This window comes from Dipteris shenzhenensis, chromosome 10, assembly GCF_047967505.1.
Source record: "Dipteris shenzhenensis isolate YYH24624 ecotype China chromosome 10, Dip_SZ_1.0, whole genome shotgun sequence".
In the NCBI taxonomy this organism is placed as follows: domain Eukaryota; kingdom Viridiplantae; phylum Streptophyta; class Polypodiopsida; order Gleicheniales; family Dipteridaceae; genus Dipteris; species Dipteris shenzhenensis.
Window position 1 is genome coordinate 7,229,177 of NC_141605.1, and position 143,960 is coordinate 7,373,136.

The 143,960-nt window shown below is 40.3% G+C and overlaps 3 protein-coding genes and 1 pseudogene across 4 annotated transcripts; 1 reads left to right on the forward strand and 3 right to left on the reverse strand.

Moving 5' to 3' along the window:
- Window positions 1-4,234: 4,234 nt before the first annotated feature.
- On the reverse strand, window positions 4,235-5,493 carry LOC147897340 (NDR1/HIN1-like protein 10). The gene has a single exon (XM_087380758.1). The coding sequence runs from the start codon at window positions 5,139-5,141 to the stop codon at window positions 4,335-4,337; it is 807 nt and encodes a 268-aa protein (XP_087236884.1). The 5' UTR covers window positions 5,142-5,493; the 3' UTR covers window positions 4,235-4,334.
- A 44,289-nt stretch (window positions 5,494-49,782) lies between these two features.
- LOC147897341 (SNF1-related protein kinase regulatory subunit beta-2-like) lies at window positions 49,783-74,361 on the reverse strand. Of its 2 annotated transcripts, XM_087380829.1 has the most exons (5): window positions 73,972-74,361; window positions 73,564-73,874; window positions 51,912-52,093; window positions 51,544-51,706; window positions 49,783-50,316 (listed from the first exon to the last, which is right to left on the reverse strand). In XM_087380829.1, the coding sequence occupies exons 2-5, from the start codon at window positions 73,837-73,839 to the stop codon at window positions 49,990-49,992; spliced, it is 948 nt and encodes a 315-aa protein (XP_087236955.1). In that variant the 5' UTR covers window positions 73,840-73,874; window positions 73,972-74,361; the 3' UTR covers window positions 49,783-49,989. The 2 variants fall into 2 exon arrangements, with proteins under 2 accessions (XP_087236955.1, XP_087236954.1); XM_087380828.1 differs by having other exon boundaries at window positions 73,564-74,360.
- Window positions 74,362-89,095: 14,734 nt separating this feature from the next.
- On the forward strand, window positions 89,096-91,540 carry LOC147897342 (uncharacterized; annotated as a pseudogene).
- Window positions 91,541-109,288: 17,748 nt separating this feature from the next.
- On the reverse strand, window positions 109,289-121,587 carry LOC147897343 (anthranilate synthase alpha subunit 1, chloroplastic-like). The gene is made up of 12 exons (XM_087380242.1): window positions 121,420-121,587; window positions 121,162-121,274; window positions 120,896-121,074; window positions 114,659-114,848; window positions 114,099-114,250; window positions 113,745-113,860; window positions 113,399-113,645; window positions 113,213-113,269; window positions 110,628-110,780; window positions 110,340-110,420; window positions 110,143-110,229; window positions 109,289-109,870 (listed from the first exon to the last, which is right to left on the reverse strand). Exons 1-12 carry the CDS (start codon window positions 121,554-121,556, stop codon window positions 109,550-109,552), a joined length of 1,833 nt encoding a protein of 610 aa, XP_087236368.1. The 5' UTR covers window positions 121,557-121,587; the 3' UTR covers window positions 109,289-109,549.
- Window positions 121,588-143,960: the final 22,373 nt, after the last annotated feature.

Sequence of the window (143,960 nt, forward strand, 5' to 3'; positions counted from 1 at the left end):
AAATTCTACCTGGCACACTAGAGTGTTTCCCTGTATTGGTAGTGTTACTTTTAGCAATAACATGTTTTTTTTCAACTGGCAAAATCTCTTCATCATGTTCTCTTTTTTGAGTGCTTAGCAATTGCATTTTCATTTCCATGTCTCAAAGCATACTTAGTTGCCAAACCAATAAAAAAGTTATTGAGATTAGTATACACTTTTTTAATATGGAATGTAAATTGTAATATATTAGAATATGTTATTATGTTTGTACATACATGAATACATGTACACACACACATAGACATGCATACACACATGTGTATATACATATATGTTCATGTAGGCGTGTACATATTTGTGAATTCCATATGGTAATAGAAGCATATTTTAGTCATATTAAAACAATGAAGTTGTAATATGATTCAATTGAATGTTTAAAAGTGTTTGTCGTAGAGACGAATTAAAATCCTTTGATATTGTGCTTGTACCTTGACAGATAGCTTTTTCAATGCTCCAAGACTTGTTCATGATATTGTATTTGTACTTTTTCAAGTACCTTTTCTAATAGTTTATGACTTGTTCACGCTTTAATAACAAGAGAAAAAACTATAACTGTGTAAAAATATTTTATAAAAACAATAAGAAATATTTGTTTGCAAATAAAAAATTTTAAACTATGGAAAACTAGCACAAGAGAAAGAACAAGAGAACAGCTTCATTGTACATGAATATTGTAAGTAAATTTTTCAATTTGCATAAGACAAATCAGTAGCTCTTAAATTCTGTCTATTTATTATCATATCAAAGTCCTGAGTTTGTAGAGGCTACTATTCCAAGACGACAAGCATTGGTCATTGTTTCAGACAGGTCATCAATAGTAGGATGATGGGCAGCACCAATAGAGAGTGCTCTTGTATATACATTGTGAAGCTTGTCAACATGTATCTTGCCTTCGGTGCACTAGTACATTCTATCCCTTTCACTAATTTGCTTATGTTAAAGCAAAGTGAGTAGATGTCCTGCGCTTTGCAATATCAAGGTTTATGTTGCTGGACTATTTCCACAATATCATGTGGGAAAGTCGAAAATGTTTTCGATGCATCCGTTTTAGTGCTCAAGCTCCATCCCACTAAACCAACGAAAACATCATTCATTTCTTGCAAAAAACGAACCATTACATTTCTAGAGTACAAGTTGTTGTGCAGAATGCCTTTACTATGTATATATTTGATAGTTTCGATTAAGCCGTTGGTGATGTGAAATATAGGGCATTTAAAACGTTCCAGAGTGCCCACTTCTTCAAATATATCTAGAAAATCTTTAGGTACAGATCTAGATGTATTTTCCCTCATCAAGTATATCCATCTATCCAAGTGGCTACCGTTCTAGTATTTGTATATGACCATTGGCTCATTTTTCTCTCTGACTAATCCTATTGCATTGCTAAGTGTTCCAACAAAGCAGGAACAACCTTACTATTCACACTGAATGTATGTCTAAGTTCCCCTTCATGCATATTAGCCAGTGTTACAACCACACACTGTGAAGAGTATCGACGTTCCAAGTTTGTTAAGTCTACACTTTTTCCTTTTTCTCCAAGATGTGCCATAAGCTATAGCATTTTACATAGTAAGTACCTATAGAAAATGGTAGAACAAATACTGAAAAATATATAAACAATATTTAAACACAAAAAGATAACTTTATCACTATTTAAAGTACTTACAATGTTCTAATGTACAATAAAATACGTACATTATTAAAAATACAATGAAATTGAAACTGCACTTGTTTACTCCAAAAAAGGCGTACTGAAACAATATGTAGTAGATATAAATGAAACCATTCACAGAGTATTTATACTATTCTATTATGAAATAAAATGTGTAGACTATGTACACTTAGATATATTAATACACATAATAAAAGCATAATGTAGTTGAACATGTTTTTATTATTCACTGGAAGTAAGACATGATACATACATTAGTCCATAACAATATATATCCATACTATTTCATTACAAAACAAAATTTGTGCATACGCTAGAGTGTTCACACTATTCCATCATGAAATAGAATGTAAACACTAAGATATATTCATATTGTTAAGCAGAACTACAATATAAGGTTAAAGTGTGTAAATCATGTTTGAAAAAGATATATTACACACATAGTATTCACACAAATGAAACAAGTCTTAGAATATTCACATTGTCCCAGTACATAACAAAATGTACACACTAAGTACAACAACTCTTAGAATGTTCACACTATTCCATTATAGGATAGAATGTACAAACTAAGTTCACATAAATGAAACAATTCTTACAATATTTACTATTTTAGTACATAATTAAAAACGAGAAGAAATGCACACGCTAAGTTTCCATATAAATGATATGAGTCTTAGAATACTTACACTGTTCCAATATAGAACAGAATGTGCACACTAAGTGCAGTAACTCTTAGAATGTTCACACTATTCCATGAAGGGATAGAGTGCGCACACAAAGTTATGTCAACATGTTGATTGGAGCCAAAATAAACCTTAAAGTATACACATCCACTTTAAAAGATACAATATATGCATAGTACCTACATAAATGAAAACAATCTTAGAATGTTAACACTGTTTCATTACAAAACAAAATGTGCACACTAAGTATTACGAGTCTTTGAATGTTCACACTATTCCATTTCAGATTAGAGTGTACACACTAAGACATATTAATATACAAAGAATAATAACATTAAGAGTTCAAAATACAAATTAAGAGTAAGCTCTAATTATAAATATTGTCATTTTTAAAGATATTACTTGTTTACACTATTGCTTAAGGGAAATTTTATTTCAAAAAATCATGTTATGTTATTGATTCCCATTCTTTTTATCTTGAAACAGAAGCAACCAAATGCTTGCCTCTTTACTCGGTTAATTATAGTATTGTGCAATAATCTTTGCCCGACCATAGTAACACAGACAGAGCACTCTTAGCGAGAAAATGGACAGACGTGACTGCCACCATACTAAAACTAAAGCTTGTACTTTGAGAGCAATTACAAAATGTTGGAACTCAATGCCAAATCATGACTTCAAGCACTGATACAAGCACGCTTCGACTCCTGAAAGAGATCTTGTATTGAACCTCAGTGCCACAAATCTGATAAGCAGATCAATACGTCTCTACTTACCCTACACCCCCTTCGATATACACGAACAGGATTGCCTCACACAGAATATCAAGCCTCAAGACTGATCTAAAAGAACGGAACACAAAGTAATGGAAGCTTGTAATGGTTAGAAATCTCTCCAAATTCTGCAAATATAGCTTCGAAGTTATCCTGCTCTATTTGATTCCAACACCACCACCATAGCAGGATCGCCTTTTGTCGAATCCCAAAAAATCGATGATGGTGAAGCTGTGTCGTCTCCACAACCATCTTCAAGACTCTCCAAACTTTCCCGTTCCAATGACTTAAATCGGACTCCCAATAAAGGACCCTATCCAAAATACCCATCACATGTGATGAACGGATCTCGGCACGAGATCATAGCCCATTCATCGACTCAACATCTCGCTTTAATCGATGCAACTGTTCAAAGAAATTGTATAACGAGCACATGCGACTGTACATCTCACAACAATCCTGGACAATTCCCTTGCTGCTTGCACACAGTCATATACCCACGTTGATGTTGTTTTCCACCAAATTACTGGCCACAGTCTACAGCACAAACGAGATCCCACCAATAGTTTACACAACAGCAAAGAAAAGACAACCGAAAGGCAAAGCAGGCGGTAGGAGATTATGATGTAACTCTTTAACAAAAGCCAGCAAGACCCATCGTGATACTTCCAGCCAGAACAAACTTCGAACCAAAAATCACCAAGAGAACGAAACTCCGCAGAGACCACGGATAACGTTCCAAATCCGCGATAGCAACGACAAAAATAGAAACACAAGGTACGCATGGATCAGGAATGAAAGCACGCCACCTGGCGGAAAATGGTCTGGCAACGTGGCGAAAAATGGTCTGGACACTTTTTTAACAAAAGTATAACGATAGCGCTGCCTCCAGGCAGTGCTAACAAAATGTTGGCCTTGGTTTCGTGCTTATGGGAGAAAGTTAAGGTTACGTGAAGCCATTTAAGCAGATAACATGACCCCAAGCCTTTAATCCTAATTACAGAACACGAGGACAAAGCCATGGAGGCGATGGGGAAAAAAAGTGCAACGAATAAGCCGTAGATCTGCAACTTCCTCGAGCTCTGTTGCAAATGTTTTATTCAAAATCAGCACATAAAAAACTGGTATATGTATGTACACAGAATATGGGATCGATGAACTCTAGAGCGATATTTTCACAACCTTGAGTTTGCAACTCTTCGAGAGAAGCCGGGTACCCTTCCCAGCTGCTGGATTGCTGATCTCCACATCGCAATTCACTTTGAATTTTGAATCTCCCGACTTCCAGCTCCAAATCTTGATCCTAGCATGCGTTACAGTCTTCACTTGTAGCCAAATGCTGCTACCACTGCTCACTGCCTCTTGCAGGCGTGTCGCAATGGCCTCTGTCAAGGGCGTATCCTGCCCCTTCATCTCCAACTGTAGTTCCGTCGCCTCCTCGTGACCCAGATAGAAAGACGGCAGGGAGCCCGTCCCAATTTGTGTCCCTTGATAATACAGAGAGACGTCAATCTCGTCGTAGTAGATGGCAATCTTCTTATTGGGATTCTCTGCCTCCACAGTGAAATTCACGTCGGTCTGAAGATAGTGCAGAGCGTTTGCAGACGCATCTGACTGCACGAGAGGTGCAGTCGTCAAGTTGAACTCGGAGATGTGAGCACCCGTAACCGAAAATTTGGGCGCCTTCGGATGTAAAAGCAGGTAAAAAACCAGTGCTGCTACTCCTAAGAGGATCAAAAAAGTGATCAAAATGCCGCATAACCACCCTAGACAGCAGCAGCAGGGATTGCAGCGTCGGCGGCGCGGGCGGTACTTCGCCTGCTGCAGGGGAAACGGCGTGGGCTGCTTGTAGGAAGACTCATGGAGGGCTTTCTGAAATCTCTTCTGCTGCTCGTCCTTGTCGGCTGCCGACGCAGGAGCATCACCGTTGAAATTTGCTTCGTTAACAGGGTAAACTCTGTCCGCCATGGAAGCTTATCAGGTAGTAGAGCTCTGTGGATTGTGGACTAACTAAAAGTCCTGGAGGATTGACCTACTGCAAAGGAAAAGCTATGGGGTTGTGGATTACCAAAGACGCCCAAGTCCGGATGGGAAAGAGACGAGGAAGATCGATCAACAGGAAGATGGATAGCGAAGGAAAAGCAAAGAAGTAGAGCAAAAAGCTGAGGAGAGACGAAAGGTATGTATGTAGATAAGCGATGAGCTCGAAGGCTCGGAGGAGAATGAATCAAGGAGCAAAGCAGAACATTATTATATAGAAGAAAAACGAATAAACAGCAGCTCGCAGGAAGCAACCACGTAGTTGCAGAGGAAGGGAGCTTGAGAGGGAGAGAAAGGGAAGGTGGCGACCGGTTCGCAAGGCGCGTTTTGTCAAACTATACACGCTATCCCCACGTCTTGACAACGTCAACCCTTCACCTTCCGTTTGGAAATTGGAGTACGCTTTTGTGAATTTCCTTTTTAAACGAGATGAATGCTCATAAAGCATTCATAAGGCCCCCCTCATATGCGCAGCTTGGAAGAGAGAGAGAGGACTTGGATGTGCAGCAAGGGGAAGCAAGAAGAGAGAGAGAGCACGGGGAGGGGGCCTTGCCTTGAAATAGAAAGAAACGTGAAAATTAGAGAAGGGCACAAAATGTGGATTAGAAATTATTTCGCTTTGCCAAGCTCGCCCACCGTCAATAAGGCTACCACTTGAGTGGCACGCCAAAAATTTGTCTGTTGTATAGTTTATGAGATCAATTGCTTTTTCATAGCTTAAAAAAATCATTTGCTTTCCCTTTTGCATCCAAAAGCGCTTGCTTTACCGCTGCACTAGAAGGTAGTACTCTTATTAAAGCTCCTATGTTGGGTGAATACCGGCCCTTGGTGGGGACATGTTAAAAAAAAGGGCCAGACGTCCAATAACATTCGAGAATGAAAAGAGACGGGCCCACATAGAAGTGGACTCACCGACGGCTTTCTCGTGTGAGGTGATTGACCTCCCAAGGCCACCCAAGAAGTTACGTCAATCAACATTCAACGATGATGCAAGCATCGAGCCCACGAGAGATTCAAACTCCTGACCTTCTGCTCAAGCGTATGTTACATACTACCACACTAGCTTCAATTGATCAAATCACCTAACCGCATTTATGATCGGATAGAAAAGCCTCTATACCTTGGATGGACACCTACAGTATTCGCCAGCTTCACCTATTCGCAGATGGTCTCACGTAGATGCGGTTGTAGCCTAGAAATTCTCCAACATTGAGTTGAGCATCTTGGGAACGTGATGTTAGTAATGGAATCCCCTTCTATAAAAACACTCCCTTCAACAATTCCCCCACACCTCTTGTAGCACCAAATTGACACCACTCTTCAGATGACGATGGTCACCAAGCCAAGCTCTTTTAGAGTCTACATTCCCATGCCCCCACAAATCGCCCCCAATGTCGAGCAATTTATGGACCAGCTAGTAGCCTACCAACATAGGGAGCCTATGTCTAATTACCTAGGGCTGACAAACCAGGGGGACTTTGGAGGAATTGAACAACTCTCATTTGAGCTATTACTACCGTCATTATCGAACAAGAGAGCATGATTGCTCGTAGGCATTCCCTCTTTGTTTTACATGGAGAGTGAGAGAGAAGGGGGGGCAAGGGGGAGGAATCGCTTTGCAACTCATTTTTAAAGCATGCTAAAAATTCCATAAATCACCATCCAAGACGTCCCTATAGGACCTCTCTATTAACGGAGTGCTAAGTAAAAAATTTGCCTTTACTATTTTCTTTATATAATATCCTACTTGACATAAGACTACTACTCATTTAGTTTTTTCTTATATAATATGCTATTTCACAAAAGACTAGTATTGATTTAGTTTTTTCTTTACCGAAAGGAATAAATCTAATGAATTGTAGTTTAATGTAAAGCACCGAAGATGGTGGTTGCGATGGTTACGTTTATATTCTCTAGCTACAAAAAGTATTTGTATCTAGCCGTTCTTAGCACTATGTGTGTTTTCTATTTGCATCTTGTCACACTATCACCAATCATTTTTAAAAGCCAACCACAAGTTCATATTTCCACATCACCTTTCCCACACATCCTTTATTTCATTTTCTAAAGACAAACAACCACAAGTTCACACCCCCACAAGTTCAAATTTCCACACCACCTTCTATCCTACTTGCTACATGAAGTCATTTCCTAAAGACACCCACAAGTTCGCACCCCCAAGTCACCTTTTTCACACAAGCCAAGTCTCCCTCAACAACTATACCAATTAAGACAACTTGCTTTTCTAATTCAAATTCTTCCTTCCTCAATAGTGCCTACTACCTCCCTCCCACCAACACACAAACAACCTCCCTGTCAATCATTCTATATCATGTACATGCTATCATGACTCTCTCTCTCTCTCTCTCTCTCTCTCTCTCTCTCTCTCGCATGCACGTTCCCTCCCTCCCTCCCTCCCTCTCTCTCTCTCTCTCTCTCTCTCTCTCTCTCTCTCACACACACACACACACACACACACAAAAATCTAGCTAAATCAATATTTTATTATGTCAATCCTATATGATTCTTACATGCTTCACCACAATTAAAATCTTCAATTTCTATTCCATTCACTTATTGAACAATCTAAAAGTGCATATGTAAGAACCCACATGTGTCATGCATGCATGTTTGTCTCATGTTTGTGTACATGTGCACACACGGACGCATGAGCATGTGTGTGTGTGTGTGTGTGTGTGTGTGTGTGTGTGTGTGTGTGTGTGTGTGTGTGTGTGTGTGTGTGAGAGAGAGAGAGAGAGAGGAGAATAAAGTGAACGGATTTAAAGAGGCTAAGTTGATCTCCCATGATAAGGCACAGACAGGCGGGAAGCAAAGTAATGTGCAAGATAGTGGCAGTTACAAGAGGAACCATGTATATAAATAAAATAGAATATCCATAACTTTAAAAATGGGTTTAGAAGATATATATATATGTACATAATAATTTGGTTTAGGTAGAATAGGGGGCCAAAAAAAAACATAATAGGCCAATGAATTATAGGAAGGTGGGTTCACTTTGGAAGGTTGTAGCACAATTAGGGGGCTTATGGGTTTGTTTAAAAGAGTTTAGGAGGGTTTTTGGTGACACAAATAAAAAGTATGTATAAGGTTGTTAAGTGAAATTAAATTAATTTAAAAGAACAAGTGCCATTTATTTATAGATTAAAAAATAACTTAAATGTGGCAACCATTAAAAGAAAGAAACCAACCAATTAAGAGAAATTTTTAACATTAAAAAGCACAACTAACCATTAAGAAAGTTACAAAAGTAAAAAATATATATCATTAAACTTTATCCAAAAATTAGAAACTCAATCGTAGTCCCATTTCTAGGGGGAAAGTTGGGTTGTGCCAATTATGAAAAAAAGGCCAAGAGGAGGAGGGGGAATGATGAAGAAGGAAAAAGAACTTGTAAACAATTGAAAGGACTTGTAAATTACAATCTTAACATAAATTAAAGTTGCAAAAGAGACGTCATCTTGTTAGAAAATTCAGCGTGTTTCTATCACTATGTTCATACTAGTCTTCTACACAGTGGAAGCATGTTTGTGTGTGTGTGTGTGTGTGCCAATAAATAAATAGAAAGCTGATATTTGTACAAAGGTTGGGGGTTTGTGGGGTTGTGTGTAAGTGTGTGTGTGCATGTGTGTGTGTAAGTATAGAAAATGTGTGTGTTTGTGTGTGTGTGCATGCGTGCATTCATGCATGCATGTGTGTGTGTGTGTGCATGCGTGCTTGCATGCATGTGTGTGTGTGCGTGCGTGCGTGCATGTGTGCGTGCATGCATGTGTGTGTGCATCCATGCTTGCATGCATGTGTGTGTGTGTGTGCATGCGTGCGTGCGTGCGTGGATTCGTGCATGCATGCATGTGTGTACGTGTGCATCCATGCTTGCAAAAATCTGACATTAGCTCAGTATCCATCACCAACATTCACTTGCATAAATCTGACATTAGCTCAGTATCCTTGGCATTCAACACTTCATTACATCAAAGATTTGTGGCAATTAGCAAAATTATCTTCCCATACATCTTGTAAACACATGCGACCCAACATTTGTTAATTATTTTTTTGCATTAGTTCCATAGTGACATACATCATCCTTATACATCACACATCCATGCGGCTATACCTTAGACATTGTTGTCATCATTTGACTACAATCTTGATCTTTGGAACACATGTTCTTCCAATGTGAATTCGTTTGCAGAGTTCCTTTACTAGTTGTCTCAAATCCACACAATTGGATCATGCTTAAAAAAAACAAAATTGTGAAAGAGAGTATCAGAATAAACTGACAGGTTCAACATAATCCCCACAGTGGCAGCTCAGAGCATAATCCCCATAATGGCACAATTGACATATAGTGTTCTTGTGGGTAGAGACTCTTGACAGTACATTGATAAGCCTGTAGCACAAAACATAGACAATCTCCAACATGGAACACATACAATCTCCAACATGGAGCACAAACAATCTCCAACATGGAGCTATTCATAGCAATTACACCACAATGATGATATTTTTATCGCGACTTTAGATGAGATCCATGAGTGGATAGAGAACCAACTTTGACCTTTTATTGCCGGTATGTATCAATTTACAATGATGATGAAGTTGGACCTCATTGGCCTTTAGAAATTAGATGTTTATTTATCATATGCTTGTATGGACCTGTCTCCACCTTTTGATCATACAATTTGCAAGTAATCCCTCAATATGAGACACTTCCATCTACATCATCTCATGGATTGACTCTAGTGATATACAACCATCACAAGTATGCATCAATCCAACGACAATCCAACTCCACCATCTACTCCCACATCAGATAATGTATATACACATAGTAGGTGTTGAGAAGCATAGTAACCATATAGACTTGTAGTAGGTAAGTCCTCAATATGATGCTCTCACATCTCCAGCAACATGTAGAGATACAAGCCATATTGCATCAAAATCCTTAGGTGATTTCATTTCAACATCCATCACTGATGCTTTCACATTTGACAAAGATCATATCACATCTTTGGACACATTTTCCACTAGTTCATATTAGTCTTTGTCCCATTGAGGTCCCATTATGACCATTGTTTCTAACCAGCAACAAATCATTCCTTACTATGAGGACATTTAGGCAGCAATATGATCCTATCTTGGTGCAGTTAGCATAATGAATTTTGGCCATAGAGAAACCTAGAGAACTTAGTGTTCCAACATGTACTATGAATATAGTATATAGGCCATACTTGATGTAGCTTAGTGGCTGGATACAAGGTTACATATTTATCCCTCCTATACAATTTGGTAGTTCATATGGATCAATCTAAGATTCATCCCTACTATAGCATTTGGTAGCTTATATGCCTCACGGACATCTTATACATTTTCACTTGCATCTCAAGCTTCTAGGACTTAATACTATTAGGTCTTCCTAGGTGAGCCTATGAAAATTTCTACATTCAATGCCAATGTATATTTATCCATGCACATTTAGATGATATTTAGCTCATAAGAGTTAAGCATATTGGTTTGGTGTGCTTCCATGCCTTCTCAATCATACTACAAACAATGCTATCTTTTTTTTTGGTTGGTGACACACTTGTTTGTCACAATCTCTTGGATTATTTCTTCATGGTTGCACTAAATAGCTTAGTATCTAGATTATCCTTCATCAAAGCATCTTCATGGCCCCTAGTGACATATGACATGTTCATCTCTAATATGTTTAGTGCATAGCTATCAACATAGTCATCTTTCGATGAGAATGATCTTTGATCCAAGTGGACTTCTTACTTATTCTTCTTTTTCCCTCATCCCTTTGGCATACTTTCTAGAGTTTGTCCCAAAGGAAAAGGATGACCCACAAATTAATTGTATGAAATGCACATTATGTATAGGATCTATAAGTTTTCCTCAATTTTATAGGTTTTTATTGCATCACCAATATGCTTACACTAAAATCCAAGGACCAAAAATGATCTTGTACATGCACCCTCTAGTTACCCAATTCAATTTAAGAGTGGTGGTTAAGTTGTTATAAATTATACCATAGATATAGGGCATCTAATCAAGCCCCAACCCCAAGGGTTTCATGTATACATCATGTTAATCATCAATACAATCTATTATATAATGCATATTGTGTAATTATCTATCTTATGCACTTCACTTTCACCCCCTGATCCTCAAATACTCAAGAAATACAATGCAAGTATAGTACTTGTATCTGGTAATAGGGCTTAAACACTACATTTAAAAATTTTGGACTTGCCTAAAGTCCAATTTAAAATTTGGACTAAAGAAAAGTCCAAAAATCCCAAATGCACTCCTAATGTAGTTTTTAAATCTTATTTTAAAAACCAAAGTTTAATGAAAATACCCACTACTTGATGAGATTTGGCAAAATACTTACTATTATGAATATTGTGCTAGTGAATGAATAGTTTGCCAATGCAATTTTTAAGCTTGATTAACTATATATTTCTATGGTTTTTTAAGATTACTCAAATTATGCTACAGGGTCAAAAACTTTCCATGAGCAGCATACTTTCTATAATTTTTTAAGAACATTAATAGATTGACCAATTCTCTTGCAAAGGTGGTGTACATATACACCATCTTGGTGTAGAAATACACCCTTAAGTATAAAGTCAAATTAATAAACAATGGATGCGACATTATAAAGCCATAAGAGCCACATAAGATGAGAATTTTCCACTCAAAAACTAAGAACTTGCTACTCAAAAACAAACTATATTAGAAATTCTAATATGATCTGCTCAGCCCCACCAGGCTTGTTGCAAAGAATACAAAATAAGATTATCAACTTTACTATTACAGACCATAAAGATTGAAATATAATGCCACACATTTAATACTTGGAAGTGAAAGGTTACTTGCTCATCACACATTTAATATTTCCTAACAATCGCATCATCACACATTCATATCATAAAATAATACACAATGTGCAATAACGAAATGAAAAGCATGAGTAAATGACACTCATATAAGTAACACTGAGCATAATCAAACAAAACAACATCATGATTCAATACTTCATCCTAGAAACAAAAATGGCCATCACAATTAATAAGGCCATGTACAATGGAGTGGTCTCTTGTGATGCTTCCTCTAGCGTTTAACATATAACTACATCATAAGACTCACAATGGAGTGGTCTCTTGACGAGCATGTTCTTGAGTACCAAGCTCTTCAATGTGAGGAGCTTGACTACCAAGGTCTTGACTAATAGCTTACTCTAGAGTCTCCTCTTCCTTAGCACGACGATCCTCTTGTACCTCCTTACTAGTATTTGTTGGAGTTGCAGGATCTTCCACTTCCTTACTAGTATCCGTTGGGACTACAAGCTCTTCCACCTCCGTCCTAGGATCCACTGGAGCTTCCTGCTCTTCCTTATCAGGATCCTCATGTACCTCCTTATTACTAGGATCCTCTTCCACCTCCTTACTATTATCCGATGGGACTGCAGGCTCTTCCACCTCCTTCCTAGGATCTGTTGGAGCTGTTGGCTCTTCCTTATGAGGATCCTCATGCACCTCCTTACTAGGATCCACTGGAGCTTCCGACTGTTGAGATTCTGGATCATCATTATCTTCTATAGGTAAGACTTGTTTGCTTGACCCACCTTCTCTCATGAGACTTTGGATGGCTTAATGGGTTCCAATTTGTCTCTAGTTCCCACTTCTATAGCCTTCCCTTTTCCTTGCACTTCATGGATTACAACTTTCCTTTGGCCTTCCCATATGGTAAGGGGAACCTCCTTGACTCTTCTTTTTTGTTTCCAAACCTCCCACAACTTCGAGCGTCTTTCATGCAATGTAGAGTTGGAAACCTCCTCTGAATCATCATCTAATTTTGAATCATCAATCTTTGAGTAACTATCTTCTCTATTTTCTTCGACATTTTCCTGTGCAAAGAAGGTAGTGCAACTGTAATATGTATCAAAGAATTTCACTTGATGGGGTGTATCAATGACATTTACATTATAATACATGTCCATAGCAATGTTTCTACAACGTAAGCCATTCGATGAAGTGCTACCATCCATCCATCATTCGATACGTTTCTTTGCATCTCCTCTATCAGTTTGGGATGCTTCGGCTTTCGATAGTCCTACATTGCTGCATTTAGTTTAACCATTTCTTCCTCAATGAAAAATAGCTCCATAAGCTTTATGGGAATTTCAAATAGAGGACCACCACCCCTTGATAAGAAACAAATCAAGAAAGGATGCAAGACTTGAATGGTGGTGCCGTCTGTGATGACAGTATAGTCATAGCACTGAACTACGCTATGATATACTTTTGAAAGGGGGTATCGAATGACAGTTGTCAGTCTTGCATACAAGAGATCCCTTTGTGCTTCTGTCACAAACATGACCAAAGTTGATCTTTTCTTATCACCCAAAGGACATTATATGACAAACCATATGAGATCAACTATCCCCGACACTGCAAGGTCCTATAACTCATCCATGAAAAATACACATGGCTTCTCCCAAGCATCTTCCGTCATTGCCATGAAGCACGCTGTATCAATGCCATTGATGTGTATAGAATTTGTATCCTCCTCTGATAACAAGATATCATAAGAGAAGCTAAAAGCCAAAAGAGTTGTTGTACTTTGCAAGGTGTGCTCCAAGACCTTCTTCTTGATGTCTCCATACTCTATCTCTATGACCTTTGGCATGTTTTCTCTAAGATCCTTTGTTGGTGTGCCATCACTATACATTGTACTCAACCATTTTCTAGCTCACGACTTATCAAGCATTTGACCAAGGCCAAGTGTTTTTTCATGATCCACATTTACTGTTTTGCCGTGGCTAACTTCTCATCTGAAGTTATCAAAAATAGTAATGCTAAGATAGCAGCTTCACTTTTAACCATTTAGGTGACCATTTCATCCAAGTAGTTATGCTTGCTCTTTTTTCCAAAGAAGCACTCACCACTAAGCATTTGCAGGCATATATGCTTTGTTATTTTTTCTAGAACATATCTTAATGGTCTCCACCAAATGACAGACATTGGTTTTTTTGCTACTTTCTTTTGAGTCACCATATGCTCTAGTGCCTCATAGGATAACTTCCCTATTTCATATGATTTACAAACATCCATGATGCACAGGAAGGTTGACTCCTCATGAAACACAATGCAAGTATAATCTCTATACCTATTAACGACCGTCCTCATATCATTAGCACTTGGTTGTGTATCATTTACTACATCCTTCAAGCATCGATAAAAGCGACCAATCTTTGCCATGTACTCAGATGTACATCTCTTGCCCTTTAGTGTTTGTGGCTTACCACATCCGATCCATAACTCCTTGCCTTTACTAGGATCTCAGAAAGAGTTGACCATTTCTTCTTTGTAAAAGGTAGAAATTCCAATCTTTCTTATTCAAGAATGTACTTAGAAATATCTTTAAATAGGCATATGTAAGTGATGACCTATGCAAACTTTTCCATGTACTCAAGTTGTGCAAGTTTCCATTTTGTCCCTCTACTAGGGCAATCTTGCAAGCCTCACAAAAGTGTTGCCCATCAATGGCTCAAACCTGCATCTCTCCAAGAATCTATTTTTTGCTAGCATTAATTTCTTTAATAGATCACTCCTGTATCTACTCTCGTACAAACCAACTACTCTCGTTCAAAGGCATTGTGAAAGTATTTGAGCTTTTGAAATTTGACATCAGGCAATTGAAGATCATCTTCTTGATATCTCTTAAAAGACATGGGATGTAGAGTGATATTGCTAGAAAATGGCAATTTAGTGGCCCTCGTATCTTCATACAATTTTCATGCAACTTCCTCATCAAGCTTTTGCGATTGGTGAACAAGGAAGCATGATCAATCATTGTTGTGAACACAACGTATTGAGTTGATCCCCAAATATATTCCTTGGAATTCCTAGAGGCTCTTCAAGTCGGAGATAGATGCATTCAAGACCCGGTTGAAATTCTTGAGGTGATCTCAAAACACTTTAACCAACTGCTAGGAGAGGAGGAGATCATTACAATAAAAAAGGCTATAGCTCAAGGGAAATGCTATAAAGTTAGAGAAAGAAAAGTCTCCTCATTTGATAGCATTTATCTAGACAGAGACCTCACCTTAGAGGAACTGAAAGGTGAAGTAGATCAAATGGGGAAGGGTAAGACACTAGGGAATGATGGCCTCCCTATAGAGTTTTATCAAGTCTTTTGGGAAATGGTAGGCCCCTATCTCATGTTGCTCTGGCAATATTCCAAAGAGAAAGGGTTTTTAGACCTAAGAATAAACACATGCATGATAAAACTTATCCCTAAGGGTGGACCAAAAGAGGAATTGAAGAACTGGAGACCATTGACCATGCTGAACTATAGCTACAAGATCTTTGCAAAGGCAATTGCTATTAGACTTAAAACCAAGATGCAATGTTGGATAAGGGAGGATCAAAAGGGGTTCATTCAAGGAAGACATATCCTTGAAGCAATTCTCACCCTGTGGGAAGGACTTGAACTGGTTGAGGAGACTCAGCAGGACATATGCTTCCTCAAAATAGACTTTAACAAAGCCTATGATAGAATGGGAATGGGGTTTTATCTTGTCCTCCCTCAAAGACATGGGAGCTGGTCCTAGCTTTAGATCTTATGTAGAAATTCTACTGTGTCAAGCTATAAATACATTAATTTTTTTTCCTTTATTGAAAAAAAACTTTGGTTAGTTTAAGTTTAGTTAAGTCAATGTTTTAATTAACAAAATTTCCTTCCTCCAATTTATTTAAAAAACAATCAATACATTTAAAAAAATGTCTCTCTTTATTAAAAAAATTAAAAATAACTTTAGTTAATTTAAGTTTAGTTAAGTTAATTTTTTTAATTTAAAAATTTTAATCAAAATAAAATTGAAAGAGTAAATTTAGAATAAAGTTATTCAAATTTCATGTTAAAGAAAATATTAAAATAAAGAAAAGGAAGAATATTAAAATAAAGAAAAAGGAAGAAATGCTATGGATGACTGATGCTATCAATGTAGAGTCATTGTTAGGATAGTTGTTATGCTTTGGTTAGTAGTACTAAGGAGAGGGATTACTGACTCCAAAAGACTTAGGCAGTTAGACACAAGTTTTTTAGATAGTTAGATACTCACTTTTTTACGTCTCGATGCGCTTTTTTACTTCTCCGTGAAATAAGTTCTAATGTAAACATATATAAATTTGCAAGAAATCTTGGCAAAGTATGTGGCTCCCAAGGTCATTAACAAGGAAATCAGGACACAGTCCGTGGCTCCCAAGGTAAGGGTCATTAACATATTTATCGATCATGGCTGGTATTTCACGGTAGAGAGAAGTGCAAATTAGTGTTTTTTGTTGGTCTCACATAGCAACATGTTTCAAGCCCAAAATATAGTATAGAGGCAATAAGGACTACTGGCATGGTCACAAAGATAAATATTCAAGAAAAAAATGGTTTGATGAAAGTTATGTGCACAGCAGGCAAGAATAATGAATTGCTACTCTATACTCTAAGAGTTAGCGATAACAAGTACTTCGTGAAGGCTATACCATACTCACACTTACTTTAAGGATCTCAAGAAAGACTTCCAGTCTTTGAATATTTGAAAAAAATATGGGATGCATTACCGAACATTGTTGTACTTGCAGCAATTATGCCACCAATAGTATCTCGTGCTGAAGGAGCACTACTCGCAACATCTCAGGTTGCAGCAAGTGTGCCACCAACAGCATCTCGACCTAAGGTTGTATTATCTTTAACTGCAACAACAAGAACTCGAAGGAGTCATCCTCATATTGATTCAATTGCCACCGCTATTCAAAGAAAAAAAGATTAGCGTGTTTTTTCCTCATGCTTTTGAACATATCCTCATCAGCCTTATCTGCTCTTCTCGGCCACCAATCCCGAGTGTAAATCCTAGCCTAGTTGGCTATTATTTCCGCTTCTACTCTAAGCTTAGCTGTGACTATCCTCATTTGCCTCTAACCCTGATCAATGTTGTCATGCTCAAGGAGAGCCAGTTGATCTTTAAGCTTTTGAGTTCTAAGAGACCTAGCTTTGTCATCTCTACACTTGACTACTTGTAAGAAAATTTTAGTCCTATCCGTGGCTCTGATCCATTTATCTGTTGCATTAGCTAACCCCCCAAAGGCATTGTGCTAGATTTTATCAATATTATTCCTAACGTACGAGAGTTGAAAAAAGAAAGGATTGGCCTTGAACCAAGAGTGTGAACCAAGAGTGGACAACGATCCCTTCTTCCTTTTCTAGGACTATGGAAATGGGTTTGTGATATGAGAACTTGGAGGGTACCCAGTGCTCTGCTCTTAACACAAAGCATCTCCTCAACTATTCTCTTGGAGCAATATGCTCTATCAAAATGCCCTTTTCTGTGGAGGTGTCCTAAATGGTTATTTATCCGTCCAGGTCTAGTTCTTCCATTTCTTTGAGGTGCATCCACGTATTCTCAGTTCATGGCCTCTTATCACACTACCTATCCCTTCCCACCTGTCCATTCTACTCTCAACCATGTTAAAGTCTCCAAGTAGAAGTGCGTTGATTGCCAGGAGAACGGTTTCCCACAGAAGATCTCTACTGTCTCTAGCCTAATTTGGAGCATACACCAAGAAGACCTGGCACGAGAGATTAGGATGAACAAATTTCATCCCAACCCCGAATTTGCCAAATATCAATATAACTCTTCCTACCCCTTGAACCAGGTGATTTGCAACACCTATGATTGCACCTCCTCTCCCTTCATCATGATCTATTGTGAACTAGCTTCTCTTGGCATGAATCTGCTTTAGATGCTAGAGAAGCTTTGCTCCTCCAACTTTGACTTCTTGGAGAGCTAAGAAGTCAGGGAAAAGCTTATTTGTCCTCAACCATCTCTTGAAAACTAGGGGCTTTAAGTCATTAGTTAACCCTTGAACATTTACTAAGAGACACGTAAAAAAATTTTGACTCATAATTGGGTGGAGCTTTTATTCCTCAACTTTTTGAAGTTGATCGGGCTCATTTGTGGGGATAACGCAAAGCCTCTAGACAACCTCTACCCTTGTCTTTTCCAGTGCCTCCGGCTTCGTATTCTTCTCAGCTTGCTTCTCTTTACCATGATTACTGTAGGCAGGGCAGTCTTTTATAAAGTGTCCACCCAAACCACAAAGAAAACTTGAGTTTGGGATATTCTTGTAGAACACCTTTTGTATTAGTTCATACCCATCGCCACATCAAGCAATCGGATGGCTTTGGGAGGATCTATAGACAGGTCCATAAGAACATAGGCTAGTGGATTTCCTTTAGGACTTACGAATCTCTCTGTTTCTAATCCTAAAATTTTGGCCCTTGAGGTGAGCTGTTCCCACGCGGTTTGCTTTGGGGCTTGCAGCGCTTTGAAGAGGCTCCTTCCTCCACCTTGAACAGCTCCAATATAGGAGCCTCTCAGCACATCCTGCATGGATGCCCCTGCTTGGGGGCATGCTGCATTGGATCTTGTCATGGAGCTCCATTGGGTTGGCGTGTTTGTTTTGATGCTGAAAAGGTGACTCCTTTAGACTTTTCTATCATTTTTTTTCCCAAGAACGACGGGAAGCTGTCAAGGGCAGATTTGAAAGCGCTTAGTAGTTCTCTTACGGCTGCAGTTCTGCTGGCGTTTTGCATGTCACTATCCTCCACTTGGAATGTGAAGCCCATTATCGTACCGTCTTTTGCATTTTCTTTGGTTCATTCAAGATCTTGCATGATGAAGTCTATCTTACTATTGTCTTTATGATTCAAGGCTAGCATCTCTAGTTCACTAGAGAAGAGGGGTTTACTTTAGTAGGGTGAGCTCCCACCTTATCTCTGCCACCATCGTTGGGGGGAGGCCTTGTTGACGCCATCGCTAGGGGCGTGCCCTATCCCTATCGCCATCGTTAGAGGATGCCATGCCCTCTTCTAACCTATTGGCACGACAACAAACTAAAAATCAAATAAAATTAAATAAAATAATACATAAACAAATTACATTATTAAAATTATATTATTACAGTTGATTTACTATTATATAATATAATTAATATTAATACTAAGAAATAACAATATTCTAATATTATAAAGAATATTATATATGATTTTTTAAATCTAAAATAATATTATTTTTTTTTAATGCATAACATCATTTATAATATTAAAAGTATTAATATTATAATATCGTATAATAATATTTTAATATAATAAATAATATTATATTTTTTTAAGATAATAATTTATTCATATGCATGGACTTTTATTTTTTTAATATAAATAATTTTTATTTCAAAATAATAATAATCAAAATTCCTTTTGGGTGCATCCAACCTATAATCTGCTAAAATCATATTCTTTAGTGATTTGGGTCGGGTGCACCCCCAACTTGTTGCTTGAGCAATAGGTTGGGGTGCATCCAACCTGTTGCTCAAATCACTCTATAAAATATTGATTTGAGCAACAGGTTAGGTGCACCCCAACCTATTGCCCAAGCAACAGGATGTGGGCACCTCAACCTCTTAGTTTCAATTTTCTCAACAACACAATATGTTACGTAAATGAAGATATTTTACAAATTATTGCTTACATTTTAGGGTTTGTCCATAACCTGTTGCTTAAATCAAGATATTTTATAGATTATTGCTTGCATTTTAGGGTTTGTTGGCTAGGGTCTAAGATTTAGGGTGTAAGATTTAGGATTTAAGGTCTAGGATTTAAGGTCTAGGGTTTAGGGTCTAGGGGCAATGGTTAAGGGTCTAAGGTTCAGGGTCTAGGGTTTAGGGTCTAAGGTCTAGGGTCTAGGGTTTAGGGTTTAGGGTTTAAGGTTTAGAGTCTAGGGTTTAGGATTTATGATCTAGGGTTTAGGGTCTAGGGTCTATTTAGGGTCTAGGATCTGCGATCTAGGGTTTAGGGCCTAGGGCCTAGGGTTTAGGGTTAAGGGTCTACGGTCTAGGGTTTAGGGTTTTAAAGGGTTTAAGATCTAGGTTTTAGGATTTACTATCTCGGGTCCAAGGTTAAAGATCTAGGGTTTAGAGTCTAGAGTTTAGGAGGGTTAAGGAATGGTTTTGTTATTTATTGCACCATGATAGTTCAATTAGAATATACATTTCCAATGATCAAAAAAGACCTTGCAAATTGTTTTGGTAAGATAGTAAAGGTAATTATTTTGGTAAGCTAGTAAAGGTAAAGCTAAATGGTTAAGCTATTTTAAGATGCCAGTGGCTCCTAGTCCTACTGCTACCTAGGTTTGCATAATTCATTAACCAAAAAGACCTTACTTAGGACAATATAGCATTTAGCATAATTTTTTCCAATGCTTAGGTCAATGTAATGACATTGTCATTTACTTGTGAGATATAAACTTGGAAAATAATATGAGCTTGGGATGTATGAGCATGTCAATGATGATTAAGATGTCTATGTCAACTTGAGTGATGGATAATGTGTACATTATTTGTAAAATAAAGTACATATGACCATTCGTCATGTCTACCATTTGACTTTTTATCTTGAACATGCTCCACTAGTTCATAGGGCCATTTGTCATGTCTGTCGTTTCACTTTTTATCTTCAACATGCTATAGTGGAGTGTATAGGTCAGTTTTGTTAACAATTTTACACAGACACTCTTAAGTTTCAAAGAAAAAAGAGAGATGGATGCATGTGTTTATGAAAATATTTTTCTCATTGAGTAAAGGCACTACTTAAGCTTCATTAAAATTTAAAATATAGTAAATTCAGTAAAAAGCATATCAATGTTCATATTTATTTATTTATTTATTATTTATTATTTATTTATTTATTTATTTATTTATTTATTGAGAGAGAGAGAGAGCAAGAAATGTTACAAATTTACACGTTTTTTCCATCTTGAAGAAATGCTAAGTCTTAATTGAGATCCGATTTGAAAGAAATTAAAGGCCACCTTGAGACTTGAGGCAAGTCTCTAACCCATCATACATCGTAGACTAATCATTCTACTCGTTATAATTAAGTATAATAATATTTTAATATAATAAATATTATTATATTTTTTTTTAAACAGTAAATTTTCTTTTTATTCATATTCATAGACTATTTTATTTTAAAAATATAAATATTATTTTTATTAAACAATGATAATAATCAAACCGCCAATTTGGGTGCACCCAACCTATTTCTCAAATCGATATTTTTAGTAATTTGAGGAGCAAGTTGGGTCACCCCCAACAACACCAGGTTGTGTGCACTCCAACCTATTGCTCAAATTAGTATTTTTTATTGATTCAAAAAATAGGTGAGATGCACCCCCAACTTCTTGCTCAAGCAACAGGTTGTGTGCCCTCTAACCTATTGCTCAAATCAGTATTTTTTACTAATTTGAGAAACAAGTGAGATGCACCCCCAACCTATTGCTCAAGCAATAGGTTGGGGTGCACCCAACCTGTTACTTAAGCAATAGGTTGTGTGCACTCTAACCTGTTGGTCAAATTAGATGTTACTTAAGCAACAGGTTGTGTGCACTCCAACCTATTGCTCAAATCAGTATTTTTTACTGATTTGAGAAATAGGTGGGATGCACCCCCAACAATGCCAGGTTGTGTGCACTCTAACCTGTTGCTCAAATCAGTATTTTTTACTAATTTGAGCAACAGATGGGATGCACCCCCAACCTGTTACTCACACAATAGGTTGGGTGTATACTCAACCTATTGCTTAAGTAATAGGTTGTGTGCCCTCTAACTTATTGCTCAAATCAATATTTTTGCCGAGCAACAGGTTGGGTGCACCCCACTCCAACATGTTGCTTAAATCAAAATATTTTGTATATTATTGCTTACATTTTAGGGTTTTTGGCTAGGGTCTAGGTTTAAGGTCTAGTTTTTAGGGTCTAGAAGCAAGGGTTAAGGGTCTAGGGTTAAGGATTTAGGGTTTAGGCTCTAGGGTCTAGGGTTTAGGGGTTTAAAGGTTTTAAGATCTAGGATTTACAATTTACGATCTAGGGTCTAAGATTTATGATCTAGGGTTTAGAGTCAAAGTTTAGAAGTGTTAAGGAATGGTGTTGTTCTTGATTTGATATAAAATTTGAGCATTTCTAGGCCTAAATATTATAAATTAGAGATCTATTGGGTTTTTGGGTAGTTGCTAATCTTAATATTTTCTTGCATTTACAGATATTCATCCTAACAGAGGGTTTAGATGTGGTGCTATGTGAGAAGAATGAAGTAGTAGCCTTTGGACAAATACATAGTCTTGATCATATGAACGTGTGGCATTTTCAACGTTGTGGTGAGAGCAGATGTGTAGTAATAATGACCAATGTGATCAATCCTAAAGTAGAGTTAAAATATACACATAGAGACTTTGAAACATTGGGTGATATCTTACAATGTGACATTTTTTATATGCAAGCACAAAGAACTCTTTGGAATCGAGATGAAATTGTGCCAAAGACATACTTTCAAGATATCAAGAAAACTTATTTTTTCTTCTCTCGAGAAGTGTTGGCGGTTGGCAAATTCAAGGGCTGTTCTCAAAATTTTCACTCTATGGTGGAGGTACTTATGTTGACTAGTGAAGGCATCATTCAAAATGCAATGGATAATAAATGACATATATAGGTTCATAATACTATCAAATGGGGGTTAGCTTTCTTGAAATCAATTTCTCCTAAGACAATTTCCTTCAATGTGATGGAAAACACATGAAAGTATTATGAGAAGAAAAAAACTACATGAATGGGCTCCAAATCAAGAAATAGTAGTAGCTTTGAAAACTGCGACAGTGGGATGCTCATTATAAGTGATGTTGAGATAGAGAAGAGGTTTCTTGTCTTGCAAGTGACTCGAACATGCTCACTGGTATAGAAGACGTGTCTTGTGTTGCAAGTGACTCAAACATGCTCACTGGTATAGAAGACTTGTCTTGTGTTGCAAGTGACTCGAACATGCTCATTGGTATAGAAGACTTGTCTAGTGTTGCAAGTGATCCAAACATGCTCATTGTTGGTATAGAAGACCTGTCTAGTGTTGCAAGTGATCCAAACATGCTCACTAGTGTAGAATACTGATATTGTATTGCAAGCGACTCAAGCATGCTCACACTGGTATAGAAGACGTGTCTTGTGTTGCAAGCCACTCAAACATGCTTACTAGAATTGTTGATATTAATCTTCATGGTCATGATGTTGTCATTGGAATGGAGGGCAGAGATGGCAAAACATCTAACTGTGAAGGAGAAACAGTTCAACCACAAAATTCAAGAGGCATTGGCAACAAGTTGAGTTTAATGAATAAGTTGTCTACTAGATTGCCAATTCCAAGATATTATAAAGTGACATCAAATAATTCCCAAGGCCCCTCTGCATTTGATTTTAGACATGAAGATTCAAGAGAAATAGATGCAATTGTAGATAATGGACCCACAACTCGAAAATGCAAGACAGTATTCACAAAAAGAAAGTATTTGAGTGTCAAGAGGCGACGAATTATGGCATCAATTCCAGAACCCAATAGACATGTAATGTTATCTGAGGAGAATATAGAAAGGACTCTTATGAGTGTTTGTTGTAGAAAACTTTGCTTAAGAAAAGTTGCAAAAGATTATTGTGAAGCCATGCACATCAGCATTTGGAGTAAGATGGGGACTAATAGACATAACTATCTTCTTTAAGAGTTTTCTTGTTTTCATCAAGGTGATAAGGACTCAAGCACAAGACACTATAAACCCAAATTGAAACCCATGGTTAATAGGACATTCATATGTAATTTCAAGAGGATATCAATGGTTAACTGGACTATCACATGGTACATATTGGACCATCTGGGCAGAGGTAAAAGAAAAAGGGGTTCATAAAATTCACGGAAATGCCTACAAGCTTAAAGGGAAAAGAAGCACTAGAAATGCAACCACAACATTAAAGCAAATCCTTGACGATCACGCATTACCACAGCCTTATCTTCCCCAAACAATGCCGAATCAAAGTGTGGAATGCCAACATCATCTTCCTTTGGGAATGACAAAGAAGGTTGTGCTAGAAACAGTCAATAAAACTTTACAAGATAGGGAAGAGAGCATGAATTCAAGGGCAACCTTGTATAAAATTTGGTTTGAATAGTTTTCCATATCAAGACACCATCAAATCAAAGGATGTCAAAATGCAAGACATGTGATGAATTGAAAAATATCATTGAGCATAGTAAATGTGAGCACAAGTGAGGAAAATATATAAGATGGCAATCAATCCATTTAAGTCATGTGCAAGATGCTAGATTGTTGTATGCCTCTTGGATAGAGGAAGCTATTGTGCATGTCAAAAAGTCCATGTGCATTACCATTGATGGCATGGATCAGTATACAACAATGTTGCCAAGGTATAGACGTATCCCACTGCCATTGGAGGGTGAATGTGGACTAAAAACACATTTGTGTGGAGTATTAGTGCATGGATTTTGACTCTTTTGTGATGTATGGATTGATTGTTTGCATGAACACGATAGTAACCAAGTGGCAACATCCATCATGAAATCAATACGGAAGGTCAGAGATGCACGTGGATGTTTACCTTGCACCTTGCGTATACAGGCTGATAACTGTTGGAGAGAAAACAAGAATAGATATATATTTGGTTTATGATCTATGCTGGTTGGTTTGAAAATATTTGAAGAAGTGGAAGTTGGTTTTCTTCTTGTCGATCATACACATGAAGACATACATCAAATACTTAGTGTTATCTCTAGCAAGTTAAAGTCAAGGGATGTTCTGACATTGGAGGATATGATGTTTTGAATTGGGGAAAAAATTGGAGGCTCTCAAAAGGAAGAATCAGAAGTGACTATCTTGGAGAGAATGGTATATTGGAGAGAATTCATAGAGCTACATTTATAAGGGGGGGATGATGCATCAATAGGGCACACAAATCCACACTATTTCCAATTTGGCATGCATAACGATATTCCAGTGAGATCATTTATGGAGTGAGCCATATGATTTATTACAGAGAATAACTCCATTGGAGGAAACTAGATTTGTTCTTGCAAAGAACAAAGCACTCGGCATAGATGAAATGAAAGGCTTGGATGCCATTATTAAACATCTTCAAAGTATGATGCAAAAATATTCTAAGCAAGCAATAAAGAATGGAAACATAATCAAGTCAATTGAGGCACTTGTCAAATCTTTACAAAAACAAGAAAATTTAATGAGCATTAAATACTCTAAATCTTTTTTGGCCAGAAGAAGCTATGTCACCAAGATCCACATTGGATACAAATACGGCGATAGATGAGGAAGAAGCTGAGCAATGCCTTTTACCTCGAAAATATTGTGGTAGAAGGGGGATAAACCCTTACCAGAGTTTGTACCATCTGATGACATTGAAGAGGGTATGTTTTGTTGCAGGATGCAGATTTAGAGTTGGATGAACAAGGTGGGTCAATTTGGGCGGAAAAGGTTTCTCATATATCAAGGGATGAGAGGGGAATGCCATTAACATTCAAAGCTTTATGGCATGAACCAAAGCCTTTGAAAAGTCTCCCCAAAAAAAATACAATGAAACAACTATATAATGGTTGCTGGCAAAAGAAACATGAATGGATTCCAAATAAAGAGGGCTTAACAGAGGTGGAAGTAAGTAGCATTATTCATTGCTCGAAATCAAGGACTCGAAGTTACAAAAAGAAGCATGGCTATGATGTTGAAAATGTATCACAGTTCCTAATCCTAGCCTTTCACATATAAAACATCATTTGGCTAGGCTTAACCCATCAAGTGAAAATGAAATATCAAAATTTGATGACTCTGAACAAGATTGAGAAGCATAGGATAATATATTGTATGCCTTGTTCCTGAACAATGGTGTGTCTTTACACCACCTTTAAATATATTATTCAATCAAATGGTGTATCTATACACGCCCTATATATTGAATTCGACAAACTATTTTCCATACAATCAAATGGTGTATCTATACACCCCCTATATATTTAATTAAACAAACTCTTTTCCATACAATCAAATGGTGTATCTATAAACCCCGTATATATTTAATTAAACCAACTCTTTTCCTATATCGCATATTGAGTGGAGATGCACAACATTTTAAGCTTTATTAGACCATATTTGTGTGGGGTGATCCATTTTTTTGTAAATTTACCCATGGTGTATCCGAGTAGAGGTCACCACTTACAACCTTGGGGAATTTTCAAGTTTATTGTATGAAACTTACATGTCTAGTGTTCCCAAAATACCCAATTTATGAGTCTACTAAGTCATATTGAGCGAAGGTAACCAATTCAAAAACAAAGTCCAAATGAAGCGAGAAAGTCCAAAATTTTTGAATAGTGTGTTCTTAGTAGGACATCATTTACCACACGTTCAAGCATGATAACAATCCTCCTAGTTTGATAGGAATTACCTTGTAGGACTCTTGTCCGTTTTGCTTGTGGCTTCCTAGACATGACCCAAAACTCCCTTACCTTGGTAAGAACTTCGGAAAGATTTTCTTTTCCTTCATTATGGATGGTGGATTATTCAACTTTTCAAATTCTAGAATATAATTTTGGTCACATTACAAAAGAATCAAAATGAAGAAGGGGCCCAGTAAGAGAGCCCTTCTTATGAAGATATGGTAGCATACAATGAATAGATTTGAATATAAAGTTGCCTTGTGGAGGCTGGGATGTGACATGATTTTTCATTTTTTAATTAAAAAGGCCTAAAGTCTAATGCAACTAGACCACTTATGCCCTCAACCTTCTTATTACATTTTTGAGTTCTAGCCAAGCTTGTAAACTAGATTTCTCAACCAAACGTAAACCATTTATCTCTTGAAATAAAACCCTCCCTACCAATTACTACCCTCCCCCTTCCCTCAATTTTAGGTACCCTTTCACCTCTTGCTCTCCAAAACCCTAATTTTGAATCTCTTTTTTCTTTTGATCAAGAACCTTCTTTCTTTCTGCCTCCTTATCTTTTGAGTGGACTTTTCTATCATGATCTCCCGAAACTTGATCATTGATGTGATTTCGCTCCCTCTTAGTGACATGCGACCCACTTGCTTTCTAGGAGTATCTTTGCACAATCTGCCAATTCCTCCATAATCTATGTTCTATGTTTCCCTATCCATCAAGTGAAGATTCATAATATTTTTGAGTGTCTACCTTTGATTTTACTACACAATCCATGTGACTACAGGGAATAATGATTCAGCATGCCTCTAGCTTTCTCTCTTTCCCTTCCACTCATTATGTTATTCTCATGCCCCCTAATATTCACTCATCCCTGATAGCACTCTAGAAGCCACTCAATCTCCACCCTCCCCCTAAAAAAACTCCTCCCCTAAGCTTAGACCACCTCCTCTTTAAAAACCCCTCCCATCACACTCTCCCTTTCATATCATTGCCCAACTCGCGCTTCACTCTCCCTATTCACTATTGCCCCCATCTACCCCCGACTTCACCCTCTCTCTCCTCCATGATTTTTATACCCCCCCAAGCCACTCCCCTTGCCTCCCCTTAAAATCTCCCCCCCTAGTACTCACCAACTCCCCCTCTATTTCTTACCCCTTGATTTCTCCTCCTCATCACCACCCTCATACCCCCTTTAGCCCTAGTACCCTTTCCCCCCTAGGTCCCTTCATCACTTTCAGTCTTGATTGTCCCCTTCAAAACCCCTAGCTATGGCCCCCAATGCCACTACCCCAAGCCTTGGCCCTCACTTCTCCTTTGAGTTTAATTGTTAAATAGGACTCATGCACCAGCAATATTTTAATTGCGGTTGAGCTTGGAGTGGACATGCTTTTGCTCGCTTGAGTTGCAAGAGTAGCATAATTGGTGGGTATGAAGGGGGTTGCTTCTACAATCATTGCCATAATAAGGTTGCACCATCACTAGACCTAGCATCAATTCCATAGCTCAATTGGTGGATTTTGGATCTAAGTTACCACTCTTTCTTCTTTGCCATGGAAATCCAATTGCAAGATTTTGACATCCTCAAAATAATCCTTCAATGTTTAGTCATCGCAAGCCCTTGATGTCTAGAAGGAACAAAAATGAGGATGTCAATAACACATATAGTACATTGGAATAGTAGAAACCATATAGATAGCAACACAAATAGCACACGCACATACACAAACACAACCCAGCCACACCACTCAAAATAATGTGCATGGGTGTACACAAGAACTGCCCTTAATTATGGAGGTAGAATAGTCCTTTGTTGCAAGCACTCTCTATAATTGGATGACAAAGGTTGGCTTTAGGGAAGAGATTAAGACAAATCAATGAACAAAAGTAGTCGGAGCCTCGCCAACCATGGTATTGAGTGAATGGAATCAGGTGTCAATTTTGTTTCACCAATTATTTTGTCAAGGAAAAAAGAGCTGCCTATGGAAACCAACCATAGGTGAGAACATGGAAGGAGTGGGAAGAAGCATCTCTTTGGTAGAGCAACAAGGATTCAAGGATCATTGGACACCCAACTCCCCATGGAGATCTACAACCGCTAATCCATTTGTTTGGAAGATGAATCAACCTCACAACATCCATTGGTTTGGAAGATTTATCAACCCCACGACTTATTCACAACATCCCTACTTATTGAGAACCCAGATGCACAAGCCAAGAGGTAGATATGTGGAATTTATGCAAGATTTTTCCTCTCTAACCACTTTCAATTTCTTGATGCAAAGCTAATCTAAAAGGAATCCTCAAGAAATTGACGCTTAGCTTGGATTCTGAGAATGAATATGAGGTTATTGGTTAGCTTTAGAGTAAAAGGATATTTGACAAAGTGAGTAAAGGCATATATTCTAGTCACCATCAAGGTGAGCCGGGTCATTCCTCCACATGGTGTGGCAAGATTAAGAAGTGATTTGAGGAGGGCTATCGTAAGAAGGAACGAGAAACAACCATCACCAGCTACATTGCTGCAAAATCCAATAACTTTTTGCCATAAGATTTTTGTAAGAGATATGGCTTTGCCTACTTTCCAAGGGAACTTTTCATGGCATGATAGCTTGCCTCTAGTGAGGTATTGCCAACAAAACACACACACATAGTCACACTTCTTCCATGACAAATCACAAATCTTACATAGCAACTATTAACACCAAATGTGTGGATGCATGCACTAGTTCAATCTCTCAAGGGGTCACTCATAAATATATAAGCATAGAAAGTGGTTTAAGAAAATGTATTTTTTTAATCCCCTTTTTACACATTTTCACATACAGAAGCATATCATATGTTAAATAGAAAAAGGGTGTGTTTTTTTCATTATAAATTTACAAAAATGGGTTTTACAAATAGGCCTTGAACCCACGTGATTTATAGGGGTTATACATAGTGACCCCCTCGAGTTCAGTTTGTTGTCCCATTCATGTGTCTAGGTGGCTAGGTGATTTCTATTTCTAGATGAATGGGGAGTGGTGCCCTTCATCAAATGACTATAAGTGGATGATTTCAAAGCATGGTGCATGAAAAAATGATGAACTAGATAAGAGAAAGTGATTTGAAAACACAATGAATGCATAACAAGATCATTAGGAAAAAAAGGAAAGTTATTTTGGGGCATATAAGAACTCATATTTTCTCTTTTTTATTTCTTCCAAAATACACAAAAATGGATTTTATATTAAAGGATCCTATAAGGTTCCCTCTTTAAAGTAGTTTCCATTCCTGACTCATGTACAACAGATACTTAGCTCTTGTATCAGACCTCGTAATTAAACTCCATGTTCCTTGTTTTTATAACTTTTGAAGTTTTACCACCATCACCACAACACTTTTGAAGTTTTACCACCATAACCAGTATGTGAAGCAATAGGATAACATTGCTCAAAAAATGGCAACATGTGACCATGCCAAATAAGAACAACCAAACAAGAAGAGACTCTACCCCCTCCATATTAGTGTAAGCATATGTAGTGTGCAAAAACGATGGAAGCATCCACAAGTAGGTGCCAATGTACAAAGAGAGAACATGGAGGTAGAAGGCTTACATCATATTGATTTATGGTGTAATGGAGGCATTTATCCAAAATGCACAATCATAAACTCTGTTTCTCCATTTTGTAGTCTAACAACACTATTCAAGTTTGTGGGTGATGGTAATAAGGGATTGCATGGATACGTCACAACTCAATCTATTGTTGCAAAAATGTACAAGTTCTTGTACTAATAGGAGATCGAGATAAAATTGCAACAGATAGCAAAAAGCTTTAGATTGAAAGAAAAACTATAGAAGGGGATTGAAGAAGAACACACCAAAAGAAAGGAGAAGTTGAGAAAATTTTACAACATTGCAAAATTGAAAGCTAGCGGTGGAGGATGCAAGCGTAGAGTTGAGGAAGCAAATATTTTGCATTAATGCAAAACAAAATCAATTATAACTTGATGATCAATTGATGATAATAGCAATGGAGCATAGAAATATACTTGTATCTGTGCTTTTGTAGGAAAATCCTAGAGCCACAAAAGGAGAATGTTGATCCTAATTCCATTCCATTAAAACAAATGAAAGGTTTACTGCTGTCAACTATTTTTGTAATAATATGCTAGAGGAGACACAATTAAAACTGTCAAACACAAAGTTATGCAATAGTCTTTAGATAGTACTAAATTTGATGTGAACATAATCCAAGAGGCGAAAGATTACACCTATATTTTCAAATCAATGTCATCAACGTTGAGATATTAAAGGAGAAAACATGTGCTCTTACCAAAGCCTGCAAATATGTGAAGGTTAAGAGGCCTATTCAATTAGCAAGCTGATGAATAATCCTTGGAACCATATTTTTGTCGATTACTTAGAAAGTGCAAAGATTGAAATTGTTGAGATATCGAGCTCCACTCGCGATATGCCAGGGTGACTGTTGTGCATTTATGTCACCGACTTGTAGCTGGAGATGCGGTTGGTAAACCGCCCACGAATAATAGCTGGATGACAGCTATCCTTATCTACACTAGTTCGTGGCTCAGTTAGTATGCCACCTTAGTTAGTTGAGTTTGGTTTGAGACCCACATATAGGGTTCTTCTATTTCTTTGTACTAGAGTTCTTTTGGCTTACACAACTAAGAAGAGGAAAACTGTTTTCAGCCTCCACCTTTGTGTGTATTCCCCCATTGTGATTGTGAGAAAGCCTCAAGTGAGACTCCTTCCCTCTCTCCCACAATCTTCACATGGTATCAGAGCCTTGTTCGTGGTAAGGAGCTCAAGAAAGCAAGCCAAGTTCGTGGTGTCCTGGTAAGAGGACCAGTGTTGCTTTCCTATTTCGAGTTTGGGAGCAAATCTCTGCAGGTAGCACAGCCAGAAGTGCAGGAGTGCACTGTTTCAGATTGAGACGCCCTTCGCGGTTTAATTTTTCTGATTTGAGGCCGTTTCGGGGCCCGTTTTGAAGGCGGAAGTTCTTCGCAGGCACTCAGAAAAGGCCCTGTTTTTTGCTGTGCGACCACTGCGCGGCTGGTCGGTGGAAAGGTGCCACAGAAATTGCATCGTATGCCTGTGTGCAGAGATATTGGGAGTTGCAGATTCATGCCTATTGCCTGTTGATGCAAAATCGTCACTAGGAAGTGACTGTGTGGTGAAATACCACTTTCGTCAGTTTTGCAGATCTGCCCGTGTGAGGCAAAAAGCTGTGTTTTTTGCAGTGACAGAATATTTTGCAGTGTTCTGTAATGGCATCTGATTCTCTTTCACAGATTGTCACTGAAAAGCTTGACAAGAACAACTTCCAGGCATGGAAGTTTAGAATGACGAATTTCTTGATGGGAAAAGGCTATTGGGAATTCATTACAGGAAATGAAGAAGAACCTGTTCTTCCTAATGTTCCTAGTCAACAGGAAATGCAGGCATTCAAAGGATGGCATGAGAGAGCCAGGAAAGTTATGTACTGGCTGTCTATCAGTATTTCAGACTCCATGATTGTGCATATTCAGGATGCAAGTACGCCAAAGGAGGCATGGGATACTTTGGCAAAAATGTACAGCACAAATACGCAAGCCAGGAAAATGCAACTCAAACAGGAGTTGCACAATGTGCAGAGAGAAAATTTGAGCATAAATGACTACCACATGAAAGTGAAGAAAATTGTAGATGCACTTGCTTCCATTGGGTCGCCAGTGGATGATGATGATTTGGTTTCTGTGACCTTGAATGGTCTAGGAAAGGATTATGCACAGTTCCGGACATCCATTGCCGTCCGTGAAAAATTTCATGATTTTGAGGAGCTGATTGCTCTTCTAATTTCTGAAGAGCAGAGAAATGGTGGTGCATCTTCTTCAGCAGGAACTTCAAAAGAAACTGTCTTCTACTCAAATGCTGGCAGCAGAGGTAGAGGCAGAGGTAGAGGAGGCAGATCTGCAGGCCGTGGTAGAAATCAGAATATGCAGCAAACGCAAGAAAACCAGTCCTATGCAGGAGGACGTGGTAACTCTAGAGGCAGGGGGAGCCAAAGAGGCCGTGGTGGATGGCAGAGAAGCCAAAATGCAAACAGCAATGTTGAATGCTACTATTGTGGCAAAATGGGTCATATGGCTAAGGACTGCTACAAAAAGCAGAATGACATTATGAATGGAAAATTGCAGCAAGGCAATTATGCATCTTCTAGCAGGTAGGGTGATGACAGAAATGAGCATCTATTTATGGTGCAGCATATGACCAATTCTGTGACAAGTGCAGAAGAACAAAATGATGTGTGGTATGTTGACTCAGGTGCGTCAAACCACATGACAGGTCATGCAGAATGGATGCAAGATGCAAGGAAAATGGAAAAGCCAGGATTTGTGGAGACTGGTGATGATACTGCACATCCTATTGTGCAGATTGGCAAAATTCCTTTGTCTATGCAGGATGGGAAAAAGAAATACTTGTCTGATGTATTTCATGTCCCGAACATCACCAAGAACCTGGTTTCTGTTGGTCAGATGGTTGAGCAGGGCTTGCAAGTCAGATTTAATCCTCATGGATGCTTTGTTGAGGATATGAAAAATAATGGTCGCTTGATAGCAAAAGGAAAGAAGAAGGGCAGGATGTTTACGTTGGATGCAGACATGCCTGAATTGAGTGCAGCAATGTTTGCACATGGGACCGGTGTAGTTGCAGATATTGATATCTAGCACAAACGCATTGGTCATGTTAATATACAGCGACTTAAATCAATGCAAGCCCAAAATATTGTTGCAGGATTGCCTAAATTCAAGGTTGCAGAAATGCACAAGGTTTGTGAAGCCTGTCAATTTGGGAAACAGGCAAGGAAACCTTTTCCTAGGCATGTTCAAGAGAGTAAAAAGCCATTGGAATTAATCCACTCTGATGTGTGGACTACAAAAGCTGCATCTATTGGAGGCTGTCACTATTTTGTCACATTTATTGATGACTTCAGCAGAAAACTATGGGTGTATTTTATGAAAAAGAAAAGTGAAGTGTTTGGGCACTTCAAAGCTTTCAAAGCTATGGTTGAAAAAGAAACAGGCCTGCAAATAAAATGCCTAAGGTCAGGGGGAGAGTACCTCTCAAATGAGTTTGCAAGGTTCTTGCAGGAGCATGGTATAAAGCAGCAATATTCATGCAGTCATACCTCACAGCAAAATGGAATTGCAGAAAGAAAAAACAGGCATATTGGAGAGGTATCTCAGGCTATGCTAAATGAAAAAGATCTACCAGATTATTATTGGGCTGAAGCAGTTGCTACAGCAGTCTATATAATGAATAGGACTCCCACTACAGCAATACATGGCATGACGCCAGAGGAGATGTATACTGGTAGGAAACCAGATATTTCTCATTTGAAGATTTTTGGTTGCATTGCCTATGTCCATGTGCCAGATGAGTTGAGGTCCAAGTTGGATCCAAAAGCTGAGAAGTGCGTCTTTATTGGTTATTCTCTGCAGCAAAAAGGGTATAGATGCTATAACCCTTCTACACGAAAGTTCACAGTGAGCAGAGATGTTGTTTTTAATGAGATGAGCAGCTGGTATAAACCAGTAAATGTGATGATTGATGTAGATGCACAAAATGGTAATGCTGCACAGAATTCACAGCAGCAATCACAAAATATCAATGGACCTGGAGTGTCCTCTAGCAGTGGTTCACATACTTCGCCATGGACAGGCAGATTGAGATCAGGAGAATCTCCTCAAAGCAATGCAGAGAGTGGTACGCAGGTATCACGAAAAGGAAAAGAGAAGGTAGATCAGCCCATGTTTAATGTGAATGCAGGTCACTCTTATGTGGATGGTGAATCCAGTGGCTCAGAACAGAGCATAGATGATGAGTTGGGTATTCCTTCTGTTGTTACACCTGGAGTAAGGAAGACCAGGGATGTTTTGAGAGCACCTGGAAGTGAGCCTATTTTGCGCAGGTCTACCAGGGTTAGGTATCCTGTGGATAGGCTGAAATATGATGGATTTACAGCCATTCACTATACCTATATGGTCAAAGTGATACAGGAATCAGAACCCACTTCTTTTGAGCAAGCCATGGGAAATGAAAAATGGGAGAAAGCCATGGATGAAGAAATGGATGCCTTGGATGCTAATGCTACATGGGAATTGGTGCCTTTGCCTAAAGGCAAGAATGCAATTGGCTATAAATGGGTTTATAAGATCAAGCACAATGCAGATGGTTTTGTGAATAAATACAAGGCAAGATTAGTTGTCAAGGGGTATGCACAGACATATGGCATTGATTATGAAGAAACTTTCAGCCCGGTTGCAAGGATGGCAACCGTAAGAGCAGCCATTGCTATGGCTGCATCAAAGGGATGGTCTTTACATCAGATGGATGTAAAGAATGCCTTCTTGCATGGTGATTTGCAAGAAGAGGTCTTTATGGAGCAGCCAGCAGGTTATGTTCATGCTATTCATCCTGAGTTTGTTTGCAGGTTGAAGAAAGCCTTGTATGGCTTGAAGCAAGCACCTAGAGCATGGTCTGACAAGATAGGACAGTATCTTGTCACTATTGGCTTTCAGATTTCCAAGGCAGATTTCTCACTCTATGTGAGAAAAACAGAGAAAGGGATTATGCTGCTGGTCATTTATGTTGATGATTTGATCATCACAGGTGATAGTGATGAAGATATCCGTCATGTGAAAATGCTACTGAGGCAGAAGTTTGAGATGAAGGATTTGGGAGAGCTGCGTTATTTCTTGGGCATTGAGGTGATTAGATCACCAAGTGGGATACAGCTCTTGCAGAGGCAGTATGGACTGGACATGCTGTCCAAATATGGGATGACAGGCTGTAAGCCTATTTCAGTTCCTTTGGAGCAGAATGTGAAGCTGAGCGCAGATGCAGGTGAGCTTCTGGAGGACCCTACTATGTACAGACGCATAGTAGGAAGTTTGATTTACATGACTATTACCAGGCCAGATTTGAACTATGCTGTTGGGTTGGTAAGTCAGTTTATGCAGGCTCCAAGGAAACCGTATTTGGATGCGGCTAGACGCATACTCAGGTATGTGAAGTCCACATTGCAGTATGGACTATTTTATGAGGCTGGGGTTCAGATACAGTTGCATGGATACACTGATGCTGATTGGGCTGGTAGCATTTCAGATAGACGATCTACCAGTGGATATGTGTTCTCTTTTGGGAGTGCTGCAGTCACTTGGAGCAGCAAGAAACAGCCTACAGTTGCCTTGTCGAGCACAGAGGCTGAGTACAGGGGTGCAGCAATGGCTGCATGTGAGGTAGCTTGGTTGCATAAGCTACTCTATGATATGCATCAGTCTACAGATGGGCCAGTTGTCATTTATTGTGACAACATGAGTAGTATACATTTGGCAAAGAACCCAGTCTTTCATGCCAGAACAAATCACATTGAGGTGCATTATCACTATGTGCGGGAGAAGGTTTTACTAGGTCTTATTGATCTAGTTTATGTCAGCACAGAGGATCAGGTAGCTGACATATTCACGAAAGCATTGGGCGCAGAGAAGCTGCGCAAGTTCAGAGACCTGCTTGGTGTGCAGGATTTGGGATTGAGCTTGAGGGGGAGTGTTGAGATATCGAGCTCCACTCGCGATATGCCAGGGTGACTGTTGTGCATTTATGTCACCGACTTGTTAGCTGGAGATGCGGTTGGTACACCGCCCACGAATAATAGCTGGATGACAGCTATCCTTATCTACACTAGTTCGTGGCTCAGTTAGTATGCCACCTTAGTTAGTTGAGTTTGGTTTGAGACCCACATATAGGGTTCTTCTATTTCTTTGTACTAGAGTTCTTTTGGCTTACACAACTAAGAAGAGGAAAACTATTTTCAGCCTCCACCTTTGTGTGTATTCCCCCATTGTGATTGTGAGAAAGCCTCAAGTGAGACTCCTTCCCTCTCTCCCACAATCTTCATAGAAATATCAAATTTTCAATGAGAAAAATATTGAACAAGTGACCATCACACTAGTGAATATAGATATGGATCCATCATGTATAGAGGCAAACTCAAAACATTTTAGTGTGAAAGGACACACTTGTATTTCAAATGGTTTTGCATAAGCGTAATGTATTAATGTTTGATTTGTCCACTACACAACTCAAACATCCTTGCATTCCTCGATGGCAGGTTAAGCTCAGGTTAAGAAAGAGGACCACCAAACTCTTGACTGGGTATTCCACCACACAAAAATACTAGCAATTATCAAAAAATAAGTTCAAGGAAAGCATCTTCATGTCAAGGGCAAAGGTGATTTCCAAGTGGAGTGGCATAAGGTAGGTGAGAGAGAGACATTGTGAATTTTGAGGGAGATATGTTTATAGGGGAGAAGAGAGAGGATGAGAATTATTGTTAATCATATGGCATTGGAATCATATGTTTATGGGTGAGGAGAGAGGATGAGAGTTAATATTCATCATATGGTATTTTTTATAATAATAATAATAATAAAATAATATGGTATTGGAATAGGGACTATGGAGATGGAAAATACAAGATATCAAGGTACTTTACAGTCTATTATACTAAAAATGTTAAGGATGAGCTTGAGGAATGGATTCCTCAGCTCTACTCCAAACATTGAAAAGGTAGAATCATGTATTTCAAGGTGTCTCCTAACACTCACATATATATTCAACATGTCTTTACCCATGTGAAGATATATCCAGATGTAGGCCTCCCATATCGCAGGCCCAATTGTAAGTGCTTCACAGCATATTAGGGTCATGCTTTAAAGTATTTGCATTTAGCTAGGGGCATTGACATCACTTTCGTATCCTTACATTTGTTTGACAAATTTGTGTCCATCCAATTACAAGTAATGGGATCCTATAACATGAATAATTGGGCTGTTGCATGTCCTTCATGTTGAGATTGGTAATCTTCATCAAGTATGAAGGTTACACAACATTAGAATTGAAGGCCTTCATCACTTGGGGTATTGCTCACACCCCAATTTATATATAATAAGCCTCCTCTCCACAGGCGGGAAAAAAGGCATGATGGAACTTATTGGTAGAAAAACTTGAGTATTGTAACCAATTTGACACCCACACAAGCAAAATAGCAAAAGACTATGCTTCAACAGCATCTCTTTGAGAGGGAACAGACAAGTTATGAATTTATCATTCTTGTGAGAAGAAGAAGGGTCCCATTCTTCATAATTCTTAGGAACATCTTGTCTAGCACTAGCAAAACCCTGAGCAGCAGAGGCATCCCTATAGAAATACTTGGGTGGCTTGTCATGGGTGACATCCAAGTTGCACCTGCTAATATGTTCAGCTAGGTCCTAACTGAGCTTGGTGTGTTCATTGTTGTAGGCACTTATCTGGAAATCAAGTCTTCTTTTTTCATGTCTCACCAAGGCATGAGAATAGCATCAGTATTCATAACAACGTCATTTAATTGAAAATTATTTATGGAAATCCAAATGAACCACAGTGCATGTGCTCTGATTTGCATCCAAGTCTCTTGTTTAGTCCTGAAGGCATCCCCAATAGAATAGCTTTCCAATTTATCGGTTCCCCTATCGCCATTTGAATACATTTCATAGACTTTTCTAGCATGAGGGAAAGCAATGAAGAGGTGGAAAATGTCCATTGTTGAACCAATACATCTCCTACATCTTCCATCTCCTCTCCCTTTATCAAATCCTCTTGCGTTAGTCCACACTGCTTTGTGAATAAAGAGCTACATTAAACAATACATTTTCTCAAGTATCTTAATGTTCCAAAAAGTTTCCTAAATCTTTCCCTCCATTTATCCCTGTCGTTTTATAAATGCCACCATACATTAAGGGTTTTGAACATATCCTCAATGTCAGAAGGAGTGGGGATTGGGAAAAATATTGAACTGCTTACCCATTGAATTCCCTGCAATAAATCAAGAAAGTTCCTCCCTTCCACTAAGTGTCCCCTTGCCAAATCCCCAAACTAGCTAACACTAAATCCTACCTTTATTGTTTAAAGCAAACTCCATTCTAATCTTTGGTCAAGTTTTCCATCTGACATGTTTCCTATCCCATAATTGTCCCTAATTTTGAAGCCCTTTCTTTAAAAAGGGTGCTAGCTACTGTAAAATCCTCATTTTGGGTTCATTATGGCCTTAATTACCCAAGTTTTTGATAGTTTTTTGGCCAACTAGGGATATATCAATCACTCCTAACCCCCCTTTGGCCAAAAAATGGAGAGAAATTTGTTATTTGACATAGTGAAAGATGAGTGTGCTTGAGTCTTCAAAGAGCTCATGCTACTTAAGATCCCTTGAAAACATAAATCTATCAACAAGTATAGCTTCGCTTCTAAATTCACTAACTTGACCATTACACTAAGGAAAGTCACCTTCTAAATTAGGGTTTTCTAGTTGAAGATAGTCTTCAAAATCTTCCCAGGACTCTAGTTCAGAACCTCTTATCATTGTCCCCTTTTCAAGTCATCTGTCCCTTTTCCTTTCTACCACATTAAAGTCTCCAAGGCAAAACAAATTCCTTCTGCAACATCAAGAGAATATTACGTTAACTTTCTATTTGCAGCACAGTTTGGGACATATATAGAGATGACTAAAAATTCACGACCCTTCATTGAACATTTGAGCATAATCCATCTGTTTAGGGCATTAGACTAACTGAAGTACTCCTGCATTGTAGTGTGAGAGGACACCTATTGCAGTGCCTCCCTTCCCTTAATTATGAAAAGTGAAATACCAGCTTCTTCTATCTATAGCTTTAATTCTACTCTACAAGCTAAAGAGCCAAGCTAAAGAGCCCCTAAAGACAGGGCAAAAGCCAACAGGAAGAAGCATAGTCTATAGTAATATGTGCCCTAAGGAGCTAATCAATGTAATCTCTCTTTGGATCAATAAAGACTTTATTTTTTAATTGATTTCTTTCTTTTTTGCTCAACATTGTTTCCATTATTTACATTACATGTAAGCAAAATAGAGATTGCAAAGATTACACTGCAAATGATGTGGGAAAAAGTAGCTTTATTATATTGAAAGAAGCAACATACAAGATTGAGATCGCAAAAGGCGTAGTACAAACACCAAACTTAACTATTTCCCAAGACATTGTACAAAAAAAAAACTAGGTATCTATGCCTCGCCTAAGGCATATAATGAACTACATGCCCTTTGAAGTCATAGTGACACTTCCCCTATGGATGGCAACCGTTTGGGCATCATCCATGAGGTCTACCAACAAGTAGGCCTTAGTTGTGTACTGTAGAGCAAGCAGGGCATCTGATATGCCAAGGGGTAAGCTCTATGACCTGATTCTACCAATACGACCTAGACCTTTGGACGAAATTAATGTTTTGCATAAACTCACACACCACTTTCACAAAAATCACCTTCACTGTAAGAATACCAATAGAATTCTGATACTTGTGGATCTCCCAAAGTACCACTGTCCTCGGTTTGAATGTGTGCTTCCTCATTGGTAGAGGACCACGAGTGGGATGTCCTTGGCCTAGCCATAGTGGTGGTTGTTGTGCTCATGGTGGGTGTGGATGATATGCTTATTGTTGTCTCCCCCATTGCATGGAGGATGGGCTTGTAGATCTTGCCTCCCTTTCTGTGCTATTGCCTTATGATGGAGTTGCTCTCATTAAGTTGATTCTGCTTCATCCCCTTCTCCACTCGTGCTGCGCTACACTTTCTTCTTCAATTTCCATGTCCTCTTCATATTCTAGTCTTTGGATGGGATTCTTCTTACAGTGCTAGGGGGACTATCCTCTCATTGCCTCTTTTTGGGTTTGGGAAGGATCACTGAAGGTTTCCTCATCCCTCTCACTCAACTGAAGGCCAAGTGTTTTGACCTTTTGCATATGCTTGGCCATGGGGGATGGAAAGGGAGAGGGAGACAATGTAAGAGCAATGGTGGTGGACTTCAAAATCAAGGGTAGTGTGGGATTGTGGGATTGAAGAGCTCTTAAAATCATGAAATGAAAATGAGACCCAATTCCTTTATATAGGACCATAACCCTAATTTTTAAAAACACTTCTTTTCAACCGTGAACATCAAAAACATAAAATTAGCTCAACCTTAAACTAAAAACTTGTAATTAGCATGCATGAACTTAAATTTTTCATTTTGTATTACAACTCATGGACTCTATACATCAACTTTACCATAGATCACATAAGTAAGATCATTGGAAAATTATGAATTTGATGCATGCCCATCCACATTGAAAAATTTATGAATTTGATGCATGCCCATCCACATTGGAAGAGTCCACACCATCAATTTCATCCGACTTCACCCATATGTGCCCTTCCCTGCTATGGGTTGTATGCCACTTGGCATGATTTTGCCTTGCATTTGAGGAATTGTATATTCTTCTTCTACATTTAACATTAACATCTTGCACTACATGCGACACTAATGACTCTCTGAATGCTAGTGTTGCAGTTGCTCTTATTTCAATATGCCTATACCATGATTGGACTAATTTAACCATTGGTATCGACTTAGTTATACCACCCCCATGTTGTGTTGCTCTATTATATACACAACAAGCATGCTAATGCAATCTTTTCATGTCCATTGTTGGCCACACTCCAATGCTCCTATAATGCCATGCCATGTATGGTGCATGAGCATATGAAACATGCTACCAAACAAGGAAACAAATTAGTAAGTACTATGTGAAATTACATATCAATATAGAGGTCTCAAGGAGCAAAATTACATGACCATCTGTTCACTTTGAACCCCACATCATTCAAGTTGTGCAGCAAGACCGATGTACACAATATGAAGGATAAGGACCAACCTGGGAAGACCCCTTGTTAACCCAATTCTAGGGTTAACTCATTGTCCATCCATGTTAGATTGTAGCTAGGGATTATATGCACATTTACAACACATTGTATTACATTTATTGGTGCACATAGCATATGGTTGGACCGTACAATAGGAGAATTATATCCCCCTCCACACCCTATTGGTTGAAATCCATTCAGCCTCTCATTGTATGCCACATGGCATAAGGGTTAGCCTCTTTTATCTATATATTGAGAGTATGGTGGGATGAGTCCATACCAAATTAAAGATAACCTTGTACTGTGCAAAATAATTTTTTCCGTAAGCGATCTCCATATTCTAGTTAAAGTCATTCACATCATTGATGAAATGATATGCATCATCATCTTCCAACCTTTTCTTTTATAGTAGAGGTACCAAGTTATCAAGAGCTAATCAAACTCAAGCCTTATCTATTCTTTTATTCCCCCTTCCCCTTCATTCACAACAGGTATTGTGAAACTTTCGCCATAAATCAAACTCATCTCAGCACGTTTGGGCATGTCTTCCTTTTTCTTTGCAAAAATAATTTTAAAGCCTTGACACCACCAAATCTTGACTTGCATGGAACATTGCCTGCTTTTCTAGATCTTTTCTCATCTTTTGTAATCTTTACTTGCCTAGAGTATAGTCCCATATCATAAAGAATCTTTTCAATTCTTGCTATCATCCTCTCACTCTCTTGTTGGGGCTTTAAGATATATTCACCAATGATGTAGAGGTGCACCAACTTCTCAATTATTTTGGCAACAACATGAAGTGCACAAATGAGTACTCACTCAAAAGGAATTTCAAGAATTGGGCTCCAAGGTGGATCCTTCCTTGGAACATCATGATTCTGTGCCTTAGTTTGATTGATCTCTACAAGTTTAGAAACCCAAATCTTTTGGTTCTTTTGACCTGGCTACCATGGTACTCTATTTTGCATGCATATAACGGACAAGGATGGCTTGTATTAACTCCATGTGCCACACTAAATATACATTTAATGGTCTTCAGTTCAGTAATTAGATCCCATTCTACCTGGTAGGATCCATAGCCCTCAACTTCAAGCATCTCACCATTGTTATGACCTTTGATCACACATGGGATATTAGTTTGGTCAAAGAATCACATCAAAATGCATATTCTTTTTTCAGATTTTCTAAGAATTTTTCATTTCCAATTCAAATTTCAAATTTCCTTGTTACCTCAAATGCATCTAGCTAGCAAATCTCTTGTTCTGATTGCACATTGAACTGCCTTGCATCATCAAGCTTAACTTGAAGGTCTAGTATTCTTTTGACCACCTCACTGTCATCAAGCCTTAGTATGATCTTTAGTTCACCAGTGCATTCTTCTCAGTAGGCATATCATAAAACTTTACCATGACCTATAGAACTCTTTAAACATTCATCGCAAAAGTTGTTGTTGACTGTGAGTTCCAGTTCTTTAGACTCCCCAACGTTCCCTTTGAGAGTTAGTGTACTACATACATGTTAAGTCTTGCCAACTAAATCAAGTACACCCAAATTGAGAGCATGCCTTGCCTTATCCACATCACTTGGTTTTGGAATTGGGGCTTTAACTTTTTTTCCCATAGAACAACATGCTTTTTTTAAGCTCTTAAATATGATATGATATGCCCTTGTACTTATCTCTATAGCATCACAAACTCACTGTGCAATAGTTGCATTGAAGTGTTCCACAACTTTGTTCATCGACTCAAATGTTATCTTTGAATTTTGACTTTTGAATTTGGGATATTGTATAGTAAAATCTAGCATTTTGTTCGTAAACACTTCACCCATAGCACCAAAGTGTTCATCATGGATAGACATGTGTTTTGAAACAGTCCTACAAGCCCTGATGCTTCCATTGACCACTTTTCTTGGATATTTCATCCTTTGGATGCAATTCTCTCTTACAAATCCTTGGACTCATAGGAGTTTCTTTCATGAATGCTAGTTCTTTTCTCAATTTCCCAATCTCATCTTTTAGAGATGTGTTTTGCATATGTAAGTAAATTGCATTTACAGTGCTCTCTCCCAACTGAGCATCTAAGTCTTGAACTTTCACTTGTAATTCCTGATTATTCTTCTCTATGGTGGCATACCATGTTTCTTTTGTAGCCATATTAACACTTATATCTTGCATAGATGATACAAAATGTTGATTCCATGCCTTTAGCATTGCAATCCTCCCAACTCTTTCAGTAAGAAAAGATTTATATTGGGTGCAAAGGCTACTTGCTCCATGAGCAATCAATCTTTGAGAATATCCTTTAAAAACTATTCTCACCCTTACACAAAAACTTTATTAAGCTAGTCAACCCATGGAATTGAGGAGCCTGACAAGTTTGTGGATCTACTAGATATATCTTTCCATCTAACCACAAATCCATCTGTGTTTTTCCTTGATTTTGAAGAGTTGCTAAATCACTTTCATTTGCTAAGGAAGATTCATTCCTCTTTAGAAATGGTGCATTCCCTGCATCAATTTTGAAAGTGGATGTCCATCTTTTTCTTATTTAAGGACCTCCATGGTTTCATAAACATTCCACCTAATATAACATAACATTGACATCAACAAACAACATACAAACATGCTAAAACAAATTATGAATGCCAATAACAACACATATAATAGAATATCGCATGCAAACATATCACACATAAGTTAACTTGCATTTAGTAAATTTAGAGGCACACTTGACTTAGTAAATTATAATAAAACTACATAAATCACATTCAAATATCAACTATTAAAAAGACAAGAAACCTGTGAATGAGTAATACCAGATTCTTAGAGCAGCGATCTCTGAAAGAACAACTTGTCCTCCCCAATGGCCCCTCTTCTATTCCGTGTTAAAGCTGATGGGTCTTTCAAATTGTATGCTCCCAAACATCTCAAAAAAAAATTCAATTAAGCTTCCTTACAAGATAAACAAACCTTCCAATATTTTCAAACCATGTAGTGAGAGAGAACAACACAACTACACAAAACAAACTATGAGCACACTTTTGGTTCAAAGCTTTTTTTTTATTATTTCTTTTTGTTCAAAGTTGCATCATTAAATTTCAAATCTTGTCATTGTCACTATCTTGCAATGTTTCAAAGGCTAACTAAAAGCTACTTAGATAGGCTCCAAACCTTATTTTGATATCATGCATCCCAAGAGATTATAGCATGGAAAGTGACCAAAGTTGAGAGATGGGCAAAATAAAGATTGATTTTCATGTGTAATCAAGTGTAATGCTTGAATTTCAATCTTCTTTTGTCCTTTCTCAAAGCCCATCCAATAGCACCTTGCAGGGTTGAAACACCTTTCCTCATTCATGGTTCATTCAGATCATTGATTTCCTTAAGTTTTTGAGACTGAAAATGATTTGAGATCACAAAAGAATCTTAGATGAGAGAAGAAGGGGTAAGATTTGAAAGAAAGCATCCAAAATAGAGCAAGAAGAAATTAGGTTGAATCTCGTTTAGAAATTCTTGAGAGTTTTGAACAAGTAAATGTGAAATGGAAGAGAAACAAGGTAGAGAAGTAAAATGATGAGATTTCAATGATGTGAGAGTCCATACCATGGTAGGTTGAACAGAGAGAGAAGCTCCTTACTCAAAACAAAGGAAGAAGTTTGAAAATAGGGTGGAAGCAAGAGAAGCTCTAAATGTTATTAATGAGGAAGAAGGAAGAGAAATGAGAGAGAATGAGAGGAGTGTAATAGTTGGATGCGAGGATTTGGTTTCAAGACAAATGATGCAAGTTTGGTTGAGAAACTAGTTTGGTTACTGTTGACACACAGGACTGGGAGTTTAGTTTTGGTCACATCTTTGCATAGAGAGAAGGTAGATTCGGCATTAAATGTAGCCAAAGAGACACTCAATCTCTATTTCCCTAGAATAGAACAAAAATATAAAGGTTATACTCTAGCATGGGAAATAGAAATGGTTGAGGGGAGGCGTTGATTTGGGCTAACTGATCAACTCCAAAAATGAGGGCAAGCCTTTGCTGGAAGAAAATCTTGCCAATTAACACCATGTGGGTTGACGTGAAAGGAGTGAATAAGATTTAGTTGAATTGGACAATTGGGTGAAGCATTTTTGAATCTACACAAACCCCAAGGAGAGCGCTGAATTATAGAGAATGACACACCTTATGGAGCACTACTAGCGACTAGTAAAACTATTTCAAACAACAAACCCAGTCGCTTAGATAGCAATAACTTTCATTTTATTTCTCAAAATAGGGATCTAAATATATCAATAGATAGATCTTGAAAAGACAGAGATTGAATATAGGTTTCATTCAAAACGGACATTGGAATAATGAGTTGTGACGGTTATACAAAAGACCACTAAAACTATCCATATTGGATTGCAGTTGTGGGAAGGGGGAATGATTTCCTTCAATGGAGAAGTAGCTTCCAAGATACATGGAGAATTGAGGTTACCTAGGGGAGTAGAGAATACCCTCATAATAGATCTAAAAATAACTCACTCATGTGGACACACTAAGCTTTCAAGCGAGGAAAGAGGAGATGGGAGAAGAATGAGGAAAACCTATATGATTGGCTTTTATTAAAGAATGGATGTGGTGGTGACTGATTGCCAGTAGATACAATGGGACTTAATTCCCTAAATATTGCTTCTGACAGTGATGATGGCTAGGCTGACACCTGAGGCTCTACCAACAACCTATTCTCCCTAGCAAATGGGTTTATCTGTCGGTTCATTTAGTCCAAGTCTACCCATCATATTGGAAGAGGTTTCCCTAAATCTAGCTGCTATAGATGGGTTAGCAGACTGGAGATCATTAGAGATGGAATTTGGAGCCACTAAGGTTTGACGGCTCTCCCATGTCTCTATCCAAGCTCATGGACTCTTTGGAGTTGTGAACAGGTCACCTTGTAGTGGTTCTGCAAGGCGTAAGAACAAATTTTTTAGCTTGCTGACTGTAAAGATGTAGAGCTAGGTGTGTAGGTCGATAGGAGGGTATTTGAGACACTTTCCTCAGGCTCATGGTTAGCTCCTATGAGTATTCCTAATCTCTAGTGTATGTGTTGTTTGGCACAGTTGAGGGCCCAATTCTAAGTTGATTCTGCTTCAATGCATGTTCAAGGGGCGACAGCCCTTGTGGATTTTGGTTAAAGCTAATCTAGCATGGTCAAAGCTAACCCAACATGCACTGGGTTATAATTCAACATGCATTGGGTTAAGGTTAACCCGGTGCACTGTTAATTCAGCATGCATTAGGCTACTAACTCAACGTGCACTGGCTTTATAATTCAACATTTTGGTAACTCAACATGGGTTAAGGCTAATTCAGTATTGACTTTTGTAACGCAACATTGACTTTTCTAACCCAACGTGCGCTTGGTTATTAATTCAGTGTAAACTTCCCTTATTCAAGCATTGACTTTTGTAATCCGGTGTTAACTTTGCTAACCTAATGTGTGCTAGGTCGCTATGCTAACTCCCCATTTGCTGGGTTATTTATTCAGCGTGTGCTAGGTTAGGGGCTGACCTCTATATTGGATTGCCAATTGGAAGATTTTGTCAGACGTTAGAGTGCCAGAGTGTCAATTGGTAACCCAACATGGTCAATGCTAATCCAACGTGGTCAACACTAACCCAATGTTATCCAACCCTAACCTAGCGTTGGACAACCGATTCAAGGTTCACACTCTGATTGTAAAAAGAAGTTGCACGAAGATGAACTCACTTTAGGCAAGAATGAGCTCGACAATCTAAACATGTTTGGCAGCCACTAATCCAATCCAATACAAGCATGTCTCAAAGAGGAGGGTATTTGAGTTCGAGCAGTTTATTTTTTTACTCCTATTGCATGTAGTGAGACTCTCCGAGAGTTAGTATGTTGATGATCATATAGAGGAACCACACCCCAGAGAACAAGTTTCGTAGGAACATTTTGCTAGGGAAGAAAGAGTGCTAGCAGGAAGAAGCAGACCAATAGTGATCATCAACTTCAAAGCTTTGATGCTTCCTTAGCTCTAAAGAGAAGAAGGTTGAACCATAGGAGGACATCCGCAAGGTCCTCTTCTTCAAGGCCAGCCATTTTTTATTTTCTCCATTTGAATAGGAGTACAACTCCCCTGCTCAGCTCAAGCAAAATCCCAAATCTAAGAACCTTGAGGATAATTACAAATTTCTACTCCCTGTAGAGATTTTGATTTTTCTCCTCCTCCATTGTGTATATCTTCTCTCATTCCTCCCTATAGTAAGCTATAAACTTGTGGTGCATTGATGTTGGTGCTCTAAGGCTTGTTGAGATTTTGTACTTAGGAAAGAAAAAGCCTCCTCTAGATATGGCTTGACCGCCTAATGGCTCGAGGAACAAGTCACATCTCAAAGCTAGTGCTTTAGATTCTCTAAAGAGGTCTAATTCCATCGTTTGAGTCATGCACTCAAGCACTCATAGCTCCTTTAATGGGCCTCAAGGGACCTTGGGGTCCTCCTTCTCATCTTAATGGGGCCTTCCCATCCTTGGTGTTAGAGAACCCTCACTTGGTTGTGCCGAAGTGCTTAGACATTATGCATGCATCAAAGTCTCTATATTGTTCTCTGTGTGCATCAAGTCCCCTATTGTTCTGAGTGCATCAAGTGAGAGGGCAAGCTTGATGAGAACTTGCACTCTCAACGGCAAAAAATGTTACTAGATCGAGCATTTTAAAGCAATGGCTATATAAAACTCAACAGCCAAGTGCACCATGTCTACCAAATACATCACTTGAATTGTCTTTGTGCTCATGTACACAAGGCTTTGTCTCCCTAGAACCTTGTGGCTGATAACTCCAATGAAGTCCTAAAGGAACCCCTGCTATTTGGCGTGCTTGCTTCATGGTGACTCTTTGGACATGAAAACACAATAAACATGCTAGATTTTGTGCCTGGAGTTGGTTGTAATTAATTACAAATTGTCCAAGTCTTTAAGTCGTTCATTTTTTAATCATAATATAAGCTTCCTTCAACACACTACTAGAGGACCACACACACACACACACACATGCATTGCCCTCTACTAATGAATTAGAAAAAATATTGCTCTCTAATCTTGTGCGAATCTCTTGGACTTGTGATTTCAAAAATGAATTACATTGACTCAGTGGCTTGTTCTCTCTCTCTCTCTCTCGGCCTCAGGTATTTCGTGACATGACTCTTCTTTGTCTCTCTCTTGGTTCGACAAGATTTGGTTGAGTCATGATCTACCATAGATGATGTTCTTGGTTCGCTTATAGGCGAGCACATGCCTCTATGGATACTTCGTCAACGGGGCATATTTGGAAATCCAAATGGGAAAAGGTCCTAGTTGGTTCCCCCGATCCACCCTTCACACATTGGCCATATTTGGACAAATACAATACACACCTTGAAGACCATTTGGGTGAGCATGCAAGGGTCTTCCCGAGCAACTTCTCCCAAGAGGACTATCGCCCTTCGGAGCACAATGGCTCCCTATTTTTCTCAAAATCCTCCATAAGGTAGAGATGGCCATTTCAACCTCGACCTTGGATTTTTTCTAGCTCTTCTTTATGAGATTGGTTTTGCCTTCTTAGGGTGCTTATTTTCTCATGCCTAGCATGATGTACTTCTCCCATGAGCTTTGCTGTTGGAGCTTCTTTCATACTTAATAGAAGTCTCTTCTTTGAAAAAAAAAAAAAGAAAATAAATGACCTTTCTTCTATCCAATTTTGAAAAGTCTACTATAAAATAGAATGATTACTACAGGAAACGTCAAAATGCAATCACAATGGGAGTGAGCCCAAACTTATGAGAACATTTCAAGGGCAAATTTTATTGGGATCCCTTCTTACACAACCCTTACTCTTAATATTAACCATCTTCTTATAGGAGACCCAAGATCAACACGCAATATATACCTTTATAAGACTAGAATATATCCAATCTTACAAATTAAAATTTTTCATAGAACAAAGTAAAGGGAGTTAAGTGAATTTGGAAAATTTTATAGTACATGAGAAAATTTTAAAAAATAATAACTTATTTAGCAAAGCTATACTTATGTTCTCATATAATTTAGGGGAAAATTATTTGTGATTTGAACATTAAGAGGAGGATGGCCCAACAAGGTTTGAGAAAATTAAGGGAAGCATAATTCAACCCAATTTCAAGTTAATACTTCTTGATGTGTTTCTGATATTCATGTTAGCACCCATGACATCCACACAATTCAACCCAATTTCAAGTTAATACTTCTTGATGTGTTTCTGATATTCATGTTAGCACCCATGACATCCACACAGTGTGTTGATATAGGACATGACAAGCTGAAATGATCCCAAAAAATGGACATAAATTTTCCACAATTTTGATGTCTTTTCAGTATATTTTCTCTCCAACTTTCCATGGGAAACTGCTCATATACAACTATAGTATAACAAACTTGCATGAAAGAAGTCAAGTATTAAATGTAGGAATCAACTAGTACCCACAGGTGGTGTTGCTCCAATTTATAGCAACTAGACAGAACCTCTTTCATGGGCTTCCAAAAGTTGATTTATATTGTTAATTCCCTATTTTTTAGGAAGGGGCTTGTAAAGTATGACTGTCACATATTTTGAACGAAAACGATGGGTTAATCCAAGACCAAGCACTGATTGTGCTGTCCTCCCCTTCTCAACATATAAATGGTTGAGAATTACGTGTTGTGGACGAAGTAAGGATCCTTGAGCATCTGCACTGTCAGGCACATCAAGAAGAGTGAGATGCAACTGCGGCGGCACTAACGGCGGCTCCTTACTGAAATCCTCGACAGTAGGAAACACATTGCTGTAGCTTGCTTCAGGTGACCTAGGAGGCTCAAATCCTGATATGCTCTCCAAATTCTCAGGAAGGTGCTCCTGTTGTATAGAGGGGAGTCAAATATCAGGCCAGCCTTACGCGCACAGAAAAAAACATAATATATATAATCTTTTTTTACAATACCAGAAACTTTAACAATTCTTCATCAAATGTACACAGCCACTCACACATGCATTAATGTGTACAAAGGTCTTTGTACTATATTGAATTCAAAATTCCAGCAGATGATGTTCAAAAGTAGTTTCTGCAACATTTAGTAATCCAGTTGCTGTGTATACAGAGAGCCAAATTAAAGGGAAATATCATCTGCCAAAGTATGAGATAATTTGAATGAGCGCTTTATAATTGTGGAATTTCAAGGAGTTACTAGATATCTATTGAGAAAACTAGTTTCTGCAACATTTAGTAATCCAGTTGCTGTGTATACAGAGAGCCAAATTAAAGGGAAATATCATCTGCCAAAGTATGAGATAATTTGAATGAGCGCTTTATAATTGTGGAATTTCAAGGAGTTACTAGATATCTATTGAGAAAACTAGAGTTGCTACTCACTTGATTGCTGCAGTGCACACACATGACTTGACATTCATTAAGAATCTATGGATGCCAAGCCACTCCACGTTATACAAGAAAAGAGAAACATTAAGAAACGAAAATCCAGCATATGAAGTGCATGCTTATGCTTTTCAATACACAGTTTTGAGAAAGAGGATCCTGCTGTCTGGATGAAATCTCATCCTAGGATGAAAATGATTGTTATCCTGGCATGCTAGAAAGCAGGACCAGAAGTCTCAAACAAGCAACACACATGCCTTCTCCCAATTTGTTATCCACAAAGACTGGCACTGAAAGATCATCCCTCCTGGTAACAAACATTTCCTGAGAAAATAGTCTTGAAAAGGACAAAGCCATAATATAGTCTTGTTGATACATTCAAGCCTCCTGCTGGAAAAGAAAGCAACTTATCGTACAAGAAATGTCTCTACACCCATGCCTTCAAGTGGTTATAAATCAAGATAATCCAAAAAAAGATGGTAAACGATGACAACTCAAATTTCTGATGTGTCATCATGATCTAGTCATATAAATGAACAAATTCTTGAACACGTTCAAAGCTAAAGTTACCCCCTGCAAGAGCAACACCTCAATGATCTAAGCATATTTTGTGCTGGATTAAAAGCATCAAAGACAATATCCAAAAACGAAATGCATGACCTTTTTAATGGCTATACTCTGATCTTTATTAAAGAAATTTAGTTACTTGCCTGCAAATCCAGAACATTCTTGACATTTCCCCTCTGGTCGCACACAAATGGCAGGTCTGGTGAGTACCTCAACTCCCCATTCACAATAAATCTATACTGGTATACCCCTGGTGGTAAAAGCTTCACAATTGTAAAGTCTTTTGCACTCTTTTGCAAACGAATTCTGCATCCACAAGTGGCCCCTGTGTTCAGCTTCCTAAGCATGATTACAGATACATAATCTTCTTTTATGCTAGATTGGTAGCACATGCATCATCTCTGATTGGAAAGGCAGTCAGCACTTGATTAAGATACCATGTCACATACAAAGACATTGACAGAAATTTCTTGAGGAGTAGAACAGAAAGATGGGTGGCAAGACACGGCACCTGGTATACCAATTATCCCAAGATCCTTCCGCCCATACTTCATCCCCACCATGAGTCCACTGGATTACGGTAGGAATCCCTTGTTCATGTTGATGGTCATCCTGAACGTGGGATTCATAGTTGCGGGGAGGATATGGAGTGAAGCCTGCCTCATCTGCTCTGGATATTGGAACCATAGGCATCTGTACAGTGTTTACAATATAGAGAAGCAAACACAGTTGATGCCAGAATTTTGGTTGTAGCCCTTGACAACTAATCTTACTTTGTATTTATCAATCGTTCCACCTTGATGCAGTTTCAGTCTATATACCCATTTGCAATCAATAGGTTTCTTTTTCATTAGAAAATATATCAATGACAGGTTTGACTTTGCATAAGATTCAGGGCGGGCAAGTCGCTATTCTGGAACTTTAATTGCGTCTTTGAAAGATGTGGATTCTTCAATTTTTATGACACTGGTCATAAACGAAAATTTACTTTGGAACTTTCAGTTTCCTTTCTTTAAAGATAAAATCTTTCTAAGCAGTGTTGCGAGACTATTTGAAAATTCAATGGTAATTGTGATTATAATTGTATTCACAATTGCCTGCATTTTCTACTTCTCCTTATGTAGTCATAGTGGACTGATCAATTGAAAGATTATTGTAGGATCGATAAGCAAAAGAGAGAATACAAGGTACAAAGAGTCGTATGAGAATCAGCCGTCACATCAACTAGAGTAGTAGAAAAGAAAGAGTACAAAGTACTTGTACCTAGACCTAGGACTAAGTGTCCTAGGTGTCACATAGGACTAAGTGTCCTATGTGGCCTAAAAGGCACTAAAACTATAAGTGCCTATATTTATTCCTACAAGGCACATGCCATGGCCTATAGGGCATCACTAGAACCACCAAAAGATGGCCTACAAAACCCCCTCCATGGGATGGGCTGAAGTATTCTGGAAATGTCTCAGAATACCTGGTATTTTCTGGTCATGGTGGCACATGTTCATCCAAAAGGATATAGCCACCTATGAATGTACAAGGGATGTCAGATCATGTAACAAATGGAACCAAGTGTAAAGCCTGTCGGAAGACTTCGAACTTAGGACGAGGAAGTGCCTTTGTAAACATATCTGCTATGTTGTCCTCTGTGGGAAGATAGGACAACTCTATGTCTCCTGCTGACAACCGCTCCCGAACATAATGATAGTGAACTTCAATATGCTTGGTACGTGCATGAAACACTAGGTTACGCGCAATGGCCAAAGCACTCTGGCTGTCAGTGTAGACCATAGTGGAGGATGTCTGCCGAATACCAAGATCTATAAGTAACTGGCGAAGCCAAACACACTCTAAGCGGTGAAAGTTGCCCTGTACTCAGCCTCACAGCTAGATGTGGCAACTGTTGGTTGCTCCTTCCTAAGCCAAGAGATACATGAATTGCCAAGCAAAAAACAATTGCCAGTATGTGACACTCTGGTGTCGGAACATCCTGCCCAGTCACTATCCGTGTAAGCATGCATGGTAAGTGAACCCTGATCACCATAGAAGAGGGCTAAATCTTGAGTGCCTCTGAGATATCTGAAGACTCTCTTCACTGCCTGCCAATGCTGTGAACTGGGCATGTGCATGAATCTGTTGAGCTGAGATATTGCATACTGTAAGTCAGATTTGGTGTGACATAAATAAATAAGGCATCCAACAACCTGCTGATAAAGAGTGATATCACATGGTGGGCTCCCATCATGAGCTGAGAATTTGAAGCCAAAGTCCACTGGAGTAGAGACTGGCTTGCAATCCTCGAACTAAAAACGATCAAGGAGCTGTCCAATATACTTGGACTGTGACATCATGATACCCCTCTCAACATGAGCAAACTGAATGCCCAAATAATAGTGGAGCGGTCCCATGTCTGACATTTCAAAAAACTGCTGCAAATCAGCCTTGAAAGCTGCAATATGCTAAGTATCTGGGCCCGTGATGAGCATATCATCCACATATAAAATCAGCACTAAAAAATCAGATCCACTCCCACGAACATAAAGAGTGGGTTCTATGGGGCTCTTCTGAAAACCAAGAGATAGTAAGTGTGCATGAATTTTGGCGTACCATGCCCGGGGTGCCTGCTTCAGATCATAAAGGGCTTTTCTAAGCCGGCATACGTTGTTTTCAGAATAACAACCTCAAAGCCACGAGGTTGTGTGACATAGACTTCTTCCTGCAGATCCCCATGAAGAAAAAGCAGTTTTGATGTCAAGTTGGTGCACTTGCCAATGGTGATGGGCTGCAATGGCAATGACACATCTAATGGTAGTAATCCTGGATGTGGGAGCAAATGTCTCCTCAAAGTCAATTCCTTGTTGTTGGGCATACCCTTTCGCAACAAGACGGGCTTTGTATCTCGATCTATGTTGCCATCAGATTTCCTTTTTAATTTGTAGACCCACCCGGTACCAATGGCATGCTTGCCGGGAGGGAGATCTACTAATTCCCATGTGTCATTTTTGGCAATGGATTGTAACTCAGCTCTCATTGCATCCATCCACTCTTTGCTATCAAAAGCATCTTTACGGCACAAAGGCTCTTCATTGTAAGCTACAACAAGGAGTGCAAACTCAAGAAAGTGACCATGCATCTGTCTATTCCCTGATCTTGTCCGGGCAGCAAAAGGCTGATCTTGTTTGTTGTCTCTCAATGTATCAAGAAGCCATCTAGAAACTTGCCTTTGCTGTCTATTGACAGCTATTTCTTCAATCACTGCATCATGAATAGTGGGATCATCGTGTGCTGGAAGACAAACCTGCAAATCAGCATGGGGTAGTGGCTGATCATTGCTTGTTGGAGGGCCTACAGGAGGCTCATGTTGCTGGTCAAAGTCTTCCTCTAAGGAGGGCAGAGGTAACCAAGAGTCAAAGGCATCAAACATGTCAACATCTAGCATAGCTTTGCAGTCCACAAGAGGAGAAGCTGAATGTTCAGCAAAGATTACATCTCTACTGACAATAATCTTCCCAGTATTTGGTGGTATAACCGATACCCTCTGCTTTCCTGACTGTAACCAATAAATATGCATTTGATTGCCTTATCATCCATGAGAACACTTCAGATTTGGCTTTTAAAGGATATACCCAGCAATATCTTGTGAAATCATCAATGAGAGTCATGAAATATTTGTACCCCCCAATGGCATTTGTCCTCATTGGGCCACAGACATCATTGTGCACTAGCTGCAATTTCCTTTGTGAGAGTTTTGAACAATTCTTTTGGAAAGGAAACTGATGCATCTTACCCAAAAGACAACCCTCACACACATGTTTGAAAATTGTATGAGTTTGAGTACATCATTTGCCATCTGCTGTGAATGTAGCTTTGCAAGAGCTCTATAATTGAGATGACCCATTCTCTCATGCCAAAGATGAGTTTCAGCAAGCTGTGAATCTGAAATAGCAAATGCTTCAATAGAAAGTGCAGCTGAGTGATGATCAAGGTGATAAAGCCCCTTAAAATACCAAGACTGAGCATCATTAGCAGTAAAGAGTGCATCAACTTTGGAGGGATCAAATGAGCAATGGACAGCCCATGCCCAATCATCTTGGAGAGCATGTGCATGTGAAGCATCTGCTGGCTCATGGGATTCAATAGCATGTGAGGCATTAACTGTCAATCCTGCTTTCTTTTTCTCCGAAGCAATGCGCTTCCTACATTCTGAAATGTCATGTCCAGGCTTGCGACAATAGTTGCATCTTTTCTTCTTTGCCTTATCTGCTGTATTTTTGAATGCATGGGAGGAATTGCAGCTGCTATGCGCAGATTTAGGCTTGCCAATAGGCTTGGAAGCCTTGCCTCTTCCTGTCTGCTGTGAAGCAAATGCATGATCAGGAATAATGGCTTGTCTATTAGCACGACTTTGCTCTTCCTGCAAAAGCAAAGTAACTAGCTGATCAAAAGAATAGTGGTCTGGATTACCCATGGCCACTAATCGAAGGGTTGTAGCAAACCCTTGATATGTATCTAGCAGTCCATTCAGTGTGGTACAGACAAGCTGTGAATTTGGCACCACCTCATCAATGTTGGCAAGTTGTTCCATGAGGTCCTTGACCTTTGTCAGGTATGCATCCATAGAATCACCTTCATTCATACTGACTTCCTGTAATTGCCTTCTCAAATATGCAGCACGTGCCTCATTGCAAATCTGGTAGAGAGAAGCCAATTTGTCCCAAGCATCCTTTGCTGTCCTGCAAGACCAAATGTGTGGAATAATGATTCTCTTGCATTATAAAGCAAAACATGAATGTGCATTTGCATCTGTTGCATCCCACCTTGACTGTTCCTGAGTTGGGGGAGCAGTAGCAGGAGTGCTAGAAGATAAGGCATCAAGAGGAGTACTCCCTATAGAGGGACCAGCACTAGAGGCAACCACTGTAGCATTGGCTGGCCTCAGATCAATCCCAGAAACAATATTCCACAAATGCTTTGCAACAAGAATATGTTTCATGAGATAAGACCACATCGGATAGTTGGTGCCATCCAACTTATCATCTTCACGAAGAATGCCAAATAGATCTTCATTGTTCCCAGCCATTGCAAATGTGATACCCTGAAAAAGACCTGAAAACCCAAAAGCCTCAAGGCTATCACTGCAAAGAGCTGGCTGTCCAAAAATGACAGCAAATATCTGCAAATAAATATTTTGCAAATTTCCAACCCAAATCAAAGGGCAAATGCAGATCTGACCCAAATGTGACTGTGTCAGGCAATGTTCACTACAAAAACAGTGAATCTGGCAAAAAGCCCCAAATTTAATGAGGGCAAATAGGCCAAAAAGAGGGCAAATACAGAAAAGCCCCAAATTTTGCTGAGATTTTTGCAAATGTGACCCAATGTATGAAAATTTGACTCAATGTCCTACAGAAAAGACTCAATGATTGAAAATCTGACTCAATGTCCTGCAAATGTGACTCAATGTTCTCCAATCTGGCCCAATGTATTGCAATCAAACGAGAAATTGCAGACCAAATCCCAAAAAATAGCCTCAAGGCTTGGATAAGACTCAGGAAGAGAATTCAGAGTAGTGGTAATAATCTCTGAATCAGGAATGATCTCATCGATATTCAGCAACTGCTCTTGTAAATCCTGTAGCTTTGTGAGGTGCACTGACATGGAGTCACCCTCTTCCATGTGTGTATGAGACAATTCTCTTTTCAAAAAAGACACCCTGGCATCATTCCGAACTGCATACATGCTCTCCAAAATATCCCATGCTGCCTTTGAGGTCTTACACGACCGGATATGTGAAATGATGAATCTTTTCACTAAAAGAGAAATACACAACAAAGCTAAAGCATCACGTGAATCCCATCTCTTTTGTTCTGGAATGGTAGGTATAACTGCACCAATAACTTGTGCTACAGCTGTACCCTGTGCACGACCTCTGCCTCCTCCTTGTTGGGGAGGGGTATTAGGTGCCACATTTGCTGGCCGAAACTCATCCCCACTTACATAGTCCCACAAATTACGAGAAATCAGAATATTGCGTACCATAAAACTCCAGAGGGAGTAGTTGGTACCATCCAGCTTGTCCTCTTGTGAGAGACCACTGAAACCGAAATCATTCTAATTTTGCTGGGCCATGTTTGAGAAAGAAAATACAGCAAATGCAAAGCTGAATTCCCTTGCTGGGAATGGAGTGCACAAATCCCAAAAAAACATAGCCAAACACTGGCTCAAAATCTCTGTAATGTCTCTGTCAGAAATCTGCCAGAGCATCCAATCTCTCCCAAAACCTGCCAAAAGCGCTTCAAAGCACTCACAGAAAGGCAGTGTGAACTGAAACCTACAAAATTGCTCTCCCAACACAAAAGCCCCCATTTGTGGCTTGAAATTGCAAAATGTTGCACAAATTGCTCTTTGTCTACAAAAGCCCCAAATTTCACTGCGAAATCGCAGTGTAATTGTAGAAGCCCCAAATGTTGAGGTGAAATTGAGATGAAATTAGGGCAAATCCAAGAAAAGCCCCAAATTTTACAAAATGCCCAATTCAAATAATATGCTCAAATCTGCCCAAAAAACTGCTCTACCAAACAATGGCTTCCTGCAAAGTTCCCAAATTGCTCTTCTTCTGTAAAGCAAAAACCTACAAAGTAATCATGCAAGAAAATCCTGTAAGGAAAACCTGCACAAAGTGCAGACACCTACGAAGGGTACAACGCCAACGAAAGATTCAAGGGCCCAACTGTACGGACGACTGATGCCCAACACCACACGTGCGGGTACGACGCAAAGGCTAACCGTACAGTTTAGCGACGAGTTGTACGGCTCTGTTGTATGGCGACGATGGCGATGTATACGGCGTTGCAGTTGCAGTACGGGTTGTACGGCGTCTGGTGCAGGTACGGTGGCGATGACGATGGGATAGTACGAAAGGCAACGCATGTACAGTACGAAACTATACAGAATCAGTCCAGACTATCTGTACGGACGATACAGCGAGCTGCCACGGGAGCTGTACGACAGTCTGGTGGAGCAGGGAGCTTGCGGGCTGAAGCTGGAGGACAAGAAGAAGGGAGCAGGGAGCACGATCAATCTGCTCTGATACCAAATGTGAGAATGGGAGAGAGAGCAAAGGTGAGAACAAGAAGCAGGAGAGAGAGAGAGCTGAAAACGTAGTTGCAATTAGATGAAAGTGTTACAACTGAATGGAGTGATAGGTTTTGTCAAAGTGACAAAACCTTATCCTTCACTAACCATAGTTAGTGAACTAACTGTGGTTGGGGGGGAAACCTCTAAGTGAGGGAAAAGTGACCCTAACCTACTTATTACATTACATTGGTCACTGCTAAATTATAGCAATAATTCTAACAAAATGGTGTACCAAGCTAAAGGTCTAAAATGATGACATGTGGCAGGAGGGAACCATCTAGGAAATTGTGGGCTTGTGGATAGGCATGAAGGAAAAAGAAATTACGTATCTTTGTGTGCATGCAATCCATGAGAGAGGCTGGGAGGAAAATCGGATGCCAGCGCCTCTGAATAGTACCCGTGAATTGACGAGAAAAATTGAAATTAGTTGAGGAGCGTATCAGTAGCAATGCTCAGAATGTGCAGCAAGGGCAACAAGCCCAACCACAGTATGTGGTTCAGCGTACACACTTTGGAGGAGGATCCATTTTTTAGGCCATGACCTCACAGCCAGCCCCAAATTCTTTGTATGCTAATGTGGGGATACAGCCTAGATTGCAGGGAGGCAGCCCTATGATGTCACACACTCAGCCAGTACCACCTGTGCCTACAAACCTAGCTGTGGGGGGTGTAAATCAAGCTCCTGAAGGACCCCAAGGACAGCAGCCCCTTTATTTGCAGCCCCCTGGCTATGATCAGCTGGAGCCACGCTCAAGATGAAAGATTACAAGGAAAGGGGGGCAGTAGTGAAGTTTGAGACCTTTAATGGTCAGGGGGGGCAGTGGTAAAGTTTGAGACCTTTAATGGTCATGCAAATAGAATGAAGGCTCTTACTTTCTTGCAGCAATTTGATTTGGCTTTTGCTGGAGGGTACTTCAGAGAGTCTTCGAAAATCAGGAAGGCAGCCACATTCCTTAAGGGAAATGCCATGCAGTGGTGGTCTAACCTTCTCCTTCAGGGCCAAATGCCTGCTACATGGGTTGAATTCAAAAAGGCATTCTCAAGCGCATGGCTCATTACTACTTTTGAAGTGGATGTCGTGACTCAATGGCATAACTTGAATGCTAGGGAATGCAGGAATCTTGAGGGTTACGAAAAGAAGTTTTGGGATGCGCTTCTACTTGTGAGCTCTTACAAAACAGTCCCTATTTCAAAGCAAGCTGAAAAGTATTGTTGTGGTCTTCCCAAAGAGTTGAGGGACTATTGCACCAAGACACATATTTCCAGTATGTCACAGTTGATAGAGAATGCCAACACAGCTTACTCACTCATGCAGGGCAGAGTCTCAGGTTTCAAGAGCAACTTCAAGGAGGAGCCAAAGAAACCACAGCAAGCTGGAAAAGTCCCTCTTAAATCAAAGTTTGTGGCAGGACAAAGGAGAAAACAGCAACCCTCTTCTCTCACTCCTGAGGAGAGGAACGAGTTGTTTACTAAAGGGAGGCGTTTTCTCTGCAAGGAGATGGGTCATAGGGCAGCAGATTGTCCTAACAAGAAGAGGAAAGAACCTGCAGCAACTCGGGCTGACACTAATCAAGGCAATAGAGAGGACCCCAGAGGCAAGAAGCCCAAGCCAAGTGCTGGCCATATACCTGACATTATTGGGGGTGAGCATGATGAGAAGAAGACAGAGATGTGCAGAGCATGGGGCAAGCTACGGGATCAGCATTGTCTGCACTTCTTTGATTCAAGAGCCAAAGCAAATTTCTTTACTCCTGAACTTGCAGCTCAGTTGGGTCTTCGACCAGAGGAGATTGGGTCCTCTTTGTGAGGCCAACATGGCTAATCCGGAGCTTAGTACCCCTGTCACTCCTATCATAGGGAAGCTACGGATTCACATTCAAGGATATGTGGACTATGAGGATTTCTATGTGATGCCTTTACCTGAGTGTGATGTTTTGTTGGGGATGCCTTGGATGTACCGTGTGCATGCTATCATAGATACACATGACAAGAAGCTTCCCTTGACTTATAGGGGTAAAATCCAAGTCATTGATGTAAACTCGAAGGGAGAATCAGTCCCAGTTGTATCTGCTTCGGCGATTTCCTCTATAATGAAAAAGCATCTTTCTGCGTATTTGATTTTTGTCAAAGAAAAAGAACCTGATGCGGATAACTCTGATTTTTCCAAGCTGGAAAAACAGCAAACTGAGTTTTTATTTCAGTTTCAAGATTGTTTTTCAAATTAACTCCCAGAGGAGTTACCTCCTGAGAGGCCAGAAGATCATACTATTGATATCATTCCTAGCAGTTCTCCACCTAACCGACCACCATACAGGGTGAGTGCAGCACAGCAAGAGGAGATCATGTGTCAGGTGAATGAATTGCTACAAAAGGGGCTGATTCAGCCAAGCTCTTCTCCATACTGTTCTCCCGTCCTACTTGTGCAGAAGAAGGATGGATCTTGGAGAAAGTGTATTGACTACAGGGCTTTGAATAAGATCTCTATCAAGAATCGATTTCCTATTCCACGCATTGATGATATCTTGGATCGATTAGAGGGATCAGCCATCTTCACTCACATTGACTTAAAGAGTGGTTACCATCAGATACGAATCACGTCCTGAAGACTGCCTTCAGGAGCACTTTTGGGCTTTATGAGTTTCTTGTTATGCCATTTGGTTTGACCAATGCTCCTGCTACCTTCAATCGTATGATGGATCGCATTTTCAGAGAGCACAGGAAGTTTGTGGGTACATTCTTTGATGACATTATTGTGCACTCAAAAGATGAAGAGAAGCATAGGCAACACTTGGCAGTTGTATTTGCAGAGCTCAAGAAACACAGTTTACTGGTCAATACCAAGAAGAGTGAGTTCTTCATGCCAAAGATACATTTCTTGGGACACATCATCTCACAAGATGGAGTGAGGATGGACCCCGCCAAGATAGAGGCAATCAAGAATTGGCCTCCATTGAAGAACTTACATAAACTTCGTAGCTTTCTTGGCTTGTGTTCATACTACAGGCGCTTCATTCGCTATTTTGCTAAGATAGCTTCACCCTTACATGCTTTGCAGAAGAAGGCAATGCCTTTCCGTTGGGGAAAGAAAGAAATTGCAGCATTTAATGAGCTGAACAAAAAGCTATGCTCAGATCCTGTCATCATTTTGCCATACTCATGCAGGAAGGCAGAGTGGTTGCATGTGAGAGCAGGCTGCTCCGAGATGCTGAACACAACATGAATGTATATGAGCAAGAGTTGGTAGCTGTAATTCATGCTCTTACTATGTGGAAGCACTATCTTTAGGTGCTCATTTTTATGTGCAAACTAATCATCAATCGCTGCGATACTTTCTCACTCAGAGAAAGTTATCAGAAAAGCACATGAGATGGGCAAACTTCCTTTCCATTTTTCATTTTCAGATTGTACATGTGGCTGGAAAGAAAAATGCAGTGGCTGATGCACTTTCCAGAAGGCCACGTACGGAAGCTATGTCAAAGAAACCACAGGTATCTGCAGTTACCATTGCTTATCACAATGAGCTAGATGCCATGAAAGAGCAATTTGCTACAGATGATGCTTTTGCACGTATTTATGATCAGCTTATGGAGGGCAATAGGCATGATCATTACACACTTAAGGAGGGATTTATGATGATGCATGGAAAGCTGTGTGTAACGCTGCCATTGAGGCATAAGGTGCTCACTGAAAGTCATGCCCCACCGTATGCAGGGCATAGGGGTATTGAGGCTACAATCAAAGCAGTGGAGCACTACTTTTATTGGCCTTCACTACGGAAGGATGTTGAGACTTATGTCGGGACATGCATCACTTGTCAAAAGGTGAAGTATGACAGGCGGAAACAGCTAAGTTTACTTCAGCCTTTGCCTATACCAGATAGACCATGGCAAAGTATCACCATGGATTTTGTTTTTGATCTCCCTCGCACTCCTTCTGGTCATGATGGCATTTGGACCAGAATTTGCAGATTCAGCAAGATGGCTCATTTCATTCCAGTAAGGAAGAAGATTACTTCAGAGCAGATGGCAAAGGAGTTCTTAAAATCTGTTTTCAAGTATCATGGGATGCCTGAGTCTATCGTGAGCGATAGAGATCCACGAATGACCAGCATGTTCTAGAGAGGTTTGTTTGAAGACATGGGAACCTCACTGCTGTTTTTATCTTCTTATCATCCACAGTCTGATGGTCAATCAGAAGAGGCAAATTCTACAACTTTGGATTTGCTCTGATGCTATGTATCTGAGCACAAAACAAAGTGAGAACAGTACTTGACACTGATTGAGTATGCATACAGCAATACAGTGCACTCTTCCACGGGTAAGGCACCGTTTGAAATAGTGGAAGGAGCGAGGAAGGTTCCTCCTATCTTGCATACAAAGGAGAAAATTTTTGTGGCAGATGAGTATGTGGAGGATATGCGGGCAGCCTATGAAAAGGTTAAGTATGCCCTCCAACGCAGCCAAGATAAACAGAAAAGAGCTGTGGATAAGCATCGCACGGACTTGGTTTTCACTGAAGGTGATTGGGTGTTGCTGCGTTTTCTTAAAGCATGCCTCAGGAGCAAGAAAGGGAAGGTAAAGCTGTACACTAAGCTGAATATGAGGTACTACGGCCCTTTTCAAGTTCTTGAGAAGATCAATGGGGTAGCTTACAGGTTGAAGCTACCTGAGCAGTGGACCATCCACAATGCTTTCCATGTTAGCTTGCTGAAGCCTTTTCATGGAGAAGTACCACAGGATATGCCAGTTGAAGAGCAACCTGAAGTTGATGAGCAAGATGAGGTCTTGATTCCTGAGCAGATTGTGGCACATAAGGAACGGAAAGTTAATGGTAGAGTGGCCAGATGCAATCGTGTGAAGTGCAAGAACTATCCTACGAACAATGCAGTTTGGATGGAAGAGAGTGAATTGGCACATTCACCTCAGATTTTACAGCTCTACCTTGAGGTATTTGGTCTCGAGCCTACTGCGGTAGTCTCTCATGCCGGTTCAACAGAGCATATGTCTGGAGCATTACCGGATGCTAATGGGGGCAATAGCTGTTACGATAATTATATTTTCTGATATATCTTGCTTTGGATATTATTATTTTAGTCAAGTGTGACTATGGCAAAGTACTCCATAGGAGCCCACCGGACGCGGCCGGGGTCCTACTGGATACTTTGTGTGGTTAGTTAGGGACGCCTGACTAGCTTGTGTTTTGCCATGCTAGATGGTCGGTATTGTGGGTGATTCCATGTTAATACTGATGTCACTAGTGTTATTGGTATTGTACTTGATTATTGTGCTTTGAGCACGGTTATGTTGGGATCGGTTGATTCGGTGATTCGTTCAATCAATTGTTAATAACTAATGTAATTGGCGGCTTGAGTACAGGTGATGGAACTCATAGCAAGGATTCGAGTTAGTGCAAGGATACCGATCGAGGTGTCGCATAGCGCATTATATATGACCATGGGCCAATTTTGTATTTGTTTTATTATTGCAAGTTTGAGCAATATATTTTGTAGTGGACATAATTCATTTTGGGCCCTAAGATGGCTATGTAAAGCAAATCCCTCATTTTTGGATGAAAAGGATAATTTTGGCTCCCTGGTGCTTTTATGAAATATCATAAATACTCTAGATGAGGCAGCGTGAGCCACTCATCTAGGGGGGGGAGATTGTACCCATTCTGCTATCGCTTTCATGGTGTGATTGTGTTTCTTCTTCTCCAATTGATTATGTGGTGAATTTGTGTGTTGAAAAGATTACCTTTTGGTTTCAGTGGTATCAGAGCCTTGGTGACGCTCTTGTGAAGAAAGAAGGCAACCTCATGGTTCGTGTCAGAAGAAAAAGACACCTTGGATAAAGAAGTCTTGAAGAGGACTCCAAGACACATATGCGGAAACAGAGTTCGTGAGGGAGAGACAGTGTGCATCAAGGGACGCTCAAGGCTCACTTTAGTCTTTAGCAAAATCGACTTCGAAGTTTGCGCCTTGCAGCGCACAGCTGCAGTATATTTAAATTTACTCTCGGTTGCATATCGCCGTTCGCGTGCTCCAAAGTCCAGACGCCTAAAGCATGCATTTAAGCCGCTTTGGCGGTCATGCATTCTACTAGGCCTAGCCTTATAGAACAGCCGCGGCGAACAGAGGAGTGTACCTCATGCCACTTGCCAGTCCTGAGCGCGACAGTGTGTCTTCCACATCTCCAAAATTTGTGTGCGTATCTCTGCAGGCCTATAGTACACTGGCAGTTTTGGTTCACACGCAGCAGTCGCCTCTCTTCCACTGCACGCCTTCGTCAGCGGGCCAGCAACCGCTACAGCTTGTTTCCTGCACTGTTTATATGTTTTTTTTAAAAGAGCTTAGTGCATTGAGTGCACTGCCAGCCATTGCGCGCCACCTCTGCAGCACGCAGACCTGCAATCAAGTGCAGTCCCACAGTCCTCCAATATTCCCCAAAAAAAAAAACGCCACTGGTTTTGCTATGCAACCCCGTCTGCGAACCTACAGTCACCTGCAGTGTCTCGGCCAGCAAGCCATCTTGGACTCCGGACTCTGAACTGAAGTAGCCTGCAGGCAATCCCTGGTCTTCTGATTCCATGCGTAGACTATGGTGGGGAAATAGTCTCTGTAGAGCCACCGTCGCCATCATTTCTGAAGATCTGCATATGCTCACGGACTTTGAAGATTAAGGCGCGGTCTCTTAGTCAAAGAATTATTTTACCCTACAAAGCAAGGTGCCCAAGATGCAAAGGCTCTTTTATTAGTTTTTTTTTTTTTTTTTAAGAAAAGAAAGAGAGAGCATTGCAAAATTTGAGAAGCTCGAATCAAGAAGGCGGTTTGGAACCACGAATCACCGAGCAATTAATTGGAGATCAGTCGAGCGCATTAACGACTACGAGCGACATCATCAGTCACATATCTCCCACTCTAGTCCTTTCCACCTCCGATCAGAGAGCAATATAAGTGATTTCTTTTGCTTTATATTTCATACACTTAGTAACTTCCGCCATCCGTTGTCTTACCATACACTTTAATCACATCTTTATTTCATCCGCTTAATTCTCATACACTTAATATCTTTATTTTTCCTCCGTTCCGCTTTATTTGTATTTATCGCATTATCATGGCACATCAGCCACAACCATCCACGCTCCAAGAGCAGTTAGATGCACTTCAGGCACAGTTGGCCGATGAGCGTGAGCATAGGGAGAGATTGAAAAAGAAAATCAATGGTAAGAAGAGGAAGAGACATTCATATGATGATGAGTCATCCGACAATGATACTATTATCACGACAGTCAAAGCCACACTGAGAGCACAAAATTCGAGGAAGAAGAGAAAAGCTTTCTTATTTCAAAATTTTGATGGAAAGAAAGAAGCACGCACTGTCTTGTCTTGGATCAGTCAACTAGATGATTATTTTTCGAGGAAGAAATTCTCTGAAAAAGATAAGATTAAATGTGCTGCAAATCATTTAGTAGAGAGTGTTGCACTTTGGTGCAACATCACTAAGCACAGTAAAAGGCGACCAAAATCTTGAAAGTCTTTTCAAAAGCTCATCAAGAAAGATTTCCTTCCCTCACATTTCAAAGCAAAAGCTAGACAACAATGGGATACTTTCAGGCAGTTCGATAAGGAAACGATCTCCACATATACTGATAGGTTTTGGCAGACGTTGATCCAACTACAGTCCTTAGAGAAAGTTAATGAGCGAGATCAACGCAGGAAGTATGTGGCAGGTCTAAGGTCTAAGTTGAAAGCTGAGATTAACATGTTTCATCCTCGCTCACTGAGCTCTGCAATTTCTCTTGCAATGAATTGTGAAAGGAAGAATGGGATCCCAAAAGAAGGGAAAGATTCAGAACGGCATGTACCTTTCCATAAGAAAAAGAGATTTGATAAAAAGCCTTTCTTTAAATCTAAAAATGGTTTTGTTCCACAGAAGACAGATTCTTCTTCGAAACCAAACGGTGGGAATTTTCCAAAGAAAGAAATAAGGTGTTTCAAATGCAACAAGCTGGGACACATAGCCACTGAGTGTCCTGAAAGAAAGAAGACCCCGACGGTGAAAGTGCACATGATTGACGACGAAGCAGCCAAGCAAGAGGGAGGTAAGTATAATTGTCATGCTCTTCTAAAGATGAAAGGTTTCATTAATGGCAAAGAGGTGGTTATTTTGCATGACCATGATAGTACACATGATTTCATTTCGGAAAGAACCTTAGCAAAGCTAAACCTAGAGTCTTTCCCATCTAACTATAAGGTTAAAGCTGCTTTTACCAAAACAAAGTACAATTGTACTAGAGAAGTCAAGAATCTTGAAATCTCAATCAAACCTTACAAGGATACACGAGACTTTCTTGTGGCACCCCTACAGGGAGTGGACATCATATAAGGGATGCCATGGAGGCATCAATACAATCCTAAGATAGACTACGATTCACATTGGATGTGGATTGAGAAGGACAGACAAGAAATATGCCTAAAAAGCTCAATGAAACCTGAGATCAATCCTTTACTCAACCACACACAAGCTAAAAGAGCAATCAAAAAACGTGAGAAGACAAATCTAATTTTGGTGAATACGGTAACGGCTACTCAGCCAAACACTAAGCCTACGTACCAAAAGTTTCTTCCTCAATTTTCTGATTGTTTCTTAGAGGATTTACCGCCTGGACTACCATGTTCTCGACCTGAAGATCATAGGATAGAAATCCTACCGGACAATACTCCACCTTGCAAAGCTACTAATAGAGTCAACCAGCTAGAACAAAAGGAAATTCAAAAGCAAGTGGAGGAACTGATAGAGAGAGGATTGATAAGACCCAACAGTTCTCCTTATGGAGCACCCGTCTTATTGGTCAAAAAGAAAAATGAAACCTACCGAATGTGCATAGACTATCGTGCACTGAACAAAATCACAGTGAAGAACAAATATCCAATCCCTAGGATTGATGATCTCTTGGACAAATTGAAAGGGGCTAAGGTCTTCAGTAAGATAGATCTCAAATCTGGCTATCATCAAGTTCATACGGTAGAAGAGGATATATACAAGACTGCCTTTAGAACTCAAACGGGACATTATGCCTTTTGGGCTAACTAATGCTCTAGCTACTTTTAGTAGAATGATGAACCGAATCTTTCTTAAACACCAAGATTGTGTGGTAGTATTTTTCGATGATATTCTGGTGTTTAGCAAAGATGTTGAGGAGCATAAAGAACATCTGAAGCTAGTCTTTTCACTCTTGAAAGAAAATCAATTGTACATAAACCTTGAAAAGAGCAGATTCTTCCAAGATCAGATAGAGTACTTAGGTCACATTGTGTCCGCCGATGGGATTCGAGTAGATCCAAAGAAGATTGAGTGCATAATCACATGGCCTAAACCCTGAGATATACATGAATTAAGATCATTCTTGGGATTGTGTAGCTTTTATAGAAAGTTTATCAAGAATTTCGCATACATTGCACATCCATTGACAGACCTTCTCAGGAAAGTTATGGACTGAGCGTCAAGATAAATCTTTTACAGCTTTGAAAGAAGCTCTCACACAAGCTCCTGTGTTGCAACTACCCGATTTCTCTAGACCATTCTTTGTAGTTGTAACCAATGCTAGTGGATATGGAATTGGAGCCGTACTTATGCAAGATGGACATCCAATAGCATATGAGAGCCGAAAATTAAAACTAGTAGAATGCAATTATAGTACATATGATAAAGAATTAACCTTGTGCATGCCTTACGAATGTGGAAACATTATTTGATGGGAGCTTAGTTTCTTATCAAAACCAATCAGCAAAGTATCAAGCATTTGTTGACTCAGCCACTAATATCCGATACACACATCAAGTGGGCATCATTTATACAAGGTTTTCAGCCCATGATTCAGTATCAACCTGGAAAGGAAAATGTAGTTGCTGATGCTCTTAGCAGAAAGCCAAGTATAAATCACATTATTGCTGTAGAGACCCAGCCTTTCAAAGGTATGAAGAATTCTTATCAAGGGGATCCAGATTTTTCCAATATATGAAACAAATTAGAGAATAACAATTGGAATCCTATGTTGGACTACTCATGCAATGATGGATACCTCTTTTATCGAAAGAAATTATGCATCACTCGACCCTTTAGACAAATTGTAATGGAGGAAATGCACCAACCACCATATATGGGACATAGGGGAGTGGCTGCCGCTTTACAAGTGATAGCAAGAGAATTTCATTGGCCTACTATAAGAAAAGATGTGGCTAAGTTTGTAGTCGAATGCATCACTTGCCAGAAGATCAAGAGTTACAAAGGAAAGATCCCAGGATTGCTTATGCCTTTGCCTATTCCTACGCAACCTTAGGAACAAATATCTATGGATTCCATAACAGGTTTTCCTACTACAACGAATCAAAATGATATGATTTGGACGATAATACATCGCTTTAGTAAGCAAGCTTATTTCATCCCATGCAAGAAGACCTTAACAGCTCAGCAAGCTGCACATTTATTCATCAAGCATATCTTAGTTCATCATGGCTTACCAAAGATTATAGTGTCTGAACGAGATTCGAAGTTTTGCAGTAATTTATGGACTACATTCTTTCATAATCTAGGCACGAAGTTAGACTTCTCATCAGCTTTTCATCCAAAATCGAATGGGCAAACTCAGGTTACAAACAATACTAGGCACGAAGTTAGACTTCTCATCAGCTTTTCATCCAAAATCGAATGGGCAAACTCAGGTTACAAACAATACTATTCTGGATATGATAAAAGCTTATGCGGGAAGTCAACCAAAGACTTGGAACAAGTACATTCATCTCTTGCAGTTTGCTTATAATAATACTCCTCATTCTGCAACTGGAAGAGCACCCTTTGAGATTATCTATGGGAAGGATTTACCTATTCCTATCACACGATTGACCCATAGAGTGGAAGCAGCAGATGCATTTACCCATGACTATCAAAATATTCTCAAAGACGTTTGTGAAGCCATTGCAATAGCTCAAGAGAAGTACACAAAACAAGCTAACAAGAAATGGAAACACATGCTTTTTAAAGAAGGCGATTATGTACTTCTTCGGATTGAGAAAAGAAGATTGAAGAGTGTTGAGAAATGGCTAGTAATCAAGATGTCCCCACGTTTTTATAGATCATTCAAGGTAATTCAGAAAATCAATGATCTAGCTTATAGGCTTGAATTACCTGATAATTGAAAAATACATAATGCTTTCCATATCAGCGTCTTAAAGCCCTTCAAAGGACCTTTACCTATTCATCCTATCTATGCAGAGGCTCCATTGATTGTTGATGAAGAAGAAATTCTAGAGCCTAAATGCATTCTTAATCATCAACAAACCTCGACCCGAAAAGAAAATGTCTATACTAAATACTTGCTCAAATTTAAGAATCATCCAAGAGATGATGCTCAATGTATGCCTGAGCGGTTCTTTCGAACTTTTCCAAACCTCATTAGTTCCTATAATCAAACACGCAACTGAGGTCAGTTGCAATCCAAGCAAGAGGGATGTTACGGAAATTATATTTTCTCATATATCTTGCTTTGGATATTATTATTTTAGTCAAGTGTGACTATGGCAAAGTACTCCATAGGAGCGCACCGGACGCGGCCGGGGTTCTAGTGGATACTTTGTGTGGTTAGTTGGGGACGCCTGACTAGCTTGTGTTTTGCCATGCTAGATGGTCGGTATTGTTGGTGATTCCATGTTAATACTGATGTCACTAGTGTTATTGGTATTGTGCTTGATTATTGTGCTTTGAGCGCGGTTATGTTGGGATCGGTTGATTCGGTGATTCGTTCAATCAATTGTTAATAACTAATGTAATCGGCGGCTTGAGTACAGGTGATGGAACTCATAGCAAGGATTGGAGTTAGTGCGAGGATACCGATCGAGGTGTCGCACAGCGCATTATATATGGCCATGGGCCAATTTTGTATTTGTTTTATTATTGCAAGTTTGAGCAATATATTTTGTAGTGGACATAATTCATTTTGGGCCCTAAGATGGCTATGTAAAGCAAATCCCTCATTTTTGGATGAGAGGGATAATTTTGGCTCTCTGGTGCTTTTATGAAATATCATAAATACTCTAGATGAGGAAGCGTGAGCCACTCATCTAGGGGGGGGAGATTGTACCCATTTTGCCATCACTTTCATGGTGTGATTGTGTTTCTTCTTCTCCAATTGATTATGTGGTGAATTTGTGTGTTGAAAAGATTACCTTTTGGTTTCAATAGCACCTCCGCACCCACAGTGCAGACACGCTCACAGGATATTTAGAGGTCGCTTGGTGACACTGCAGTTTCACCCGAGGCACTGATGCTGACAGTGTTTCTGCCATGAGACTTCTATGATGAGTGATCATGACACTCCAATTGGTTGATACACTACAATATAGATGGATCTGCAGTCCTGCTGTATGTACATTGTATTTTTGGTACTTCATGCGATGTACTATTGATTATGGGCTGTTTTATGCCTATTGTGACACCCTTTCCTATTTGCTGTAATTTTGGGACAGCAAACAAGATAGTTTGCCGTTTCAAGAGGGGGGTATATCATAGGGACGTAGTGGTGATGGTGAAGTTATAAACTAACTGTCACTGAATTTGGCCTAGGGTACCAAGCTAGGGGCCTTAGTTAATGCCCGAAAGGTACCCATGATTTTATGTGCAACAAGTGCAACTCTCAATGCTATTAGAGTGGTTTCATTTTCTAAGGTCATTGGTTTGGTTCAGCGGGGTCATCCTTTAAAAACTGACCCCCTAGAGATCCCTCCAAATAGGGTCATTGGTTCCTTGCACTAGGGTCATGGTGTGCCATCTGACCCCCTAGGGGCATTAAAAATCCCATGCCTCATTTTGCTTAGGTGTCTGCTGGTGGCCTATCTGCTTGCCTTATGTCACCTCTGGAAGCCCCTGGAAGGCCCTGGATCCCTTCCTTGGCTCTCCTTTCTGTTTTGAGACTTCACCTCTACCAAAGCAGTCTCATTCTCTTCATGGTGGATTTCTGCAGCTCTCCCTCTGCTTGCTGAAGTCGATTTCCGAGCTTTCTTTGCGACAATTCTCCTCCCCTTGATGCCCTGCCGTTGGCCCGGGAGAGGATTGGGGCACTGGTTGTGATATTCTCTTCTTGGGGGTGCAGTGGTTGGCCTTGGGCTCGGTAGTGGTTTGGAAATGGGTAATGCATTGCTTGGTATGCTGTCAGACTGGTCTAGTTGTGATTATGCATGTTTACTGAAAGGAACCAAGGTAATAGCACTGGGAGTTGGTCACTAGCACAGCCACGGGTTGGCGTTGTACTGGGTTGCACCTACGGGTGAGCTCATGAAGGGAGTCCCTTTGTATCTTTGAGCTAACCAATTTAAATAGATACCGCAAGGGGCGCCAAGTGTTGGGGCCAACAGGTGTCACTCTCTATGTTTCTGAGTAGGGGCATTCTAGCCTCCCTTGTCTTGAATGGTTCCATGATGCTGTGCAATGAAGTTCTATGCTTTGAGTTTGGTTTGTGAACAAAGGCAATCAATTAAGTTGGCTGTATTTTCATCATTGTGAGATAGTAGAGACAGATACACTGCCCTTAGTGTTCTAAGGCTGGTTACATTCTCTGAGACCTTTGCACAGATTCAGTCAGCAGTCCCAAGTATTACATGGCCAGAAGATGACAAAAACGAAGCACATGATGTAAGGCACATCCATCACACCGGGACCCATGCAGGCCTTATCTTAGCACACAGATTACAAGACTTACATTCTTCAACCAGTCCAATGACTGAAAGGGACAAAAGTAACAACTAAGTCCAAAGGCAAGTGAGTTGGCCAAGGTCCAAGCAGCCAGACACAGGCCGGCAAATGGGCAGTTTATCGGGAGGGCATGGCCCTCCAACAAGGAGTTCAAATCAAAACCAAAAGACCCTCAGTCTTAAACTGATGTACGGTCGTGTACTGTCTTATTGTTTCACTCTACAACGTAGTACCTTATAATAACTCGGTGTTGCTTTAGCACTCCTTGAGAGCTTCCTTGTGCCCTCCCAGAATGGATGTATTAGCTGGTTTTTTTGCTGTCCCATAGACCTGTTGGTCTCTCATGAACATTGTTAGACCCTCTCTCTCTCTCTCTCTCTCCAATATCTCACACTTGCAAATTAAAACAGGTTGCGGGACACTTCCCAGAGACCTGCGGATTTGCAGAATTCATGGGAAGTCCAAACAAATTCATGTTTGAGTGTCCAGTGTACGAAGAGATCCCATGGCAATGTATTGGTTATTCAAGGGGCCACACTCAGTTTCATTTACATACAAAGATGAGACATTGTTCATCAAAGTGGTGATTCTGCACAGCACTCAATTCTGAGAGTTGTGACTAGACAATAGATGGCTCTCATAGACTATCACCATGCAGATGAAACTTCATCTGAATGGAGCCGAACGGCCAAACGTCACCATGTGCAGGACATGCAGACTTCACACACACTAGGAGAGAGAATGGATGGCAAATTCCATGGAGAACTCCATTATATACATGACAAAAGATATCATTCCAAAGATATTACATCTACAACTTCCCTATTCGTAAAAGCACTCCAAAACGTCTGGATAGAGGGTGAGATTCGACCGGAGTGTACGTTTGTCGTCCTTGTGTTCTACGTACGTAATACTATTTGTGTCCTATTTTTTATTTGTCGCGTCATAGAGACCTCCACCGACCCACCCCACCCCAACACCACCGTCTCTCTCTCTCCCTCTCTCTCTCTCTCTCTCTCTCTCTCTCTCTCTGAGGAAATGCGCCAGGCAGAGCCAAGGCCTGCTTGATTGGTGAATTTACCTTTCAGATACGTCTGATTTGACTCGCTACCGACGTAGACATTTGCGTCATTGACCCCAGCAACATTCGCATGTAGCTCGATACATATTACATATTACTGCTTTTTTAATTATGGGACGGCAGGCACATATTCACCATTCTATCCTCGAATGCTTTGAATCGCCGTTTTTATCTACTAGAATCTGCTAATACTGGGACGCTTAACGTACCTGAGGGGAGAACATCAAAGGGGAGCGGGCAGAGCTGCTGGGAGATTCTGGCGGGGTATGTCCCATAGATTCCGCGGAATCGACATGGCTAAGCCGCCCAAGCTCTCCGTCTTCCTGGTATGCAGGAACGTTGGGGCTCAGTATCTGATGGCGACGTTCAGGGCCGGTATTCGGAATTCCAAAGTTCGCTTGCAGTTCGGCTCTCACAGAGCTACGGTACCCATCTACGTCCGTCGGGACCGCCACTCCTGCGTCCCTCGCAGTGGTATTGCCCATCAAGCGAGACCCAAAGAGCCAAATGGGCAGCAAGACTGCAATCTCGGAAACAATTCTCTTGTGAATGACATTTAGTCTGTCGATACAACCACCATTCGTCGATATAAATCAGAAGGGTGCAAGTCACACTACCCTCAACAATGACGGGCCAGCCTAGGAAAGAATATAATAAGCTGCAGGTGGTTTCCGTGCTGTAATCAATAACAGAACTCGGCACCACTGAGAAAAGTACGTGGGAATGTCCGTCCAGCAAAATTTGAGCAACAGTGAACACCACTGATCAACTTGTGGGCAGCCATGTCTGGAGAAGATCGATCAGCCAGCAACAACATCTCCAATGCCCTGTCTGAAGAAGATTGATGTGCAAAATCCAATTGTAATGCAGCAGCAGCTTGAAAGTGGTGTGTGAGATGCTGCTCAGTGCTGCTCAACTTTGCCCCCACTATTTGATACCCATCAGTGCCATCACCTCATAAATAGCAAGCACAAACTATTTTATAAAGATGCTCAAGCAACTTTGTCCCCTGCACGTCACATCATCAAAGCATGCAGAAAGAAATAGCTAAACAAGAGCTTTCCCGCAATAAATAGCATGCTGCAACAGTTAATAGGTTGCACCTTGGAGCTACCTCAGAATGAGTCAAAGAACCATGATGCTCAAGATTCAAGAGATATGAATTAGTGTTCTGTTTCATGTGGAATTTTGGTCCCTCCTTTTGGAAATTGCACCTATCTGCAATTAATTTGCAAGACATTTGTAAGCACCTTGTGGCGCCCTTTCCTCCACATACGTTAGACAATTTCAAGAGCTCTCTCTCTCTCTCTCTCTCTCTCTCTCTCTCTCTCTTCCCTTTGCCCTCATTACATCACATCCACTAATCAAATAAGGAGCTATACTCACCTTGGGATCTAGGCCTTTTCATAGGCACACAATGCATCACGTGCTCCCAAGAGGTTGCTTTCACCTCCCATTAAAGAGTAATACTTACATGCCTTCATATCCTTTCTTGTGTTGTCAACATCACTTGCTTAAAAATGACATGGAAAACTCCAAGACTACACATTTTACAATGTTAGGCAAATGGTAGTTTAGTGATGCCTTTTATATTTATTATTGATAATCTCTCTCTCTCTCTCTCTCTCTCTCTCTCTCTCGCTCTCCCCCCCAAGGATATTATTTGGCAATAGGTGCTTGATAGGAGCAAGGATTTCACAACCATTAGGTTTATTTTCCCGATGACTTGGAGGCTTAAAAAATTGTGATTGAGTTAATAATGCAACTATGCACTCATTGTATCAAATTTCCCAAGCTACAATAACTGGTAGCACTTGAAGGTGCCATGCCTTCCTACACTTTTATTATGAGTAGACATTAGAATAATACCATTTTAAGCAACAAATTGTGACCGATGACCCCTTCTTGATGACCATTGATTATATCATTTAAAAGATAGATTGTTAATTTTTATTGCCTTTTCGTCAAACTTAGTCTACACATCGTCATCCTCTCTAATATTCCATGTCAATCTTTCACTTAACTAATGTTTTTTTGGTGGACATGTCTTTTCAAACGCTGTCCTTTTACAACTAGCATCCCAAGGTCAATTTCAAGGAGAAAATAATGATGCTTAATTTTTTGGCATTATCTTTAGTGTTATTCTTATTGAGTTCATGGTGAACATGGTGTACGCATAGGGGATGCATTGAATTATACAATTCTTAAGAGAAATGAAATATAATTTAAAACTAAATACACACATACATTAGAGAGGCATGGATGGGAAGACATATGAAGGCATAAGTATCGAAATTTAAATTTAATGAAAACATTTATTCATGATGAGCATATCTAAGCCTTGGTAACATTAACATATGCAATCTGAGTGGCCAACTTTTGGCAATAGCTGTAGAAATAGGCATAAAAGAATCTTACATTATAAGCCAAGCCATGAGCATGTAGCTCTAGGTGTTTAGATCATGGATAACCTAAATGTTAGAGGTGGGGCCATTATTAACATGTATCATTCCATGGTTTAATAGTAGGATCCATAGCAACACTACCAAAATAGTCTACCAATTGATATGGCATAGTTGGGTCGGGTTCATGGGCTAGGAGCCATAGCACTGCCACAATGGATCTCTTTTTCCATGGTGGTGTTTAGCTAAGCCCTATAATTTGTTGAGCACTATAGGAAACCTACAATTTGGTTTAAGTTCTAGTGTGCGAGAGGGAGCATAGGGGTGGTTAGTGATTTAAGGCTATAGAAGAACCATAAAAGCCTAGGTGTGGTGTTTTGGATTCAGAAGGTGTTGGTGCATTTAATGCCATCGGGCTTCATGAGAGGCGTGGTTGGGCATTTACTACTATTGTACCGTATGCAAATGAAAACTAATTTATAGGGCTTGAGAAAGATGCTCAAGCAAATTTGTCCCACATCAATCATCAAAGCATCCAAAAATGGCCAAACAAGAGCTTTCTCACAATAAAGAGCATGTTGTAATAATAGTTCGCACGTAAGAGCTCTGAAAAATGAGCCAACAAATCATGATGCTCAAGATTGAAGAACTCCGCAAAATTTATTAGCCATTGGTTTTAGGATTTAACTAGTGTTCTATTCCATGGGTGGAATTTTAGTCCCCCCTTTGAAAATTGCACCACTATTTGCAATTGTTGTGCACTCAAGATCAATTTCGAAAAGGCATTTATAAGTGCACTATGCGGAGACTATGGCACCCCTTCATGCTAGTGACGTCAATCTGTAAACATGTAAGGTATTAGGTTCGTTCATGGAACATACTTTTTAATTCGAGGGACTTACAAGCCATTTACAGATAGGAAGGGGTTTTTTAAAGAATTATCTAATATAACTATGATATGTACATGTAAGAAAGGGACTTTTAAATTCAAAATTACAAGATGTGTACATATGGAAGAGTAGTAAAGAAATATAAAATTTTGAATATATGGGTATTTTAAATGTGTACTTGCTCACACATGTTTTATGGATTTTTACATAGTGATTGCCCCACGTCTTACATTGGGCGATTTCAACCTCTCTCTCTCTCTCTCTCTCTCTCTCTCTCTCTCTCTCTCTCTCTCTCTCTCTCTCTCTCTCTCTCTCTCTCTCTCTCTCTCTCTTGGGAAAATCCTCTCATCGAGGGGTGATTTTGCACCTTAGAGAATGGATTGTTGGCTAAAGGACCTTAGGACATGGTTGTGATATTTTTGGACATGGAAATCACGTGTTTGTGGCTGGATGAAGAGATCTAATTGGACCATGCAAGAGAATTAGTTGTTCTTACAGCTAACAAATGCATGCCATACAATTGGCGATAAACTCTAGAGGTTTCTAGTGAGCGGCTCTTGAAGGTACAGACAACTGAAGTCGGTGAAGACACGATCCCCTTCAAATACATGCTTAAACAATTGTGATGGTCTCTTTGTCGAGGTCTCAGGCCTCAGTTGTGTGTGCATGAGCGCAGCTCAACGTGTCAAGGTGTAGGTCATTCCAGACTTGACTCTTTTAGCAAGGTGTAGGTCATTCCAGACTTGACTCTTTTAGCAAGTCAATTAGAGAGTCATGTTCTTGTAAGTGCAACAACAAGCTCTGTAGAGATGAGCTGCCATAAGTCAGTCAAGGTTCATTATAATTCAAGTCTTTGTCTCCATCCCAGAAGTCGCTCTCATCTTTGATTACTTTAGGAATTTAGTGTTTGAGTTTTCTACATGCTATAGTTTCCCGCAACATTCCATGTGACAAATTCTATCATTTTATGTGAGATCAGTCTAAGTGCGTACAGATTTTGGATATTGATGCTCTAAATCCTAACAGTGGTATTAGAGCATGTCGATTGGGAGCCTTGTGATTTCTTGAGTGAGATCAAATCTTCTAGAGAGAATTTATTCTGGTTTCATAAGGGTCTAAGAGCATTATATTTGAGAAAAGTTTTCATTTCAATATAGTCTCTCGAGTTTGGGTCCATGAAACATAGAGAAATATGATGGCCTATGAAGGTTGTGATTCGTGATTCTACCAGAGAGATCCGAGAGGGATTCTGAGGGTCCAAGAGCATGTCATATCATTTTTCTTTGAATTATTGATATGTCTCTTCACTCTTTTGGCATATTCCTAGATGCATGTAGCTATACTCTCTCCTAGTATCTCACTATAATTTGGGAACAAGGACTTTTTGTGGCATACTGCAGATGCCCTAGTGTTTTGTCCCAGTTCGGAGTTTAGACATTTTGAAAGTACATACTTCATTCTTTATCATCTTTTGTGAATTCCCACTTCAGTTTGAGGTTTTGTGAGAGAATGAAGCATGAAGATAACAATATTTACAAGGATCTCAGTTCACAGGTTGATCGAGGTAGTTTTGTGCCCTAGACATGCAAAAGACGAAGAAACTAAAACCAAAAGAAGTAGACATTTGCACTCAAAAATCTTGTTGAAACATGCATATTGTGCTTGGAAGGTGTTGTGTGCTTGTGTATATCATGTTAAGGGGTTGTGTCCTGTGTGGGTAGCACGTTTACATTGATGGCCTAAAGATAGAAATGATATGTATTATGGGAAGGATGGAAGGAGTGCCATACTAGGATCAATCACAATGTTATCAAAGTAGTCTACTAATTTATATGGCAAAGTTGGGTAGAGTCCATGGGTTAGGAGCCATAGCATCACCACAAAGGATTTTTTTCTTTAATGGTGTTGTTTGGCGAGGACCTACTATGATTGTTTGGCAAGGACCTACTATGATTTGCTGAGGACAATAGGAGACCTATAATTTGCTATTAGTCAGCAGGAGGGAGACAGAGGTGGTTAGTGATTTAAGTATACATAAGATCAATAAAATATGAGGTGTGGTGTTTTTGATGCACAAGGTGTTGGTACATTTAATATCATCAGGCTCCATCAGAGGGATGATGGGGTATTGACTGATCATATGCATGATTTACAAAGTAACCTTTTGTTCAAAATGTAATGGATATCAAGGATATAAATGCTTTTGAAATTGGATATCAATAATGGGAAATTTTAAGCTATGCAAGTGTGATTTCTAAGATATTAAAATTAAGGATTTTCAAAACATGTTTCAATATGAAGTAAGCAAATGTATTGTGCAACCTTTGAGATAAAGCTAATGACAAAACAAGCAAAACTAGACAATGGAATAGAAAGAGAAACTTATTGCATAAAAGGAAAAGTTTAAGCAAGTATATGAACCCCTACTAATAAAAGTTAACAAGCGGTGGGCAATATTGTTAAAATGGTTTTTCATAAACTGCAAAAGAGTTGAGCTTGGATAAGTCCTAGCAAGTGTCACTTTTATTGAAGAGGGGAGTATGCATAGCTGCTACCATCCAATAAGAAAAATATGGTGAGAACCCACTCAAGCCTTAGCTGGGAAGACAAGTGTCATAAACACCCTCCCTTGTTATCAGTGTCACAATAAAATTAAAGCTTAACTATAAACTTAAAAGCTAGATGCATATAAGTTAGGTAAGAGTAAACAAGTGCTTAAGGGAGGCATTTAGGATTATATCAGAAATAATTTGGGATCATTTATAGAGGGAACCTTATAAGAAAAAGTTATGAAAAAAGGAAAAAAGGGGGATTTATAGATATGGGCTGGTATTGAGGATAGTGGAGAGAGTAATTTCTATAGAGTGAAAAAATGCATTAAGTATTAGAAAATTATTGGCTATTAGAAACGTATGGGGATGAGAGAATACTTTAAGTATTAGAAAATTATTAGTTATTAGTCCGCTATTAGTTAGTGTGGGAGAGGAGAGCACACACAAAAGGGGTAAGGAGACACCAAAATGTGGTGGAGCAAAAGCTACTCCAGCTTATTCCTCTATCATATATATATGAGTATACATGGACACTGTACAAGTGGGTGGGCACACTGCCCTTTACCCCAACAACCTCCCACTTAAAGGCAGTGTGCCTTTAAGGGAGTATAGTACACATACAATACAATCAGCCATAGGCTGAAAAACAAGATGACCAGACCATCATCCTATGCCCATCGGCACTTTACAATGTGAAAAGTGCATAGAGGATAAGCTACTAGCAGACATCAGGTTTGCAGGATAGAAAATGACAAGCTGTAGATGCCTGTCAACCAAGATCTCATGCCAGATCTCACTGGGAGAGTGAACTCTCACCACCACGTGCTCCTGTGCTAAGTCCATAGCACTCGAACTATCACTGTGCAGAGAAAATGTCTCTGTACCACCTGTGACCATAAGCACATAACCTACAATAGACCTCTGCTGGTCTACCCAACCTGCATCACCTGCATGCTGCTCCTGGAAGCATAAGGACCTGATGTCCACAACCGCTTCCCTACTGCCAAAATCTACCATAATCATGCTACCAACTCCCACTGCAACGGAAGCAAGAACTGGAAGTGTAGCCCCAATGGCAAACATGTGAGAACCAAGTCTCAACACAGTCATGGATGCATGAAGTACTATGGCTGCCATATCAACCATAACTTGCTGCTCAACTGATCTGTGATCGTCAAACCTGCTGTGTTTCAAGTATGGAGCCAATACAGGCAATGGAGTACTCAGTAACTTCCCCCTCTCCATACTGAAACAACCAAGTATCTGACAAACATCATCAAGACCATGCAGCGCCCACTGCAAAGCATCCTTGTCCATAAGGAACCATATGGCAAGTAACCTCAGAAGGATAGCAACCTCCTGAATACTAAGACCATAACCTGTCTCACTGCGCATCACATCCTGAGCTCTCATAACGGTATCAAACCTATGAAGCCAAGCTCGAGGGGATTGCTTCTGGCTATGAAGGCACTTACGAAGCAAACATATCAATGATTCCTGCCCATGCGCAATATGACCCGAGTCAATAACTGCAGAAACCACATCTGTCCTGGCATAACCAGCCAATGGATCATACCGGGCATCATTAGCCAAGGTATCCTCCTCACCATGCATAGCCTCATCCTCATCTGCAAGAGGCACTCCGCATCCTGGGAGTAAACTGTAACTGTCCATAGAAGATGCATCAACAATCTCCATAGGAGCATAAACCTGTGGAATACTTGAGACATATGATCGTCTCTGACCAAAATCAGGAAGTAATCGTGGCTGTCCCAACTTTATAACCTGCTCACCGTGGGAAAAACCTCCCACTCCAAGGGATATGGGCTGTCCCTGAATAGAATTCGGAGGTATCAGTGCACTTACACCCTCCTGGAACACCACTCTCCTGCTATCCATAGTCCTGGGTTGTCCAAACATAGCATCCTCTCTAAAATAGACATTATGGCTGCGTATCAACTCTCTAGTTGAAGAATCCCATAACCTGTAGTCCCTACTAGACTCACTGTATCCAAGAAAGATACACCTCCTCAATCGAGAACCATGAGCATAAGCCTCGCAGCCAAACACACGTAAATGCTCATAACATGGTGCCCTGCCTGTCAAGAAGTCAAATGGCACTCTACCATTCAGAGATCTCCTGGGTGACCTATTAAGCAAGTATGCAGCTGTCTTACATGCCTCAGCCCAATAGCATTCGGTAAGACTTGCATACCGTAGCATGCTACCAATCCTGTCCAATAGAATCCGATTTATGCCTTTTGCTAAGGCATCATGAGCAGAAAGAGAAGGAGTGGTCAACACCCTCCTGATACCAAGTGTATCACATAGATGCTGAAATCTAGAAGAGGTAAACTCTGCATCACCATCAGTCATCAAGCTCAATAGCTTCTTTCCTAACTGATTTTCAGCATTACCCAAGAAGCACTGAAATGTATCATATACATCATGCTTCTGCCGAATCGGATATACCCATATGTACTTTGTAGCAGCATCAATAAATGTCACAAAGTAAGAGGCGCCACCCAGTGAAACGGTAGGCATAGGCCCACAAACTGCACTATGAACCAACTGCAATGGCTCAAGATACCTCTCACTGACTGTCTTCCTCACAAAGGAGGATCCTGACTGCTGACCATCATCACAATCATGACATAAAATTTGAGAGACATCCATAACAGGAATGTATCTCAATGTTATAAGGGCTTCCATACCTGCAGTAGACATATGTCCAAGTCTGGCATACCATAAACTAGCTGATGGCTGCTTACTAATCATAAGCATCTTATCCTGGACACCTGATACATGCAATGCATAAGAGAATCCAACCCGTGATCCCCTAGCCATAACCAGATTGCCTCTAGCAATCTTCCATGCATGATCACCCAAAGAGACATGATAACCTGCCTCAACCAACTGTCCAGTACTGATCTTGCTCGTAGCAAGTCCTGGTATATGTCTAACCCTATGTAGAACAAGAATAGAGCCACTAGGCATAACAAGGTGGATATCCCCATAACCATAGACATCCATAGAATGATCAATGCCCATCAAACCACTCTCCACAATGCATTCCTGATATGCACTGAACCATGACCTATGAGGGGTCATATGACATGAAGCACATGGATCTAACATCCAATCACCGAGAATGGGTACATCAGTGGCCAAGAAGGAGGTGTCAGACATAGACAAAAGAATGCCTTCATCACTGCTACTGTCAGTGGAAACCCTGGCATCCATGCCTTGAAGTCTCCTTCTTCCTGTCATTCTTAACCTTGCTCTTCTTCTTGCATTTTCTTAGCCATTTCCAGCAATACTTTCTCATGTGGCCATACTTTCCACAATAGAAACATTTAACACAAGTCCGAGAGCTAGACTCGCTCTTAGAATTCCCCCTTGAATATGACCTGTTTCTACCAATAGATCTACCTCTGGAGTGCATATCAAGGCTATATTTCAGCCCATCATGCTGTAACATAACACTATCATGGTCATACATCCGGCATATACGAGTATAGAACTCATATGCATGGTAGTCTACACCCTGTACACCATCCTGTACCTGCAAGTAGACTGACTTCGAGAGTGATGATTGAATGATAGAGCATGCTTGCTCATCCATGTCATCCCAATCACTCTGTTTAATGCTATTAGGCTTGATACCTTTGCATTGAATGGGCTTATGCTGCCTCTTCTGCACTAACACATCATAAATCTGCTCTTTCCAATACTGAAAGTTTGATCCATCCAACCTCTCAATATGAAAGAGGGCACTACCAGCTGTAGATGCCATATCTGTGGCACAATAGGTCACAACCAAAGAGCAGTATAGTGCAATAGGCAACCCAAATGACCAAAAAATATAGTGTTGTCCAAACCAATCAAGTCTTCAAATAAATTGGCTGATCCACTGCTCAAAAGCACTCAGCCATAAAGAGGCATAAACAAGAATATATGCAGCCCAGTAACTTTCCAATGCCTGGCAATTGAAGTAAGAAATGCACTGAACCAAATGAGCAATGCCTGCTCAACCAATGGCAATAGGAGCCCAGCTCAACTATCCATAAACATCAGTGCGGCATCCACCAATGCAAATCCATAATGCATCGAAATGGCATTTACTGCATCACCAATGCATCACCTCAAGCGCGCAATTGTTTGGCAACAAAATCAAGCATTCACCACTTGCCAAATGTGCCAAAGTGACTTGCAAAAATGCCAATAATGCCCTTGGACTGAGGTGAGATCCCAATCACTTTCTGTAATTTACTGTGAGTTCCCAATTCACTGTTGTGCAAGAGAAATTCCTACAACAATACCTCACAGCCACTTTGGGCAAAATAACACGCTGTCCCTGTCTTTGAACAGCGATATCTTTTCACTGAAAGACCGGATGTCAAAGCTGTAAACAGCAAAGTTGTAGCTGGTAGAAAGATCTACAACTTGTCAGTTGATCTCAGGAGCCAAATCCTTGTGGATTCTCAGATATTCTCACCTGAAAAATAGCTTCCTGCACATTGGTCACAAATAGACAGTAGACTGCAACTTTTTGTGGTTTTGCAGAGGCTGTAACTCATGCAGCTTATACCGGATCAACTTGCTTCCAAAAGCAAAGTTGTAGTATTTTCTGTGAACTACAACTTTCCAGTTCAGCACAAAGTGCAATTCCGCACCAGGAAAGAGATATTCAGTCCTGAAAATGACTGTTTTGTCATAAAAACAGCAACAGCAGCTTCCTTGAATGTTTGCTGCCCTTTACAGCACTCATCTGCTCCGGCAAAAAACAGCCCCAAAAATGGTCAAAATACATCCAGCAGATCACCCAGTATGTCAACTGCAACACCAACAAAATGGCAAGTACAATGCCCAACCAAATCAGCCCCAAGAATGCTCATAGATCAGCAATTAAATAGCCCAAAAGCACTGGCAAAACAGCCCCGAAATGTGCTCCAAATGATGCTAATCTGACAGGATCTCAATACATCACCGTACCACTGTATGTATCCAACATAGGCAAATAACCATGCATCCAACAAACTGTCAATGCATCTCAACCAGGCATGTACCACTGTCAAAGCATGTGTCACTGCCACTGCCAAAGTGATGTATCTGCAAAAAAGATATGCAACCCACTGACTAAATGTAACGGAATGTTCACAAGGACTAAGATGCACCAGAGTATGTCCGTACAAGGACCCAAATGCACGGGAAAACATGAGCTAACAAAGCTCAACTGCAACCAAAAGAAGCTGCATAGTGCACAACCACATATCCCACACAATGTCCACAAGGCGTACTTCTGCAAAATGTCCCGCAAAGAGACCAAAATCAGCCAATGCTCAACTCCAAGACCTCAAATGCAACACCGGCTATCCCCCAAGCATTCAACTGCATCAAACATGCAATCCAGAGGCTCCCCAACAGCTCCCAGATGAGCTAGAGACAATGACAAAGAACTATGCCAAGACTGGAACATCTCTAAAGACTGAGGCAGCTCCAGCTTCATCAATGTGAAGCCTCCACAGGAATACATGCTCCAAGCGCCCTCTCGGCCCAGCCACGTTCAAGATGGTGACTCAATAGAGCAAACAGCTCTACAATGGCTCCTCGGCATCGTCAACTCTTCTCTCCATGCAGCTTGCATCGTCCAACGCCATCTCATTTTTGGCACCCTGAAAGCAACCATGACTCACAATCGCCACGAATGGGCTCACAAGCCAAGCGAAGTCCCATGAGCCAAGTAGCTCATTGAGCATAAGCCTCCTCCCACAACGGACTACTCACGGCAACTCCAACACCATCGCCACGAGCTCCGCCATCGCCATAGCCACCACTCATCGCCAACAAATAGCTCCTTCCATGCTCATGCTCGACGGCCATCAGCCTCCCGACAGCTCCATTACCAAGCTCAGAGAGCTCCTCGTAGATTGAACACTGTGGGCTCTGATACCAGTTGTGGGAGAGGAGAGCACACACAAAAGGGGTAAGGAGACACCAAAATGTGGTGGAGCAAAAGCTACTCCAGCTTATTCCTCTATCATATATATATGAGTATACATGGACACTGTACAAGTGGGTGGGCACACTGCCCTTTACCCCAACAGTTAGAAGGGTGAGAGGGGTTAGAAAGAGTGAAAAAGAAGGAGGGTGAAAGAAAAGGTAAGAAGGGAAAAAAAGACAAAGAGGCTATCTAAAGTTAACCAAGGGATTAAAAAATTTGACATAACTCATTAGTGAGGGGTAGTTGTAAGTTAATGAAGAGGGCAATAGAGGTGTTACTAAATAGGCTAAGACAAAAGGTTGGAAAGGGTGTTAGTGTTTGGGGGGGAAATAGAATATTAGGACCATAGAAGGTGGGGAGAGAGTGTCATGACACAATTTTGTAGTTTAGAATGTATTATGCTAGAAGGATCAAATGTAATAATTAGAAGGTAGGCTAAGTAGGTATAAATGGCTAAATGCCATATGGATAATGTATTGGATATGTTAATTGATTAATATAAATGGTGCACTCACACATGTAGGTCCTAGGATAGGAATGGGTCGGAATGCATGGGTGCATTAATAAATGGTAGGCATAAAAGTGTCATAGGCTAAGGGTAGAATAATGGGGTATGCCCAAGGGATGGATCCCAAGAGGCATGAGAGGTTGTGACCTCTCGTATGCATGGAATGTGTATGAGGCATTAGGCATTCATATGTGGTTTGTGGATTGCATGGGCATTCTAGATTGGTCAATAGCAAAAGTACACTCACTTGGGCACTCCTTCCACCCCATTTGGAGGGCCAATACTTCCCAATTTATGCATCATTCCCTCACACATGTGCATCCTTCAACCAGTATGTGACAGAGAGTCACTAAGATGAAGAGGGATATGGGGGTAGTAAAAATAAAGGTGAGGAAAAAGAAAAAAAGAAATGAAAAAAAGGAAAGGAAGTATAATGTGAAGAGACATGCTAAACAAGGCAATGATGGAGATAGCAAAAACGAAAGGCTGTGAAGCTATGACTTTTCCAGATGGTAGCAAGATAGAGAGATGAGGCAGCTAAGGATATCAGCAAGCCATAGTTTGGAAGGGAGGGCACATTGGTCATGACGAGTGGGAGGGAAGTAATTGGGAAGCACGTTGTTTGGTGCGGTGTGAGCAAGGCAACTAGGGAGTGGAAGGATTGGCAAACCAGAGAGTAGCAATGAAGTAGGCAGAGAAACGAGAAGCATTTTAGTAGGTGAGCAACCAGTTACGTGAAGTGGTGAAGCAATGGTGAGAGTTCGAGGTGAAGTGGTCAAGTGAGTAGGCAACACGTAAGCGACGGGATGGAGCTAGAATAGCGATCGATCATGGAACATAGGCAATAGCTGAGCATAGAGGTTAATAGGGTAGGGGCGTTTAAATAGCTATTGATGATCTCTGTAGTATGAGAAGTCGAGAGCTGAATACTTGAGGGTACCATGAAACACAAAGACACAGTGCAATGAGTAGTTAGGGAGTCGAGGTTAGAGATAGTTAGGGGGAGGGATTTAGTCAAGCAGAAAGGGGGTACCCAATCCGCATGGAGGGTTGTTAGGTAAAAGGAGAGGTGGGGGGGCGTTAGTTTAGGATGTCTTTAGGAGACGTAGTTAATAGTGTAGTTTAGAGTTTGAATGTAGTTTAGGGAGGTAGTTAGATTAGAACTTAGCAAATTTAGAACAAATGACAAAAATTAGGAAGTGATTAGAGAACATAGGACAAATAGGGAAAGGGGGGGAAATGAAAGAAATTAGAAAAATTAGGGAACATTTAAGAAGAAATTAGGGTGAGGTTAGAGAGAGAAACAAAGAGAGTGGCAGAAGAAGAGAGATAATAAGGGGGTTGAGAGAGAGGAAGAAAGAGAGTAAAGAGAGAGATAGAGAGAGAGTAGAAAAAGTCAAGAAAAAATTAGGTAACAATCAAGAAAAAATTAGAAAAATTTTAGGGGAAAGATAGGAAAATTTAGGAAACAATTAGAAAGAAATTGGGAAAAATAGGGAGGAATAGGAAATAATTAGGGGATGTTACAAAAATTATATTTTTTGATGTATCTTACTTTGGATATTATTATTTTAGTCAAGTGTGACTATGGCAAAGTATTGCATAGGAGCACACCGGACACAGCGGGGGTCCTAGTGGATGCTTTGTGTGGTTTAGTTGGGGATGCCTAACTAGCCTGTGTTTTTGCCATGCTAGATCATCGATATTGTGGGTGATTCCATTTAATACTGATGTCACTAGTGTTATTGGTTTTGTGCTTGATTTTTGTACTTTGAGAGCAGTTATGTTGGGATCAGCTGATTTGGTGATTCGTTCAATCAATTGTTAATAACTAATGTAATTGGCGGCTTAAATACAGGTGATGGAACTAATGTTGAGCATTGGAGTTAGTTCTAGGGTATCGATCGAGCTGTCGCACCATGCATCTTTTATGGCCATGGGCCAGTTTTGTATTTCTTTATATTGCAAAGTTTGAGTAATATAATTGGATAAGACATAAATCAATTTTGAGCCCAAAGAGGCTATGTAAAGCAAATCCCTTATTTTGGAAGAGAGGGATAATTTTGGCTCCTTATGCTTTAATGAAATATTATAAATACTCTAGATGAGGAAGCGTGAGCCGCTCATCTAGGGGGTGGAGATTGTACCCAGTTGGTTGTCGTTGTCTCTCTTGTGCTTTTGGCTTTCTTTTTCAATTTCATCAAGTGGTGCTTGTTATTTGGAAATTCCCCTTCTTGGTTTCAATGCTATCAAAGCTTTGGTCATGCTCTTATGGAGGAAGAAAAGAAATTTGAGTCATGAGTGGTACTTGTGAATCATATAGAAGAAGAGCTGTCAATTCCAAGGAGATCAAGAAGGCTTTCAGAGAAGTCCTGCAGGGTAATCAAGGGCCTCTTCACACACAGCAGAAAAATAAAAAATAAAAAAAGAGAACTGCTACCTCTGTGACCCCTGCAACAGTCTTCTTTTATTGCATCGTGTTGTTCATCCCGTGTGCCTTGTTTCTCTGTCCAGCTAGACAGACACTCTTCAAATTTCATAGCCTATAGTGGCCACGTCGACTGCATTGATAGCCCATCCTCAGTCTCTACCAGCTCCCATGATTTTTGGTAGCACTGTGAGCAGCTATTGCATATGACATGCAGACTTGGGACTCTTGGGAGTCGACCCATCGAATCAGTCCTAGCTTTATTACTATGTGCACCTGCAAGCAATCAAACTGTCTAAAGGCTTTGCCCATCTATTCTATCAGGGTCTAGAAATTCAAAGCATTGTATTATTCACACGATTCATGGAGCAATCAACCACCAAAGCAATCAATTTTGCCAACAACCCTTGCATGCAGATTGTGGTGATTAGAGAGTCAGCCATTTTATCAGTCCATGCGCCCGTAGCCTTGCTGGCCTTATCTATTCAAACACACATTCCTATAGTCTGCCAGTAGAGCCGTCACCTCGTTTGCATGCACCATGCTATCCCTAGGCTATTGAACGATGAGCTGCTTCAAGGCTATCTAGCATATCCACTATGACCTTTTAGTTCTTTGCTTGCATGTAGCAGCCTCAATGCCACATTGTTGTCCATAACTCCTTGCCTGCATGTGGGCTGTTCCTTCACTGTGCATAGCCTGTGCTCCTCGAATCTACCAGAAGCCTGAAGGCTATAGCAGCTAGCTCACGTAGTTAATTTGGCAGCATCAATGATCTATGTGTCGTGTCAGCCAGCAACCCTCGCAGTGGAGAACTCTTTGCTTTTTAAAGGTCAACCATCTCTTTGACTGAGACCTTTGAATTACAAGACTCGTTTAAAAAGGTTTTATACCCCTCTCAAGAGAACCTTAATCCAAAGGCTTCCCCAAGGTGTTTCAAAAGGGAAAAAGAAAGAAATGAAGGAAGGTCGCTCTCAGGAAATTTTCACCGAAGGCGTATTAGCGATCTACAACACACGAGGTGCGAGGCCACTCCATCGAAAGCAAAGGCAAATAAGAAAGCTTAAATCAAGAAGGGAATTTAGAACCACAAAGTCACAGAGCAATTAATTGGCGAGCGTTTGAGCACAAAGGCGTCTTCAAAGCAATTAATTGGAGAGCGTTTGAGCACAAAGGAGACTTCAAGCGACATCATCAGTCACATAGCTCCCACTCTAGCCCTTTCTACATCTAATCAAAAAGCGAGATAAGTGATTTCTTTTCCTTTATATTCCATACACTTAGTAACGTCCACCATCCGTTCCTTTGAATTACGTCTTTCATCCATTCATATTCTTGTACATCCTTAATTACCTTTGCTCCGCTTTATTTGTATTTATTGCATTATCATGGGGGATCAGCCCACAACCACCCACACTCCAAGAGTAGTTAGACGCACTTCAAGCACAGTTTTGAGCATGAGCATAGGGAGAGATTGGAAAAGAAAGTCAATGGTAAGAAAAGCATTAGGAAAAAAGGGAGCTCATTTTAGGGTCTTTTGGCCAAAATAAAATATAGCTCTCAACCAATGGCCATAGAGCCAATGTAACGTGGGGAAATTTTGAATTGTATTTGGATTATCAGAGCAAGAAATAATATTTTTATCCATGTACAACTATCAATAACAAATAAAAATTTTGGTCGAGCTACTGACACGATTCTACTATCTGACAATGTCTCATTCAAAATACATCACCAACTGAAATTTGCTTTCCCTCCCAAACTACTCTTCTCTCTCTCTCTCTCTCTCTCTCTCTCTCTCTCTCTCTCTCTCTCTCTCTCCCCCCTCTCTCTCTCTCTCTCTCGGTTGCCTCCTCATATACATTCCTTCAACCTATAAATTGGGTTGCCTTCCATGAGATTTGGGTGGTGATGGCAAACGAGTAACTCGAAGTACCTCTAGGAGTAAGGTACAAGAGCGAGCTCTTTTCTTTGTCAATCTCTCCCTTTGAATATAATCAATGATTGTGCAAAATGGTGTGTTTATCAAAATGTTGCAAACTAGAATATAACTTTTGCAAGTTTTTCGTGGATACGACAAACCATTGACAAGACCTCGCTCTTTGAGAATCTTTCTTTGTCAAAATATCGAGGAGCAAGGTACAACAACGAGCTTTTTGCTTTTTCAATCTCTCTTTTTGAGATTTAAGATGTGAAAGTGTTAAGTTGGATCATATTCTTTCAGTTTTTGGTGAACAAGAGTATATACATAAAGATGCTATAGAATGGAATATAACTTTGGAAAGTTTTTCATGGGGATGACAACACAATTACTGGTCTTAGTTTTTCAGGAAACTTTGTTGATCATAATATTGAAGCACAAGGTACAAGAACGATGTCATTTCTTTATCAATCTCTCTCTTTGATAATATTCTTAAAGTTTTGAATAAGAAGATCGTGTTCTTATTTTTATTTTCAGATATATATCCTTCATCTTATGAGCAGTGGCAGCCTACTAAATGCATTTTAGGATTCATGGATGTGTTACATGGGTCCATAGGAGAGTTGCAATATCAAGGTAGATCAACAACACAGTTAGCTCAATCAGGAGTCTTTTTCTATGATCATTTTTACCAACTATTGGATAAATCCAACACACATGGTGTGTTGAAGAAACTAGCTCTCCTAGCATGGAATACCATTGATTGGCTGATTCCTCATGGTGCTGTAATAGAGTCATATAGAGCCAGGTTGTGTTCAGAAGTACAACGATCCTTATGGCCAAGGATTGCTAGTAGAATCAACAAAATAACTATTTGCATGCCAATAATAATCTTTGTAGATCTATTCAATAAATTTTCTATCAAGATTTGCAAAACGATGCTCACTTATAATGCAAATGGTGCTGAAAGAATTCTTGACTTCTTGGATTATGGTTGGGACATGATAATTTCCAACCAAGTATACTGTGAGGTTGTACACAACTCCATTAAACTTAAGTACATGATTGCCACTCAAAATTTTATATTAACCTTTTATTATAAATGCAGTAGAATGATTGGGAACCAATTGGTTCCAATGGATCAAGGAACTCTTTTGGTTCTGAGAATGAAGCACTTGATATTACCATTAACGAGAATGACAATTTATTGGGAATTATATCACTCAGACAATGTTGCACACTCACTCAATTATGCCAGGACATTTAGGTGGAGATAGAGGGTAGTGTTGCAAAAAGATTCTCATTCATTCTGAATAACAAGAAGGTAAACAAAGATTTGAATATGACTCAATGTTTTTTATTTATTCTTGAATGAATCATTGATTAAAACTACATGTTGACAGGTATTGCAGCAAAGGGAAAGGAGAATTCTATGTAGAGATATCCCAAACGAAATTATTGAGATAATTCAAAATTCATGATTACAGGCACAAAATGATTATTTACATGGTATACAATTGTGAGGCAACATATAAAAATTATACATTTTAATGTCAAACAAACTAATGATTCTCAGACAATCATTGTCGTTCAAGCAATGGTGGATGCTATAAAGAGTTGGCATCCAATGCCTAGGATGATCCTATGAACAAGGTTGACTAAGGAGCTTCTGTTGTGCCTTCTCCTCATCCACCACCTTCTCTTCCATGTTCTAATCTTGCCTTCACTCTAGTAGTTGAATCTTTCTAGGCTCATATTGTTGGAATCAAAAAAGTTCTACAAAAGTTTTGGCTCTAAAGTTGCAGCAATAATCAACATTGTAACTATATTTATCATTTATAAACAATAATGGAGAATCAGTTTCTTTGGTATCGTTAACAATTTGTCATTAAAAGTTTGTAATAGATACATCTATATTCATGAGTCAAGTCTCTCTCTCTCTCTCTCTCTCTCTCTCTCTCTCTCTCTCTCTCTCACTCGCTCTTGCTCTATGGATTACAAACTAGAGTCTTGTATATTAGATGAATTTCATTAAACTTCATTATGCATTACAAACTTCCAAGAGTACAATGTGCCTCAACTCAACTAGGAGGCTCTAAAGTAGTTAAAGGATTCTCAGGTCCAAGCTCAGTAAATGGATGGGGAAGGGCCCATGATCCTCAAGTCCAAGCTCAGTAGTTTAAGGGCCTCATATCCAAGTTCAGTGGATTGTGTGGAGGCATATGAGGTGGGCCTTAGGGTCCTTCAAAGGGTCCTCATCCTGCTCTGGAGTGAGGTCCTCCATCAATTTTGAGCTCTATCCCTCATCTAATTTCTTAGAGCTTTCCTCCTCCCTGCTTTTCTCTTGTGGTAATGAGGAGGCATATTGATCTACGATCCTCCTAGCTCTAAAGTTTAACACAAATTGATCATCATAGCTTTCTTCTGTCATCTGCAAAAACACAAACAAAGCTTTAGTTTCAAGTTCTGTGTTAAGATTAATGTTATGTATAAATTTTTGATGCATCAATAATGGTACTTACAGGACTCGGTGTATCTCCTGACAAAATAAGCCTCCAAAATGTACTTGGTGTTTATAAGGACCTTCTATCCACAAGAGTGGGCATTGTATTGTTGTGGTGTCTATGAACCATTCAGCCGCTTGTAAGCCTAAAAGTATTCTAATTAATTTTTAAAAAGCACTGAGAGGGCAAATGATTTTATGTCTTATGTCCAAGTGCAACGGTTCAATTGCACCCAACTTAGATGAATTTTTTTCGTAGAAATCAATTGCAAAAGACAGCCTCTTCAGACTACTGCAAGTTGCATATGTGAGTGTGAACAACTTTCTACAAAATAAATAATTTGTTATTTTAAAAAATTGTGATACTTATTTCAGGCATTGCCAATTCACTTACCGAGAAATCTCTCGATGAGTATGTGTAACTGAATTGAAGCAGTAGCATCCTTTTGATGGTAGATGTATTATAGCTAAACTCCAATGTCGACTTCATTTGACAAATGCTGTAAAGATTAGAATTTGTGGATTGAAAATAACAATCTAGCTCCTTACGCAATGCACTTACTAATCACTTACTTTGAATGGTAAGGGATGACAATTAGGGTCACAGATTCGAAATTGCAATATGTGAACCACTTCACAAGCTGGTCCACTAGTTCCCTGGGATCCCTCATTTTGAAGGAGATAGTTAGGTCCACGATATGTACCATACCTTGAATCTCCTCGTGTAACTTTTTTTTGAGTAAGCTGCAAATCAACAGAGGAATTCAAAATAGTGTTCAAAATAAGTGGTTGTCTAAATCGATATATAAAAAGAAAAACGTCCTGCAAGGATAACTGTATTGGTAACCTGTCCTACTCTATCTTTGACTGCTTTGAGACAATCTTATGTTAGGGTAAACTCTTTCATTGACTCCACATCTACAAAACTTATCCTTACAGTAGGTCCCAGTGTATTTAGACACTAGAGAACATGTAGCTCTAGCTTTGCAATATCTAGATTAGTGGGCAAGGTAGAAGATGTCTGGTGTCCTTATATTTTATCCTTTGCACCTCCTCGAAGGCTTTTTTTGCTCTTGTCTTTATTCCATGAGTTACTTGAGTCATTTCCTCTATAGTCACCTCATCTTGTTTTGGCATTCGAGCAGGTGGTATAAGCAAAATGTCTCTCATCTTCATGTCTGTCATATCCATAGCCTTCAGGAGTTTGTCATATCTCCATCTAACCATCTTTAAAGCAGTGATATCTTTTGCCATGATTGTCACCCTATGGCTGTGGGTTGCAAGAAGAAATGTATCCTAAAAAAACTCTATGAAAAAGTCCTCGATAGCCACTTGCAATGCCCAAATAGTTGTTCTATGCCACTGGTATCCAAGGCCCACAAAGTTCATATCATCACAAACTTGCCTAATAAGCCTTTGAAAAGGAGCCTTGGGAATATACAGTCCCATGGCTTTTTGGGCCCTTCTTATCTCCATTAGAACACTGACCTTCTGTGTAAATCTTCTCTTTTTTGCTTGTTTGAGAACATGCATTGGCTTTCCTTTTCTTGGATGTGAATCCAGTCCTCTAGATGTTGCCAATTTTGCTATGGGTGGACCCCTGTCCGTCTTTTTGCAGTATCCTTCATCTTTGCCATTGTAATTGATGTTAAACTGCACCTGAGATCATAAAACATAACTCCTAAGTCCTCTCTCTCTCTCTCTCTCTCTCTCTCTCTCTCTCTCTCTCTCTCTCACACACACACACACATGAAAGGCATGATAGAACACAGTGCAGGCATGAATAGAACATAGTTCTTTATCAAGTTTTATATAGCCTTCTATCCCCTCTATCCTTTAATGCAACTACTGATAGATAGCATGGAGTAAACTCTACAATCAATCTAGCATTATTAATTTATCAAAGTCAACATGCTTGGGCCAATGACATAATACTTGGGCATTTGTGACCCAACATTTCCTGACACAGTTGATGTAGTGCTCGATCCAATAGTCATCAAAACAAAGGCAACCTAGCTTATCAAAGTGAAGTTCTAGGATTTCAAGGATGTTGAACAAGAAGATTGTACAGCCATTTACAGAGTTTCCTATGAGTCCATCTTATCAATGGTGCCACAACAAAGGAGGTGTATATGAATAACTTCTCGTGTACTTAGGCAAAGATAGCTCCATGTTTGTTCAACCAATTTCCAATTGGTTACTTTAGAGACTAGCAGCAGATGTTTAAGGCTTTTCTCAAAAGGTTCAGATAGAAGATTAATGAGGAGAATCTCATGTGTTTGTTATCTAAAATGTAAAAGATGGATTCCTTTTTTTATCTCCCCCATGTCCCAACGATAGTACATTGGTCATTAAGCCAATGCATCAATTGGACTTCATTCTACACTTGAAAAGTACAGTTCTTTGCAAAATCAACAACTGTCACCACCATATCATCTGAAAAACAAATTATACACTTTTTAAATTGATAGTGCTACCAATAACTATGAAAGTTAGGGTGATAAAAACTTTTAAGTGTTTCCAAATTGTGGGATGATGATAGACGGAGTTGTTTCCTCATATACAAGTTTGATTCTCTTCTTCACTATACCTTTTCACATGTTCTTAGTGACATACTCATAGGTCTTCCACCTTATTAATGCAGCATTTTCATCTTAAACTCATTGGTCAAAAGAAAGGTTTTGGACATTGATGGCATTAAATTTTGTGACATAAGCACTCAAGCTTGTGCCATTTAGCAAGATCGTTCTTTGGACATATTGATAATTTCACATTTTAGACAAAAGAGGAGGTAATAGTGTTGGGAACACAAATTTCTTCCCCTTGTGGCCCGAAAACCTTGCATAGGCAATTACACATCCCCATGCAATGATACCATGTCTTGTCACATGTAATTTACTACTAAGCACAAGAAATCTATTCTTGTATGATAAACACAATAGCAAGTATTCCTTTCTTTTAGTTTTTTAAATGAAATAGAGCTTAAGATTCTAAAGTGCATGGAAGTCAATGTTTATCGGGGACCAAACGCTTTGCAATTCATGAAGAATTATACCTATACAATCAAAAGGTAACTATTAATGACTATTAAATAATATGATTTAGAAATATTAAAAAGTAGTTATTTAATACTACTATTGATGGCTATTTAGAAGTAACACTAGTTTAGTACTAAAGATTACATTTATTTAGATGACTATTTAATACTATTTAGAAGTAACACCAAACAATTATTTAGTACTACTTAAATAACTTTAAACATAACAATTATTTAGTACTACTTAAATAACTGTAAACATAACTATTTAGAAGTAACACTAAGCACCTATTTACTACTAAAGATGAAATTCAAATAATACTAAAAATGTTTTTAAAGGTTTTGAATGTTACTACAATCATGATTGTTAAGCAATTATGAAGTCTTATTAAGCAATACTAGTTCATATTACACAATGCTCATAATAATACCTAAAGCATTAGTTTAAGAGTATAGCATAGTGTTTCTAATAGTTTTACCTACACAAGGGTATAATTAGAGCTATTGTAACTTCTATCAAAATAGTTAAGTAGTTCTACTAGTTAGCACTAAGAATATTATTAATTTCACTAAACACTCGGTTAATGTTAAACATGATCTTTTTAGCAAAACTAACTAGTGTCTCTAATACTTTTAAATACACAAGGCTTAACTATAGCTACTACTAAAAACTATATTAGGTAGCCCAAGTCATTTCAACCTGGACAAATCTCACAAACTAGTCTATGAAAACTTCATGCTAAGAGCAAAGAATTCACAAGAGCATCATCTCCTCCTTCTCTAGGTAAGTATATTGCTATGACAATTGAGAAAATATGCATGAGGGTTCCGTGGTTGGATTCTCAAGTCCTAGTTCAAATATGAATGGGTTAGACGATATAAATTGGACCTCCCATGATTCAATACCCCCTGCTCCAAAATGCACACTTCCATATTGCTCCATTTAGATCGTTCGTGCCTCCACGTGCTACAAATTGGGGTCCGCCTTCGCTACCTTCATTGCTTTCTTCCACTCATGCTTATAAGTGGTGTGGGGCAGGCCCCTTGGTGGTTGACCTCCCTCGAGCCTAGCAATCTCCGTGAGTGCCTGCCTCTTAAGCGAAGATCTTTTATTGCTAAGTATCGCAACAATCTTTGACTTGGCCCATTTATGTGTGAACTGAACATTGGGGGACTACGCTGACCACTCATAGCTAGAGAACTGAGTCTTGACTGCACGAGAGTACACCGATGGCTCTGCAAGGCAAAAGGGCCTCCTGACGGCTATAGAGCCCAGTCGGCTCTATAGCCAGCTGGGCTATCTCGACTCCACTGGGGTAATCTCAACTGGTGTGAGGTTGGAGTGGTTTGGAATCTGTAGTGTCGACTCCTGGGGGGTGTTTAGAGTACCCGTCGTGTAGCCGTATAATCCCCCAGGACTAGGAGGGTGTCTCAAAAGTTTATATAACTCTCGAAAGATGGTCTCTTGAAGATCAGGTGAGGCTAAAGAGTTTCCTGGCCACATGATGAACTGAAGAAAAGAAAAAAAGAAGAAAAAAGAGAGAAAAAGAGAGAAGGAAAGAGAGGATAAAAGAGAGGAAAAGAGAGGAGAAAAAAAGAGAGAAAAAGAGAGGAGAAAAAGAGAGAAAAAAGGGGGGAAAAAAAGAGGAGAAAGGAGAGGAAAAAAGAGGAGAAAAAGAGAGAAAAATTGGGGATAAAAGAGAGAAAAAGAGAGAAGGAAAGAGAGGAGAAAAGAGAGGAAAATAGAGGAAAAGAGAGGAGGAAAAAAGAGAGAAAGAGAGGAGATAAGAGAGGAAAATTACCATGAAAAGAGAAGGAAAGAGAGGATAAAAGAGAGAAGGAAAAAGAGAGAAAAGGTGAGAATAAAAGAGAAGAAAAGAGAGAAGGAAAGAGAGGAGAAATGAGAGGAAAAGAGAGGGAAAAAAGAGAGGAAAAGTGGGGATAAAAGAGAGAAAAAGAGAGAAGGAAAGAGAGCAGAAAAGAGAGGAAAAGAGAGGAAAAGAGAGGAGAAAAAAAGAGAGAAAAAGAGAGGAGATAAAAGAGGAAAATTACCACAAAGAGAGAAGGAAAGAGAGGAGAAAGGAGAAGAAAAGAGAGGAGAAAAAGAGAGAAGGAAAGAGAGGAGAAAGGAGAGGAAAAGAAGAGAGAAAAAGTGGGGATAAAAGAGAGAAAAAGAGAGAAGGAAAGAGAGGAGAAAAGAGAGGGAAAGAGAGGACAAGAGAGGAGAAAAAAAGAGAGAAAAAGAGAGGAAAAGAGAGGAGAAAAAGAGAGAAAAGGGTGAGGAGATAAAAGAGAAGAGAAAGGAGAGGAAAAGAGAGGAAAAAAAGAGAGAAAAAGTAGGGATAAAAGAGAGAAAAAGAGAGAAGAAAAGAGAGAAAAAGAGAAAGAGGAAAAGAGAGGAGAAAAAAAGAGAGAAAAAGAGAGGAAAATTACCACAAAAAGAGAAGGAAAGAGAGGATAAAAGAGAGAAAAGGTGAGGATAAAAGAGAGAAAAAGATAGAAGGAAAGAGAGGAGAAAGGAGAGGAAAAAAAGAGAGAAAAAGTGGGGATAAAAGAGAGAACAAGAGAGAAGGAAAGAGAGGAGAAAAGAGAGGGAAATAGAGGAAAAGAGAGGAGAAAAAAAGAGAGAAAAAGAGAGGAGATAAGAGAGGAAAATTACCATGAAGAGAGAAGGAAAGAGAGAATAAAAGAGAGAAGGAAAAAGAGAGAAAAGGTGAGGATAAAAGAGAGAAAAAGAGAGAAGGAAAAAGAGGAGAAAGGAGAGGAAAGAAGAGGAGAAAAAGAGAGAAAAAGAGAGGAGTTAAGAGGGGAAAATTACCACAAAAAGAGAAGAAAAGAGAAAATAAAAAAGAGAAGGAAAAAGAGAAGAGAGAAGGAAAGAGAGGAGGGAAAGAGAGAAAAAGAGAGAAGGAAAGAGATGAGAAAAGAGACGAAAAGAGAAGGAAAGAGAGGAGATAAGAGAGAAAAAGAGAAGGAAAGAGAGGATAAAACAAAGAAGGAAAAAGAGAGAAAAATAGAGAGTACAATCCCTTTCTTCAATCATGCATTCCCTTTCCATCATTCATGCAATCCCTTTCTTCAATCATGCAATCCCTTTTCATCATTCATGCAATACCTTCATTCATGCAATCACCTTGTTCACCCTCTTCTCTTGTGTGCTTGGGGATGATTGTGTAAGCCTGGAGATGAGTGTGGGTGCTTGGAAATAAGTGTGGATGCCTGGAGCTATGTCTGTTAATAGCAAAGCAAGCCGCGCAACATTAAAAGTATGTGAAGAAAAGCAAGTGCACTAAAAGTAGGTTCCAAAATCAGCTCCAGTCTGTGCATCTAAAAGCGCATCTATATGCACGTCTAAAAGGGCATCTAAATGCACGTTTATCAGTGCATCTACAATATGTTTTAGATGCACCTATAGACGCACAGCACAGTACAGACGTGCAGTACAGACGTGCCGTAGAGTTTTTAACATTTACAACTCATGCAGGAGTAATTTTTTTGGGTTGTTTATTTATAGGATGTCTTCATCTTCCACAAGTAGCTCCAGTGAGGATGAATCCCTCCGTATCCACCATCGTGAAATATGGTTGGAGCAAAAAATCAAATGTATGTGTAATCGATGTTGAGAAAACATGTATCGTGCACGCAGAATTACACTCAATCATGTCTCAAAGTATGGAGAATGGGATGCAACCATAAATATGGTAAGTGTTAAAGAGTTAAGGTTTATTGAGATACTTATAGGTGTTCATGTGTTTGAGTTATGATCTTGTTTTAATTTGATATAGGATGTAGTGCCACACCCGCATATGTTGCCCTATGCTTGTCATGAGGAGACGAAGCGTCGGCGATATGAGGTAGGATCTTCAGGAGAGACCATTACGGATGCATGGAGTGATGGTGATAGTAGCCCTCCGCCATTACCTCATGAGGCCGTGGAGAAGGAGGTGTTTGATGATATGGTGCGGGATTTATATGTCTGTCAATCCGAAGGGAGGGATGATAGCATGGACCAAGATGATCTTTTTACCGCAGCATCGACTCCACTGTTTGAGGGGTGCACATTCTCTGTTCTACGTGCCTCCTTTGAGTCACTAAACTTACAGACCATCTATGGATGGAGCAATGCAAGTTTGAATGCATTACTCAAGTAAGCTTTAAAGTCTATTTTGCAAACATGGTGAATTATGCTAGTGGGTCAATTACTCAAATGCTTTTTCTCATTTATGGTCTTCACATGTAGGCTATTGTGTAAAATGCTTCCAAGGGAAAATAAATTACCGACCTAAAGAGATATGGCAAGGCAACATGTGACCTCTCGGAGAATTAGATTACAAGCGCATCCATACATGCTCCAACGATTGCGTTCTATTTCGTGGACCACATAAGGATGCAAGAGATTGTCCTACTTGTGGAGAGGCAAGATATAGAGCAGATCTCAAAACTTTGGATGTGTCTCGTAAGGTTCTGCGACATTTTCCCATAATCCCTCGCATCCAACATATGTTCAAGTGCAAATCCATTGCAGAGCTCATGTCATGGCATTCCTCCCATCGATCAACCGATGGCAAGTGGAGAACTCCCGCGGACACTCCTGCATGGAAGCATATTGAAGACACATGGCCAAGCTTCAAGGAAGAACCTAGGAGCTTGAGACTTGGATTGGGTATGGACGGTGTGAACCCATTTGGTCTCAAAAGCACCTCTTACAGTGTATGGCCAATGATATTGGTGAATTATAATCTTCCACCCTCTATGGCTATTAACAAAGGACATGTTATGTTATCCCTTCTAATTCTAGGGAAACATAAAGTCAAAATTCATGATGTTTATTTGGAGCCTTTGATTGATGAGCTAGAGATACTTTGGAGAGGTATCGAGGTGCATGATGTGAGCAGGCCTCCCTCGTTATGAGACTTCAACTGCAAAGCAATCTTGATGTGGACGATGCATGGCTTCTCAGGCTATGGCGAGTGTTCAGATAAGCATTTCACGTTTAATTATGAGTAGGCAACCGATGTGGCATCCTAAACCCACCTTCAACTCTTAATTGCGTTTAGTGTTTAGGTCTCACTACATCAGATTACCATGCATGTCCTATTTGTGGTCCTTCGCTAGTTGCCTCATGGGCAGACGCATTGAATAAGGTCATCTATGAGAATCACCATCGATTTCTCCCACCTGATCATCCTAGATATGTCACTCCTTGGAATGAAGTCCCCCCACAATCACTCACTGCAGGAGATTGGATGAGAATTTGAGACGGTTCCACGACGACTCCACCACTTGGCATGAGTTGGTAAGGGTTTGTAACTATTCTGTGCTATATTGGTTGGAAATAAAGATTGCCTGCTAATACTAGCTTTTGTTTCGATACTCTATCTTTTATCGTTTACCATATTGGTCCCACCTCAAGATCAATCACTTGCTTGATCCCATGCATATCTTCAACAATCTGGCGTTTACCATTTGGGAACATTTGAATGGGACACGAGATTCCACAGGCATAAGGGAGGATCTATGCACCACAGGGAGGATGCGTGAAGCTTGGCCACAAGAGAAACCAAATGGGCGTGTTTTTTTACCTCGTGCACCGTGGAGGTTATCAAAGCTAGAGATGGTGGCGGTGGATGAGATTGCTGTATGCAGTACTATACATGCACAATGGTTGTTCTTCCTCAAGTGCTTCATGAAGACCTTGAAGGGTTTCATGAGATAAAATGCAAGACCCGAAGGTAGCATGGCCGAGGGTTGGTTGGTACGAGAATCATTTGTTATTTAATTCGTGAGTTTCTTGATGTGGATAGCTCTCTCCCACGACTATGGAGAGATGATGAAGACCTAAGGATGACCTCTATTGTGCCTCAAGGGAAAGGACGTAGCAAAGTAAGACATGGAGTTGCTTAATAATATCAACCTCTATTGCATGCTTAATAGTGATGTGATGAAAAGATGGTTGACAAGATACGAGGATGCAAAGGCAAGAAGACAAGAAGAAAGGGCCCTCTTTCGTACACACCACGGATCTCGTGTGCTATACCCTCAGTATCTAAGAGCACTTTCAAAGAATATTCATGTGGATTGCCTACTTGATGAAATGGAGAGAGCAAAGAGCGACGAGGGAATGCATATCACAATGGAAGAATGGGAGTATGCTAGGAGATGCATGAGCAAGGTCAATATATAGAATGTTATGCATAATTTAGGAGCTTTCAATAATTTAGATTGCTTATTTAATTGATTTTGACTTGGTGTATGTTCAATGCTATATGGTGTGAGGGCAAGCATTTTCGAACACAACGGATTGATAATAAGAGAAACACACAAGATTGCGGTGTCATTGCTAGCTTTGAGGGAGCCAATGGAGCCATGGATGATTATTGTAGCATAATCCAAGATATTATTAAGCTTGATTTTTTACGCTTCTTTGTGTATGTTTTGGATGTAAAGTGGTTTAAAGACGTGGTGGAAAGAGGCCCTAATGCAACAATCAAACACCATGCAAGTGGCTTTGTAACTATTGACTTCACAAAGTTTTGGCAAAGGACACACTAGTACTACCGCAACAATGTGAACAAGTATTGTACACACATAAAAATACTCACTTTTAAATATTTGATACCTTCGATGCAAAGAAAATAACATGATTGTATTTGTGTTTGAATTAGGTTGTCTATCAACCAATGGTAGATAATAGTAGATAGTGGCATGTCATACCTATTATGCCACGTTCCAAAGTAATGTATAGTACATTTGCTAATATGGAGCGTATGGAGGATGATCATGGCCATGGAGGCGATGATGACTGTGATACGAGAGAGAAGGATGATCATGAGATAGGAGATACAGATATTGAGGCCATTATCCATGAGTACGAGCCTACCATTGGTGATGCTGATTTCGATGAGCACATGAGTAGCACAAGTAGTAGTGGGTTGAATGTATTTGCAGATCTCAACACTGGTTTGGATTTTGAAGTAGATAGTTTGGCAAGGGTTGATCTCATTGAGGATGAGATTGAACCATAGCCCATCATTGATATTAGTAAAACTATTGTACATATTGTCTCATTCTCCTCACCTCACTTAATTTTTGTATATGTGGCATGGGTTTGCAAAAAAGCATTGATATTTTTGTTGAAATTATGTGATTTGGTAATCATGGGCAATGTTTGGAAAGCTTTGATGTACATTTATCAAGATGCCTCAAAATCTCACTTTCTGTTTTCTCTATTTTACATCTAAATCCGCGTCTAATTAACAGTGCAGACGCGCTAATAAACGTGCTAATAGATGCGCTATTAAACGTACTATTAGACGTGCTAATAGATGCACTATTAGACGCACTATTAAACATGCCCGAAATTTCTCTATTCGAACAGCACCTATAAACGCGCCCGCTATTTTGCATGTCTATGAAATGCATCTATAGTTGCTTTGTGTTGTTATGTAAATAGTAATAAATAGCACAAGTACTCATGAACTACAAGATGATGTACCTTCATAAAAGAAGCACATGTACCTATGTAAGCTCCAAGAAATGGGCAAGATGTTTTACATATTATTTGAGAGTGGTTAGTATATGACCCATATATGACAATGGTACCTAAATAGTTATAAATAGCACTTAGCATCTGAGAGTAGTTATTACATGACAATGGTACCTAAATAGTAATAAATAGCACAAGTTCTCATGAACTATAGGATGATGTCCCTTCATAAAAGAAGGCACATGTACCTATCTATGTAAGCTCCAAAAAATGGGCAACATGTTTTGCATATTATTTTGGGCCAAGCTTCCGCTTGCAAAGATCCTTCTTGTTTGGAGACACCCTAGTATTGTCTCTCCAAACATTGATGACATTTGTGACGACTTTTGAAAAGATGGTTGGACTAAAACGATCAAATAGTTTTTACAAAAAATTTCATTTGTTTGATGACATATTTAGATGGATTCTTGGAAGGATTTTTTCATTTTGAAGATGATGATTTCATTGATACACATGCTCATACAAGGGAGATAACAAAAGGCATGGAGTAGAAACCTGTCAATGTGTTGGATGCATTAAGTAAGATCTAAGTTCTGACAAATCAAGATAGCATGAAGGAATATTGAGGGAATATTGAGACTAGGCTATAGCTTTTTTGTTAAAAGTCATCCTCATGAGGTGACTAGATGTTGGTAGAGTTAGTGGTGCCAACTTGTAGGCTCATGACTGCATGGGAGCTTGATTGGCTCAAGCTACATGGGAATCAATGGAGGATAGATAGCAATGAGTAGAGGCGTTGTCCAGATGGATCCATATCCTGGCTCCTATAGTTTTGGAAGAGCACAAAGGTCACAGCGCTCCTCTACCGACTTGTGATCATCTTCTCATGAGAGTCGACCTCCGAGTTTTCTGAGAGGCAACGCAATTACTGGCTCAATGATTGGAGCTTTGCTGTTGGCAAGCATGTGATAGTGGCAGTTTTCTAAAACTCTTAGGTGTGAGCATAGGTCATCATCTCTGAGTGTGTGTTATTTTGAGTTAAGCCTTTGTGGCTGTGTGTCAAGTGTTTGTCGCCCTTATCAGAGTGTGTCTTGTAAGCCTTTGTGGCTCAATATTTTGTCTTGTGAGCTACAACAAACTCGGTAGGGGCGAGTAGCAAAGTCTTGCAATCTCAAGTCGATTTGTAGCACGTCTCTTTGGTTCTTGATCATCATTTTATGAAAAGCCGTTGTCATTTTATGTGGACATTTGTTTTTCACAAGAGATAACTTTGATTTCTAGTTGCATGCAATAACCAACATTTTTCACGTACTTCGTGCTATGAAAGTTGCACTCCCATATATCTTTTAGAGATAGTGACGTGCGGGATCATATTGGAGACGACCACTATGACACCAGACTAATGTGATTCCAGCAACAGATGCCAGCTTTTAAAGCAAGAAACAAACACAACTTGCAACAAAAACCAGCGACGACCAGCAACCAGCAACATCCAAGAAATCCTTCGGGACGTAAGAAAAAGCGCAAAGGAGTGAAAGAAAGAAAGATTTATTAACATCTAAGGGCAAAAAAACCTATGAGACCAAGATATAGAAGTCAACATGAAAGTACACCTCAACTAGAGCAGTAGAATCACATCCATCCAAAGGAAGTCCCTAATCAGTTTGTCAACGATCTTCAAGGTGTTTTCAGTGAAGGGCATAATTGAGATCAAGTAAACTGCCGCAAATGACAAGTTCTTTTCTCAATTTTAGACCTTATTATGTCCAGGCACCACTCGAATTTTGACTTAAGAGGAACAGAAGAGCCTAAGCACCTAATTATCTGCCCTCCATTGATCCCGGAAAACTGTTCGAGTCCAAGACAACAGCCGTGGTTTTAGCTTCAATAATCTTTGGGTCTAAAACATCAGCAAAATCATCAAAGACTTTCAAAAGATTTTGGGCATTCTCCTCCGTTGCTTCTACGATACTGGTGTTATCGTCAACCATAAACTGCGAGCAGAAACCATCGGACAGCAGAATTCCTTTGACGAGTCCTCTATCTAGGCAATAGTCCAGCTGGCAAAGGAGCGGCTCAGTAACTATTGCAAAGAGAAGAGGATCCAACAGGCATCCTTGGCGAATAGATCTCTACAACCTGAATGAGTCGTAGTGGTATCCATTGATTGAAGCCTTCGCAATGAAACCTTTGCGAAGGCATTTGTGAACAGAACTTTAAGTAAGCATGCAGAAGCATGTACCAAAACCTAGTCTCTGCATACAATCTAGAAGGAAAGACCACTGATTCATTCATATGCTTTTTCAAGATCGAGGTTAAGCATCATGTATTTCTCGTTGCGGGTGATTGCAAAAGCATGACATTCATTACGGCGTCCTGAATGCACCTTCCTTGCACAAACCCATACCGTCTTGGGTGAATAAGCCAACTGAGGATGAACTTCACCCTGTTCGCCATGGCTTTGTACACGCAGTTGAGCATGACTAGAGGTCTCCATTGGTTGATCGAGAGCCTGTTTGGTGATTTAGGGATGAATTTTATTACTCCCGTGTACACGGATTTCAGCAAGGATCCTTTCTGGCAGCACTGATAAGCTGTGTCGTGTTGTACCCATAGAGATCCCAAAAGTGTAGGAAGAAATCTATTGGGAAACCGTCTAGGGCGGGAGACTTATCTTTAGGCATACTCATAACTGTAAACTTGATTTCAGACTCCGAAAAGGGATGCTACAGCAGAGCTGCCTCATGACGCATGACTGTTCTTTAGACATTCTCAATAAAAGAATCTACTCTTTGCTTGTAATCAAGCGGCTGAGAGGGCTCAGTGCCTATTGTATTAGCAATGTGTTTCGTAAAGATTTCGACTATTGTTTTCTCCTCAGTGACCTGATTCCCATCTTTATCTAAGATGACAGAAATTTGTTCTCTAACTTTTTTTTTACGAACCGCTGCAAAGAAAGAGGAAGGTTTGTCACCTTGTTCAAGCCATTTCAAACCTGAGTGTATTTTGGCGGCAGCTATTGGCGGCAGCTAGCTTCTGGTGGTCAATAGATCAGATAGCATTTTCTGTATGCTTTAGAAGTGATGCCAGTGTTGAGTCTTCTGGAGGGCTTGGAGCAAACAGATCCTTGCCCAAGTTGCGTTAACTTCATCGATCCTCATTGACTTAGCTATCCTTTTGCCAAAATCCTTCGCCACCTTAGTAGCTGTTTTCATGCAAGCCATCCATCTGTGGACCGGATTGCGCAATTCGACTGCTTTGTCCTTCCAGGCTTTCCAAATAGTATCACCAAATTCTGGTTTTCCTAGAAAGCTCGTATTGAGCTTAAAAGGAATAGGTCCTTTATTGCCGTTTTTTATTCTTGCCAAATCGAAACAAACCAGTAAAGTGAGGTGATCTAAAGCGACAACATCAGAAGTTACCTGCCCATGAATTCGCAGATTGATCCACCAGCCCTTCAATGAGAAATATATTCGGTCAAGCCTTGCAGCTCTCCAAGTTTCATCCCCGTGCCTGTTGTGCCAAGTGAACATCCTAAGTTGTCTCAAACCGTCCATCTCAATCCAATCGCCAAGCTCCCCAATGTTGATGAGGGAGTCCCACGAGAGCTTTTCTTGCAACGGCATGTACATACTCTGGTGTGACCTGTCTGCCGGCTCTGGGCTGTAATTCCAGTCACCCAGACAGACCACCTGCTTACCCGCCACTACTTGTTCCAATCTCTCCCACCTGCTTACCCGCCACTACTTGTTCCAATCTCTCCCACAGGGTAGTTCTTTGCTGCGAAAGATGGACGCCTGGAACTTGAAAGACTATCAAGTGTGACCATCTTTGCTCTAAATATCTATAGAGATTGGGATGCAATCAACCTTGCGCGACAGTTGCTCGTGCATGGATACGCAGTGGAGCACCCAGTGGGATCAGGGCCCCGTGGCAGGATGTGGTACTCTCGGGTTCGCCTGTAAGAATTCGGCACTCAGAAGTGCTAAGACGTCTTTGTCAAAGCTAGACTACGAAAACTCAAGGGATCTACTGGAATGATCGAAGAAATCTTATGGGAGGAGACCATTCGTTGGGGGGATCACCCTGGCTAAGCTGTCGAGCACTAAGTGAAGGTCCTTCCTTTGTGGACCGGCACCCTAGAATGGTCAAACTAGGTTGCCGTAGGCAGCCTTTCTAACTCCAAATTGGACCTGAATCCTCACTATTATCCAATTGGGGTTTCAATAGCAAGGTAGTGAGCTTTGTCCAACAATTACTCAATCAAGTGATGGCAAGAAAGAAAACATGCAATTATCTCTCTCCTTATATAATAGATTTGGGGGAAGAATGAATAAAAAAGTATGCTTTTGGGTCAAATTTGGAAGGAGTGTTTTAGGCTGTTTACACACCACCAAAGGGTGCCCAAAGTGTGGGCACCCAAAAACATTCATGGGCGGGTTGGAATGGGCACCCCCCGTTACACAACGACTGCACATTGTGAGATCATTAAAAAGCCAGAGAGCGATGAAGTCCTTGGCAGCAGAAGAAGGTATGGTGAGAGTTGCTGACGAGGACAAGCTTCTTCAACTTCATCAATACAGGAGTTCCAAGATCAGAGAGTATTCTGGTGCTCTGATACCATATTAAAAATGGCAGCGGAAGATGCAAACAAACTGAAGCTACAGAATCACACAAAAAACACTAGAGATAACAAGATGTGCCACAAACAGATCTGCTGTAACTCAGCCCATAAACCAGGGCAGCAACTGAAATACAAGGTATCCTGAACAGGATATGAAACAGGCGCTGCAGGAGAGGCTGAGCTGAAGCAGAGGCAAGGGGGCACAAGGAGGCTGCAGAAGGGGCTGAACTGAAGCAGATGAAAGGGGCACAAGGAGGCTGCAGTCTGAGAGCACGGAGGCTGGAGAAGCCTGAAGCGAAGAGGCAAGAGGAGCCTGAACCGAGGAGGCAGGAGCCTAGAAATGAGGAGGCTGAAGGAGCCTGGGCGAAGAGGCAGGAACCTTGGAACGAGGGGAACTGTAGAAGCCTGGAGCAAGAAGGCAGGAGCCCCGAAGAGGAAGGATCTGCTGAGGGAGCGTGGGCAGCCAACAGAACAGCTGAGAAGAGGCTCCGATGGGGATGGCCAGGAGCAGGCTGAAGACAAGAGCCTTGAGGAGCTGCAGGAAGAAGTGGTAGAGATGAGAAAGGGAGGGAGTCCCTTTTATAGGGAAGGCCAGGGGGGGGTCGGCCAGATGGCCTAGACCGACCAGCCTGGTCGGTCAGCCAACTGGGCCGACCAGCTGGTCGGCCAGAGCCTGGTCGGCCAGGGGCTGGTCAGCCAGCCTACCCCCTCTGGCCCCCCTGCTGCGTGGGAGCTGGTCGGCGGAGATGCCAGTCTCAACAAATAAATATATTTTCACGCAAAAAACCCAAAAATAGTACACCTCAACTAGAGGTCTATCACACCCCGAAATCAAAAGACAGAGAGAGAACTCTAGAATCACAAAGCACGAGAAGACACACACGGGTCATAAGGCTTACAAATATTATAGCACAACGGCTCTCAAACAATCACCTTGCCAAGGGCAATAACATCAGACATGACATAAGAACCACAAAGATTGGTACTGGTACACCAATTCATACGTTTGAGCATGAAGCAGCTCTTGGGATTATTGTCTAAGGTACGCCCTCATGGGGGGGTTTATCATTTGTGGGTGTTTCGGACATGATCATTGTGTGATTGGCTTAGCAGACTTGATCACATGATAGGGCTGGCTGGTTAGTGTGACTGGATTGGTTCATGCACATTGAAGGGCTATTGGTTACTGGGAGCAGCGACCCAATGCATGGCAGCTATGTGGAGATAGCTTGTGAGAGGCTGAGGCAGCAGGAACGTCAAGGCAACGAAGATGGTTCTACATAATGCTTCAGAGAGGAAGATGTCGATCTATTTGTCCAGGCCAGCCTGTGTGTGTGTCCAAGAGAGTCATAGGTAGCTGAATAATAGGAGCTCCAAGTCTTTTATATATGCAGCGACAAGCTCAGTAGAGTTGATCTGCTAAGAGTCTAGGATTTGAATCGATATCTTTCATACAAAAAGCATGTCTCTCTTCTCACAATTGTTGTCATCTTAAACCTGAGATCACTCATTGAAGCTCTTTAGTGGCACCTCGTCCAAATGTCATCAATTGCACAGCAAAATGTGATGACACATCACGTCCTCACGAATATGTGAAACCAAGTTTGTACCCAAATCAACGCTTTCACTTCCAGCTATAGTCAGCTTTATAACAGCCATATTTACAAGTGATGGCTATTTCATTACACCTTCCTTGCACGTGCAGCTGACTTTAGGTAAGAACCTGAGAGCTCGGGTGCAATGGTCCTCTTCAAGCCAGCAATCATTGTACAAATTACCACCCTTATCAAAGGGATCAATTTCTAGTTCACACATCCATAGCAGCTCGTCTTTGGAAGCATTAGGAAAGAAAAGTACTTTCTGCAAGGTCAATCGCCCTGCCCAAACCAGCAGCTTTGTTTACACACTCATTATATTCAGCTTCAGGATTACTATCAGCCACAATTCCTGCCCCAGCTTGCAGATGCACGATCCAGTCTTGACGACTATTAAGATTTTTGTATGAAAACATTGTATCATATCGTGCAAAAGTGGGAAAAACCATGGTTCTCAGGGCTAAAGCAATGTCCATGTCCCCCGTAAACGAAATGCCACCAATACCACCGCTGTAGGGACCACGCCGGGTAGGTTCCAGTTCATCTATGAGCTCCATTGCTCTGACCTGGTAAGCCCAAAGGAGCTAAAAATAAGCATTACTGTCAAATGAATTGAACATCCAATTTAAGCCTCAGGCGAATCCAAGCCTTGACATTTTAGGAGCAAGAAACAAAAGTTATCAAGCATCCTCTAAACACACTTTCACCCATCTTTGAAATTTTGAAACAGAGCAGAAACTCATTAGAAGATCTTATAATGAAATGTATCATATAGGAAACAATTTACAAAACCCTGAATTTAAAAATAAGCCTAAGGTAGAGGTAATGTTGTCAATACCTTCGGAGCACCACTGACGGTTCCTACTGGCAGAGCTGCACGGAGTACATCCCAGGATGTAAGACCATCAAGAAGCTCCCCTGTCACCTGCAAAATCCCCCCCCAAAAAAAGAAAAAAACACCTTGGCTCTAAAAACCCCATGCTTTAGAAGAAGCAGCCATGACATTGTGACCTCACACATAACTCAGATGCTTACCGTTGAACTCATATGCATGACGTGGGAATAACACTCAACTTCCATAAGCTTTTCAACCTTCACAGATCCAGCCTTTGCCACCTGCTCTGACCAGCAATAGAAAATCAAATACTTAGGAGCCACACCTTATCTAGTTAGTCACTTGAAAAATCTAGACTAAGCAATTTCAAACTCCTAATTCAAATCTAAAAGTAGCTCACACAATTAGGACAGATTTGTAGAACAAGCTTCTAGTCACAGTATTTGGTCTCAAGCAATACGTCACTGAGTAGAATCTTTAAGCACAACCTTTCCAACATCATTGCGACCCAAATCCACCAGCATGACATGCTCTGCACACTCTTTTTCATCCTGTAAAAGTTCCTTCTCCATCCTCAAATCTTCCTCACGATTCTGGCCTCGTCTCCTTGTTCCAGCAAGAGGCCTATTGATTATTTTTCCCTGCAGCAATAGAAGCACAAACAGATGTGAGGCTTGAAGCTAAATGACATGCTGATGATTTGACACAGGTGATGTCTAGGATTGATACACAAATTACTACCTTGCTGCCTTCTTTCCCTTATAAATTTCCTTTAAACATTTTAGTTCCTATCATCAAGAGCATTGTATTCTGGAATACTCTCCTCTGCCTGCATCTTCCTCCTACCATCCCACCCTTTGCTCCCCTGCCATTCCCTTTTCCTTTGCCTCTGCTTCCCCCTTTTTAGTGCCCCTTTTGCCCTCCTGCCAGCCCTCCTTGATCCATGGGCCACCCCTGTTGTTCCGCCAGCCTTGATTGGCCACAAGTTTAATAGGCAGCCATCAGGAAAGCCTCTAGGCCCCAGGCCCTTCAGCCCACTCCCACATGTTCTATGCTCTCCATCCCATTTTCTCTCATACTCCCCTTTCATACTCCCCTCCACATGTTCTGTGCTCTCATACTCCCCTTTCATCTCTCCTTCATCACTCCATTAGTCCCAAGCTGGCTGTGCACAGCCCCAAGGCTACCTGCATTGATACCTCCCTCGTGCTCAGAGGAATTGTCGAATAGTCGAGGCATTGGGCAGAATTGAGTGAAAGTTTGCCAAGCGAAGAAGCTATCAGCACGGGCGTATGCGGGAATATCTTTCTAATTGCTTGCCGCCAGGAGGTCACCCATATTCAAGGATGCTTGGTCTAAAAGGGCTCTGGGAATGGTTGCTTGTAGGTAGAGAACAAGCTCACACAAAATTTTGGAAGGAAAGAGGAAAATGGCATAAGAAGAAGAAGAAGAAGAAGATGATGACATGGCATAAATGGGCTCAAGGAGGATCATAGTGCTCTGATACCATGTTGAAGAAGTGAAAGGAAAGCATGAAGCTGAACACGAAATGAGAGAATGCATTTCAAATGAAGAAGGGTGAGGTCCATATGTAGGCACCTCTACATGAGCCACCAAGCTCCACAATCATCTCCTCAATCAGCTCCTAGAATCTCTCAATCATCCTATGTGGCATCTACCACCACCTAACAGTGCTTATGGGCACCTAACTGTGCCTCTAGCACACACACATAGAACCCAAGGTGTGCCTCGGGCATACACCTTGAGATATCCCATCATCAACATCAGCAGCACAGGACAGCTCCATCCTGCTGTACAGGTTGGCAGTACAGTATGGCAGCCCTATACAGGGCTGTCACGTAAATGCACAGGAGGTGCAGCAGGTACTCAACTGCCACATGACAGTTCAGTAGTGGCCACTGCAGCACCGGTCAGTTCAGTCCTGCAGGCCAGACTGGGTCAGCCGTCTTCCAGCCCTACACCTATATAAAGAGGCATTCCCCTTCAGTCCAGCATCTCCCCAGCAGAAGCCCAAAGCTTGCAAACATTCAGAAATAAAGGTAAAGTAGTGACCTAACGTATGATAACCTAGGTCTCAAAGTGGGAGCAGATCTTCCACTTTAAAGCCAGCCGATCTATAGGCTGCCATATGGCAGTTCAGGAGTGGCCACTGCAGCACAGGTCGGTTCAGTCTGTGGCATCCTGCAGGCCAGACTGGTTCAGCCATCTTCCAGCCCTACCCCTATATAAAGAGGTGTTCCCCCTTCAGTCCAGCATCTCCCCAGCAGAAGCCCAAAGCTTGCAAACATGCGGAAATAGAGTAGTGACCTTACGTATAATAACCTAGGTCTCAAAGCGGGAGCAGATCTTCCACTTTAAAGCCAGCCGATCAATAGGCTAGGGGGGTCTCTATTGGTGGGGGGCAGGGGGGGGGGGGGGGCTTAAGGAAATGAGAGGTTTCTATGAGTACACTTGAGCATGCCGACACCAAGGCAGAGGTATTCCCTTGAACATAAGGATGACATGTAGCCCCCAGCCATACAGCTGCTACAAGGTTCTCCTAAAGGTCAGCTGAGAATCCTCTAGATCAGTCCACAAGGGACTGCCCCAACCTAGCAGGATGCTAAACCAGAAGCTCCTATGTTTGCTCAAAAAAGAAAAGCACTAGTTACAGTAAAATGTAAACCAATCAGCCATCTCCATGTCTTTCTTCAAGTAGACTAGAAACCTTTGGCTGTAACATTTAAGACAGCTAGTCTAGGGGATAAAAATCCGTCAGTAGAAACACCCTTTGTTTTTTCAGATCAGTAATTCCTTGTTCATCCCAATAGCCATCAACCTTCTAATTTATGTCACCATACAATGAGTGTCAAGAGTAGAAACACGCTTTGTCTTTTCAGATCAGCAATTCCTTTTTCATCCCAATAGCCATCAACCTTCTAATTTATGTCACCATACGATGATCTCCTTGATAGTCAAACAACTAAGATAAAAAGGAGAAAAAAGGAGAACAAGGCTATCCAAAGGAGCATGCACATATAGCACCTGCATCCACATCAGGAAAAGCTCCTACCTTTGTAATTCGAGTAAGTATCTCTGGACTAGAGGCCACCAAAATGCATCCACGAGCCTGAATGCATGCATAGTCTGTGTCAATGAAGTGACGGACTGAACCAATAAACCTGTCAAGGCAGCCATCCAATTCTGGATTTTGCCTACAACAAACCTAAAAGTTGCATAAAGAAGAGAGACCACATACCTGCAAGTATATCATGTATGGACTCGGATTAACAACCCGCAATGCTCTATAAACTTCAAAGGGATCAGCAAATGTTCGACGCTCGAACCTTTGGCTGAGGACAATTTGAAATATGTCTCCAGCTAAGATATGCTCTTTAGCCTTTTCGATGGCCGATGTGTACTCCTCCTTAGTCATATTAGACTCTCTCATTACTGAGCCATGCTGACCAATAGACAAGTCAACTGAGCCTGATGACAATTTCGGCCTGAACATAAAATGAGGGAAACTGCATCAGAACAATGCCTATCATGCCAAAATACAACTGAAGTGCAAGAAAATCTTTAGTGGAATTGGAAATTCATACGGATCAACATTTTGTAGCCGTGATGCGAATGCCTCAAGCTGCTTCTGCCCTTCTGTGTATGTGTCTTTCAAAGAGCTATATTGGTCAGTATTGACCCAATGCATCACAAAGACTACCTGTATGAACATGAACATAATTATGCTAACATTTTTCATAAAATCCTGCCGGGAAATTGAGATGACAAGAAAGGCACAAATGATGACAGAAGACAGCAACAAAGCACCTTTAAAATGCATACATAATTTCGCCTTCTCGATGCACCCATGGTGCTGATCCTATTTTGCCACACACACGCAGTAAATAAAAAGCACTGGAACATTGCAGGCCAAAAAAAAATTGATCTGCAGAGATTACCTTTGTTACATGGTCAAACACAAGTAGATCTTTGTAGAGACCCAGGTGGATGTCAGGAAGACATCTATCATCCTCAGGTGCCTTTTCTAATGGTAGTTTCTTCTTCTCTACATATCTTACAGTATCATAGGAAAGGTAGCCTACCCAACCACCTACAAGTCAACCAAAACAACCTTAAAAATATCATCCATATAGCTGTTTATGTTCTTTCACAGGGAGAGCTGTGAACATGATGCACAGCTTCCTCAAAACCAAGCCCCGTTATCTGAAGCTATTCAATCTAATCCAGGTTTTGAGTCCTCAAAATGGCCAGGACATATGCAAATATCAGCCATCAGTTTGATGTCTGGACTTTGTTTTAATAACATTTGTCAGTTGGGCAAAAAAAATACATTGCTTTGAAAATTGCTTTTAAAAACGCATAAATCTTTTAAGGCACAACCGCTGAAGATGAGCCCGCATGATTAAAAAGCAACAAACCAACAAAGAAAACAAGGATGCTGAAGAATTGCAAGCTTAAGTGTGTTATGTAGATTCAAAACAAGCTCAATTGACATTACCACAAAAAACTTCCGGAATCCCTTCAACAGGAACTGCTTTCCATTTCGATGCAATCTCAGTTGGCACAGTCATTGGATCCTCCATCAGCCGCTCTACTCTGGAGCCCTCTTCATGATTCATTATGGTAACCAAATCACCCTTAGCAACTATCTCCATAGCCGGCTGTGCTCCTACAATGCTGTAACGACCCTGAAAAGCCAAACAGTAACTTATAAACAAGAGTGGTGGGGCACCCGCCAGGGGGGGGGGGGCGGGTATTTCTGAAATACTAGAAGCATTTAGATATAAGGTACAACCTACCCCCCAAAAGTGGAACTACAACAGATTTTATACCTGTTGATACATGAAGAGTTCCATTAGAAGCGTCTACCCAAAGTTAGTCCCAGGGAAAATTGTTCATTGAGGGAATGAAGCTTGATGCCAACGATATTGCACTTGTCGTGCCATACAGATTATGCTCTTTCTTCACATTCAAAATTTCAAGAGACGCGTCTTATACATAAAACCTAGCCATAGGCCTAGCCTATCGTTTGCTCTGATGGACCCTATGTCCTTTGACTCAAAACATTTAGCACACGGTTTGAAGTGGAACTACCCATGCATACCTATGGAATGTGTACATTGTGCATTGTATAATGAAGCCTACGCCCAGGTATTGTAGGTAGTCCAGGTGGCAGGATTTGTTAAACATTCTATAGTTTGAAGCTATTTTTAAGAGTTTAGAATATACTTAGGCCTACTGTTAATTTCCACCAATTTCTCTTATTGTACTTGAAAAGATTAAAAGGGACTCTCACCCATCATGATTCAAGGAATTAGGCTTCATCCATATGCCAATCATTGACTTAGGCTAAGCCTCCCTGCGTGTATTTAAGAGGGCTCTCTACAAAGGCAATTCAGTTGGGCCCTCCACTTCATCCTCTCCACTCTGTACCCTACTAGCCTGTGACAATGAGCTCTAGTCCAACCTTCTCTCCTGCCATATACACAAGCAGTTGCATCAGTCGACCTGCTGCCCATAAGAACCAGCTGCTCCAGCCTTTTCTCTGCCACTTGCCTTAGCAAACAACCCTTCTCTAACTGCGCCAACTGTTTTAGGTTGTATTGCAGCACTGACCAATCCTTGTTGCTTCACTCATGCAGTTACCTATCGCTTGGAAGTTTTTTGGAACAGTTACCTAATTTCAATAGCACTTCCAAGTTTGCTGACCCCAATCCCACTACTGCAGCAAGCTAGTGCCAAAAGTCACTCCCTTTTGGCTGTCCAACGTACCACTGAGAACCTGGACCTTTCAACTACCCGTCCACCTCAGTAGAGATCTTCTATAGCAAACATCAACGGTGCTCGTTCTATCTATATCTAGATGAACCCAGAAACTATATCTAATTGAACCCAGAACTCATCATGTATACAAAACAAACAGTGGATGACAGTCACTCATAAAGTTGCAAAACCATAGACTCCATATTGTCTAGCTACTAAAGCATCCCTCCACCACCATGGTGCCCAACCATGGGGGTAAAACATTGTAGAACATGTGCTCTCTTGCATTATTGACACATACCCCACACCCACAACGTGAACAATCTTCTATACAAAAGTCTTCATCAGATTTCCAAAGGTGAAGCACATAATTAGCGCATGATTTTACAAACAAGCAAAACCTCTTTTCGAGGCGGGGCTGCATATACTGCTGAAGAACTGAGATCAGCTGAAGCTGCTACTGGTCCATGGTTGCTGTAGGGACTGCCCCGACTGCTGCTGCTGGAGCAGCAAAGGATACTGTGCTGATTGTGTCTGGAGGTGGAGGGGAGCTGATGAACTTACTGCTGGATATCATATTGGGAGGGGCTGAGTTGATAGCCCTCCAACCCCCTGAAACTGGCCGACCAACCTGTGACTACAGACTGGCTCTGTGGGTCTGTAGACTACACACCGACTACCCCAGCCTGCAGCAGACTGACGCAACTTGGCTGTAGACTGCTCTGACCTGCCACTTGTCCACCTGCACCTACACTCACTGCCCACACATGTGCCTGCTCTGTGCCTGTTTGAGGCTGCCATACAGCCTCTATGGCAGCATGGACTGCTGCACTGTTCTGCTGACCTTCTAACTGTACAACCTGTCCGGCTGCAGTATGTAGCCCATCTGCTGACTGTACAGCTGCCTGTATGGAAATCTATTCTTGTCCTGCTGGCTGACCTGCTGAACCTAATGTTGTGGGCTGCAGGGCTGCCATGTAGGCAGCCATGCCATGGGCTACAGATGCCCATGACATCCCCTTCTGCTGAAACAGGAACTTTATGTACCTGTGGCTGGTGCCGTTCACTGATAGACCAGCTACTAACTTTTGGTGGATTGGTTTTGGCACCATCAAAAGTACCCAGCCCTTCCTGTCTGTATTTTGTACTAAATGGTGCGGCCCTGCCAACTGACTCCCATGCCGGGATCAAGTAGGCATGGTGCATCCAAGATGATGTCGGCTGGGCCAAATTGGGTGACAAAGAAGGTTCGATTCTCTGCCACCCCACTGAAGCAGAGCTTGACATCCTGCACTAGCTATTGTATGAAGAACTAATGGCTAGGCACACCCACATGCACTGTGAAGTTGGAGCACCATTGCAGACTGCACTGGTGGAAGATAAAGCTTGGTAGCGAGGGGCTCGTCCAACAAATCCTCCAAAACTACCACCATACAAAGGACATGACCTCTTTACCTACTACCTGTCCATAACACATGAGAACCTCTGAAATTGGTTCTATTGTAGGTCTCCCTTCTGCTGAGTTTTTACCACCTATGACAGTCTTGATATTACTCCAAAGGTTGTCGCAGGTCTTGATGGGAGGAAGGCTGTAATGGATGCACTATCTGGAGGATGCAAATGGGGGCAATGCTTCTTGTCGTGGCCGTGCACATGACGTCCTTTTCGTTCCTTTGCATATCCGTGCTGAGAAACCCACATACTGACTCACAGCTGTAATGGATGCACTATCTGGAGGCTGTAATGGATGCAGTAAAAGGAGGATGCAAATGGGGGCAATGCTTCTTGTCGTGGCCATGCACATGGCAGTGATAACAGAGACGCTGCTTTTCATTCCTTTGCTTCTCCATGCTGAGATCATCCACATACAAACTCACAGCTGTGGGGTTGTTGTCTGAGGTACTGGTAGTCTTGGAACCCACTTGCTCTAAGGTCTTGTGATAGTTCTTGTTGAGAGGGCGTTTGGGTATGCAACCCTTGCTCATGAGCTCAAAGTTCTAAGCAAGCTAGTAAGAAATCCCGTACGTTATCGGCCTAAAGATGAGAACATACCACTGAATGTCAAACCGGAGACCGTGAATAAAATTATTGATATGATCCTTGTCTGAAACCTACAACTGGATGGCCAATTGTGTCAACGCACTGGTTGACCGACTCCGTGGCCACTTGTACCAGCTCAATGAACTAGGCATGAAGACAGTCAAATGTATTGTGGTGGCTAGAATTGCGCTCAATGTCCTTGAGGAGCTCCACCCAATCATAGTGAGCTGTCTCTAGCACTACATTGCAGTGCTCTATGCCCCACTTGTGCCACCAAGTGACGGCTATGCGTGTCAAGTGAAAGAAAGCTAAGATGCAGTTCTCATTGTCCTAGGTCTGCACAGTGAAAAATTTACTCTCAACTTGGTTGAGCACTAGTGGTTGTCTTTCTGTCATATCTGTCAAACATAGTTGCACACCGAAACGGAAACGGGGGAAACAAAAACAGAGTTTCTGGCCACAATTTATGTGTTTAAAAAATCTATATACAATTATCAATATAGTGCTTACAGTGACAAATTACACTACTTAGCATTTGCCATTAAGTCATAACTTATGCAGCATGCATGATGCTTTGACATCTACGATTCTATGATCTATCACTCATGTATGATGATTCAAGAATCAACAAGTTACCATAGTAGCATCCATGATCATAGTAGGAGAGTGGAGAAGCTAGAGTAGGAGATCCAGAGAGTGGAGAGGCTGCAGCAGACGATTCAGGAGGTGAAATGAAGTGCTGCGCGCCCTGCTCAGGGTTTTTTTACAAAAGCAGGGTTTCGGAAACGACACCCGTCCATTTCTGTTTCGATTGCACGAAACGGCGTTTCGTGCAACTATGCTATCAAAGTTTAGATTCCCTGGGATGACTAGAGATGAAACTGGTCTGTCAAGCTCTGTTGCTTTGGCTCAGAGAAATAGAAACATCAATGCTCCATCCCATTCTCCCTTTGCTTCTCGAGCCTCCGAGCCTCGTTCCTCCTTTTCTTCTTGCACCACTGGGAGACACTCTTTTCTGCCCTCTTTGGCAGCTTCTTGCTTCCCAAGCTGCACGGAGACCTTCGCTAGCCTCTTAGACCAATTCTTTTGCCTCGGAGATGTTCTTCTCTCGCCTCCTCTACCACCAGTCACGAGTGTCCCTCAGCTCTTGGAGTTGTCACATGCAAGCAACTGTTGAGACTACCTCTGCATCATGGCCTGCATGTCTAAAGGGAAGGCATTTGCCTCCGGTGGTGGAGCTGTCCCTAGTGGAGGTACTGGGGCTAGGCTTCCTCTTGAGTTGAAGCCACCTCTTCCTCCACGCCACGGTCAAATTGTTCTCTGCAACTCATGGTCGTCTTGCAGGAGCAGGTCATCACATGCACTAGCTGTGGTAGCTGGATCATGTATATGGTCCCACCAAGACTGAAGGATGGAGGGACGTCATGGAGAGGCCAGTAGAAGACACGTGATGTTCTGCTTCCACTCCCTACCCCCGTTGCTGCTCCGCACAATCTCATTGAGAAATTTTTGAAGCTCTGATACCAATGTAATGGGCAAGGCGCCTAGAGCCATGTAGGCAGCCATGCCATGGACTGCAGATGCCCATTACAGCCACTGAAAGCCCTCTATCGACAGACACAGAGTAGGAGTGAGAAGCAGATTGGGCACATTGGAGGCCTTCTTCAGTCACAAGAGGAGCAGCACTCAGCTGTCCACGTGGTTTTGGGGACACTTTCAGTTCAGAATTATATTTATACATGATTTGGTCACCTATCTAACTGCCTACATCTGTAAATCTGTTCATGGTTTCGTTCATGCTTGTGCACACAACTCGAGTAGGATCTTAAACCATGTGCGATCTCGTGGGTTGTCACATTTTCCACTACATGTAAAGTTTAGGGCTCGGCTCAGCAAGCACGTCCTTGCTCCATTGATCCTAACATGGTCCTAGAGAAAGGCTACAGAGAGCCATGGCATTACTTATACATCTGAAGGACGAGAGCCTTCAGGAGAAGGCAGGCGACTGAGTTTCGGAGAGGGGTGCTTTTATCAAATAAGGGGTGGACTGTGTTTTAATTTTCAGTTAACTAAAGAAGACAACAAGCAAAAATTCAATGAGGTACTCAAATAACCATTTACACCATTTGACTATTACGAGACTAAACATAAGTAATTGAGACATCAGCTCAGCATATGTATAATCCAAAGGAAACACAGTAGAAAGGAGCAAAAGGAGTTAGACATACGTCAAAGCAACTAAATAATTGGGTATACAATACAAAGGAAGTGAAATCAATTTGCTCGAGTATTGTGGCAGTGTTTAGCCAATAAAGAAGAACAAGGATATGCATCCTTTCTAGCATCACAAGCAATAGCATGTTTATCGATAAGCAACACCAGTTTCATATCATATACAGATTTAGAGTATGTGCATCTAACAGCCAGCTGAGAAAGCTTAAGCCAATAACCCAGTATTGAAGTACATTGAAGAGAGAACAGGATATGCTCATCAAAGGTAGTACAGAGTAGTAATGACCAGTCCCTCCAGACTCATCTCTACATTTTGAGGGAAGACCAACCGTACATTGTTCATCTTGAGGAAAGGTGTTGAGGATGGAGGGCTCAACATCACTATGCAAAATATGTATTATGGAGTAACACACAAAAATTATTGAAGAGTCATCACCCAGTCCTGTATCGACTGGTGGAAGCATAGATGTCATGCACGACATATTCATTATATAGTGAGAGCACGTATGCCTATACCAAATCGATATTTTGCATTTATTATTAAAACTTTCAGGTCTCAATGTGCCACAACATAGACGCCATAATAAGTCCCATGGATTCTATACTGTAGGTACCTCAAAATATAAAAGTGCGCATACAGAACATTAGCAATATTGAATGCATTGAGTATCTCTTTGCCTGATATGGACAGTGATCTCACCATATTGTTGCCAGTGTGACTGTTCTCCACTGATTCGAAAAGAAAGCTCGGGGCAGTTCGGTCATCCTCTTTCACCAGGCAACGATATGCTAGGACAGGGGTCAGGTGATCAGAAAATATGCGTTTAAATATGGGCACCAGATTCCCGTGCTGCGCTGCCTCCTTAAACTTGGTGTAACCTGTAGAACATAATCACAATCGCTCAATGTCAGAATGCGCCTTACAAAAGCTTAAGAGAAAGTTCTGACAATCGGTAGTTTTGGCACCTGCGGAATCGCTCGTGTCAATGTCTTTCTTCGTTTCGGTGGCCGCAATGGCCATACAGCAGGGGATCGCGTTCGGTCGAGTAGAGCAAGGAGCAAAATTCAGAAAACGGGTTCTGCAAAAGAATGTACAAATATGAGGTAATAGCTTCCAAAAGGCTCGCATTGACAGAAAAGACTGTTGATTCTCATGCTGCATGCAGGACTGATGAGCAATGGTGAATGAGCGATCAAAGACGGGAAGGAAAAATGCATGGAGACCTGATGCCAAGGGTAAGTGTGGAAGGGCGAGTGATTTTGGTGAGAGCAGGCAAGCAAAATGAAAGTTGGGAAGGATAAGAGGAAGAAGCAGGGGGGCTGAGGGGGTGAAGGCCAATGGAGGATGGAGCCATAGCCATGTTGACACAGGAGGATTCAAGGGGAGAGAACAATTAACTTTCACGTCCTCTTAAAAGGCCTCTCAGTCACCATTATCTACATGTGTTGAATTGAATTTCTTCGTGCTTAACATGTGATCATTTGAATTTCTCTCTCGTTTTCTCTCTGCTTTTTCGCATGTCGAGTCCTCCTCTTGCCTCTTCAAGTCTATGGCTCTAAACACATGGCCTTTGAAAATATCAACATCAAGGGTGGTGAAAAGACCTTCAACTCTCCATTCCTACCTTTAGGGCCCATGTGTGTGTTGAATCAAATGATCCAAACATTGAACCTCTTTTAAATCCTTGTTGAGTTTGATTTCTTATATCTCACTTATTGTCTATTCTTTCAACTATCTATGCATCGGATTCAACACTTCAAAACAGGATTGTGAAATAAGTCATCCTTACATTCATGGTCCAAGGAAAAAAATCTGTCACTATTCATACAATTTGAGGGGTGGTAGTATCAACAAAATCAACAAATCATAGAATAGCTTGCACCATTTATGCATCCGTGACAATTGTTGTAGAATCATCTTTTGGTGGGGTGGGTGATTGGACTTGTTTGCTACCATGCCCTCCTCTTCTACCATATTCATGTTGGCTACATCTAGGAGCAAAATGTCTTGTTGTTTTTCCATTATCCTTTTTGTTAAAGAAATGTTGATGATCTAGTACCTTCTTATTTTCATCCCCTTCTTCTTTTTTGAAACAAAGCTATCTTTACATACATATTGGCCTGACAAAATGGTAGACATGCTTATGTTGAGATATCGAGCTCCACTCGTGATATGCCAAGGTGACTGTTGTGTATTTATGTCATCGACTTGTTAGCTGCAGATGCGGTTGATACACCGCCCATGAATAATAGCTAGATGACAGCTATCTTTATGTACTCTATTTAGTGGCTCAATTAGTATGCCACCTTAGGTAGCTGAGTTTGGTTTGAGACCCACATATAGGGTTCACCTATTCTTTTGTACTAGAAGAGTTCTTTTGGCTTTCACAAGTAAGAAGAGGAAAACTGTTTTCAGCCTCTACCTTTGTGTATATCCCCCCATTGTGTATGTGAGAAAGCCGCAAGTGAGACTCCTTCCTTCTCTCCCACTCTCTTCACATGGTATCAGAGCTCGGTTCGCAGTAAGAAGCTCAAGAAAGCAAACCAAGTTCCCGGTGTCCTAGTAAGAGGATCAGTGTTGCTTTCCTTTTTTTTTTAGTTTGGGAGCAAATCTCTGCAGGTAGCACAGCCGGAAAGTGCAAGAGTGCATTGTCTCAGATTGGGATGCCCTTCATGGTGTGGCGAGAGGGCAGTATATGCTATGGGAAAGGATGAAGCTCTTGGTGAAATTATTTTTTTTATTCGAGGTCATTTCGGGGCCCGTTTTGGTGGCAAAAGTTTTCCGCAAGCACTCAGAAAAGTGCCTTATTTTTTGCTATGCGACCACTGTTCTGCAAGTCATTGAAAAGTTATTGCAGAAATTACATCGTATGCCTGTGCGCAAAGATATTGGGAGTGACAAAATCATTCTTATTGCCTGTTGATGCATAATCATCACTAGGAAGTGACTATGTGGTGTTTGTCCTTGTGAGGCAGAAGTTGTGTTTTTTGCAGTGACAGAATATTTGCAGTGTTCTGTAATGGTGTCTGATGCTCTTTCACAGATTGTCACTGAAAAGCTTGACAAGAACAACTTCCAAGCATAGAAGTTTAGAATGATGAATTTCCTCAAGGGAAAAGGCTATAGGGAGTTCATTACTGGAGCTGAACAAGAACCAGTTATTCCTAATATTCCCAATCAACAGGATTTCCAGGCATTTAAAGGCTAGCATCAGAGAGCCAAAAAAGTTATGTACTGGCTGTCTATCAATATTTCAAATTCTATGATTACGCATATTCAGGATGTAAGCATGCCGAAGGAGGCGTGGGATACTTTGATAAAAATGTATAGCACAAATACGTAAACCAGGAAAATGCAGCTCAAGCAGGAGTTGCATAATGTGCAGAAAGAAAATATGAGCATCAATGACTACCACATGAAGGTGAAGAAGATTGTAGATGCACTTGCTTCTATTAGGTCGCCAGTGGAAGATGATGATTTAGTTTCTGTGACTTTGAATGGTCTAGGAAAGGATTATGCACAATTCCAGACATCCATTGCCGTCCGTGAGAATTTTTTTGATTTTGAGGAGTTGATTACTCTTCTAATTTCTGAAGAGCAGAGAAATGGTGGTGCATCTTCTTCGGGAGGAACTTCAAAAGAAGCTATCTTCTACTCAAATGCTGGAAGAGGTAGAGGCAGAGGTAGAGCAGGCCGATTTGGAGGCCGTGGTAGAAATCAGAATATGCAGCAAATTCAAGAAAACCAGTCCTATGGAGAAGGATGTGGTAATTTTAGAGGTAGGGGGAGCCAAAGAGGTCGTGGTGGATGGCAGAGAGGCCAAAATGCAAACAGCAATGTTGAATGCTACTGTTGTGGTAAAATGGATCATATGGTTAAAGACTACTATAAAAAGTAGAATGACATCATGACTGGAAAATTGCAGCAAGGCAATTATGTATCCTCTAGTAGACAGGGTGATGACAGAAATGAGCATCTGTTTATGGTGCAGCACATGACCAATTCTGTGACAAGTGCAGAAGAAAGCAATGATGTGTGGTATGTTGACTCAGGTGCGTCAAACCATATGACAGGTCATGTAGAATGGAGGCAGGATGCAAGGAAAATGGAAAGACCAGGATTTGTGAAGACTGTTGATGATACTGCACATCCTATTGTGTAGATCGATAAAATTCCTTCGTCTATGCAGGATGGAAAAAAGAAATACCTATCTCGATGTATTTCATGCCCGGAATATCACCAAGAACCTGGTTTCTGTTGGTCAAATGGTTGAGCAAGGCTTGCACGTTAGATTTAATCCTCATGGATGCTTTGTTGAGGATATGAAAAATAAAGGTCGCTTGATAGCAAAAGGGAAGAAGAAGGGCAGGATGTTTACGTTGGATGCGGACATGCCTAAATTGAGTGCAGCAATGTTTGCACATGGGACCGGTGTAGTTGCAGATATTGACATCTGGCATAAATGCATTGGTCATGTTAATGTACAGCGACTTAAATTAATGCAGGCCCAAAATATTCTTACAGGATTGCCTAAGTTCAAGGTTGCAGAAATGCATAAGGTATGTGAAGCATGTCAATTTGGAAAACAGGCAAGGAAACCATTTCCTAGACGTGTTCAGGAGAGTAAGAGGCCATTGGAATTAATCCACTCTGATGTGTGGACTACTAAAGTTGCATCTATTGGAGGTTGTCATTATTTTGTCACTTTTATTGATGACTACTTCAGAAAAGTTTGGGTGTATTTTATGAAAAAGAAAAGTGAAGTGTTTGGGCATTTCAAGGCTTTTAAAGCTATGGTTGAAAAAGAAACAGGCCTGCAAATAAAATGCCTAAGGTCAGATGGAGCGGGAGAGTACCTCTCAAATGAGTTTGCAAGTTTCCTGCAGGAGCATGGCATAAAGCAGCAATATTCATGCAGTCATACCCCACAACAAAATGGACTTGCAGAAAATAAAAATAGGCATATTGGAGAGGTATCTCGTGCCATGCTCAACGAAAAAAACCTGCTAGATTATTATTGGGCTGAAGCAGTTGCTACAACAGTCTACATAATGAACAGGACTCCCACTGTAGCAATACATGGCATGACGCCAGAGGAGAGGTATACTTGTAGGAAACCAAATATTTCTCATTTGAAAGTTTTTGGTTGCATTGCCTATGTTCATGTGCTAGATGAGTTGAGATCCAAGTTGGATCCAAAAGCTGAGAAGTGCATCTTTATTGGTTATTCTCTATAGCAAAAAGGGTATAGATGCTATAACCCTTCTACTCGTAAGTTTATAGTGAGCAGAGATGTTTTTTATGAGATGAGCTACTGGTATAAACTAGTAAATGTGATTGATGATGTAGATGCACAAAATGGTAATTCTACATAGAATTCACAGGAGCAATCACAAAATATTAGTGGACCTATAGTGTTCTCTAGCAGTGGTTCACATACTTCGCCATGGACAGGCAGATTGAGATCAGGAGGATCTCCTCAAAGCAATGCAGACAGTGGTATGCAAGTATCACGAAAAGGAAAAGAGAAAGTAGATCAGCCCATGGTTGATGTGAATGCAGGTCACTCTTATGTGGACGGTGAATCCAATGGCTCAGAATAGAGCCTTGATGATGAGTTGGGTATTCCTTCTGTTGTTACACCTAAAGTAAGGAAGACAAGGGATGTTTTGAGAGCATTTGGTAGTGAGCCTATTTTGCGCAGGTCTACCAGAGCTGGGTATCCTGTGGATAGGCTGAAATATGATGGATTTACAGCCATTCACTATGCCTATATGGTCAAAGTGATACATGAACAAGAACCCACTTCTTATGAGCAAGCCATGGGAAAAGAAAAATGGGAGAAAGCCATGGATGAAGAAATGGATGCCTTGGAAGCAAATGCTACATGGGAATTGGTGCCTTTGCTTAAAGACAAGAATGCAATTGGCTGCAAGTGGGTTTATAAGGTGAAGCACAATGCAGATGGTTCTATGAACATATACAAGGCAAGATTAGTTATCAAGGGGTATGCACAGACATATGGCATTGATTATGAAGAAACATTCAATCCGGTTGCAAGGATGGCACCCATAAGAGCAGTCATTGCTATGGCTGCATCAAAGGGATGGTGTTTACATCAAATGGATGTAAAGAATGCTTTCTTGCATGGTGATTTGCAAGAAGAGGTCTATATGGAGCAGCCACCAGGTTATGTTCATGCTATTCATCTTGACTTTGTTTGTAGGTTGAAGAAAGCCTTGTATGGCTTGAAGCAAGCACCCAGAGCATGGTCTGACAAGATAGGATAGTATCTTTTCACTATTGGCTTTCAGATTTCCAAGGCAGATTTCTCACTTTATGTGAGAAAAACAGAGAAAGGTATTATGATGCTTGTCATTTATGTTGATGATTTGATCATCACAAGTGATAGTGATGAAGATATCCTTCATGTGAAAATGCTATTGAAGTAGAAGTTTGAGATGAAGGATTTGGGAGAGCTGCGTTACTTCTTGGGGATTGAGGTGATTAGATCCACAAGTGGGATATGGATCTTGCAGAGGCAGTATGGATTGGACATGCTGTCCAAATATGGGATGACAGGTTGTAAGCCTATTTAGTTCCTTTGGAGCAGAATGTGAAGTTGAGCACAGATGCAGGTGAGCTTGGAAGAGTTTACAAGCATCATGTTCACATGTTTCAGCAAGAAAGATAATGTTCTTACGTACATCACTAAGACCAACTCCTTTCCTCCATGGGTGACGTCTATAATTCCAAAAAATCATTTTCAATTGTGTTATGGTCCCACAAGCCTCGTGTCCCTAGTTGTCATGGGGGGCCGTTGACCTTAGCACCATCATGACAAACTTTGTAAACTCTCTATTCTTCTAGCTAGAGTGGAGTGTGATCCTTGATCACAAAGAACTCAATATGCTTAAGATACACCTTAACTGTGTCCCAAAAGAATTTCTCTTTTTGACCATCTAGCATACTACATACAACCATTCATGGCTGTGACCCGTGCATTTTTCCCACACATCATGACCATACACAATGAAATTCGGCATAGAGAATTGCTCCTCAAAGAATCTTGAGATTTTTTAGGCTAACAATGCAGGAGTCTCATCCTCCATAGGCATACCTCAAAGCACCATGTTCTTCAATCTACATTCTCTTTCATGCATCTCATTGGCATCAATGATCACATTTCCAAGCATACACTTTTGCATAGTTTGCAAAGAACTACTTCCATTATCCTCTTTCACTATTGTAACCCACATATCATGCTTGCAAATCATTCCATACGTGTGGTCCTTCCCCTTAAGTGTATGCATATCCCCTTTCATGATTTGGTGTGCATTCTCATAGCTTTGCATTTGTCCTTTGATGGTTCCCCACTCCTCTTTGAGTGATGTGATTTCTAGTGCTTGCAATTCTATGGTATGCTGCATGTGCAACTTGCACTATTTGGATGCAAACAATTCTACGTGTAGCTTTAACATCATATCGTACAAGGACATACAAAAACTCCCAACTCCCTCCTATGTCAATAGAGATGTATCATGCATAGGATTATCGATAAGGGGGCTTGATGGGATGGCATGGTCCTTCCCTTTCATTGCATTTAGGATGATCGTCATTGTGTAGCAACCATGATTATTTAAGAAAACCCTCAACTATGGTAAATTCTGATGTAGTGCCTAGAATGCAGCCCTAAAGTGCCATTTGTGAGAATAATTTTTGCTAAGAGAAGAATTAGTTGATGTAGGTTGGACTACAACTCTATGACCAATAAAATTACATCTTCCTTTTTCTATGTTGAGAAAAGTAAAAGACAATTCATCCCAAAAAAGGTTTTAGAATCCATGCATTGTTCTTGAGGAAAAGTACTTCTCAAAAGTAAGAATAGGTTGACTTAATCCAAATACATCATGTGCACAAATATAGCAACCAGTCCAAAGAGGGTCACTACTTCGACAAAACAAATATATTTTTAACAGTTATCTTAATGAAATTCCTAATATGAGTAGGATCAACCAAGGTAAATTAGATATTTGATCATAGCATCGTAATCAAAATGTGTATCATGCCGTTATAAGGTAAAATATTGTATGTTTACCATATAGTATCAGAATAACAAATGTGGCTATGGGGATATTTGTATAGGTAGGGAATCTATTAGTGAACAAGGAAACTAATATTCATCATTGCCATGTGTAGTCTCAAAACAACTTTCTTCTTCATAAAAATTTATATGCACTCATAAAAGCCATAAAAAGACAACAATGGTAAATGTATTGGTAAATACACTAAAATAAGATTAGTAGAAATTATGAAGGCCATGTAAGCTTAACTTATGAATACTTATAATTGAAGAGAAGAGAATAATAATCAACCCCAAATCTATTCATTTAGATATGAGCAATTTAAGAATGCGATTTGAACTAGTTGCCATATGCCAGTATATATGTTTGCTTCAAGAAGTCTAAATGAAGTAAGTGGAAATCACCTTAAAATGCTTAAACATATATCATAGAACCATACATATAACTTTCTTAACATATCCACCATATAATTACAAGTATAGCTTCATTGGCCACTAGTGCTTTGTAGCAATAATGTAAGGCTCTTTGTCATGAGTGAAGGAAAATAGAGTTATTGGAATTATTACTTGATAGGACTCAATCATGCATGCTTGTCATTGAAATATAAAATTTGAAAATGTATAATTTATGAATAAATCTTAAAGTTTTCTTGCCATATAGTATGCTTTTTTTTGGAGTAAAAAAGTGTCCAAAAAGGACATGATAATCACCATATAATGCGTAAAATCAGTCATGTAGCCAAATGCATAAAATCTTAGCTATTAACACGAGCATAAATAATAAATATTTATAATTATAGTAAAATTAACGACCAATTTGTCATCCTTTAGGGACAATAGCTCATTAGAAATAGATCTATTTATAAATTAATGATGTATGTCCTATATATCTCTACAAATAGTATAACGAAGAATTTACAACAAAGGACAATAACTCATTGTGGAAATATATATAGCTCATTGAAAAAATATTTTTTTACAAACTAATGATGTGTGCTTTATATCTCTACAAATAGGATAGCAAAATAACTTGGACAAATTGTTTATCTCTATGGATAGTATAACAAAACAACTTGGGCAATGCATATGTTAGAGATGACAAACTTTCATTAAGAAGGTCCCATTATATCAATTTAAGGATCCATATTTGCTAAAAAATATGAAGCATGAGGCATGTAATATGGCACAAATACCTAAAAACATTGATTTTAGTAAGACATCCATAACGATGGCATTATGGCCTAATTCAATGATATAGGACAAGAAGAAAGCAAAGGAATGGAGATTTCAATCGTCAACCCTTAATGATGACATTGGCACCCCATTAACGTTTACAACAACTAGTGTTCTCCAAGCATATGAGCTCAAATGGTGTCAAAAGTGAAAACCAAGAAGAGAATATTTTGACTTGGATCACATGGAAGAGGAATCCCAAAGTTCAAGGATCCTCTTATTCCCACAAAGAAAAAGGAAATTTAACAAAAAATAAGGTGTGCCTAAAGTTTGGAACATAGTAGAGAAAGACAACTCATTAACTAGACAAAAGAAGGAAAGTGACAACCCCCCATTCATGATGGCCCAGAATAGCTCACCTAGTACAAGATGGGTGGGCTTACCATTGCGCTTTTCAGAAGCTAAAAGGAAGCAAAATAGCTTGAGCATGGAGCTTCTGATGGTCCTGCCAATACCAAGGTCATAGATTTGACCTAACCTAGAGGATCACCTAAAGACAAAGAACACATAGATCTTTTTGCATGGTCATGTAAGGACATGAAAAGTGTGCCAACCAAGGGCTAGCTCATGCCATACCTAAAAAGGAGGATGCCAATTTTGCATGATGACAAAGGCCTTATCTAAGCCACTTCTTGATCTATATTTCAAAGATTTATACAAGCAATTAGAAAACTAATTCTCAAAATAGCTATGGATGGCCAAGCAATAGTTGGAATAACAAAAGAAATCGAAGGAAGAAAAAGAATCCCTTCCTTTGGATGAAAGCAATCCAATGCTAGAAGTGTTCTCAAGTACTCCATGGTACTTCAGATTATGGAATAAAAATTATAGATTCCTAGACTTGGACTAGTAGTGAGACAACATTTGTCAAAAAATGAAGTATATTTGTCTACAAGGTGATGCCCCTTGGCCTCACTAATGCTTCTAAAATTTTCCAAAGACTTTTACAAACCATCTTTTGGAACCAACTCTAGAAGTTTGTAGAATTCTTCATGGATGACCTTTTTGTATACTCCACTTGAGATTACCATTTAAATTATTTAAATGACCCCTTGATGAATGCTACCTATACAAGTTTCCCTCAACATATTGAAATGTTAATTGATGGTGACTGATGGGGTGGTGCTTGAGTGCATTCTGTCTAACTATGGAGTGTCCACTGATGTAACTAAGATTAGAGTCATTGCTAAATTACTCCCTCCTAAAAGCTACAAAGATGTTCAAATCTTCATAGGCCATCTAGGCTATTATATGCATTTTGTCATGAACTTTGCGACCTTGTCCTTTTAATCCCACATATCACCTTCTCGTTGTCTTTGAGTGGAAACATGAGTGTCAAAGGTCATCTTGAGATTTGAATGAGGCACTTTTCAAGGCACCTTTCTTAAGACCTCATACTCAGTGTGATTGCCATGGAGTCTCCATAGACCAATCTAATATTAAAGTAGTTCTAAAATCCCCCCCTAACATTCAAAAAGCTATTCAAGTTTTCATGGGCCATGGGGGCTACTATAGGCAATTAATCCCAAACTTTGCTACCTTGGCCTAAATTATGGATCACATTCTCATTGTGTCTAAGTGGAAAGAGGAGTCTAAAACGTCATTCTTAACAATAAATGATGCACTTATCAAGGCACCTATCCTAAGGCCCCATACTGAGGGAATTAATTTCACATGCATGTTGATGCATCCAACCATGTAAAGCAGTTCTATAAGCCTCCCATAGTGCAACTTATAGCTTGTGTTCCCCTAATAAGTCATGCTTTCTTCCACTATCTTAATGATTATGCTTCACAACATTTGTTGATAGCATTAGCTTAAATGTTACCCAGGATTATAGGAGGGGGATTTTTTTGAATCAAAATGGGTTGATAACAAATTGTCAAATGACTTCGTTCATAAAGTGAGTGCTCTAATCTGTAAAGGAAAACCCCATCTAATAATGATGCTTTTACAAACAAAGATGGTATTGGATTGTGCATCTACATTCTTAACTACCTTGTCTTTTCCCATTTTGTAATGTAATTAGTTGCTATAATGACCTAGGTAGCCTAAATAGAGTTTTAATCCAAGGATGAAGATGATGCAAATAAAGGATAGACAAAACGAAAGAATGACAAAGGACATTTTGTCAAATTTTATCCAACAAATTATTATCCAAAGTATCAAACTCCAAGAAAAAACATCAAAGCTACAAATACATACTTAAAAGGGGCAACTACCATAATGAATTAGCTCACAGACGATACTCGATTTTCCTTGTGTAGTATATGCAACACCTACTTGAGCCCTACAAGATGAATCTAGATGATGCCCAAATTCCTGTATCTCAAGTTGCAAATACCCACCTCACAATCCCTATCCAACAATGCATTGCAAACATATGATCTAGCTCTACATGAAAGGGTTGATCTGAGCATATTACTAGGTATATTACTAGGCAATCATAGTGTAGGAAGTAGACTAACACACCCATCTAGAATCAATTGTGCATAGTCACTTATGTGAAACGGTTAAGTGCTAGTAGGAGGCTCAATACTAATATTAGAAGCATTACACATGAACTCATTCAAAAAATTAAAATGCAAGCCAAGTATAAATTATAAGCAACTGTTGCCACTCATACTCACCTATTAGGCACATTCTTCTACCATGAACAAAAAATTAGGATGAGTGGATGATTAATTTCCACACTGGAAATTTCAATGAATCCATGTGAGTTTTGCTAAAGGGATGTCTTGGTTGGTAGAGAGGTCCAAGGATAGACCAAGCAAGCCAGCCTAGCAAAAACTCTCAAATTTCAAGGCAAAAAACTTGCATCATGTTTGGACTAATAACTTAGAAATTCATTTTCCCCTTAGGAAAGAGTCAAGTATCCCATAAATGAAGTGCTCATTATTGGATATGTGCTAATCCCCTTGGTGTACCCCCCTTGTGTGGCTTGTATGGCCAATTGGATAAAGAGTATTAGAGGGCTCTTGGTGCTTAATGACATGTGGAAATGTGGCTCAATTTAATCACATAAGCATTAATGGGTTGTTGTGAGTCTTGCATATATTGAAGCTCATATCCCCCTCTCTCATATCCTGTCATCCCTTTTTGGGAATGGAGAGAGTTTGACATAGCTATGGGGTAGGGGAGTTGGCTTCCCCCGTACCCAATGTCCTCCTACCACATGGTGCTTTGTGGGCTCCTACATGGAATCAAAGCAGATTGTGGCATTTGTTTCGTGTTTGGTCTATTGTGGAATGTGGTGACCTATGCAGGCTATTTGGTGGCATACTTTGTCTACACATGGAGTGTCGTGATCAATGTGGTGGTGGTTGCATTAAGTGTGACAATTTTAGTGATGGCTCACATACACCAGTGTGTTTGGCTATCTTTGTTTGGTGGTAACATGTCTTTGTCTGCACTTTGGGAGGTCTTTGATTTGTCCTACCCAATCTGGTTTGCTCTGTCCCCTTAGGTTTGTTGGTTGGTGGTTTGGTCAAGCCTACCTTTCAAGGTGCTTAGCCAACGAGGGGTGTTGGATGTGGGCTAACCCACTTGGTGTGCCCCCCTTGTGTGGCTTGTATGGTTAATTAGATAAAGGGTATTGGAGGGCCCTTGGCACCTCATGACATGTAGAAATATGGATTGATTTAATCCCATCAAAATTGATGGGGTGTTGTGAGCCTTGCATATATTAAAGTTTGTAGCCCCCTCTCTCATATCCCACCAGCCCTTTTTGGGAATGGAAGAGCGTTTGACATGGCTATTGGGTGGGGGAGTAGGATACCTCATATTGATGTCCTCCTACCATGTGGCATGCTTTACAAGCTCCTACATGCATCTCATTATAGAAGACCTTTGGTATAACTTGATAGGTCTCAAAATTCCACACACATATTTGAAGTCTATCCTAAAGATGCGGTAAGGGAAAGTTATGTCAGTTTGAAAAGAAAAGGAACTTACATGACATTTCATGAGTTTGGCAAAGGAGACCTATGAGAAATAGTTCAATGATTCATTTGTGTTCCTTAATTCCATGTAGCATGAATGCAAGAAAGCCACATAAGTCTTAACTTTAAGAGAAAAAGGGGCCCCTCCACTTATAAGTTTTTCATAAAAGTTACACACCCTCTAAAATATCCTCAACCTTGCACCCTACTTCTCCCTCACTTCTTCGCTGCCTTTTGCAAGCTTTAGGCACCATCATACGGCCTAAGAGTACTCACTCTACTTATGAGCTTTGAATTTCTCTAAAACAAACCTTGGCAACCTAATATCCCTCTCCTACTTTGAGCTACTACTTAAGAATTGCCTCAGTCATCCCCTTTTCCAATCCTTCAATCAAGCTGGTCACCCCTGTTGCCACCCTCAACTCCATGTCCACTCCCTTTTCAAGTCCTCTCACCCAACCCTAATCCTCAAGCTATTTGAGATAACATCATAAAGTGACAATTACCATTGTGTACACCTCTCACCAATTAGGAAAAGCATGCATGAAACAGTGCTTGCCTTGATCATCAAGCACACATTTCTAAGGAAACCTTGTAATCTTGTGTGATTTTCCATCCTCCTTGTGAGTTTATAGTCTCTAAGAAATGCACATAATCTTGCCCAAGATTGTATCTTCCATGCAGTTTCGTATGAGAAACTTGCGCTAATATCCCACCATAACTCAAATGACGAAATGGTAAAGCTTAGGGACTATAAGGAGACTAATGCCAACAAGGATGCAAGTAGTGGTAAAGAAGAAGAAGCCCATATAGAACTTTCCAAGGAATATCTATGGTGCCTAGCTTGATAGTCGAATTGGGAGCCTCAATAATAAAAATACCACCATAAAAAGTACCAATTCATTATCCACAAGAAATAAGCCTATCAAGTCCCTGAAGTCTATTCACAAGTGGTAGAAATATTGGGAAAAGTTAAGCCTATTAGGCCTAATAGAAACACTACCTTGAATAATAGATAAGGAGTCTTGTGCAAATTTTGTCCCCTCATCTAGAAACATTTCTTTGCATAGTAGCTAGAAGGTTTGTGTACATTTTGTCTCCACATTCGGAAAGGATGATATGGCAAGGTAAGGGATGGAAGTACAGCCAAGGACTCATAGTGTGTAAGCCATGAACTTGTAAGCCAAGACCTCATAGCTTTCCTATGACGGTGAATTCAAGCATTGGAATGACTAATAGATCCTTATCAAAGCCTAATAGATCAGCTTGGGGCACATTGACTTGAGACATAGTATGACTCAATAGTATTTTTTGTGACAAAATCTAACTTAGTGCTCACTATCTCTAGTTGATGATTGTTTGCTAATGACAAGGCTAATAAGTAAACTCACTCAAAATAACCTTGCTTGCTCGGGTAAAAAAATTAAGGTACACTAGTTTATAGTCATTAGAGGTCCAAGTTTTAGTGCAACCTTGTAAAAAAAGATTCATTGACATCAACAATAAGGCAAATAGAGCTAGTAAGACATTTAAGTTGATAGTATTGAAAAACAAAGGAAATCCAAGCTTTCATCACCAAGGCCTACTCCTTCTCTTGCAACTCCCTCTATGGCTCAACTAGGAGCCTCTCCTATAACAAATAACCTTGCATCCATCTCAACTACAACAACCATTTATGTAATATCATCTCAACATTTATGAAGTGGAGTTTTGTCCTTACCTACTAGTTTGAGTCAAGACTTGATTCAAAAGGTGGAAGAGATGGTTCCTATGTTTGGAACAGTAAGCTTGATGGAAGCCCACCAGGTCTATAACATAATGGATTATTAAGGTATGTGAGCAAAACCTAGTAGCTCTTCCACAAGTAGGGTGAAGGCCATGCACATTGAGATCCATGCACATGGAGTATTTGCAAGGCTTATGTATGAGACCTAGAAGAACTCAAAATGAAAGCAAAGCTGCCAAAACTTACAGAAGAGTATTAAGAAAGCCCAGCAAGCTATTATGAATCAAGATGACCTAGCAACAAAGTATGATGAGCTCAAGTAAAAATATACGGTGTTTACTAATCAAATGGATGAGATCATGAAAAAAAAACATCCCCCATGGCTCCTTAATAGGTGGTTGCTAGCACATGGGCAAGCAAGTCTCTAAACATTTAGTTGATGAAGCTTTTCTTGTGGCTAGCCTCTTGTCCAACTTAAGCTACATTGTTTGGTAGACATGCTTCCTCTAATACATAGATATTTTCTTTAAAACAATAAATTTCTTTGTCCAATCCTCACAAGGCTTGATTTTATTTATTGAGCACAATGGTCCTCACTATTGAAAGTTGCAACATTATATGTAAAAGCACTCCAAACTATGTTAGTATCCAATTGGGCAAACATTCTAAAGAAAAAGTGCACCACAAAAGCTCCTCGAATGTCTCATTTGCACATTTCCACAAGCCTTTGATCATAATCATGGCATTTTGAGAAAATGGAATAGAGCCAAATTATTGAGAATTCAAAATGCTAAGGTTCAAATATATGGAAGTACCATGTCCTAAACATTAAAATTTTCTACATGAATCCTTGAACAAGTAATCAAAAGGGTCCCGTATCAAGTGAAATTTTTGTGAAAGCTTTGGCTTGATAATATTCAAAAATAAAATGCAAAGTAGCAAAATTTTTAGTATTTTATTAAATTATGATGGCCTCCCTTTTCATTAAACAAATAATAAATGACCGCCTGATGGACACTAGAGTCTTGTGGGTGTGAAGAATCATTTGTGCAAGTGGGACGGGATCCTTGTCCAAGCTGGACAAGTCTTATGTTAGATTAGATTCTTGTGTGGGATGTGTAGTGACCTCACTTGTGATGTCAAAGAGAAGGCTTCCATTGTTGTTGATCAACAAGAGGAGGCTCTTGTACTTGCTTGATACACAACTCTATAGCATCTACTTGTGGCTCATAACATGTGTACCATCATGTAATTGATGGCTCTCTCCCATACCATGTATTCCAACAATTTGTGTTTTCTAACAGCCTTGCATTGTATTTACCATCTTCAGTCCCTTTATGGAGGCTAGAAGCATGGGTTTTTTCAAGCATTAATAGAAGTTTTCTTTTCTCCATTAAAAAAAATATTACACTCTGCACCCATATTGCAATGAAGGGAAAAGGCAAGGTTAAAGATGATGGTGATGATGATACTTTCGAAGGAGTCCCATGCATCCTTACATTGCACTGTAGATTCTCTGAAGCATTTAAGAGTTCTTGGATAAATGCAAGTGTAAATGGGTAGCCAAGGCATGAAGTGATATAGGAGTCATCCCCCTCTTATAGGAGTGAAGTACATGTAAGAAAACAATACAACGTCTATGCTCAACAGATAATAGGATCTCGTACGCAAGAGAGAAAAGCAGATATATGGAGAATCAAAAATTTGATTACTGTAAAAGTGATACAATAGATGGCACTGCCTCCCAGCCATGTGCTCCTATGAGAGAAGCTTTGATGGCATGTTGGAAATAGTAGAGGACGGAGGTTGGATGCTAAGGAACTAGGGTTGCTATAGCTAGTGATGATAATGGGCTTCATGGGCTTGCTCTTATATAGCCACCACTCATAGTCGGTTAGACCCAATTGGGTGATCGACCTAGTCCGCCCAAAACGATTGACTGGGGGTCGGTCCCAAAATAGGCCACCGACCACACGATAGAACCATGGCACAAAATAGAGCAACTTACCTATGGTTTTCGTTCAGCCCAGAGCCATCCGAGATCATTTGGGGCTCCAAACGGGCCCCGCAACCTGAGAGTGGGCTGCCCTGGGAAATGTTCCGTCTACCCTCAGTGCAGTCAGTCATGGGATGCCTTCCCACTTCTATGTCCAAGGCACTGCATCTTGACACCATCTCCCTAAGAGAACCTCTGAGTTACATTTGATAAGAAATATTACATGGTGCAATACTATGCACACATGATCACATGATGTTGAGTGTGAACTCTCAACACCTTAATCAAATCAAGATTGATAATTCATAAGGCATCATGAAGATTGGCCAAGAATTCTACCCCAAGTGCTCAAATCAAGATTGATACTTCATAAGGCAATCATGATACCAACAATAGTTGTGAAATCAAGAGCACAATGATGTGGGATTGAGCATGGACACATAATGACAATAGGCCAAGACCATTACCAATGACTAGGAAGCCAACCAACTCAAGACTTAGTACAAGCAAACAACAAGCAGTGCAAACATGACACTCAATTCAATAGGTAGCAAGCAAAGGCCCAAATGCCATCAAATAATGTAGACAAGACAACAACAAGGAAGGACTTTAACACACAGGGTAGCATCAACAAACACACACAACTACTACACATAGAGCCACGATTGCAAAAGCAAACTAGTGATGCACATCAAAAAAACTATAGAGAATAATGAAGAAATACATACCTTTATGGATTCGTGAACATACTCTTTCTTCATAGTTAATAGAATCTTTAGCCTATGGAACTTTCCTTCCTCATGGCAAAGGATAAGATCACGTAGGATTGGCTACCAATCTACCACATGTCAGATCATCTATCACAGTAGGGGTTGGTCAAGTTTTAAAAAGTGGTACATCTACCATGTCACATTATTTGTCACATTGGCACTCTCTTGTGCCATATCATTAGTACACATGGCAATCCACATCATACTACCATAACAATATTGCTAAATCACTATCCACATCAGCAAAGTTATGTTATCTACCACCTCACTAGTGCCATATGGCACACACAATGCCATCTAAGCAACTTAGTCAATGGCCCTCCCCTGATAGGCAAATTGTGCACACACCTATCACATCATCACTGTGCTCCACAATATGACTCTTCACATGCATACACTACATGTGCACTTGACTATTACACTTCCCAGGACTTTGTGTCATTCTTGCTACCAAGGCAAATTGTGTGCATAGAGTAGGCGCTTCGCAATCCTTTATGAGACTTTCAGAGGATCAGAGACTTTTAGCAGTTGGCCACCTCAGAGGGAATGCACTCAGGTTGTTTTGTGAGTGTTGAAGCATGTTTCTCCTTGCATTGCTAAGCCCATATGCTAATTTTCATGCTTGATTTTTAGAGTTGAAGGATAAAAAACGAGATTTGGTGAAAGAAAAAAGCCTCACCTCTTCTTTTTTTGGTATTTCTCTTCCTCCTCTTTCCCTTCTTTTCATGCTTTCTCCTTGTTTGTAGGCTTATGCTTGTCCCCTCAATCCAATCCCTTTGGAAATTTGCTTCTCCAAACTCCTCCTTTCACCAATTAGTTATCTGAAAAATTGTATATTTCCTCTCTTTTGTATGGCCAGTCCACGAAACACCTCCTCTTCCGAACGGGATTTTTTCAGGTAAGAAAGTGCTTCCTCTGTTTTCCTATTTTTATTTTCGTGATTTGCATTGGCCTGCAGCTAGTGCAATGATGGGCGTGGGAACCCTCTCTTCCCCTCTCTTCTCTTATTTCCTCTTCTTCCCCTCTTTCCCTCTTTTCCTCCCTCTTTCCCCCCTCTTTCCCTCCCTCTCTTATTTCCTCTTCTTCCTTCCCTCTCTTTTCCTCTCTTTTGTGTATGCTTATGCATGAGCTCATAAGCATATGCTCATATGCTTATGCTTATGCATGAACTTATGCCTATATGCTCATGCTTATGCATGAGCATATGCTCATATGCTCATGCATAAGCATAAGCATATGCTTTCTCTCTTCTTCTCTTTTTCCCCTCTCTTTTAATCTCTTCCTTCTCTTTTCTCCTCTCTTTTCCTTCTACTCTTTCATCCTCTCTTCTCTCTTTTCTCCTTTCTTTTCTTCTTTTCCCCTCTCTTTTTTCTTCTCTCTTTCATCCTCTTCCTTCTCTTCTTTTCCCCTCTCTTATTTCCTCTCTTTCATCCTCTTTTCTCTCTTTTAATAAGCATATGCTAAATATGCTTATGCTTATGCATGAGCATATGAGCATATGCTCATGCATAAGCTCATATGCTCATGCATAAGCATGAGCATATGCTCATATGCTCATGCATAAGCATAAGCATATGCTTTCTCTCTTTTTCTCTTTTTCCCCTCTATTTTTTCCTCTCTTTTCTTCTTTTCCCCTCTCTTTTTTCCTTCTCTTTTCCCCTCTTCCTTCCTCTTCTTTTTCCCTCTCTTTCATCCTCGTTTCTCTCTTTTTATAAGCATATGCTAAAGTAGATGCTTATGCTTATGCATGAGCATAAGCATATGCTTTCTATCTTTTTCTCTTTTTTCCTTTCTTTTCTTCTTTTCCCCTCTTTTTCCCTTCTCTTTTCCTCTCTTTCAATCTCTTCCTTCTCTTCTTTTTCCCTCTCTTTCATCCTCTTTTCTCTCTTTTCATTTGCATATGCTTATGCTCATATGCTTTCTCTCTTTTTCCGCTCTTTTCTTCTTTTCCCCTCTCTTTTTTCTTTACTCTTCCTCTCTTTCAATCTCTTCCTTCTCTTCTTTTTCCCTCTCTTTTCTCCTCTCTTTCATCCTCTTTTCTCTCTTTTCATAAGCATATGCATTTGCATATGCTTATGCTTATGCATGAGCATATGGGAAAAGAGAGGAAAAGGACAAAAGAGGAGAAAAGAGAGGGAAAAAGAGAAAAAGAGAGAAAGCATATAATTATGCTTATGCTTGCGCATATGAGCATATAAGAGAGAAAGCATATAATTATTATGCTTATGCTTGCTCATATGCTCATATGCGCAAGCATAAGCATAATTATATGCTTTCTCTCTTATATGCTCATATGCTCAAGCATAAGCATAATTATATGCTTTCTCTCTTTTTCTCTTTTTCCCTCTCTTTTCTCCTCTTTTGTCCTTTTCCTCTCTTTTTCCCTCTTTTTTTTTCTTTTTTCTCCTCTTTTTTCATCTCTTTTCCTCTCTTTTCCCCTCTCTTTTCCTCTCTTTCTTTCTCTCTTTTCCACCCACGTGAAGCTTCAATAGCCAGACATTGAGCAAGCATATACAGAGTTTTGTCACTCTAATTCAAAGAATGCATGAGTTTGTAAATGGTTGCTCAATGGCAATCTATCTTTTTCTCAAAAACCTTTTTCTATTTTTTCTTTTGCTCCTTAGCCATATTTGGTTCTTTTTTTTCAAACAGATTCTAAATGGAACCACGCCCTCACCCATGGTTGTCCTCCCAAAGCCCCAGCCTTGTTCCCCATGTTGGAGTGATTCAGGACATCTCTTCTCTACTATTACATGTACCAGAGAAGATTGCACATGATACAGACTGAGTGAATTATAACATCCAAGTGTGTGCACTTGGGTGGGATCCTCACTCAAGGCATATGGAGCAGGGGCAACTGAGGTACGCACAACACAACCTACAGGGTCTCTGTAGGTTTTGGAGAGACCACCACGACCACTAGAGCACCAAAGATGAATGTATAAATGACATAATGGATTGTGTAGAGGCCTTCATTGACTGCACGTACGTAATCCCTGAAGAGTATGACCTCATATTAGCAAAAGTGGAAGATGAGATTCTGAGTGACCCACTTAGTGGCTCGGAGGAGGAAAGTACCTTGGATAGTAATACAGAGCAGTAGACCTCCTCCATTACTTTGGCATTTTTAGAGAATGTCTCTTTTGGAGAAAGATTTTGCTTAAGCATACTTTTGGAGACAGATTTTGCGCTCTCTTTTTGTATATGAGAACTCTTATTTAGCAATAATATTTTTTGCGATATTTTTTATATATGAAAACCTTCTTGGATTCCATGTGTCTTTCATAAATATTTGTCCTTTCAAAATTGGCTTTTTGTAATTGTCTTAAGTAAATAATTGTCCTTTTTGTGTTAACGTCCTTTCATAATTTTCAAGTAATTAATTGTCTTTTCATAGTTTTATTAAATTGAATTTGAGTTTGAATTTTGTAATTATCTTAAGTAATTAATTGTCTTTTTGCTTCTTACCTTCAATTGTGTTTGTTTTTGTTTTTGTGTTTGTGTCTGCGTTTGTCCAATCTCCCCAAATTAGACATGGGATTGCATCGCACATCCAATGAGTACAAAAGCCCTCGTAGGAGGAGACATCATGATCTGTACTCTCCAAAGGACTGTGATTCCACTCAGGTGACTCCTCAAGAGCCTACCCCTGCCGACTACCAACTCCTCTTGGGCCTAGCCTTGTGACTACCCCTCAAGGAACTCCTTTGCTACTAGCAGCCCATAGCTTCGTCGGGAGTCCCGATGAATTTGTCACACAGATGAGTGATGCAGAGATAGCAAGATTCTTCTCTCTGCTATCCCAGAGGACCTCAGCTATTCCCTCTCCTACATCAATGGTTGACCTACTCATCGACAGCCGTTCCCTCTAGGCTCTTCAATCGAGGGATCGTCACCTAGGTGTACCCATCATAAGGGAACAAAGAGTAGGAAGGGTCGAGGCTGCTATGGTGACTCAGGAGATGTAGACGAGTTAGCACACTCACATCCCTGCAAATCTCCACTTGGTCATGAGACCTAGTACTAGTCAGGTCCCTTGCCCTCTCCCACTCCCTTTGCTACTCCTCGCTCCATAAGCATTCGCAGTAACACCCCTCGCTCTAGCTCTGCTCGAGGACCTGTACTATGAACAAAGCTCACTGGAAGTTTTTGAACAAGGAGTATAGGGACCAACCCCAAAAGTTTGACAGTCAAAGAAGGGCTATGAAGAGATGGCTGGACATCGTAGGTCCTTTGCACTTTGGTGCAGGCAGATGGTTGGCATTCGAGGCATGGGTGATAAGTCTATTTCTTCTCATTTAATTTATTGCTCTATTTATTTTATTACACATTGCATGCACTTTATCTAACTCTCGTAAATTGGGCCCACAACAAGCTGTGATGGATCGCCTTCCCACAGACAAAGAGATGAGATGTGCATTTTGCATAGGAGCAAAGCCCTTGTTTATTAAGATGGAGGCACTGGGAGCGACATTCGATTGGGTTGAGGTGGCTGCTTGCTTGGTATAAGTCTACTCCTACTTGTAATCTCACTTTTTAAATTTAATATGGCTTCACTCTTAGGGTGCAAGCTGGAACGTCCCATCAGCGGAGGTGAGTGGTGATGATGAGGAGGCAACTCTCAAGGGATTTGACTTACACGACTTTGACAAGCGCTAGGGATCAGGCGTAGCTCATGAGGGCCAGGGATCAGGCCAACACAACCACGATGATGATGACGATTTGGATGAGCAGTAGTAGTATTAGTAGTAGTTTGTATATACTTCGGCATGTATATGCTTTTGTATGTCGGCTCGTTTAAGCGATTTTGTATCACCCTTTTCGAAAGGGAAATTTTGTAACAAACAAGGTTGTATATACTTCGGCATGCATATGCTTCTGTCTCTTGGCTCATTTGAGCAATTTTGTATCACCCCTTTCACAAGGGAAATTTTGTAACAAACAAGGTTTGAGAGTTTTATCTCGCCTGTGTGCTTGTAAACATTCTTTTGTGATGCAAAAAAGAAAACATTAGTGGGGCAAAACAGGGCTTGCTGTGGCCCTATTTAGCCCCACTAATGTTTTTTTTAAGTTTTGTTAAGGGTCACTATATAGCGATGTTTACCAGAGTCGCTATATAGCGATGCTTATAAAGTGACATTTCTTTTCTGACGTTAATAACGACGTAAATAGCGACTTTTGCGCCCGTAAAAAAAATAAAATTAGTGTAAAAAAGGTCGATATTTCCATTGAAAAATGGCATGTGCCTTGTAGTGATGATATATGAACCTCTCTCACACAATCCAAATCAAAGCAAAAATTCACAACTCTTTCAAGCCAACATGTAATTATATAATTCAAGAGGAGATGAAGAGGTGACAATATTGAGATCGAATGAAATTTAACATTGTTGAGATTAAACGGAGCTGACAATGTTGAGATGAAGAGGTGACAGTGTTGAGAAAGAACGGAACTTAACATTCAAAGACTAGAACCTAACTTATTACTCACAAGATACATGTTTGTTACAGGATACAATATAAAGACTTGACTCAGATAAAGCTACAAGGGCCTTGGGACACTGTAAGACCCAGCTATAAGCAACTGGTCTATGACAAGAAATGCCTTGACCTAGACAACTCTCATCTAAGCATGTTTAGAGACAAATTATGCAGGCTCATGGCCTAGGGAAAAAAGGTATGAGCACTACCACCCCTGAATAAGTAGGAGCCTTCAGCTTGGATTAGTCACATTCACTAATCTTGCCTCCACATTGTCGTCATGCACCCAAGATAATCATCCATGCACTGGACATCCACAACCATCACATGTGGAACTTGGCTACCACATATTCTAGGTCGAAGTACCGATGAAGTCTCCAAGAAAACGTGTTGTAAGCAGGCCATTACTCAATTAGGATACACATTCCTTTACACCCTTCCAACCTTTAGGAAATGAACACCTTCCCATGAGGGAGTTCCAAATTTGAATCCTTATTTAATTTATTTTTATTCTCCACATGTAGCATTGCCTTGT

Excerpts from the sequence above, each read along its gene's own strand:
- LOC147897340 (XM_087380758.1), bottom strand. The coding sequence starts at position 5,141 with ATGGCGGACAGAGTTTACCCTGTTAACGAAGCAAATTTCAACGGTGAT.
- LOC147897343 (XM_087380242.1), bottom strand. The coding sequence starts at position 121,556 with ATGGCTATGGCTCCATCCTCCATTGGCCTTCACCCCCTCAGCCCCCCT. Across the intron at positions 113,646-113,744 it reads CGGCTACAAAATGTTGATCC|GCCGAAATTGTCATCAGGCT; the intron begins GTATGAATTTCC and ends TTTTATGTTCAG. Across the intron at positions 109,871-110,142 it reads CCGTCAGTGGTGCTCCGAAG|GTCAGAGCAATGGAGCTCAT; the intron begins GTATTGACAACA and ends TGGGCTTACCAG.
- LOC147897341 (XM_087380829.1), bottom strand. The coding sequence starts at position 73,839 with ATGGGCAATACCACTGCGAGGGACGCAGGAGTGGCGGTCCCGACGGAC. Across the intron at positions 51,707-51,911 it reads TGGGATAATTGGTATACCAG|AATTCGTTTGCAAAAGAGTG; the intron begins GTGCCGTGTCTT and ends TTGTGGATGCAG. Across the intron at positions 50,317-51,543 it reads AGAATGTTCTGGATTTGCAG|GAGCACCTTCCTGAGAATTT; the intron begins GCAAGTAACTAA and ends TCTATACAACAG.